The sequence below is a fragment of the Diadema setosum genome, chromosome 1, assembly GCF_964275005.1.
Source record: "Diadema setosum chromosome 1, eeDiaSeto1, whole genome shotgun sequence".
In the NCBI taxonomy this organism is placed as follows: Eukaryota; Metazoa; Echinodermata; class Echinoidea; order Diadematoida; family Diadematidae; genus Diadema; species Diadema setosum.
In genome coordinates, this window is record NC_092685.1 from 35,794,219 (window position 1) to 35,938,397 (window position 144,179).

Sequence of the window (144,179 nt, forward strand, 5' to 3'; positions counted from 1 at the left end):
TGTAACAATGACTCCATGTCTTAGTGAGACTGCAGACCGAGATATCAATTCATGTTAACTTTTTTTCTCTCTCTCTCGTTATGCTTCCTGTGTAATAAAGATGAAATGCTTGACCCATTTTGATATTGAAAACGGGGAAAATTGATATCATCTCTTCTTGCAAGCACGTTTTTTTTTCTTTTTAGAGAGAAAAACATTTTTGACGGCATTTACAAGTCATGCAATGATATGAAAAGTAGTCATGTGCAAATGTGTTTCGTTTGACACAGTCAGTTTCTTCACCTCAAAATTGAATTGAATGTTCGAATCTTTTATCGTCTGGAAGTGAAAAAAAAAAACAAACAACTTGTTTGAGAGGAGGTTCGATGGGCCCCTTCTAGAATTCTGCAATTCGTTGTAGTTCAAATCATGCAAGCATCACAGTTTAAGTACAGAAGGAAATACACTGCACATACTCTAGTAATATACGACAAAAAACAATCGTAATGATTATGGTATACCCACACACTAAGCTCCTCCCACCTCCCCCCCCCCGAAAAACACACATACACATACACATAAACGCACACACACACTCACACACACACACACACACACACACACACACAACCTAGGGTTCGTTAACATTCTGCTTAAAAAGACATCATCTCCATAGGCAATTTTTAATTGATATCGTAATGTTGTTAATGGCTGACATTTCTGATTATCTATCAATTAATAATATACGCGTATTGGATCTTCCAGGACGATCTATTATTTACTATAACTGTGACGACCGGGACGGTTTTTGCCTATCTACAGAAATCTACTAATGTATTATGTAGGCACTTGTTTACAGTTAGAGCTTTACAGCTGTGATAATGAAATAAGTAATTGCTCCTTTTTTTTTCATTTAATCTTCTTTAAATTAAATTTAATCTTCTCTAATCAACTTTAATCTAGAAGCATTAGAGTTTTCTGCACATACTTTTCATTAAAAAAATACCTGAGATATGAACTGTTTTATCATTCTCAGCTGAGCTTATGGAATCGTAGGCTCGGTCACAAATGCCTTTACGAACTGCTACGAACGAGGTACGAACGATTTTTAGACAATTTCGTAAGATTTTCTTAAGAAGGCCGTACGAAACCAACGTTTCGTAGACCGTTCGTAGACCGTTCGTAAGTTCGTAGCCTCGTCGATGGTCTTGTCCAAGATTTTTTTTTTTACTTCGTATGAAACCCCCTCTTCGTAAGGCAGCCGTACGAACGTCGTACCAACATCGTAAGAACTACGTAAGATTTTGTAGGGTCGAGAGACAATTCTAGAAGTCTTAAATTCTTACGATGATTGTAAGAATGCCTTAAGTCGTTCATAGAGGGCTCTTTAGTCTTTCGTAAGAATACCTTACGAACGGAGATTCGTACGGCGTTTCGTACGATCAACTCTTCGAGTTTGTAAGGCGTTAGTTAGGGACTCACAAGGCGTAGGTATCACAATTTGTGCAACTGTTGAGTGTTAGGGGATATAAATCTCGACGTGCGAAATTCAAAACCTCACTTTTTCTAGGTGTTCGACCAGAAAGCATCTCTGTTAAATATGGGACTAAAAGGGAAGGTAATTAAAGGGAAAAGGGGGAAGGGGAAGAAGAGAAAGGAGGACTTGCAGATGCAGCTGCAGTTGTAGTTTCCTTGGCACTACTGCCATCTTGAAGTATAAAACTTTCAACTGTTACAGAATTTTCGACAGGACACGATAGCGTCTATTTAACAACCCCACAAACTATACACACACAAAAAAAAATCGTAAAATCTTACGAATGACTTGAAAGTGCCGTGGGTTGCACGTCCGACCATCTTACGACTAACAGAAATCGTAAGATGGCAGTAAGTCTGACGAAAGAATAACTCAAGGCATTCTTACGAAAAACATACGAATTCTATGGCCATTGTATAACTGAAAATTATTTCGTTTCTCCAAAAGGTCCTGTTCTTGTGAATTAAACAGTGTTCGTACGAAATTCGTAAGAAGGCCGTACAACGCGCCCTGCATCTACGAATCTCTACGAACGCCAGCATTCGTACGAACAGTGACATTCGTACGAACGCATCGTTCGTACGAACCTTTGTGACCGTAGCTTTATTGACACAAACACAGCATGCTATACAAATAACACCGGAACCACTTATGACCCCTCGCTGTGATTGTATAATGTGTACTGTAGTTGGCTACCGTGCTTAGTAATGCAAAATGGCCTTGGGCAGTTCGCTGGCGATGTTACACCTGTTAAGGCAGTTATCAAAAGAAATTAATTCATAGTTGATGAAGCATGATATCTTATACAATATTATCTAGGCCTATAAGTCAGTCATATACTTATATTGTGTCCATATTTTATGCAACCTTATAATAGTTAGTAAGAATGTAGGTTAAATATTCCTCAAACTGTTATTTTGTATACATATCAGGTGTATAAATGCAATACATTTATGCCTTAAGGATGTTTTACATTGAAAGGATATTCTGTTACTGACGTTTGTTATAACTTTGGCCATTTTAACACTCATATCAGAAATGAAACTAAAGCAAGTCGACATAATATTGATACTGAAATCGATATCTTATCATTGCTATTCTATCATAAGCCACATCCGTTGCAGTCACACTCACCCTTCTATTCTTTCAATACAAGGAATCAAGGACATGGCTAACGCGTTTGTATCTTTATTTTCCCTTTATCTCAGAACGGTTCGTATTTTCTTTCGAGCCTGATCATTTTTTTTTTCAGCCCCCACTTCCCCCTCCCCCCAAGTTAATAGATAAGTGAATTATTATTATTATTTTTTTTTTTTGGTCATTAGAAACAGCAAGGGAGAGAAGGAGATAAAATCATAATTCATACCAAAGCAAACAACAGGCATAAAAAAATATTCAACCGTGAATAACGCTTCTTTAATCAACAATAACAACGACTGGGGTCACAGTGTTACAACGTCAACATAAAATGCATTTATATCGTAGATGGCGCAATAATAGAAATGTTCGTCAACATGGCGCAGTGTTCGACAGAACACTGTCCAAAGTCTCGTTGCCTCTGGTGATCCGTACAGTTGCATCACGTTGAGTATACGTGTACAACTCAAAGGAAACACTCATGAATATTTCCTCCTTCTCTCTGCAAATATTTCAATATTGAATTGAATTGAATTGAATTGAATTGAATTGAATTGCATTGCATTGCATTGAATCGAATTGGAATACAAATATGAAATATTCAGTGTTCTCTAAATCAACACAGCTGATTTAGTTTTTGAAACAGCAAACTTTTTAAAGACAGCCCATTGTTGAGAATACATCCATGGAGTCCAGTTGATTGATTTAAAAGTCTTGTAAAAACATGAATAACTAGAAATGTCGCTTTGGCGACTGGTATGCCTCCGCCATAATGCATGATCATTTCCCAATAGGTCTAGATAGTACATGTGGACACTGTGTGATTACATTTTCACAAAATTGGTAAAATATTGGAATGACAAGTTTGTCACAAATGTGTTGAATGTTCACCTTCCTTGACGTAGGTTTAATTGGATGAATAGGAGAGCATGTATCTAGGGATTTAAGGACTTTAACTTGACTTTGACCCATTCATACATTTAGGCATTGAGTAATTTTCAAGGTACAGGTGTGGAGAAAAAGTGCAATTTCTGAATTGAATAGTAAATTGTTACCATTTTCATCTGGCCCTTGACCCTAAAATTCATAAGATAATTACTTTCAGGTAGAACATGCATAATATGTACTAAGTTTCAAAGTAACTTGAGCCACTTCCGAGATATGGAGGACAAAGTTAGTTCAGCACTTTCACTTGATCTTTGACCTTTTGACCTTTGAGGCAAAAAGAGAGAAAAAAAAAACTTTCCAGAGAATTTCTATTAGGTTACACACGCATACACCAAGTGTAAAAAAATAACCCTGCTGGCATTGCATAAATATGAGGGTAATAGTAAAATTTTGAAGTCTTGCACTTGACCTTTGACCCCTGACCTTTGACCCCATGAACCCTACATTCTCTAGATAATCACTTCCAGTCAGTACATGTATATACTATGTTCCATGAAGATACCTTGAACAATTTTCCAAGGTACGGAGAAAAAAAAGAAGTTTTAATATTTTTACTTTACCTTTTGACCTTTGACCTTTGACCTCATGACTCAAACTTTCACCAGAGAATCTTAATTGGGTAATACATGTATACACTAAGTTTCAAGAAAATCTCTTCAGGCATTCAATAGATATGGTGGAAACAGTGAAATTTTATGTATTTGACCCTGACCTTTTGACCTTTGACCTTTGACCTCATGACCCAAACTTTCACCAGAGAATCTTAATTGGGTAATACATGTACACACTAAGTTTCAAGAAAATCTCTTCAGGCATTCAATAGATATGGTGGAAATAGTGAAATTTTATGTATTTGACCCTGACCTTTTGACCTTTGACCTTTGACCTCATGACCCAAACTTTCACCAGAGAATCTTAATTGGGTAATACATGTATACACTAAGTTTCAAGAAAATATCTTCAGGCATTCACTAGATATGGTGGAAATAGTGAAATTTTATATATTTGACCTTGACCTTTTGACCTTTGACCTTGAGCATGTGCACCCAAAAGTTGATAGGCACAACTTCACCCCCTAATACACATACATGCCAAGTTTCATTAGGATACCTCAACAGGTTTCGATAGTTACCTTGTCCACAAAATTCATTACGGACGGACGGAAGGACGGACGGACGGACGGACGGACGGACGGACGGACGGACGGACGGACGGACGGACGGACGGAAGGACGGACGGACGGACAACCCGAAAACATAATGCCTCCGGCACCACTTCGTGGCGGAGGCATAAAAATTACTATCTGTACATCATGACATAATAATGTTTCTCTTTCGAGATCCAGTTTGTTTAGGATATTCTCATCAGGTTCCTTATATTTTTGTTTTTGTTTGATTCATTTCCATCTGAGAAGATGGTTGGAAAACCCATATTCAGCAGCAATAGCTGGTCTTCCATGGGGTCTAGGTGGATGTAAGGCGGGACAACTTCACCCTTCTCTTTGCAATGAATGAATGACGTGGGATCTTTCACGTGCATGAGGTGTGGCTCTTTCACACACGGGTCCTCCATTTTAAATCCTATCCGAGGGACAGAGTGATTTGCCTCTTACTAGAGGGGACGGTATGATTACACACAGTGGGACCCGGGAATCGAACCGGGGGCCTTAGGATCGTGAGGCAGACTCGCTACCGATTGAGCTAACTCACCGCCTTGTTATTATGTAATATAGGTATGCAAGGCAAGTAAGCAGTTAATGAAACACAGTCAGGGACGCGAGATCAGCCTCCCGATGGTTTAAGCTTAATCAACAACACCTAGTTATGCAATTATTCTACGCACATCCAAAAATCACTTTTTTAAAGCATTATCTTTTGCCAATATCCAAATTTGCTACGTTTCAATTGTTAGTTCACGGTACAGTACGATAAAAGTAGGGCGTGGATGTTTCAAGCCCCACGTAATACCACCATTTGCCAAAATACTTTGCACTCATACAAGCATGGTACGCATTGTGTGAATGCAAAAAACAAGCGAGGAGGTTTATATTACGGTCACGAATGGCTTTACGGTGTTACGATGTAACGTAAAAAAGTGTGTTCATTCATGATATGTTTTTGCAAATTATCCAGTCCCCTGTCGTTATGTCAGATGATAATAGTATTGTTAATTGTAAAATCTTTATAGAATTGATAGCAACAACAGACACACGATTACTGTACCACTGCTTATTCTATAATCATCATGATAGCAGAATGTCATAAAAATAAAGAAAAACAAATGACACACAACTTAAACTAGACTGAGATCATATTAGGCAAGTATTAAAGCAATGAATCCCTTGAAACGAAATCAATATACATGTACATCCATCACTGTGGGGCTAAGTGGCTGTGACGTAATTGCACAAGGGAGAAGGACCGTTACAAGTACTGAAAAAATAGAGTTGGATGGTAATTTGTTAAGGCTCGTAATTGGTGCGTCATGATCTGCTAGTCAGATTGCAAGCAACACTAATGACAATTGTGTTCACACTTTCATAGTCATGCTTCTTACTTCTCATCTATAAACTGCTCACATGCTTTTATAATGTCATTTGATATACAGTAAGATAATTATTATCATCACGTCAGAGTTATTCCGTTACAACCATCTTCATTATTTTGATGAGCATAAACGAATTTGTTATTGTAGAAAACTAAACCAATATTGAAGAGCGATTGCTTTCCTGTTTTTTATTGTCGAACTTAATATTGTCGTAGATTAAAAAAGAAAAAGCCACTAGTATATCATCAGGGTCTAACAAAAATGGAAATACAACAGAGAAATTAGATAAAAGGTACATTGATATGGGTATTTGAAACTGATATAGATAACATTGATGTGAGCATTATGCAAAAGGAATCAACTACTGCTGATGATGAAAATGGTAATTACAACAATGATAAGGATAATAACTATAAGCACTGTCATTGCCGTAATTATTAACAAAAAATACTGTTCCAAAAACTATAGGCAAACATGAATTGCGTTATAAGACTATCATCTTCACCGTAATTATTTCCTGCTGGAGTATAGTATAACAATAAAGACATTACCAGCGGATATTTCTTTGGCAGTGGTAATGGCACGAGGGTCATTATGTCCGTATGTGTGTTTGTGTGTGTGTGTGCGTGTGTGCGTGTGTGTGTGTCTGACCATACGTCAGACATACGGTCAGTTTCGGCTTCTGCCGTAAGTTTAGGAATCGGGTAATGATGATTATCATTGTTATCACTCACAATCTTTCTTTTTTTTTTCCCCACGTCGGACGTTCGGTTAGTTTTGGGTTTCTGGTATAAATCTGGGAAAAAGGTAACCATGATGATTTTTATGTTATAATTATGCAGTGTCATTTAGTGTGAGTGTTTGTATATGTGTATGTGTTTTGATTTGCGTGTGTGTGTGTGTGTGTGTGTGTGTGTGTGTGTGTATGTGTATGTGTGTGTTGCGTTGTTTTTTGTTGTTGTTTTTTTTTTGGATGGGGGCAATTGCTTTGGTGAGTAGTTGTAGGTAAACAGGGGTAGGTTTGATGTGTGTAGAGAAGTGCGTGATGGGATGGGGTTGGTTAGTTGTAGTCAGGTGGTAGTAGGGTACCCCTAATGGTTTGTTATTTAAGATGGTTAAATAGGATTACGGTTTGTTTTTAGGAATACGAACATGAGATTATTCTGTTTGTATAGCAAAATCAGATATGGGGGTAAGGGTGATAGGTTAAAAGATAATGAATTTCGTTCAAGTAATCAAATTATGAGATTTTAGTTTATGGCAGGTTTCAGTGAAATGCTGTATTCTCAAGTGAACGGCATATGTAATAAATCAGATATTGATTAATTTGATCGGATTGATCAATGTAGCTTTTTCTGAGATTTATGCAGAACTTTATATCACTTTTGTATATACATGGTATATTTTGCAAAAATAAAAACAAGTTGTATTACATGTTAATAATGTGATTCAGCAGCACAAGTGTTAGTGTTATGAAGCAGTTATCGGATTAGTTTCATCAGGTTGATCAAGATAGTTTCCTTTTCTGAGATTTAAGCAGAGTTTTATATCACTTTGAATCCGTGGTTTGATTTGCAAAAAAAAAAAACACCAACAAATATTGTATTGGTTGTTTAAAAAATGTGATTCAGCAGCACCAGTGAGAAGAGCAGCTGCTTATTCTTGTTTAAACTAATTTCATTGTGAAACAGAGCCTAATATTGAATGACATTCAAATAAAGAATATCATAAAAAGTGTGGGTGTGTATGTGTGCGTGTGCGTGTGTGTGTGTGTGTGTGTGTGTGTGTGTGTGTGTGTGTGTGTGTGTGTAGGGATCTACGCCAATGAATTAAAATTGTCATTATCTAATGGCAGTTGAAATTGTAATGTCTTCCCCAAGTTTATGAAAGCCATATAGTCGTACAAAATGATTTTGTGTGTGTGTGTGTGTGTGTGTGTGTGTGTGTGTGTGTGTGTGTGTGTTTGTGCAGTGGGAGCTGTATAATTTTCATTAATCCACTGCATCGTGCATCGTGTGTTATTGCCTCAGCCACAACCAGCTACAGTCGGTGCATCTATCTACAAATATAATGCGAAAGAATAGGTCCGATTAAACTTGCTTTGTGTCGCGCTCATATCGGCTCGAAGCAGACACCGTGACGCGGGTAACTAAGCAACTCCTCCTCGTTTGAAACACGCTTTTTCGCTGTTTTCGCGAGAGTCCTATATGCAAAGCGCGATTCAATAATACCTGGACTTACCAAACGGTGTGCGTTGAAAGAAGAAAGGTGGGAGAGAGAGGGAGAGAGGAAGAGAAATGAGGGGAGAGGAAGAGAGAGAGCGAGAGAGAGAGAGAGAGAGAGATAAATAGGAGAGGGAAGGAGGGACGGGGACATGCCGTCCATCGTTACCGCTCAACAAGCCTCACAAAGACTGCGTTCGATCCCTAGGCGAGCTCGGGCAGAGTGTGAGATGAAATAATGACATAGAAATTTGGGCGACACTAATAGATTTGGAATTAGATGCTTTCATATAGGTCATTTTGTGCAATGAATAAACCGAGTGTCGACCGCCAAACCCTGGTCCAACACTACGAGAATTGAGTGAATCATTCGGCACCGTATGCTTTTGCCCAATTAAATTTTTATTACTGTCAGAAGGCTATCATTCCCTCAGACTAATTTGGAGGAAAATAACACAATTTCAACGTCCTTTCTCTATCTCACAATAAAGGCAAACGTTTCTCTCTCATTGTCTAACTGTTGCTGGCTCTCTCTATGCATGCACTCGAGGTGACTTGCAGGAAATTAGCTCGGAATAAGAGCGCCGAACATTGGCGTGTTAAACAGAACTGTGTCCATGTACGTTTTGCGATACCATGCCAGTTCAGGATCATTGCGTTCCGCTTTATTCTAATGAAATGACACAAATGACGAACCAACTCAGTTTTACGGTCAGCTTAAAATATTCTATATTCTGCATTGATTTTGCATTAATTTGTGCGCAGACAATTCCAGCTGCTGCACTCAGTGACCTTAGAAACGCAAAACGATACATATTATGATATAGGGTGAAGGAAAAAAGAATAAATAGCGATTATCACACGCGCATACGACCTCTCAAATGAGATGACACTATGATACAACAAAATCTTACATGAGTAAAAAAAGTGGCTTTATCGAAAATAATTATTGCGCGGAGTAAACAAAAATTTCATCTCAACTCTAACCGCACAAGAAGGTTTCGTCGATTTCTCTAATACTCGTAGTTAAAAATAATTATCATGAAAGTGTTCTTCTTCTTTTTTTTTTCTGCCAGATTCCTGAAGCTAGGTTTCTACTTGAGTGAACAAAGAAGATGAAAATTTTAAACAAAAGCTTGCCTGAAAAATCCTTGACTTGCCTGATTCAGTCCAACTTTCACCGTTGCATTTAACACTTTACTATAATCTTATTAAATTCAAAAGTTAGAGGTAGTTCTAGAACATGCATTGGAAACGTTGCCGCCGCCCATGCTGAGAAGTACATTCCTGATAGATGGCGCTATTCAACTAGTCAAGTACAGGGTCAAAGTTGTTTGTGTACAGTGTGTTGCTGACAAGACACTTGTAAGCATCACTTCCCCATTATTAGTATCAGCAGGGAATGATGTTTGCTGGTTTTCATGCGTAGTGTTGATAAATGATAAAGTCCATGCGTATGTGCCACGATAGGATACTAATAATGACCAAAACTCCACAAGGTGGAAGTCTCTTCACCTGTCTTCTCTCTTTCATCGAGGATTTTTGACGCAAAGCTCGTCCATGAAAACAAAACGACACCCACATCTCTTGTTTCCAAGTAGGAATGAAATCAAATTAATCCATCAGGTCCACAGACGTGTAATTCTTTCCAGAAGCAATGTCATCCTAAGGGGTGTTTAACGTCAAGAACATTTTCAACAATCACGAAGTATGAAGTCAAATGATTTTGCGACATTCAAAACTTGGAAGTGTTCGTGAAAGAACTGGTTCCGAGTTCCCCGTAGTGGGTACAATCGTTGATGAGAGACTAGGTCTGTTGAATGTCCTTTTCCTTATCAAATACGGACTGCGTTAGGCTTTATAATATTATTTTATCCACTATGCAGTTTCCCTTTTCATTCGAAATTTTCATTCGAAAAAGAAGGGTGAGCTAAAATGAAAGGTCAGAAATTTAGACAATATGAATAAAGGTATATATGATTGCTATACATTTTTTCGCTGACTTTAAATGTATAGCTCATTTACAACAGTGTGTTCTTCATCTTCATACAAAGATATTCAGGAGATATGCGGGATCTCATCGCAAAATGCATGCGTTCGATTCATGAGCTTGATTAATGTGTTGCCTTTATGTGAAACTAAATTAGACAGCAGTGTAACAAACAGACATTTCTGTGGAAGTTAAGATGGGATAATTATGTAAGTTCATGAATCATTTTTTCAAACGCAAATATTTACAAACTGATGTATCTTAATTGATATGAATTCGAGTTGAATTGATCCATCAATCAAGTGATTCAGTCACTGGCAGATGTTTTATATAGTGTAAAAGCCACTAGATTAGATATTAGATTACAGTCATACTAATTATTATTTTTGCGATCTCAACTGTGATCTGCTGCAGGAAAAAAACTGAAAAATAAAAAAGAATGAAAAAGGGTAAAGGAAATGAAATGAATTAAAAAGGGTAAAAGGAAATGAAATGAATTTCTGTTGATCGCATTGTGGTACTGATTTTCTGACATCTGTTTATGAAAATAAATGAACTTGAACTTGAACTTTATTTACTTAACAATTACATTGATAACAAACATGAAGTAGTCGAAATTTTGAAGAATATTGCAATTTAATGGTAAAAGCATTCGTGTCACACAAGACGCCTGTTTTAAGTGACAGAATACTTTAATATGCCTGAGTATGTTGGTAAACCCATGGGCAGCGCCACGTTTTCAAAAGGGGGTGGGGCACTTCCAGGTTTCATGAGCCTCCAAGCAAAAAACAAACAAACAAAGAAACAAACAAACAAACAAACAAAAGAAAGAAACAAACAAAAGAAACAAACAGACAAACAAACAAACAAACAAAACAAAACAAAAAGAAAAGCCTTCAGCGCAACATCGGGTAACACTACCGAGATTCTTCAGCGCATCTTTCCCATTACACTTCCGGGTTTATTCAGCTGACAAGCAAAGAAAAAAAGTCTTCAGCGTAAAAACAAAAGCCTTACCCCACTCAAAAAGGTTTGATTCTATTCCTTTTTTTTTCTAGTTGCCACTTCCGGGTTCCGAGGTTAAAAAAAAAAAGTGGGGGGGGGGGGAGAGACAAAGTGGTGACACCCTATGTATTCCTATGTACGGGTGCAAAAAGTGGGGGGGGGGACGCGAGTTCCCCCCCCCCCTTGTTCTGCCAGCCCTGAAACCAAGACACGTATAGACGTGTACTTGTATACTCGATTGTACATTTTCGGTTGATATTCGATAGTCCGAAGGTTCGTTAATCCGAAATTGAAAATATACCAAAACGGTGTAGGTATAAACACGGAAACAGGCAAATTATGCTCAGTCTGTAGGGAGAGGTGCATTCCAAAGTCTTCTGTTTCTGTCATAAACGAATCGTTCTTTACCACGGTACATGCTCGCCGATCATGACGCGGGAAAGGGGCGAGGAACTATACGGGGTGTTGCTGAGATCTGTAAAAACCATGGAGCAAAAAGTTAGTGCAATGAACAGGGGTTAATAGGGGGACCAATGTATGCTGTATTCACAAGTGTGTGTTTTTTTTATTATTTTTATTTTTGTACCTCGTGTTTGCTTTCACACTCCGAGAGGAGAGTCAAGAGAGTCAATACAAATTACACTAATTACACTTATTAGAGCGAGAACTGGCTGTTTCCGAACTCGGCTTGCTTGAAGAGTTCCGTTGGGTTGATATCCTTGTCGAACATTGTGTACTGTAGCGGTACTTTTCCAAATAAACAGGGGAATTCTAGCATCTGAAAATACGACCCTGCTTAGGCCTTTTTTGTGTACGTGTGTAGTGAAGTGTGTTTGTTTTTGTGTGCACAACTGAATTTTCTAAGGACCTCCCTGCTTGTGTGTGAATATATGATATTATCACACAGTTTCCTGTGATTTGAAACTTACAAGGTTAAAACTCACGAGGTCTACCTGGCGGCATGGGTAGAAGGACGCACCGACTGACTGCCGTAAGCACGCGCACCCGCTGGGTCTATGCTTACAAGGAAGTACTGTAAGTAGTAACCTTATAACAGTAAAGCGTCATACTGAGAGGATTCAGGTCCGCTATTACATGCTGAAATGACTTCTATCAGAAGAGTGATTTACACACAGTACCACTGGTGGCTAAGGTGAATTTTGTCCAAGGCTTGTGGCAGAAAACAGGTGGGCATTGAATAATGGCGAAAAGAATTAAATCTTTATAACTGTAGGTCATATAGTGCACGTTGTATGTTTCTCACGTTAACGATTGGATAAGTTCAAGCTACTCTCTGGGCATTGACCGCGTTCTCTTTTCATACTAAGGCATATAAAGGCCTACTATAATCATACTCTATTCATACTTATACCTATAATCGTGCTCTATTCATACTCACATCTAATCAACTATTTAATATCATACATGTAATCACTTTACATGATATATTTATCGTGTGTGTGTGTGTGTGTGTGTGTGTCTTATGTGCGTGATTTCTCTTTCACGGCCCCCTTTAGTGTGATGACGTAGCCCTTGAGTAATACACTTTTAACATGCGGTGTGAATAATACGAGGTTGCTTCATGCATGCTCAGTATACCCGCATTTTGTGTATACTTTGCATAGAGGTATATAGACAGGATATTGAATTGCTAACGCTGTATTCCCATATGAGCCTTGTAAACCTTAAAGGCGGTCAATTTAGTTGAAGTACAATAGCTCTAATGCATGCAGGCCTACCCAACAAAGACTTGATACTCAAACTCGGTGTTAAATATTGGCAACATTACATTGGTGAAAGCTACAGACAATCTCTCATTGCATGAATATCTAAATCTGTCCTAGCTTTGAATGACGCTAAATTAATTGCCTAAAAAGTGAGGGCACATTCAACCTACTAGGCACCCCTCATTAGATGCGTATGTTTTTTAAGTTTGTAATTAAGTGAATTACATTCCTACAAATTGCTGATAATCCACCATTAGTATGAATACTTTAATATATATATATATATATATATATATATATATATATATATATATACATATATATGTATATATATATATATATATATATATATATATATATATATGTAGATATATATATATATATATATATATATATATATATATACATATATATGTATATATATATATATATATATATATATATATATATATGATGAAAGAGCACTTGACTAACCGCTTTCAGAAAGCAGGGGGAATTATTACTAAATTTATATAGCACGTCAGTATCAAGTTGATGGAATGTGTAATTTTCACCAAAAATGATTTGTGTGTGTGTGTGTGTGTGTGTGTGTGGAATTCTCTTTATATTTTTTATATTGTCCACAAATGACATCATACTCTCTTGTAGTCTCCGTATCCAGTCATTACAGCACCAAAACTTTAAAGAATTAATAACTTTTGCATCGATTGTCCGATTTTCCTCAATTTTTTCACTATGTGTTTTACTAATGTTGCTGCTTTCGCTCAATCCACATTGCTCTTTGGGTTTGGTTTCCTTTAATCTCAATGTCGATTTCAGTATAGGAATAATGTTATATAATATATGTAAATTTCACATGAATTTAAAGGCAGACAAGAGGAGTGGAATATTAAGATAAAAATATATAGTATGTTTATATATTTCATTTAGTAATGTGAATATAAACACGAACATGTTTTATTTGTATGCAAGACATTTTGTACTGGTTTTTTTTTTCCAAGTGCATAGGGAAAGAAGACAGGTATTGCACAGTAACCTTTGAGTGAGTAACAGAATTCCATGACAACGCGCTCTCTTCTTGTATAGGGCAGCGCGGATGCTGGCATCCATTCAGCTCCAGCTCTTACACCGTGTCGGATCATGAAACGATCATTCTTCTGAGGAAGAGAAGTTTCCATGAGGTAAGACAAATGAGATGAACTTGAATCTTAAGAATTTGCTGAGACACGTTTACCATAGTAACGGAAGACGGAAATGTGGTATAGAATCAGCCTGTTTATGCAGGGGTATTGATGACTAGAATGGAAGCCAAACTCACTTCTCTGATCCTATAATTAGGAAAAAGTCATATTTGTCGGTATTTCTGGTAACGAAGTGTCAATGTCGTTTAACAAATATTGTCCGTCATGTACATAGTTATAGGCCTCGTAAGAAATTGGTAAGGCGTTACAGTCTCGTGCTTATTTTAACCATGCGCATTTTGACATTTGAAGGTAACTGGCTTTATCAGACAAAGCTATACAATGAAGTATCATGCTTATTCGATGACTCTGCAAAATCTGCACGACATCTTTGCCACACGTAATCAGTGTTAGATAGGGAGACCGAAAGAAAAGATCGACATTCTAAAAGTCACATACATTCTAGATGAGCCACACACCAGCACCCAAAGTTATCTGCAGAGCGAGTCGAAGAATAATCAATTCATTTTTATGCAGTTACCCTCTCAGAAACGTTAGTTTAATGTCAAGAGGGGCGATCGAGTCGTGAGCTAATTTCTCTCTCCTCAAACAAGGCATAGGCACAGCGTGAGAGCATTGTTGCCCCTCAGCATGTATACAGCACTTGGTCTTGTGCATTTGCGCGTGAGTTGATTTTGCGTGCTCCGATTAATGCAATACATCTTTCGCAGAGGCACGTCCCCAATTTGTACAATAAATACAGTAGCTTGATAAATATTTCCAGTGCAAGGTCATTATCGGAAACACTTGTTTGATGGGCCATTCTCTTTTAGTGTACCAAGGCTTATGCGTCACCTTAGAGTTGTATCAATCATGTCAATGGTTGACATTTTGAAAGAACCCGTGTACAATTCATATTGTAGTTTAAATGATTACAATGTTTGCAATAATTAGTATGTATCTATTTTATGCGTTCTCTCGATCTCTTCTTCTCTTTCACACACTCTCTCTCTTAAAAGAACTCATGGTGGCTGAAGACCGTTTGGAATCGGTAACGACTATTGTTTGGCTGCCATAAAATCTGACGACACGATTCTGTCGTTGCCATGGCGACTAGCTGCTGCACAGGCAGCACACATAAAGACAGGGGAGAGATTTATACAGTGGATAGCCAGCAAGGACAGTCTACGATTGTTGCGTGAGTAACAGTGACTACGATTGTGATTATGATTTTCATAATGATTAAATCAATGATGAGAATGCCAACTAAATTTGAAGTACAAGGATGATATTCAAATTAGAAATACAAGTTAAAAAAAACCCAGTTTCATTCGGTCCACACAGATTATAGTAAATCAGACTAAATTCTCTGCAAATAAACTTCAAGAGATGTTATGCTGGTTGGCATTGAGAATGAAAGGAAATTTTAACGAAACGTGATATGAATGTAATCAGTGACATGAGGTCGTTAAATCAAGTTAAACTTTATTATCATTTATAATTTTAGAGTACTTAAGAAATGTATACAAAATTCCTCAATATTTTTAAATGAAATTGTGTGATAACATTTCCTTGCCTTCTGGCTGACATGACTTCATTTTGATCACTCCAGTAATCATTTCAATACATCATTACGACAAGGTTTCACCATTGTTGTCTCCTCTGTTCATTTTCACATTGACTTCTTTACCTTATTCTCTGTTACAGAAGAAAGTGAAATGTATGTTTTTGTCGAAAAAATAAAATAAGTTTGAAGTGAATTGAAAAGAAAATTTTTCAGAGTTCAAGTGCTCTTTCAATGTCACGCAGAAAAAGCTGAGTTTTTCACTCTTAACAAAACAGTGTTCTTTCCTGTCACAATATGCCAATTCACAGTTAAAATCTGAGCATGCGCAGATAACTGTCATTGCAGACATTCTCCTGAAATTGCCTTGTTAAACCGAGGTAAGTTGGATAGGTATTTATGAAAATCATGTTATAAATGTTCCCATATGAACATTAACAACATGAACGTGTAATCACAAACTGGATAGGTCTCTATGAAAACCATGTTATAAATGTTCGCGTATGAACAACCATGCACTTATCAGAATGCACAACTGAATGTGTATTCTACCAGTCAAATTAACAGAACATATTCAAACAGCACTACTATTTTCTGCTTGGCTATTTTTAACTGCTCTTCTTACAGAGTATAGCATTCCACGTTTGGTAAAGTCTGTGGTTCCAGAGGTCATTGCAGACTAGTGTTAAATGTGAAGTGGCGTATTGATGACATTGATTTAATTTCACAAGAGTGGACTATACTACTATAACAGTGAAGTATATTTGAAGGGTTTGTTTGCAAAAACCCATAAGTCCATTTTTGAAGATTTTGAAGTACGATCTCTGTCATAAAGTACAAAATGATACCTTTTAAATGATATATTGGTCACTACATATTATAAAGGTATATTTTTGAAGTTATGGTCAAAAGAAGCAAAAATTTTATTATTCTCTTTATTTTTCTTGACCTTTAGTCGCAAATATCTCCATTTGGCAAACATGGACTTATCGGTTTTTGCAAACAAACTCTTCATTTTCTCTGCATTTCTTATTACAAATATATACAAATGAAAATTTTCGAGAGCACTTATAGATAACATTTGAATATCGCGCGGTATCGTTTTTCACGATAACCCAATCCAAAACAGATAAACCTGTAAGCAATAATGATTATGTTAAAAGTACCATTCCATGTTTAGCCATGCAGGCCTGCGGGGTGTTGTGTCATGTTGCCCAGTTTTAATGACTGCGAGATTCAATATTCTTCTATGAATTTCTGATTAAGCGATCTTCTATGGTTAAAATGACTCAACGAACAAAACTTCAAACGGAATTACTTCCCCCAAACACTTCATCCAAATCGAAGCCGTCTGAAGTGTACAAATTGTTCTACTTGGAAAAAAAAAAACTCTCATCACTCGATAACATTATGATTTGAATGTGGCAGTAGTATTACTTCTACATACTTGTTGTTGATGTTGTTTTTACTTTAGGAACAGCTGTTTCTGCATATTGCCTTGCGTTTCCAATAATACTATTATGTACTTATACTGGTTATCTGCCAAGTACGCAGAGGTTGTGTGACAAACTGATCCTGTGTCGTGTATATCAAAGAGGGGGTTGGGTGAATCACAATACCTATCTCATAGGTCACAACAAGTGAAACTCATTGAAGGCTGAACATACTTAAGATTCCAACTTGCCAATCATCATTGTGTCTGAGTCTGCAAGACTACCGCTTTAGGAACAAACTCTTCACTTCCGTGTCACGTGCGCTTCGACGCTGTGAACTTCAAGATTAGTCACAGTTTTCGCGCTCTTATACAACTTAGCGTCTGATTAGTGGCTTCCACACGTTCGCTAGTGTGGTTACCATATAGCTGGCATGTGTACAGTGGTTGCTATCTTGAGATTCAGGCTCTGCTACCATCCCTTTGCACTGTATGATGAAATGGATCCCGATGGCGAGCTACATCATTATGTTTTACCAAGGAGGTTGAAGAGATGGAGTCACAACAGAGTTATTCACTTTGATCTATGTTCGAAGCCGCCGCTCAAAAATATTTGAAGCATGTGCCAAACAGGATCTGCCGCGCCGATACGAAGACAATTGACTCGTGTCTCATTGCATAATCACCAGCCACTTTCAAAGGAAGATATGTCTTTGTGATGGTAATTACTTTTCGCTATCCCTTCTTATAAAAGCTAGGTGGTAGAGACACGAGGATGCGCGAACAGAAATTGAGGAAAAAATGCTGAAATGAAGATGAAAATTACTCGACTGGGCATATGTGGGCACTAATCTGATATAATATCTATCAATAAAGAATTATACTTGAAGATTATTACATGTTAGTTTCATTTGGGGAAATTAAGTCGAAAAGTTATAAAAACAGCTTTCCAAGATTTTAAACATTTTCACATAATATAGCTTTGATTTACACTTTTGCGCAAATTTCTGAACGGAATTGACTTTTGTTTTACATGCTTTATTATTAATTGAAATTTCATTTCATTTAATAAATAAATAAGCAAAATATGGCCAACATTATGACAACATCCAAAGTGAATCTTCAGATTACTCAGCAAGACGGCGGCTTGGAACATCGATCATCAAAGGCACAAGTGCACCTGTGGAATTCTTTTGTACATCAATGGAAATCTGACAACTGTTTGAATAATTACAGCCAGTTGGAACTCCATGTATAAAACCTCCTTGGTTTTACAGTCGACAGTACTTGGAACACTTTAGGAAGAGTGTACAAAGAGTGAATATCCATGATGAACCACCACTTTTAACTCCACACGTTTTAAGCAGCTATGAACTAAGCTAATTAGATGTAAGATGATTAGCCTATAATTATGTATTATGTCCAGCATTTCTTAAAACTCTGCCTGGTCGAGTGTTCTTCGTAGTTGCAACTTAGATGTGCAGTTGGTGTTCTTTAATTCTCTCTTCACTCTCATCTCCCCGCCCCCCCCCCCCTCCGTGTTTCTATTACTTCATACATGTGGTGTGTTTTTTTTTTCTTCAATGATTTCTTTCTTTTCTTTCAGCGCAAGTGCTTGCCAAAACGTTGTCATTTCGTGTACGCACCTGTTCTTTTATCGTATTTACTTTGTGCTGTCATGAAGGCAATTTAAGAAATTGAATGAATAAAGGATTATTTGCATTTTCATTGTAATGTCCAGACTGGATTTTCTGTAAATATTTCTTCACTGTACTATCAGCTTAGGGCAAGAAGTAACTTCGAAAAGTGGGACCATTCAATATCGTGGTGCTTGGCTTGTGTGTTTAGCATTGGTCCGAGAACACATAATAGGGCCTATAGCACAACTCGGCTATAGAAAATAATGATTACCATTCCAGAGCTGCTTATCATTCACGCTCCAATCCATTTGTTTACGATTTCCAGTGGGCTTCCCTCTGCATTTTTTATGTTTTGTCCAAGCATGTTCCTCAACACTCGCATTTTTTTTTTAGTTTTAATACAGAACCTCTCCTAGTATAGAATTAATCTTTCTCTTGGTGAGAAGTGCTTGAACATTGTTGTTTAAAAGTGTGGAATAAATCAAATAGTGTTCAAGAGAGCCCCCACCCTAGCTGGTCAGAAGAGGATCCTCAATACATATATGCTATGTCCGTTTCGATTGATAGTGTACACCTGCACTTACAAACATATGCTGAAAGGTATACTTTACAGTCTATACTGTAGGCCGTAGTATGTCTACTGCACTTTATAGTCCAAAATAGCCGAGTCAAGTGCTCTAAATAATCGTGGTTATCATTATAACGCTAATCTATTTAACAGTAGCAGTAATGATAATAATAATAATAACAACAACAATAATAATAAATGATAATGATAGCAATAAGAATAAGAATAATGCATCTATAGTAATACTTCAACTACTAATAATGTGTTAATGTTTTTATTATTGATATCATTACAATTATGATTATGATTAACATTTCTATTACTACCATACTACTACTATTACACTGTACTATTATTGATATCATTATCATTATCGTCATTGTCACCGTAAGTATTATCATCATTATTGTTATTTGCATTACATTACTGTGTCCCTAGGGAGGGTTCGACTAGTGCACCAGTTGAGGATGTGGCGATGGAAACAGTGCTCCAGAGTTACACCCCTACTCCCGAGCCTCCTGCTTCGTTTCTCACCAGTAAGATCCTCTACCGCAAAGAACTCGACTCCGGGCTACGAACGGGCAAGCGATGGTTGAAGACGAGGGTAGGCTACAAGTCGTTGGGTTCATTTCCGTAGGAAATTGTTTATGGAAAGTAATTCCTAGGTCCGTACTATGTAAAGGAGAGCTATCCTATGGTTTAGACGTATAGGTGTGCTTCTGATCCTACCAGTAGACTTCCCCTCCACTTAGATAAAACACACTCAGACTCAAATAAGCAATTCAACAAACACACATTGTCTAATAATGACATCATTATTACGTATGGGGATACGAAATAGGTAAAGATTATAGTCACTCTCAGAAAGAGTACGTAGCCAGCACTCGCACTCGAAAACCTCAATCATGAAGTGATTTTGCCACTGTAAAAGGAAGTCAGAAAGGAAGTCAGAAAGAAAGCAGACCCTCGTTATTAAGGAAATATATTTTTGAGAGGTTCTGAACAGATTTCAGGCTCAAAGACCCCGTTTACAGTGCGAGGCCGGGCTCGGCCGCGGCTCGGCCGTGGCCGAGACCGGCCTCAATTGCGCGGCCGAGCCTCGCAATTTTGTCCGTTTACACTGCTGGGCTCGGCCGCGCTTTTGATTCAAACCTTTCAATATTTTGTCGTAGTGGCGCTCTGCTTGTAAACAAATGCAATTTGGTATTGTCTGGTTTTCAGACCCTTTGCCAAATGAATTCCGTGGCGACGAAGTCGCCGTTCGGGCAAAGGCCTTTGCCGAAGGAAAGAATCCTTTGCAGGACAAAACCACCTTAAACTATACTAGTTTTCGACGTTGAGGGGGTTAATATCCTGAACAGCGAAAGATACAGGCAGAGGGTTTGGAAGCCAGACTAAAACTGGCCGCGCAATTGGCCGCGCATTTGGCCCAGTTTGCGTTTACACCAAGAAAAGGCCGGGCTCGGCCGCGGCTCGGCCGCGGCCGAGACCACCTCCAGAGCGAGGCCAAATGCGAGGCCAATTTTGGCCTCGCATTTGGCCTTTTGCGCGTTTACACTGAAGCGGGGCTGGACTCGGCCGCGGCCGAGCCGCGGCCGAGCCTCGCACTGTAAACGGGGTCAAAGAAAGTATGGTGAATCAATTTTCTGCAGGTGGTTTCCGTTGAGCTGGTAATCTCGTGCGAATTAACAAACAGCACTAAACCCTAATGTCATCCAGCAATGTTCGATATAACTAGTCAAAAGTCCAATTGCAATTGAAGACATGTTTTGTGAAGAGTCCCCCTGAAATCAAATGTTCACATTCGACACATCACTCTATGTACACCTCCAGACTAAGTCTGTTGTCGGTCGTAGAAATAACAATCATCTTCACTCTGCACATTTTATTTGAATATTTTCAGCTCGGATGTTTGGCACTACCGAATAAGTCATAAAATCCCACCGCAAGTAAAAGTTGGCAGGCTTTTGTTTCTGGCGTAGTGTATATAACAATCATGGATTTTTTTTTTTTTTAATCGAATGAATCAAGTGACTGGTTTGATTGAATAACTGAATATGACAAGTCAGTCTTTGAAGCAGAGTGTTACAGTCTCCACATGCAACGGTGGTTATTATGCGTTTAAAATTGATTTAGTCTCACAGTTTTCATGAGTTTGTAAATTATTTCCTCTCTGTTCCAAAGGTGCATTTTTACCTCAGCTGTCCTTTGACACATATTATAGCTCTCTTGTTCACTTCATGCTAATTCACAACACACACACACACACACACACACAAACAAACAAACAAACAAACAAACAAAACAAAAACAACAACCTTGGATGAATTGTCACATGCTTCCGTGATTAGCCTGAACTTTCAGTCTGTGGCCTTCGAGAATGACGTCATCCTCACAATAACACGAGAGATTCATTGCGTTTGACCACGCATTTGATCGCGCCAATTATTTGTTTACGAAATTTAGTCACTACCACGAACAATATCTAATTCTAACAAAGCTGCTATGAATGCCGTTACCATAGGAGAGGGGAATTAATAGCAACAACCCTTATTGGCTTCCAACAGTAACGTTTGTACCACATTGTCCTCTCTGGACGAATATGTTTCAATCATTTGTGTAACCTCGATTAGGTTTGTAATGAATGACACGTGTAATAAGCCGCATCCTTCTGCTCTGAATAATCCCAGACTCGGTCCTTTAGCAACGAGGAGCGACCTTTTCCTTTGAGAATAATCATAATCATTTTACACTGCTTTGTGTTGATATTAGACCAGTTTTAAACGACAGGTTATATTCACATTAAAATTTTTACAGGAATATACACTTTGCAGTAAGGAGATACATCAGAGTATAAAAGAAGTGTGGAGTGAGTCGAGATAAGAGCTGGGGAAAGTCGGTGTTAAGCGGTCACTCTAACGTTGGCTACAAGATTCGTTATAATTTCTATGGAGGTTAGCACTAATCATCAATACTCATTATCCCTCTCATCCCCACTTTCCCCTCTACCCGCACATTATCACACACACACAGAACACACACACACACTCACTTATTCTATTATGCCCCGCGGCATCATGATCTGAACCAATCACTTGGCACTTACTATTCTTTCTTCAATTTGCCTGTACGTAAGTGTTGGGTACCTACCTCTATGTAAATGCAATATGTTACGTAATGCCCGCAGACACTTATAGAATTAGTGGACATTAATTGAAACTGGACTTCAGTGTTTAAGCAAAGAATGATCGTGAAATGTGCACATTACCACGTGACAAATGAGTCTGACTAAATTGGATGAATATCACATCAGAGTTGACCGAAAGATTATCAGGCGACTCACATTAATTTTGCAAGGCCAGGTTGGAGTCTCCAACGATTGAACCATCGTCTTATTGCATCGTTTCAAGACATGTTGCCCCTACCCATAATACGTATATGTATGATATGATAGACCCGGTTTCCGAATGCAAGGAGCCCAAGTATTTATGGCATGATCGATTCATCGAACCTTGTGCAACCAAGGAGGATAGAAAGAGAAATGCGTGCTGACTTCACAAAAAGAAAGAAATATTTTGAAATATTTTGGAGTCAAACCCGTACTAAAGGCCAGAATTTTTGTAAGGTTCCGCCGTACATTTTCTCCACAGCCCCGGAATTTTTATCAGTACCCCGTCTCTGCTGCTCACTCGGTCGATAGCCACAAATCTCATTTGCTGTGTTTAAAGATAGAATGTTTCTTACCTCACTGGTTTAACCGTTTCCAGAGGCACATTTTTCACATCTAAAAACGAATTGTACGAGCGAAAGATCACTGCGTTTATCTTATCATCTTGTTTAGTTTGTATGTTTGCTTGATGTTACAGGTTTCCACCAAATACCAAACACACACACACACACACATACACGCACACACACACACACACACACACACACACACAATGAAACAGGACAAATGTATCGGAAGTATTTGATTGCTATGAATGGCGTATTACTTGGCGCGTTAACAATTTCTGATGCAAAGTTTATACCTATATACCTCTCATTTCCTGCAAGTCCATTTTCGAATAAGGGATTTCCCCTTTCAAATCGCCCCTCTCCTGATCGTCGCTGGACATTTGACACAAAGTACTGTCATTACAATGACGAACCTTTCCCTCTATCTCCATCCGCTAGTTCGCCCTGGTACCAACCAACGCGAATCCCAAGGACGTGGTGAACTTCTTGCTGGAGAAATGGCGACTCCCGAAGCCAAACCTGGTTATTTCTGTGGTCGGCGGCACCGCAAAATTCCACATGAACATCAAACGAAGGGAAGTGTTTCGTCTGGGCATAGCTAAAGCTGCTGCCACAACTGGTAAGTTTGTGACTACACCGGAATGAAGTAATCGGACGTTTTGGTGACTTATATAATCACAGTATTTTTTTTTTAAAGATGAGAATACATGATTAGAAACTTATATAGGATTCCTCGATCAATTAAAAACTTTCTCCAATCAATTTAACGTTTCGAGCAATCAATGTCGTCCGACTTTCTTCCGATAAAAAAGCGGAGTTTAAAATCGTCTTTGGGCGCTCAAAATCAGCAACTCTGCGATCGAATTGCAAATTGCTTCAATCACTTTGACACTATAAGCAATATTACGGCCTTCGTCATTCAAATTCAAATTTTGTCATTCAAATTCGTCCATGCCTAACATCCGCGCCCCTTCGGTCATTCAAATTCGTTAATGAGAAAGCATATTTGAAATAACTGTGCACTCAACTTGAGAATGTGAGGTTCACACCAGGTGGAAAATCAAGATAGGAAGGGGATTCGGGAATTCTAGTTCAGATCAATACTTTGCCTTGGTGATATTATGCTCATTTGACAAAATTAATACATGAAATATTTTCCTTTTGCTTGTAAAATCTGGGAAAATGTGAGAAATCTGAGCTTTTTTATGCAAGTGGTGTTTTGATTTCCTAAGGGGCCCTATGCCCCTATTCTCCCCTTATTAATCATGAATGTACTTAAAATCTTATTTGTGTAATAGATCTGTATAATGTTGTTTGTCGGGAGTAGGTTGATGGAAAAATTGTTTCTAGGTCCATTTACGCATCCATGAACTGGACTAGACTAGTAAAGTCTATTAAATAAACCCTTACGCCTTCATCCGTTCTGTGTTTTGAGTTCTGTAAAATTCCATTTCATTACACAAACTTGGGGCTGACAGGCAAGATAGTGTACTGAACTGACAACACAGACAGAAAAAAAAATGACTGACCATCACCCAGCTCGCTTCCAATTACGCACAATGAGGACCGACGCAGTATCATTGCGGCTTTTGAATACAACAAAACCAGATGAAAACCGACAAACTTGAAATGGAGGATAGACTTGGTGTCAAGAGCCAGACATCAATATCTATTGTTGCAACATTCCTTCGAACAGGGCGAAGAGATTAACTCCCTCAAGGTGGTAACAGGAATCCCAAGACTGACGACGAGATGAAAGAGTGTTTTCGTTAAGCTTTGAATGTCAACCCCTTAGCGACCCTCGAACAGCTGAAGACCGACTTAGATTTAAGTATCACTTCCAAACAAGGCCCAAGTGCATGACTAACAGTATCATCACAAGTTCTTTTAGATGGGATGCTGTACACATCCAAGCTGGTGGAAGATGTCCCGCGACAATAAAATGAACAGCGAGTGTTAGACAACAGGTCGGTTTATGGAGAAAAGAGGGGGAGGGGTTGTAAACCTTTCTTCATTGACGGACATAGATACAATGTATATGGACTCGTCGAACATTCGGACGGCTCGCTGAGCCGTGAGTGGACAACAAGGGCGGAATCTAGCTAAACTTGACCTTAGCATTAGCCCCTGATGTCGTCTGGTGCATCACACCATGGCACAAAAGACTCACCAGAGAAGGCTTCGAAGATTATCTGCCTGATACAGCCCGATGCTGCCAGGAGATCTTTCAAGAGGACGATCACTTGTTTCTCATTTTCGACAACGCCCGACCACACATCAACCCCAGACTACTGAAGGGAATGAACAACATCATCCTGAAGCTGTTTCCGCCATAGCATGGGCGTAAATCCCGGGGGGGGGGGGGGATGGGGGGGATATATCCCCCCCTGAAATGGAAGAGGGGGGGGGGGATGGCCTGTACAATCATCCCCCCTGAAATTTGAGAAAAAAATGGAGGAAGCAGAAATGTGATTGTATCAATTTTGGCATATTGCATGACGTTCGTACGCCCGCCTTCAGACAGGTAACAGAGCTGAACAGTATTTTATCTTGTAGGATCATGGAGCTTTGGTAGCTCCATGGTAGGATAATGTATACATAATTTTCTCAAGCGCTCTCTCGCTTCGCTCGCTCGCGAAGAAAGTAATATCGACATAAGGTATGGTCCAGACGTTGACAAAGTCAAATAGCATAGGCTTACATGTAAACATGCTATGAAGCGAGCAACTCGGGACCATCTGCAAATTATGTACGAAAACAAACAAACAATAACAAAAACTATACCGCCATAATTGACCCCCCCCCCTCCATTTCCTGAATCATTCCTGAAACGATGATGACTCTGACACATCTATGGGCATACCCAGGGATGATGTGGGGCGTCGAATCTATCTCGGGGGGGGGGGGGGGAGGGAGGGGCATTTGCCCCGCCCCTACGGAAATGTTGGGGGCAGACAAATCTTTTGTCCCCCAAGCAATTCCCGAGATGAGGACAAATCTCGAACTTTCTTTATGGAAAATTGGACAACTACCGCCAGAATTATGCACCGGATCGCTGAATTGCAATCATAAATATGCAAAAGCTCCGCTACTGGGTCCTTTCGATAGACTTTGTACACTTTTGAGATTGGCGTTTTATTTCCTTATATTTATCAAAGAGTGTGCAGCAGATCTTTCACTTACAAAATCTCCCTCATATGCAGAGGCGTCGATGGAGGGGGAGGGGGATGGTTCCCCCGTAGAAGTATTGGGGACAAACAGATCATTTTGCTCCTCCTCGTAACTCCCGAGATGTGGAAATGTTCTTACTTTTTTGATAGAAAACTGTGTAAATATTTCACCCAAAAATGGCTGAATTTCAATTTTGAAAATACAAAATCTCCCTCGCGTAAAAGGGGGATAGGCCTAACCCCTCCCATACCCTCCTCGTTCAGTCATTTCTACTTAATACACTTTAGATTGACAGATTTCAAAATGTTTCATCTAAAGTGTGCACCAGGTCTGTTACTTCAGTTTAAAGAAATGCAAATGTTCCTTGGATGGGAGGAGATATACTTTCAATTAACGGAGGGTCCCCCCTCCCTAAAAAAAAAATAGTATACACTTCTGTGATTGAAATTTCCCCAGATTACATCATAAATGTGTTTACGAGATATTTGTTGCTGCCAGTAATTGCCAGCAGTTGCGCCCGGTACGCCCCCATCCCTTAATTTCCGAAGCGAAAAAAGTACAGCTACAAACGGCAGTTTTTGAATTGTAAAATGTCAAAATTTTCAAGCTCGCTCGCATTTAATTGTCATGCCATTCTCCTGATGTCGCTGCCGGGTAATTGCCAGCAGTTGCACCCGGTGCGCCCCCCCCCCCCCCTTATTATTCAAAGCGAAAAAAATATAGCTACAAACGGCCGTTTTTGGACTGTAAAATGCCAAAATTTTCAAGCTCGCTCGCTCCGCTCGCTCGCATTTAATCGTTATGTCATTCTCCTGATGTTGCTGCCAGTAATTGCCAGCAGTAACGCGCCCGGTGCGCCCCTACCCCCTTAATTTCCTAAGCAAAAAAATATAGCTACAAACGGCCGTTTGTGGACTGTACAATGTCAAAATTTTCAAGCTCGCTTGCTTCGCTCGCTCGCATTTAATCGTCATGCCATTGCATTCTCCTGATGTTGCTGCCGCGTAATTGCCAGCAGTTTGCGCCCGGTGCCCCGCCCCCATAATTTACAAAGCGAATAAAATATAGCTACAAACGGCAGTTTTTGGACTGTAAAATGTCAAAATTTTCAAACTCGCTCGCTTCGCTCGCTCGCATTTAATCATTATGTCATTCTCCTGATGTTGCTGCCAGTAATTGCCAGCAGTTGCGCCCGGTGAGCCCCCCACCCCTTAATTTCCAATGCAAAAAAAAAAAATTGGCTACAAAAAGCCGTTTTTGGACTGTACAATGTCAAAATTTTCAAGCTCGCTCGCATTAAATCGTCATGTCATTCTCCTGATGTTGCTGCCGGGTAATTGCCAGCAGCTGCGCCCGGTGCGCCCCCCCCCCCCCTTTATTTTACAAAGCGGAAAAAATATACCTACAAACGGCACTTTTTGGACTGTAAAATGTCAAATTTTCAAGCTCGCTCGCTCCGCTCGCTCGCATTTAATCGTTATGTCACTCTCCTGATGTTGCTGCCAGTAATTGCCAGCAGTTGCGCCCGGTGCGCCCCCACCCCCTTAATTTCCTAAGCGAAAAAATACAGCTACAAACGGCCGTTTGTGGACTGTACAATGTCAAAATTGTCAAGCTCGCTCGCTTCACTCGCTCGCATTTAATCGTCATGCCATTCTCCTGATGTTGCTGCCCGGTAATTGCCAGCAGTTTGCGCCCGGTGCCCCGCCCCTATAATTTTCAAAGCGAAAAAATATAGCTACAAACGGCAGTTTTTTTGACTGTCTAATGTCAAAATTTTCAAGCTCGCTCGCTTCACTCGCTCGCATTTAATCGTCATGCCATTCTCCTGATGTTGCTGCCGGGTAATTGCCAGCAGTTGCGCCCGTGCCCCCCCCCTTAATTTTCAAAGCGAAAAAATATAGCTACAAACGGCAGTTTTTTTGACTGTCTAATGTCAAAATTTTCAAGCTCGCTCGCTTCGCTCGCTCGCATTTAATCGTTATGTCATTCTCCTGATGTTGCTGCCAGTAATTGCCAGCAGGTGCGCTCCCCCCACACCCCTTAATTTCCAAAGCAAAAAAATTTAGCTACAAACAGCCGATGTAGTCATTCAATTATCTATGAATATTTCTTTTTCTTACTTGTTTTTTGATAGGAAAAAAACCCCAAATTTCACCAAAAGTGTGCACCAGATCGCAAAATTTCAGGTCTGAAAATGCCAAATTTTCCTCGTTTGGGAGGGGGATACCCCCCTCCCACACCCTCCCCCCGCTAGGCCGCTCCGCTCCCTCGCACAGATATTCAAACTAAATAGCTACAGGAAAATATCGGTATACGTTATTACATACAAAGAAATGGATATCCTTATTAGCATTTTATTGAATTTATTTGGGCATTATTCAGGGCTGCGCTACGTTTTTGAAAGGGGGGGGGGGGTGTCAAAATCGCCTGTCAGTCAACAAGAAAGAACATCAAAAGATAAGAGAAACAACAACAAAAAAGTCTTCATACTTTTAAGGTCTGATTTTCCGCCGAAAGTCGGCTGACAAGCAAAAAACAAACAAACAAACAAACGAACAAAAAACAAGAACAAAAAGTCTTCATATTTTTGATACCACTTCCCTCCCACTTTGCATGGAAAAGAGTGGGACATTTTGATCCCTGTAAAGTATGTGTATGTGGGGGGGGGGGGGGCAAGCTTCTCCACCCCCCCCCCCCCCCCCCAAGGGCTGCGCCGGTCCGGTTATGGGCTTGTAATCGTGGTGATGGTGACTATCACCAATCATCCCCCCCCCCCCCCCCACTCCACAGTACGGATTTACGCCGTTGCGCCATAGATCCCCTTTCCAGAATCAGGTGCAGAACATGCACTCCACACATGTAGGCCCACTTTCAAAGCTCAGGTCGAGAAAAGGCATTGCTCGCTCGTCCAGAGCGGCAGAGAAGGGTGGATGATACAGAGGCGGCACGAGAGGAAGACATCAATCTTCAACCGTTGAGGCTGAACCTACTACTCCAGGTCGGCCGACTCTCGATCGCCCCCATCACTGCACAAAAATGCGGTCAGTGGTACCGACACAGTCAGACATTCTTACCACTATGTATAACAAGACAAAACATCGACGGATAGACCTGCAGATTGTACTCACAGAAGACCCTGTACTGATATTAAAACGGGGACATCTAGATCATGCACGTTTATGGGAGAATATGAAACTACGATGATAGAGATGCTTATATGAATGATAAAATGCCAAAAAGATACGCACGATAAACATCTACAGATGGCTTGTATGAAAGGATAAAGTGAAAATAAAGAAAACGAACATGGAAAACAAAAGAACAAGAAAGAAAGCAACTCTTCATGAATAAAGACAAAAAAAAAAGAGAAGGAAATGACACAAAAGAAAATGAAAAGAAAATGAAGAAAAAATGAAAAAGAGAATACGAGATTAGATTGTAAATCATTTGCACTTCTTGTGTATAAATGCATGTAGAATCAAAATGTTTAATGTGTCCACATACTCAATAACACATTTTGAATGAATTAAGCAGAAAATCGACTTCCTAAAAACGAATTAGACTGCTCGAAACAAGTTCACCTGCTGTGATTTCTTAATTTGACTTCAGAAATTTCAATTTCACCGCATAGTAACGAAACTGAAATCCTATCAACACTTTCGATCGCTCAAAAAGAAATTGCGTGCTATAAAACGAAATTGATTTCCTATATAACACTTTTGATCCCGTAAAAACGAAATAGCTTGCTGTTTGTGTTGAATTGAATTACCGACAGACACGAACCCTATATAATTGTTGAATTTGAATGACCACTTTTACGAATTTGATTGGCAAGAGTTTGAAATTATAAACAGGAAAATCCTATATTATCCGTCTGGCAATTAATGATAGAATCTTTGACCGTCTTTCGTATTGTTTGTATTCTTATGTTTACTTGGGCGGGACTTGTACGAAATTTTCCTTTGTCATGGATGCATGTTGCTTATAAAGTGAAATGTCACCCTAAAGGAGGTACACACAAATACCTCCTTGGTCAACGTCTTTGGAAAATGTTGTCTTGACTGCATAAGGTTATTTTTGCAATTGTTGACCATGAATGTATTGCATACGAATATAACCATCTCCATCATATTTACGTCGATGTAGGGCAATTTGTCAATCAGTTGCAATGAAAACACCTCGACGGAAGAATTTTCATGAATTTGAATAACAAAAGCAGTACCCGCTGCATGCTATAAGGATTAGAACCAACACTTGCTGTCGGGCGAAAGCTCGGTGGTCTAGTGGAGATGACGCCTGTCCGGTGATCAGGAGGTCGTAGGTTCGAATCCTGCTCGAGTATGTACGCCCATGATTTTTTATCATGGCTACTACTAAAACACTGATCAATTCAGTGCTTATTTACGTCGATGTAGGGCAATTTGTCAATCAGTTGCAATGAAAACACCTCGACGGAAGAATTTTCATGAATTTGAATAACAAAAGCAGTACCCGCTGCATGCTATAAGGATTAGAACCAACACTTGCTGTCGGGCGAAAGCTCGGTGGTCTAGTGGAGATGACGCCTGTCCGGTGATCAGGAGGTCGTAGGTTCGAATCCTGCTCGAGTATGTACGCCCATGATTTTTTATCATGGCTACTACTAAAACACTGATCAATTCAGTGCTTATTTACGTCGATGTAGGGCAATTTGTCAATCAGTTGCAATGAAAACACCTCGACGGAAGAATTTTCATGAATTTGAATAACAAAAGCAGTACCCGCTGCATGCTATAAGGATTAGAACCAACACTTGCTGTCGGGCGAAAGCTCGGTGGTCTAGTGGAGATGACGCCTGTCCGGTGATCAGGAGGTCGTAGGTTCGAATCCTGCTCGAGTATGTACGCCCATGATTTTTTATCATGGCTACTACTAAAACACTGATCAATTCAGTGCTTATTTACGTCGATGTAGGGCAATTTGTCAATCAGTTGCAATGAAAACACCTCGACGGAAGAATTTTCATGAATTTGAATAACAAAAGCAGTACCCGCTGCATGCTATAAGGATTAGAACCAACACTTGCTGTCGGGCGAAAGCTCGGTGGTCTAGTGGAGATGACGCCTGTCCGGTGATCAGGAGGTCGTAGGTTCGAATCCTGCTCGAGTATGTACGCCCATGATTTTTTATCATGGCTACTACTAAAACACTGATCAATTCAGTGCTTATTTACGTCGATGTAGGGCAATTTGTCAATCAGTTGCAATAACCATCTCCTGTCTGTCATGATGTCTGTCTCTTTGTTTCTATCTCTCTTTGTCTTTATGTCATATGTTGTTTGCATGAACAGGTGCATGGGTTATCTCCAGTGGACTGAACCGAGGGATAGTGAAGACTCTAGGCGAGGCACTGAGGGACCACGCTGTGGCTGCAGGGGCTAGGAGAACGAGAGCCAAAGTGGCCGCTATTGCCATGACGTCACTGCGAGACATTGAGGGTTTTCAGGCATTGATCGACGGTGCACAGGTTGGTTTGGTGGATTACACTCCTTAATTCTTTGGTTGGTTTCCGCAATTAAATTTTATCGCTGTTGCATTTGCTGACCGATTAAGTTGAGGGTGCTATGACATGATATTAATTTCTTTATTGATAGGTGTGGTGTAAAATAAACATATAAGCCTTTATAACGTATATATATATATATATATATATATATATATATATATATATATATAGTATATCATATATATCATATACATAAATATAAACCTATCTCTAATTCATGACAAAATCAGTCATTACAAGTATTTACGTTGATTATTGATGATTAACAGTTATCTAATATGTCATAGAGTATACTCGTTGGTTGAAATGATCGCTAGCAGAAGCTTAAGGGCATGTCAGGAAATCTGCAGCTATAAGTTATAAGTTGTAAGTTATAAGTTGAAACGATCATATTTTGGGTATTCGTAAATAAGAGATCTTTTTTTTTTAAATGAAATATTCAGCATTCAGTTTGCCAATCTTTTAAGATTATCACAAAGCTGAACCGTCTACAAAAAAAAAAAGAATCAATCCACATTTCCCTCTGCATATAGATTACGATTTATATCAAAATTCGGATAATTTTCATACAATAATCTTCAGATTATACGACGATACGTGTATGTCTGAAGACTTTCTAGGAGGGGTGAAAGCTTTCGAAATGCGAACGGTTCCAGATTTCAGCTTCAGCATTAAATTAGCGTTTTCCATATAATCACTTTATGATTTGTTCTATCTCATTAATTGAATTTGAATTCGGCCTCCTTGGCGGGGTACATTTTTCTCTCCTACCCCTAGAACGACCGCCCGGTGGTGTACGGAATAGGCTCCGAGGCGATGGCCGAGCAACGAATGCTAGATCCAAACTATCCCTACGCTCTTCTCACTACGGATGGTGGTCAAGGGTCAACCCATCCCGACAGTGGCGATGGTCCAGGCCGCCTAGACCAGCCGGGTTCGGAGATTGAACTGCGAAGTCTCGTTGAGCAGGAGATAGCTATGCGCAACATCACTCATAGTAACAAGGGTGAGGGCACCAAACTTGCTAAAGCTGTCTCCCACACTCCGTTTTGTTGTTGTTATTATTATTTTTTTAGTACCTGTAACATTACTTTTGTGTTCAAGGGTAGGGGAATTTGTTGATTTATTGATTACCTAGCTGATTTTCCATATTATTCCTCATATTTCTGTTCATCCTTGTCGTAATCTGTGTCTTATTTTTCTTTTAATTACGTACATATTCGTTCTCTTCTCCGATATCCTCATTTCCTCTTTCTTCCCTTTTCTTCTGAATTTTTTTCATCACATCATTCCTGTTTTGTTCATTTTTTCCGCCTTCTGAGCACTGATCATTAGCCTTTGTGTGCCGCTGACTCTGACTCTAACTTGATCACTGCAGCACGAGTACCCATTGTCTATTTTCTGGTGAATGGCGGGCCGCATCATATTCGAGCTGTACACAGTGCCGTCACGAATCGCATCCCCGTGCTCGTTCTGGCCGGCTCGTATGGCTGCGCAGACGTCGTCGCAAAGGCCTACAAGCTCGGGTGAGTCACCGGCTTACCTTTCTTTACACTGGAGAGGAAATTAGAAGTAACCCATTCTTCAAGATGTGATAAAGTCTGATGATTATGAGGACAATGACTTGGGAATACAACTATATTTGTATTCATGCTTATATCATTTTTATGTCTATGTTCTCACGCTTCATGTACTGCTCAATCTGAATAATAATTGTTGTACCGACTCCGTCTCACAGCATGAATGCCTTCTCATTGCTGAAAATGTTTTAAGCGTTTAGTTTTTAATACTAGTAACGTTCAGACGGTGATCGTTAACTTTGAGGATAAACTCATAAGCAACTATGGGGCGCCAAGTGTTACATGGTCTCTTTCGTCACGAAAGCGGTCATTTAATTTCTTTAAAAAATGCCATTTCTGGACAAAAATTGTCACTTGTCGACGAAATGACCGATTTCGTTACAAAAGAGACCATGCGACACTTTGGCGCCCCATACTTACCTCCGAACTTATCTTCGAAGGTAATGATCACCGTCTGAACGTGATTAATGCCAGACTGTGCTGATATAATGAAAGAATACAAAGACACAGAAAGAATGGAATCCTATCGGAGTAAACTCATACGTACGAATCTGCCGCCACAGGCAGTATACAGCTGGGTGTGTGTTCATTGATAGGTTGTCAACCCTAGCCAAGAAGCACATAATGGGACAACTTGACTGTGCGACTGCGATGTAATTTGATAGGCATCTCATTTGCGTCAAATCACAGGGCTTCCACGAAATGCCGAGTGTTATAAAATGATTATGACAAAATAACATCTAAAGCCTTTTGAAAGAAATCGACTTTTAATACATTGTAATGCGAAGAAAAAAATATCAATTTCTCACTGGTCTTACAAAACATACAACCGTTTTTAAGGATGCAAAATCATCCTATCAGTCCTTTCTCCATGTGTTTTGTTTTATATCATATTTTTTAACATAACTCTCTGTGCACTTTCTACGTGTCATAACAGTGTCGAGGACAAAGCAATGCTGCACGACATTATGACCAGCGAGTTCAAGACTGTCATCCCCGCTGACGAGTCAGCTGAACTCCTTGCACGGCTTAGCGATATTATCAGGCAGCGGCATCTCCTCAACATCTACGAGCTCGACAGCGTGGATGGCTCACCCAACATCGACATCGACGAGGCCTTCCTCCGAGCGCTCCTGAAAGGTTGGTTTCATAATCGTTGACGTGGAAGGACTCGGGATTGTAGTTTCGAAGGGGACATAGATTCATTGCCGGCGGAAGAAAAAAAAAGAGGAAAAGAATATCACTGGAACAATCTTATCGCATCTTTAAGTTGTTAATCAATTAAATGCAAATTCCTGTTCCTTCTTTTAGACCATCAATAGCCAATAACAATATGATGACAAAATGAAAAGAAAGAAAACAAGTGAAAAGCATTGTCGTTACTTTGGCTGGCGAAACCAGGCAATTTTTCAATACACAATTTTGTCCACTGCTCTGTGCAACCTGGACACTTTCGTCGCAGAGGCCGCGGAGATTTTTTTTTTTTTTTTTTTTTTTTTTTTTTTTTAGTATGAGTGTTTGTGTGTGTGTGTGTGTGGGAGGGGGGTTAATGCTCGCACGATATTTCTAATGCTCATTAGTTTATAATCATATACAATCATGTAAGCCTACATACATTTAGAGAATGTGGATGATGACAATGATAATGAATATGTCCGTAGTTTTAAGATGGTGGAGTACGATAAAGCGAACAAAGTATTATGTACCTAAAATTTAACTACTCCATCATTTTTTACAAAGATAAGTTTATTCACCTTCCAGTAAAGAGTAGGCGAAACATCTACAAAGTCCATGCAAAAAAAAAAGAAGAAAAAATATTTTCTGCTTGTAAGCATCGCTATATCCGCTGTTACATATATCTGACATTATTTCGAAAATTTCTGTTGGTTAAAAAAAAATCCAGGATCACAAGGTTCTCGGCTGAAAAACCAACTACACATGGCATATGCAGTGATCTGGAAACGAGTTGAACTGGCTCAAAAACAACTCCTGGCTCAATACAAGTGGAAGGTGTGGTTTGGATCCAGAACGGATTTTTGCATGATTGATGATAGCAATTGAAAATTCGCTCTCACAAGAAATTTCAAGAAGAAAATGGATTTGTTAGTAATATTATTCGCTTGTTTGATCTTATTTACATAATGTAACGCAAAGTCACTTGCTCAAAGTTTTTGAGTAATTTTATGACTGCAAAAGTGGGAATACTTGGAGTCAAGTAATGACTTAAAGGTACAACATTGTTTCATGGTAATACAAAATGAAGACAGTCTTCTTGTTATCCAGTTTAAGAAATGTACCGATATAGTGTACAATTCACATAATTAATTATTTCATTAAAATAAAGATTTTTTTTTTGTTTTCATGAAATCATATTGAATGACGTTTGCAGTTATCTTATCAACACTATCGGGGAAGAATATGAACGGTAGATAGGGAAGAATCTCTAGGATCTCTAGAACTCAAATTGGTGCACTATACGCTGTAGGAAAATGTCCAAATCTGTCCCAAATTTTGTTTGCTGCAGTCGTCTGACCTGTCCGAGGCGCTTCGAATGGCGCTGGTCAACGACCAGACAGACTTCATCCGACTCTTCTTGAACATCAACATCAAACTGGACAAGTACCTCCACGCCGGCGAGCTCCGGAGACTGTACAATGAGGTGAGACGACGAACGTGTGGGATTGGTCACACCAAACACAGACACTAGTCTAACTTGACGAAGGGGCTCTGGTTTTTATGCAGAAAGGATAACATGATATACATACACGGGAATTATAAGGCAGGCAAACCATGTTTGATTACAGAGTGGTTTTTCTTCAGCCTTGATATGTTTGCTTTATCCCCTTCGTCTATCTCTTCCTCTCTCCCCCTCTCTTAGTCTCATGCTACATTCCTTTTTTCACTCTCGTAATTTCTTCTTCTTCTCTTCTTTTTTTCTTTCTGCTATTTGTCAGCAGCTTAAGATGTATAAGATTTCTTTATAGGCTATTATTTAATATGAATTTGTGAACTGACGGAAGCATACATTGATTTGACAACTATAAAAGCTTAAAAGAAGTTTGTTTGACATAATCATAGATTGTATTGTAGTGAATTACCCATTTTGTGCTAAAGATCAGCTTCTGTTTCTCTATTATCTCCTTATTGTTTTTCCGAATCATGTTTAATGTCTATTTTCTTTTGATTTGTGTTACCATTGTTTCCCCCAACTGCTAGGTGAACGAAGACTCACTGTTGTACCGACTGCTAAGAAAGAAAAGCGGAAGTGTGAGTACTTGATCAAAGCAGTTATGAATACTTTGACTTCCCTAGTGATATTACTCTAGAAATTGATTCTACCTCTATGGATTAGTTCTGCTGTGGCCATTTATGATAATGCGAATAGCCGCTGTTAAATACATTTTTTGGGTACATGACACAAAAGCATTATATCACGAATCATTTTTTCACAGCATTTTCCTCTGTACTCCATCTTGTTGAAGATTTAGAAGTAAGAGTATTAAAGAATGATCTTTCATCTGTCATCCTAACTCCCTCTCTCACAGAATTACGGTCCGATCGAGCTCTCCGCAGTAGGGGCAGTCATCAAAGATCTAACCACCCACGCTTATGAGCCGCACTATCTTCGTCCAGGTCAGAACTTCCATTTTTCTGGTTGTCTGTTGTGCATGGATACCAAAGCATTATTAGGTTATATTTTGGTTCAAATGTCAATTCAAGTGATTACAGGCCTGTCGACATGCACACTTCGTCAATTTCACTTGCTTACACTATGAATAACTTTCCGTTTACACTCTATAGATGTATTGGGTGACATGCACTCTAAAAACACAAATGCTGAATTAGCATTTAAAAGGGCCGAGGAGTGACAACATTTTCAAAGTGTTGGTTTTCCTGCTAGATTCAACATTTAAAATGTTATCTTAAAAGTTGGATGCAACACTTCAAAAATGCTGTCAATCCTCGGCCCTTTTAAATGTTGATTCAACATTTGCGTTTTTAGAGTGTGGTCTCTTCAAGGGTACCTTCAAGATCACATCTGTATTGTGACCATGATTTAATTCGTGTATTAGTTTTAGTCGAATTTCACCAGATACCTTACTTGGCCATAAAAGTTAAAGTTTTTATGTCCGCTATCCAGGTTCGATAAAGTGGTGGAATTTTTAATATTCTTTTCCCATTACCACATCCATCATAGCTGTACCACATATTGACTAAATCACATATTTTTGATAATGCGTGTTGATAGACAGTACTGATATCTATATCACTGCAAACATCATGCAATAGTACTTAATAAAAAAAATACCGATTACATCTGATGACTAAGCATCCGAGGGAGCTGATTAGAATGAAACTAAAAGAACCTGTTACCTTTGTCTTTAATATATCATTCAACGTTGCGGTGATTTAAAGGCATAATAAATATGTACATGGGGGCCATATTCCAAGGTTTTAAAATCAATAACTGAACTTTTGATAACAAAGACTATATGGGTAAGATTAGATTTTTCCATTTTTGCCTCTTTCGTCAATAATGTCAGATTCACCACCGGTGCTGAGTCCCTGTCGCGAGCTGTTCCTCTGGGCAGTCCTGCAAGACCGCGTTGAGACCGCCCAGCTGTTCTGGGAAGAGGGTAAAGCGTGGATGGGTGGAGCACTCGTTGCTACCCGCATCATGCGATCCATGCACCATCTCGAGACGGAACCGCAGAAGTTGGCGGATCTTCAGGACCACTTGAGGTAAGATCAAGAGTCAAGAGTGACCGTAAAGCATATCCTCATGGTTACACTCATTGTTATCTATTCGTGGAGGTATTTAATGAGCTGAATCTATTGTTTTTAGCGTCCCTACAAATTGTTGTGCACTATGGACACAACAAAACCCTGTACCTTTGATAAAAAGTGTTTTATATAGAATATTAAGTTACCTATACAATGTTCTACTGGGCCCCATTTCATAAAAAGTTGATATGATAGCAACTCTTGCTGGAGTGGTAATTGTCATGGTAACGACAAGAATCCAGCTTCCTGATTGGCTGTTGCTATTGGAAGTTGCCATTCCAGCAAGAGTTGCTATCTTAACATCTTTTACGAAATGGGGCCCTGATCTCTCAGTCTCATTCCATTCATGAGTTTGTGTATCAAGGGAAATAGTGCAATACTGTAGCAATATCTTTGTCATTATTCTATGCAAATTAGATGAGTATGATCAGGATAAAAAGATAAACTTTTTGTGAACATAATCATATAAACATTTTCAAAATCTTCAAGCTCACAAGGAAAATGGTAGAGGCGCATGTTGAAATTTCAAAGTGACCTGTTTTTTTTATGTTTTTCATTAATTTTAGAATTTATGCATACGTTACTTTCATACAAGAGTCGACCATAGTACTAGTACTTCAAGTGGATCTGAACGCAGAAACGCACAAATAAAAACAAACTACCTCACCGATCACATTTTTGTTCCTGATAATTTGATTATAATGATCATGATGATGATGATAATGATAATAAAAAATAATTATAATTATAATAATGATAATAACAATCATCATGATAATAATGATAATGATACCGGTAATTACATTCATTATAATCACCATTGTTATTATTATTATTGTTATTTTTTTCATTGTCATTATTATCATCATCATCATCATCATCATTACTTTTATTATTATTATTATTGTAACCATTACTTATCGTCAGTACTATTGTTCTCGTCACTACGATGGCTGCAGAACCTACGAGAAACTGGCACTAGGAGTCCTCGACGACTGCTACCGGGAGGACCGTCGGAGGACTTCCCTGCTCCTCATCCGTGAGATGCCGGAGTGGGGCAACGTGTCCTGTCTGTGTCTGGCCGCTGCAGCCCATGACAAACATTTCATCGCCCACCCAGCAGTGCAGAACGTGCTCAATGACCTGTGGATGGGAAGAATATCTCGACAAAATGGTCTCCTCAAGGTCTGTTCTCATCCAATCCTACAATGTGATTGGCTTACTGCTTGCCCATTGTTTTGAGCAATGGATTTATTATGTTCAACTGCGTCTTTCATATGATCACTATCATTGAATGACTGAGTGCTGTTTCTTTTTCAACTGAATGTTACACGACTTTCGCTCATTGCTGCTTTCAAACTGCAGTCTTCACCTCTTGTAAATCATCTGTTTCGTGATGTAAAGCAATTACCAAAATTACTTGTGACAAACTTTTTGAATGGAAAGTATTCAAATCACTATGATTCAAAAGAGACTTGTGCATAACATGTTTCTAATCATTATTGTTTTTAATGTCGCTTTTGTTGACTTAATCTTGAATGATAAGCCTGAGAAAAATGCCATTATGACTCTTTATTTACCGACAGACGTGGCTGGCTACATTCTTTCCTCCATTCGCCCTCACTGGAATCCGGTTTGTTGACGAGGAAAAAGACAGGCAGTACAGCGTGACGCTACAGGTACATTCTTCGAGTACAGTAATGAATTCACAATGTACTGATTTTTCCTAAAACAGAAACTTCTGCGAATACTGGATCTTTATCGCCTACTGCAGGTCACTTCAATGTTTTGAAGCTGTTTTTTTTTCAAGTGACCAATTTAACCTTGTTGCGCCGTATCTTGAATAATTAAACAAACGCAACCTATTCATAGTTACCACTCAGAGTTCTGATTATTACGCAGTTACATGTATGAGTAATTCCATATTTCAGCATATTATCCACTTAATGGTTGTATTAACATATACGAACCGTACCGATGTATCTTCCAAGTGCATTGCGCTTACGATAGTTGTAAACTTTGTTTTGTAGACGAAAGCATCGAAGTCGAGAGCCTGTGGTCGATTTAATTTCGATGAGGATGACGACGAGGATGCTAGCCAGATGAATCGAGCGAGACGGGACTCAATAATCAGCGACTCGGGAAGCGTCGTCTTCAATTCGGTGACATTCACGCCCAACAGTCCGGCGCCCAATTTTACGTGAGCTTTAAACTTAGTGTATTCCCTATCTTTTTTTTTTTCTTCTCAACACCATCTGAGTAACAAGTATCAATGTGGTGATGGCAGCAGGTGTGGTTAAAGCACAAAGCAGTAGTAACATTAGTGGCAGTAGTAGTAGTAATGTAGTAGTAGTGATTGTGGCGGTAGTCATGGTGTTGGTGATGTGGTGGTAGTAGTAGCGGCGGTAGTGTAGTCGTAACAGAGGTAATAGCGGTACACATAGCGATACTAGGCCGCCTAGCGTAGTAGAAGTAGTAGTAGTAGTCGTAGTAGTAGTAGTAGTAGTAGTAGTAGTAGTAGTAGTAATAGTAGTAGTAGCAGTAGTATAGTAGTAGCAGCAGGTAGTAGTAGTTTATAGTAGTATAGTAATATAGTAGTAGTAGTAGTAGTAGTAGTAGTAGTAGTAGTAGTAGTAGTAGTAGTATTGTGGTAGCAGCAGGTAGTAGTAGTAGTAGTAGTAGTATAGTAGTAGTAGTATAGTAGTAGTAGCAGTAGTAGTAGCAGTGGTAGCAGTAATAGCCGTAATATATAGTTGTAATAGTATTATTAATGAGTGTAGAAAATATTAATACACTGCCTTGTACTTCTTGAAATGTTGCCCACTGTTATCTTTATCTTCATTGCTACTTTTGTTATGTTCATCATCACCATCATCAGTAACAGTAAGTATTAGTGTTTGCTGTCGTGAAATTGGGCTGCAAAAACAAACAAACAAACAAACAAACAAACAAACAAACAAACAGATATCTTCTTAATCTCCGATCTTCAGCTTTTGTTGTGTAAATCTATCATAAACAATACGATATTTTGTCTGTCTTCCATTCATGATCCTGTAACATGTAAACTAATATGGCATGTCGTTTTACAAGTGTGAATGACTATATTCTCAATCCACATAATCTATTATATTTTGCTGGATTAGTTGCCTGGATTGTATGGAGTTCACCCTTGCCATGAATATGTCACAAAGCGATGTTCAATAATCGTCCCACGAATGTCATGCTATGGAAATATGTGATTTAACCCTCACTAGGCCGGGCTGTTTAGGTACATTTGTGTCATGGGAAAAATTTTAAAGTATTTGATTGTTATATGAATTTCGTATGTATTTCGATGTTTTTTGGACTTTATATTTTTCATTGTTTTTTCGATGAAATTTGTCCCGGACATTGTTCCGAACAGGAAAATATTATGTTATCAATTGATTTTAATCAATAAAACTCCAAAATAATCATGCTTTTATGAACATTGCCTGTAAGTACAGTTTGCATTCAAATTGTACACGAATTCACGTTTTTGAGCAATTTTTGGTCTGACATACATGTACATAATTATGCGCAACTTCGGAACCGCGCACCCGGGCATCGCAAATTCGGTGTCAAAAGATGCGGGAGACTCGAAAGAAAAAAAGTCATGAACATCGAAGCGATAGCTTTTCGCGATAGCGATACATCGCGGAACGTCGGGGGGGGGGGGGGGGGGGGCGGCTAGGGTTAGCCCCCCCCCCCCCCCGGTCTAGTTAGGGTTAAGACATGGGATTTATTTCTATATATTTTTATATCTTGATATCTGTCTTTGCGAAGCCTGCTACCTCTAGATGACATCTTCAAACACAAGACGGTCAACATGGACGCCTTCGTCCGACAGGAGGAGAATAACAGGGTTCCCCTCACTAAACGCATCCCGCTCTTCCTTAGCGCTCCCGCCATCAACTTCAGATACTACGTGGTATGTTGTCTCTTTTCACGGTGAAGTCTCATTTAATTCGTGATGATTGCGAAAAAAAAAATATGGAAACATGAATGTGAAAGTCATGCTTTGATCAACTTGAAGTTGGACTACATTTCCCGCGCTGCAACAACAACAAAATATGCCGTGGCGGGATTGCGATTTTTTTTTTGTGTGTGTGTGTGTTTTTTTTTTTTTGAGTGTGTTTTTGTTTTTGTTTTGTAATAATAATAATAATACATAATACATACAATTTCTATAGCGCCGTTCTCCACTTTGATTAAATGCTCAAGGCGCTTTACAATTATTGTACATCAAAGCAAACAGACTGAAGATACAAGTACATCACCGTAATAGAAGATGAAGAAGCAGAAGACATGAAAGTCTGTCTTCAAAAGACACTGGTCTTCAAAATGCACTGCTAAACAAATAGGATTTTAAATTACTCCTGAAAGATGTTATAGAGCCTGAGTCTTTCAGCTCACGAGGAAGTGAATTCCACAGTGTTGGTCCAGCGTGAGCGAAAGCTCGTTCCCCCCAAGATTTCCTAGAAAACGGAATATGTAAGAGACCTGAAGTTGAGGATCGAAGAGTTCGTGAAGGTTGGTATTGACGAAACAAACAAACATTGTAATCAGGAGCTGTTCCCTCAATAACGTGATAAACCAAAAGAAGTATCTTAAACCGAATACGCTCCTGTACAGGCAACCAATGAAGACTCTTCAGGATAGGTGTGATATGACTGCGTTTACTTGACAAAGAAACAATACGTGCAGCGGCATTTTGTAGCTTTTGTAATTGGGCAATTTGCGAGTTTGGTAGATTGAAAAACAAACCATTACCGAAATCAAGGCGTGAAGAAATAAGTGCATGAACAAGTTTTTCCGTGGCAGAGCGAGTCAAATACTTGCGAATAAAACCAATATTGCGCAATTGATAACGGACTGATTTAGAAATGTTGGTGATTTGATCAGACAAAGCCATGTGAGAGTCAAACACAACACCCAGATTGTGACATGACTTTGACAGAGGAATATCATTACCTACAATCGAAATACAATTAATATCCAACTTATTCAAGTGAGATTTAGAACCAAAAAGGATAAATTCACACTTGCTGTGGTTTAGAGATGAGTTAGACCTCATCCAAGCATCAATATCAGTGATGCAATTTTCTAGACAGCGCAGTGCATAAGATGCTTGGATTTGATGTGGTGGAAAAGATACAAAAACTTGTATATCGTCTGCATATAGATGATACCGAACAGAATGCCTTTGTAAACAAAGAAGCGCTTTTGAAACGGAGTAACATTGACAATAGAGTATGAAATAGTCGTTTACGAGACTACTGCATAAAGTAGTTATTGCTGATTTATTACAAAAAAAAAAACTTTCAAAACAAGTTGCTACACCTAGAACAAACCGAAGATAATATATGTTTAAAACTCTCACAAGCAGTGAATGGCATACGATGTAAGATCAGAGACACTACCAATTAAATACGATAATGCCGATATTGCTAATAGAAGAAGTCTATGGTATGTTTTAGGTTGTTTTCTTTTTCATGCACGTGTCGCAGATGTCCCATCTGGTGTTCCTGGTCTTGTTTAGCTACGTAATCCTGTGTGACTTCCACCCAGAGCCTTCACTGTCCGAGTACGTACTCATCGGCTGGGTCTGTACGCTCATTATAGAGACCCTCAGACAGGTGAGAACACTGTTCAGACGAAAGGCACAAAACGGGTCTATGTGTGTGCGTGTGTCTGTGCTCAGACACAAGACTTGAGATCTTATTGCTATTGAGTATCACTTTTGTATGGAAAGAGTGATGTTGCTGCAATTTAAATATGACCATTGTATTCGTCTTCATTCTTCACCTACTCTCTTTCCTTTTGCCATAAGGCAAACATATTCATTATGAAACTTCATGAACTCGCGCATTGTTTTTCCCCCATTTTTGCGGTGCTTTGTGACACTCGTATACAGTCGCCCATAATAAGGTACTCCTCCATTATGAGGGCGTATTCAGATTGAGGCCTCGTTGCTGGTTCATTGATTGTGAATTATCTTATGCACGTTTCAATTTTGTTACTTCTTTTTTGTTTTTGTTTTGTTTATCCGGCGGAAATAGATGATTTCGATCGGGGGATTCTTCAACTGCCGCAAGTTCTTTCACTCGTGGCTGCGCAATTACTACTACTTGGTGGACACGCTCACGATGGTCCTATTTTCAGCCGGCACCGTTCTCCGTCACTTTCCAGGATACCTGGAGGCGGCGCGCATCTTGCACTCGTTGACTCTCATTCTGTTCTACATCCGCCTCCTCCACATCTTCTCCGTCAACAAGCACCTCGGGCCAAAACTCATCATGATCATGAAAATGGTAATGATAAAGTGGCAGCCGTCACTATTTTAATGTAATTGAGTCGGTCAACATGGATTTCCCAAAGCCCCAAAGGAAAATTCTGGTAACGAAAAGGTATTTTGGAAAAAAAAAGGAAGAAAACAAAACAAAATAAAACAAAAACGCCTGTCCGGTGATCAGGGGGTCGTTGGTTCGAATCCAGCCTGAGTATGTATGCCCATGATTTTTATCATGGCTACTAATAAAACACCGTAGGGCAATTTGTCAATCAGTTGCATAAAACAAAAAACAAAACATTTACCATGGGAAGTTTATTCTTAAGGACTCAAATCTAATTTCATCATAACTGACGCCCTAATAGTATAGGATTTTAAAGCCTGCATTCCACTCCCCCGTTCCCCGACAAAACAAAGAGAACAAGAAAGATAGGAGTGATACTTTATTTCGGTGCCATTTCGGACATGGGATGCTGTTGTTATATAGTCTAGTGATTATTCTTCGTGGTGGTGGTCGTATACTTGGCATAGTGGTAGTAGTGGTGTTTAGCTTTGTTTCTACAAATGGCAGCTTCTATTCCTGCGTGTTGAATATCGTTTACAGATCAACGACTTGCTGGTGTTTATCTGTATTCTGATGGTATTCCTCGTGGCTTACGGTATCGCCGTCCAGGCCGTCCTCTTCCCCCACGTCACCGACCCGGCAGAGCTGCTTCGGGGCATCTTCTACTACTCCTACTTTCAGATCTACGGAGAGCTTTTCCTCGAGGAGATCGCAGGTAAGGGACGCGGGTAGACAGGTGAATTTAAGAAAGTAAGTGAATAGATAAATGGAAAGATGGATATGGAAAGGCAGATAGACAGACCTATAGAAAAGATTTATTGATACAAGACAGGCAAACAGATCAAAAGCGGGGCATTGCATTTTGTGAAGTACAAGGACTGGCAAGTGTTGTAATGTGCGTTACAGCTGCAGTTTCTAGCTTCAGCACTATTTTAGATAATTATGTTCTCTATAGATTATTTATTGTAAGATACCAACATCTCATAGTAAAAAAACAAAACAAAACAGTAATCTTTGACGTGATTTCAGTCACAACCATCACTAGTCTTCAATGTGTCATCCAAAGTCTGCGATTTGGACTGTGCTTTATGCTTTGTCTATCAAAACGCACCCATATAAGGAAGATTTGCTGTTGTTCATGTACATGAAAGGTGATAACTGCTCGAATGATGACCCCAGGATGCCGCCCTGCCCAGCCAACAGCACGTTTGGTGTCATCATCCTAGCGGTCTATCTGTTCATCAGCAACGTTATGCTGCTCAACCTTCTCATTGCCATGCTCAAGTAAGTATTCGAAGCGTTGCCGCTTCAATTACCATCGATAGGTCGTAATAAGGTTAGAAACACAGATATACACTTTTAGCTTATCTGCATGTATTATCTTTTGGCCAATAATATCATGACCTTTCCAAGCGGGAAAATAGGACAAAGGGAGGAAAGCTATCTTGATCGTTTACAGGATCACTCGTTCCCAAAAAGGAAACCACCATCACCGCTATCAACACTTGTTCCCGTTCATTTGCAGCTACACATTTGCCCAGGTTCAGGAGAACACGGACGTGGTGTGGAAATACCAGCGGTACTCACTAATCAAGGACTACTACAACCGACCCGTCTTGGCCCCGCCTTTCATCATCATCAGTCACTTCCTCATCTTCTGCAGCTTCATCCTCCGATGCTGGTGCGGATGCTGTGACCGCTTCGCTGTCTCAAGGAGTCTCAGTGAGTCTCTTGACAGTCACACCAAGGCACTGGGCCTTGTGAATAAATACCCATTCACTAAAAGATGCTATGGATGTCCCTATAAAAGTCTATATTGACGATATAATGATACAGGCAAGCCACTGTCTGCCTGTCTGTCTCCGCATGAAAGAAAGACTGTCACGGGGTAGGACTAGACCACCGTCCTTAAGGTTCAGGGTTAACTATATCATGTCTGCAGAGGTCAAGTTGTATTCACCTTTAAGTACAGACGCGACGAACAGATTGCGATATGCTCCAAGGTTGTAACAATATTCGTGGAAGCAAACATAAATAAGCATAATGCATTCAGTTATTTTATGAAGAGATACAATGTATGTCTTTAGAAGACTTTTCTCATGAAACCAAACAGTGCCGGGAAGACAGTGCTAAAATTTCTAGAATGATGATTCATCACAAAGTGGAATCGCTGTTAATGATAAAAGGCGATTGTCATATATTCCAGATTTTCTAGGGATTCCGGTCCTAGATTCATGCTCAAAGAGCAGTAAAACTTCCTCCCACACACGCACGCATATATATATATATATATATATATATATATATATATATATATATATATATATATATATATTTACTTCTGTAGTACATGTACCACTGTAGCAGTAGGTCCTACAGACCGTTCTTTATGTCCTCACAGGGAGAAAGCTGCCCGGTGATCTGATAGCCGAGATTACGACATGGGAGAAAATACGAGGGGAGCATTACGTCACAAAGACCAGTAAAAAAAAGGACGTGGGCCTAGCTGACAGGATGTCATCCATTGAACAAAAGTAAAGCCTACTGATGCTCTCTTCATCTTGATCACTTAATTGACCAAACAGTGAAATGAGCTAGTTTACTGCACATGCTTGTCTAAAAATTGTGTAGTTACTTGATAGTAACTACAGTGTACTTAGTTTTAAACGTTCGCCTTGTTTAGAAAAAGTTATCATCAATCTAGGAAGTATGCGATATCGCAGAGTGCATGATGATATTCAAACAAACCAGTCGTTTAACATGTGCAATATCATTAAGGAATTTACATAAAATGATTTACATTCTATTCCATCATCCTGATATTAAAACACACATCAAAAGATAAAAAGTCATCAAATGATATTCAACAGTGTAACATTCACATCACTTGAAAATACTGCGTTTATGGTATACAAACGTTCTTTCATATTGTCCATAAATGTTTGCAGGTGAAAAAAAAAAACTTCATGCAGTGTACGTATCATCATTTTTTTTTTCAATCTTCTTGCAGACTTTCAGAATTGACCCAAAAATCGACATCAACCAGTAACCCAGATTTGACGTCAAAGCTAAAGGAGCGATTAGATAACATTGAAGGGCAGGTAAGGGACATTTTTTTTTCTGCAACCGAACAGTGTAGCTACGATCACTCAAGATCAGTTTTCAGGACCATGTTGTAAAGTATTGGTCACTGATGATGATATTAAAACTCAAACTTCAATTTCCGTGCATCTGTTAATAATTATAGATATAATAGATAAGTAAATATTAATATCTATGATGTGCATTCAAGTTCATTATCAATTGAAGTCTTAAATCCTCACTAAGTTATGTTGCTTACTGCTACAAAATGTCTTGAAACACATCGAAATTGCTTTAATGATGATAAATTGAAAATCAATGATATTCCTATATCTTAAAACCATCAGATGCTAGAAATGAAAGACCTCCTACTCAAAACTCTCTCGGCTGTGACCAAGGCAGACGTTGCGACATTAGGCCATACTGTACCGAGTCTGAAGCCAGTGGATACCATAAATGCTGACGAATCCGAACAGGCTATGAAAGAGTCCTTGGAGATTCCCAAAACCCATACGAGTACCTCATCATCACCCAGCAAAAGTAGCGCTGACGAGCCGGGTACTGAACTGGACGAGGGAGAGTCTCTACTCGATGTGGATGCAGCTACTCTCAGTTAACGCCAAAATAGATGATACGACTCCATAAGACATGGAGTCTTTTGTAGGGTAGAGTTGCCTTATTTGTTTGTTTGTTTGCTTGTTTTTTTGATGTGTGGAAAAGTGTCTGAAACCCAAGTGCCATGTACCAAGTGGACTTTCCTTTCCACACACAGCAAAAATGAAAGCAGACATGCCATAATCGGATGCAGGAATTGCAGACCTGTAGTAGCTCAGTTGATTTAACCACTAACTAGCAATCACAAGGTATTTGATTCAAGTCCCCAACTGCAATGGTCGTGCCCCTTGGAAAGGCACTCTAAATATCCTCAATGTCTAGTCCCTCGGGACTTAAAACCGGTGGTCGTTATGAAGAGAGCGATTGCTTCATTCCTTGGCCGCCATGTAAAACAACCTAGTAACTAACTCAATTATAAATGTGAGCACTGAAATAAGGTGACATTAGAACTATGTCAATACAAAGAGTCCAACTGAATGAGTGGGTGAAATGTCGCATAATAATTTCATTGGAATCTGCATCATTCTGCATGCTATGCGGTTTGCAACAGGAAGCATACAACGTATTTCTATGCTTTTGCATTGTGCTAGTCTTCCCATCCTAATACACATACTTATACATAAAACTTGATCATAGTACAGATCAGGTAACCTCTTCCTGTTCTTGTTGCAAATCTTATCTAATTTGATGTTGACTGTGGATAAAGGCTACCCTTGCATGCAATATTGAGTGGCACATATATCAGACATTCTAAATAAAGAGAATCTCACGTGAAAACTAATCTGTTGCTGCTGAGATACTGTGTTTATACATTCCCGTAGGAAATTCAGCTGGCATGAGCAACGCCTGATTACTTGATAAAACCAGTGGGAGAAAATAGAAGAATATGCATGATATAGCCATATCGAATACGGAATCGCTCTGGATGAAAGTAGAACATGGTAACATGCATATTATTGTTGGTATTGCATGTATACAGAAAACCAGGTGGAAAAGTTGATGATTCATCAAATGAGTTCAGATAGAAACAAGTGCATCATTCTTGGCGATTTCAACATCAATTTACTTTCGGAAGATGACAAAACTAGTGAGTATATATCAATGATGGAATGCTATGGTATGGAACAACTTATTAAAACACCTATACGAATAGCTAGATATAGTAGCTCTTTGATTGACCATATTTCTTCAAATATCAGTTTGTGTCAAATTTCAGCTGAAACCATATTAGCTGAAATGTCAGATAACTTACCTGTTTTTGCTCTGTTTGAGTGTTATTTCCAAAAAAAAAGAAGAAACAAACAAGATTGACACCTCATGCCTCCTAAAAAAAAGGTTCTGCAGTTATGCAAGCTATTCTCCAGTAGCATTAGGGAATGATTTAGATCGTATTTCATGGGAAAATGTTTATGACTGTACTGATGTAAATGATGCGTACGATTCATTTCTTTTGATCTTATTGAGTCTTTGTGACAAACACATTCCCTTCAAAACACAAAAAATAAGAAAACATCGTGTGAAGAAGCCATGGATTACACCTGCAATAGCAAAATCAATTTCTAAAGAGTATATAAATTGCATAAGCAGGTACTTGCGTCTCAACACATTATCAATTTAATTGTGAAATACAAATGCTACAGAAATACCTTAACAAAGGTTTTATGGAAAGCAAAGTCGATGCATTATTATGAGCTTTTTGATGGAAATAAGGATATACCGAAAACGTATAGTCCTAAGGGGGAACACTTACAAAGTTTTTGCTCTCCTGGTTAACTAATACTACACCATGTACATGCATTTGTAACAATGTAGCGTCCTTCCAGAACTACATGTATTCAAATGATGTCGGCTGAAAAGAAATATGCTGACTTTCAAGTGAACCAACAATAAAAGAATTTAAAACTTTACTTTCTTTGTAATCCAATGTGTACCACTACATACATGTAGATATGAAGTTTGTTCATTTTGTAGCACAAGTAGTTAATTGCCTCATATATTTTTTATGTTCTTGCACCGTGTAATACGGCAGAGTTGGTATGTGAAAGGTCAGGATGCCACTCATATTGATTCTTTACTCTGACACAGTTATAGTGTATATTCTATATACATTTATACATGCATTATGTATGAAATATATAGATATGTGTATGTATACATGTACAATTTATTTAATGACTGCCTGTGTAGAGCCCAAGGAGGTATATCTGTTTTATCTGTACTGTGAGCCATTATCATGACCAGGAGGGTTTCACTCTGGGAAACGTTTGTGACTGAACAGTAATTCAGGAAACTGAAAATATGTAGAAATCCATTCACTGCCCTTCTTCAAGCCCAAGTTTACTAGTGTCTGTGTGGTAGAGTAGGACAGACCATAGCTTTTGCCATTACTTTACTTCACCTCATTTTATTTACCAAGTATTCACTGAGTCACTGAGGATTAACCATTCAATGTAAATTGTATATTGCAGAGCTTTATTTTATATATTTAGCATCCTATTAAAGAAATATATAGTGAATTTGAAATACATCTCTTCTAGAGAAAACATTGGTGTCATGTGATATTGGTTTGAAAAGAAAATTATTTTTGTCCAATATGCAAGAGAATAAAATGAATGAATTACAGACATTTCCATAGTTTGGAAGGGTTTGGTTTTCTTAGGTTGGAGTAAGCAGCTGCTGGGTAGACTGACTTTAACAAGAGACTTTACGGTTAAATGACGAAACAAAGTGAAAAATACAAAACAAGATTCTATTCATGATGATCATTTTAATGTGTTCATGAATCATTTTCCTTTTCATGATTTGTTCTACAGGCAACAGCTACAGAAGACAAATACCAGTACAAAACACTGATTGTTCTTTTCTCTTACAGTATTGCCAGAGTGAATGAATTATGCCACACAATTAATACTGTAACAGACTGGAAAAATGTGGGATGCATAAATAAAAGTCTACTCATTGAAAACATAGAGAAACCAGAAATGGCTGTCCACCCAGGGTCCATCATGTATGAAGGTAACCCTGGGGTGCTCCCCTACTGACACTGTAAGAGCTCCTCGAATGAATAGTGGACCATTTGTGTAGTTGAGAAAAAAACAAACAAACATGAAACATAAATTCAGGCACCTCTGCAGTGCCATATTTTACAAGCACATGTGCATAAACCAAATCACTTATTTTTGCCAATCAAAGTGTAAAGATTTCATGGCAGCTTACGCTGAAATAAACTGACCGAATCAAGAAAAATTATCAATTTCGACAGTAAAGGATTTTGAGGAACAAAATTTTATTCATCAAGTTATCAATATCTGACCTATATTTTCATCTTGTATTCAAATTAAAATAATTCAAGTTTCAAAGCTTTATTTCATGTCAAAATACCACCACAAATGAGATTCTAAATGTAAACCTTCGCAGCCTGAGCGTTCTGGCTGGTCGCAGATAGTACATGGATTTGGGATGCGCTCTGAAAATAAGCCAACATTTCCAATATCAAGAAGATAACAATTAGGCTGTCTGAGTACAGATATTTGTACCCTTCACAGCTTGGTGTTATGCATTCACATATAAGATCAGAAACATTACCTTTTAGTTCTGAAACTGCTCCAATTATTATGGACAGCCCATATATGGCACTGCCATTTACAAATGACTGGCAAAGACAAAGCTTGACAGGTTCAAAAAGATTTAATGGCTTTATAACCATTATCCAGAGCATTTGACAAATTTCACTAGTGGAAACTTGCAGAATATTGTCAGCTGCAGAAACTTTAATACGCCCCCTTGAACCTTACATCCAAGTATGCCTTGTTTAATCTTGTTATGTATACATACTGTCAAGTCATGGGCATGCCAATTGGAAGCATGCCAGGGATGGCATAAGCTCTTCCTAACTGGGCCACAGGTGGTTAGATTGAATCTGTAATGCTATGTTAACACCATGTTTCTGGTGGCCAGGCCCTGATTGCCTGAAATGAAGTTCTCACTGGGTAGGTGGAATGCTCTCCTTTTTGTCTACCTCCATATTCTAGTCTTGTTTGTTTCCAGTCCTCACTTCAGTGAACATGTAGCTATCCGGTTAGGCTAGGCTACACACTTCTTTCCTTTGCATTCTACTATGGACTGTTTCCAAGTTTTGTTTCAGCTTATTCAATGTTGGCACGTTTTGTTACGTTCATACCGTTTTACTACAGTATACTATGTTTCTCATCAGCACTGTGACTGCCTTGGCAATTTTTTTGATGGTTTAAAAATCAGACACAGCATCCACAGCAATCATGACCTGTTACGTTTGCCTATCCTGTCTCCCAACCTTGTCTAAGTCTATCCCATTCTGTCCATAGTGGTCTGAGACGCGACTGCTGTGGCCACGGGGAACATAATGTAAACGTACGTAGGATTGCATAAAAATGGTGATCACCACAGCATTTGACCCTCTTTCTTGCTTCATCCTGTGACTGTTAGCTGTACTGACAATGAAGAAGTGCCTCGCATTACTTCCATGACTCTCATACATTATTCAAGATGCAGAAAAATAGGACAAAGAATAGAACCATACAGCACCATCAGAATGTGACCTTACAGGCCAAGTAAAGATTAAGAGAACTATGTATATACATGTACCATCATGCTCCACATTTCAGTAACACAAGTAAGAAACAACAACAGGAAGAAAAAAAGAATATTGCCTATTCAGGGAAAATACTAATAATTTCTAAATTAGATATACAGTGTACTAGCACACACATGATGAGAGTTCTAGTCTGTAGTCCCAGCTATTTCCCCAGAATCCGGCACATTCATAACCCCCAGGTCCTTTGGCTCTGAATTCTGGTCCAGTGATGACATAGTCTGGAACCATATTAGAAAACTGAAATAGAACCATACAAGAATGAAATGTCTTAATTTCCGTACAGGATACCATAAATTACTGAATATGTCAAATGAACGATGAAGTAATTGGTAGAACTGGGCCCCATTTCATAAAAAGTTGATATGATAACAACTCTTGCTGGAATGGCAAGTGTCATGGTAATGACAAGAATGCAGCTTCCTGATTGGCTGTTGCTATGGGAAGTTGTCATTCCAGCAAGAGTTGACATCCTAACATCTTTTATGAAACGGGGCCCAGAAAGGCTTTGATAATGTGTGTCTGGGAGCAAGAGAATAATATGTATATTGATCATTCATGAATTTGTTGTTCTCCTGAGAGACCAGGATTCCGTATGACAGCCAAGCGCCTACACATAATTCAAACTGAAATGTTTATTACAGCAAATTGTTCTTTGACGGCGACAATGCAATTCAAGTTCCCCAGTCAATATACAACACCCAGCATACAACCTGATACAGTGGATGATTAGTGCCAAGTGAATGTTCAAAGGTTTTTTATATCAAATGCAGATTGTTCCTTTAGACTTTCCTCTCTTTCTTCCCCCATCACACTTTTTGACCACACTCATCCTAGGGTGTTAGAAAACGATTAGTAATTATCTCATCAAAGCATTGTCATTCCATGCTCACAAACTAACTCAAGCTGCATGAAATAGCAAATATCAATGTCACAATCATACATGATTACTTAGTCTAGTGTTAAAATGCCTGCATAATAATGAGTACTGTATAAGCTGTTATTTTCGCAAGGGTTTAATTTTTGTGAATTTCATGAATCCCAGTTGAATGGCTAATTTAACAATACACCAAAATGTCACCATGTGCTTTGGTAATAGTGTGCTTATGAAGGCCTCCGTGTAAATTTGCGAAAGCAACATCTCGCGAAAATTTCTGTGGCCTCCTCTTTCGTGAAAATATCTGTATGCAAAAGTAACAGCATATACAGTATCACAGAAGAAAAGGATTACTCACAGGGGATCTTGTCATTGGAGGTATAGTGGGGCTAGCTAGTCTCATGATGTCCACTAGCCCCTGAAGAGAGTTGCCCATGAGAGCAAGGACCAGTCTCCCACTTTGGTGAGGGGCGAGAAAGAGGGCCCCAGTCAGTGGATCTGAGAAACGACACCTTCCAAGCAGCAGACCTGTGCATGAAACAAAACAAGATTAGCCATTGCTCTACTATTCTTAGTCTATGTTCAGGTAAAGGTAAAAACTTCCCATACACAACTTGTCACTAGTGAAGAAAAAAAGAAAAAGAAAAATGTATCCATGGACCTCCCTAAAGTGAAATCAGAAATCAAGTTGAAATTCATTACAACAAATATAATTATGAACATTTGAACTAATGATTTATGAAACTTGTAACATATTTGCATTCCCTAGCTGAATTTGTAATTACTTGTATTAAATTTTGTGTGTGTGTGTGTGTTTCAGCTACATTCTCTGATGTGCTCTCTTAACCCATTGAGGACAGACTGATTTTGGAAAATTTAATTGGAGACTTAGAGATCAGCTGTTTGATTGATGTAAACTCAAGAATGAAGACTGATTTTTTTTTTTTTTTTTCTGGCATGGGGATTGCTACTAAAAGGACCCATCATCGTGCCATTTTAATCATCCATCGAGACAACAATCCTATTAATCAAAATAATGTTAAGCCAGTAGGTCCATTCTTGGACCAACACTTCTTCAAGAAGGTATTGAAAAGACACTGAACTCTAACTTACAAAGTCAGATATTGCTTTTTTAAGAGCTTCAAAAATAAAATATTGGAAATTGAGAAAGTACACGTATTGAGTTTCATTTGGGTCCTTCTCCATGTACAGATATATATAAAAAAAGGTTATGCTAACTTGCAGCTATTACCATAACATCTGTTACAAAATATTAAGTTATCTCTAGTGTTATCGGGTTGCTGTCACTGTAACTGCTGTTATTAGTTCTAATTGGTGAAAATTGTTTTAGCAAGGGCTTGGATCTTACCATCTTCATTAGTGCTAATGGGAACTTTGTCAAGGAACTGCTCTGCCCATAAATTCTCTGCTGGCCCGCCTACTATAATGAGGTTATGCAATGCAGCAACATCATCTTGTAGGGCAGAATCTTCCATCACCATAGCAACGGCATCAGATGTCAGGAAGAAGAGGTTGGCTAGATATACAGCGAGGTGGAGAATGGTAGCTTTGGTCTCTTTGTTCTTGGTTCCTGGATGGGAAAGAAGGAGATCCAGCAAAGATATCCATGAGAATCTTTTAAAAGGTATTGTCATGAAAGTACAAGCTAAAATTTTCATGTACAGATATTTCCGCGAATTGCTACTCGACAGACATTATATATGTTGTTGATTTTGCAGTAGTTGAAGGGTTTAGTAATCGTTACTTCAACTTTCACAAAATAAATAAGAATGAGTGACAAGCAACAATGCCAGGACTAAATACTTTTATTTGCTGATTCCGTGTACAAACAGGTACAGTTTGTTGTGTGTTCTGCACTTGAAGTACCACACTGTACTAACATGCTATTATGCCACTGAGGAATCGCTACATCATTGGCTCACACAACATGCTACGTAGATCTCAGAGTAGTAACTTGTAGACCATAATCTAGTGCTGGTATATGGCCTTATTGTTTCCTTTATGATATTTTTGCACATTGTTGTTTTTGCTGGTTTTTATATTCCCTTGTTGTAATTTTCACAGTTCACAGGTGGCTCCCAAAATTAGTGAAAATTTCAGCTCAAACAGTTAGTACATACTTACAATGAGGGGCTTTAATTGGACAAAAAAATCCTAAGAGGTGTAATGAGTTTCCTAACTGCTGTTTGTTTGACATATGTGATGCGCTCCGTCGGAATGAGTCAAAAGTCGCAAAAAATGAAATCGTAGTTATGCCTATATGTGAATTATACAGACTCTAAGCTTTACACTGATATATAATACAACTCATTTCCACATCCCTGTGGATCATAAAAACGAATATTAACAACGCTTATGATGTCAGTCCATTTTCTAAATAACGGAGAAAATCGCTCTCAAAGTTCAGGCTATGTTCAAGCTCACGACCTGTTTCTTTCACGGGACGAAACAATACAACAGTCCTGCTTAGCGACGGCGTTTACGCTCCATCGCACGCACTACCATATAAGGCGATAGCTTGAGTGTGTAAGATAATTAACCAATCGCAGGAGAGGTCTATCATTAACGATTCTGACCAATACGGCAGCCCGAATGTAAACTTCGGTGCGTTTGTGTCCGTGCCGCTGCCGCCGCATGAATGAGTCGGTACGCGTTGTGTGTCGGCTGCGGTGTAGTTTCCCGCAAGTTTTGAACTCACAAATAGGAAACAGTAGAAAGAAAAAAAGGCACGCAATGCGTATTACGAGAAGCGTCTTTTAGTGAGGGCGTTGATCGCTTCCATTCTCCTCCCATGTTGTTGTCAATGGAAACGTTTAGCAAGTACCAATAGCTAAATAGAACCTGTGAACCCATTGTAGGTGGGAGTTCAAAAGACAGCATCGGTAGAGAAAATCAATGAAGTTAATTAATGATAGTCGTCTTTTGAGATCGTGTTCTTTGCATGTACTAAAAACCCTCATTATATGCACATGGTCGTAATGTTGCAGAGCATCAAAGACTGCTTTCGCGTCTGTTCTGCTGCAGCTGTATACAGTCATAACATTCTGAATTCCCGCCATATTAGGCATTCCTTTACAGACGTTGCGTCCACAGTAATTATCGCTTATCACACTTGCCAATGCTGCACATACTATACGTATCAGAAGCAAAGGTTGATGTAGGCCTGACAGCTTCACGTTGGGTTTATATGATTGTATCATAAATATACTTCTTATTCTCGGTCACTTTTGTAATACCATAGCATATAAAGAACCATTAACTTAATGTTTTTTACATCACATTTACAGTTACAATCTTTCTGCATTTGAGATAGATAATTATACTGACAAATATTCGGAATTAATACTTAGGCCTTCCTCATTTCGTTTTGTATTCACAAACCTTACTAAAATAAAAATTATTGCTTGATTACTTTCGGGTAAAGGAACCACCGGAAAAGGAACCGCATTTGATTTTCTTGTTAACGAACATAAGCTAATAGCGAACCATATTTCACTGTGTGATTAACGAACCTTCAGAACAATCAATTGTATTACCCCCCCCCAAAAAAAAAAAGCATTTCAATGTCATGCGTTGTCAATAGTGATAAAAGGCCCGTTTTTATTTCGTAGTGTGTCTCAGTTCTCCTGTGTTTATTTTTAAGGATGAGCCTGTCTTTATGATTGCGATTGATGTTCAACTATTTCTTTCCCGCAAGCTTGAAAAGGAAGAAGCTAAAATTGAGGCAAGGAGACGAGTTTTCTTCCATGAGATACAATCATTAAGACATACATTTATTCCCGAAAGTTGTGTGATTGCTTATGCGCTAAAGAATTATGTCCATTACAGTCATGTATCAGGCACTATACAAAACGGTTGAAATGTGCTGAAAGTCGAACTTCGGGTTTTTTTTTTTCTATTTCCATTTAAAGCGGGGATAGACTAGAAATTAGTCTGTCTATACTGGCAGGAGACATTAGTTTTCCAGTACATACTCCGCATTTAAACAGTCGCCATATTTTCGTGGTCAGAATCAGATAATGGACACGTGATATATTATAAAAATGAAAATACAAAACAACGAACATGTCATATGTACAAACATTATGAATTTATACTTACCTGTAATATTCTGCATTAGAAACAAGCACGCCAATTAAATAATTTAATAGAATTTATAGAACACACTGTACACAGCGATATCATGCATGGCAGATCAAATCAAGATCAATTGGTGAGAAAGCTAAATGAAGTTAAAAAGTTGACTTCTTTACGTTTCTCTTTCAATTTATGAAAACAGAATTACATTGTATATCTATTGAAGCGGATTGTCTCTGTTGCGAACGATCGTCATACATGTATATAGCATTGTTAGTCTTCTGAGCAAATCCGAAATCCTAAATACTTTAATTTTTGCTTGATAATGTAATAACCCTTATAACTTTATGAAGGACTCGCAAGTTCAAAGTTTCAAACCGTATACTAAAACATTACATTGTACACAATGTATTTTAATGCGTTGTGGCATAGTGGATAAGACTCCCGACTCCCGATCGGAGGACCCGAGTTCGAATCCCGCCCAGTGCTTACGTCCTTGGACAAGATGATTTTACCCACTGTGTCCCTCTCGACCCAGGTGTATAAATGGGTACCTAGCAACGCTAGGGTAATAATGATAGCAGGGCCCTCTGGTAGAGCAGTGGCAACACTGAAGAGGTTACCCTGGGTAACTAAGACATTATTATTATTATTATCATTATTATATTGTGCGTTAGCATGTTAATAGCATCAATCTGCCTTTTATTTTCCGTACGTAAAGCGCACAGAAACGTAACCAAACGTTACCAAATACAGTGGAATGCATTGTACGGTGTGGTATTATCATTAGAAGTATATCCCATTAATTTTTACTTTTATTTGCTTGAAGCAGTAGTCAAACCATGTGTCATTTTCGTAGCGACATCACTTAGGAATTAGAATGTATGAAGATAATCGTTATTTAATCATTTTGCGCTATCATTATAGCATTTACATTTTCCAACTGTTTTTGACAGGATTATGTTACTGTGGATGATGGTTACGATTACGAATGTTGGTTATGAATTCAAAAGACTGGTTCATTAATCGAACTATAAAGGTAATAGCCGTTTTTAAAGTAGTTCGGTACAAGTTCAAAACGCAATCAAAGTCATCGTCATAGGGGGAACTGATAGCTCTAGAAAACTTGTTTAGGCCAGTAAAGATTGCCGTATGCAATCTTTGTAGAAAGTTTTGACTTAGGCCATCTTTTGAGTATTTTGAGAAATTATATAAAGAGCTATTTGTTTTGATTATGTTTAGAATTAGTTTGAACTATGAGAAGAAAAAGGCGCGGTTACCTCAACAATGTCGTAGTGCGATTAGACATGATGGGTAAAGTGGATTCATGACTTGTTCACTTATCCTTACTGAATTGATGATCACTTCTGTAAACCATCAGTTAAGTCTTGTAGATGATACCTCTGTAATCGTAGTCAAAATTCTTTTGAGCGATGAGACGAAAACCAACAAACAAAATGCCATGTATCATCGCTCGAGTTTCCAACATTTGGCGTCACCCGACCATTAATAAGTGCCGAATCAAATGGAATATTATATTGTGTGATAGCAGACTGTGTTACGGTTTTTAAATATTGCGAGCAATTGTTAAAAAAAAAGAAAGAGAAAATGAGGCAAAGTTCAAGAAATTCGAAAAAGCATGTAAATGCAGGCGATCACGTTTAATAGTCAAAGTAAGAGATTACAATCGGCCATGCGGTTGTATATGATTGCCTTATTTACATGTCTGATTTTTGTAAACTATGTTATATTCAAATTTAAGTTCCCTTCCCTCCTTGATAAAGTTGTGTTGGGTTTTCGCTAAAGGCATTTATTAGGAAACGCTATAAAAAAAAACGACAACAAATGCCTACTATACATCGAGAGATGACCTATACATACATGAAACACAAAAATTCTGTACGTTCTGATATAATGCAACTGTTTGTTTGTTTGTTTGTTTTGAATTACCATGGTCTTTGTCGGGGTAAAGATGAAGAAAAATAGTAGAGTGTATCACTCTCAAATCCGGATTATTGCGATAAGTGTGTATTCCCGCCCTTTCTATACAGGTAAACGATTTAAGCTTGGTATGCTTTTATAAAAGATTGGTGTCACGCAGAAGAACTGATTCCGCGATCGCTTTTAACCTTTCATAAAATTCACGTTTTAAGATAGTAACGATAACTTGTAAGAGATAAAGTAAGTAAGCGTCCCTGACTGTGGTTCTGAACACAAAAGGGGACTGAAAAATTCTTTTACAAATTAGCAGACATAATGCCGATCCTCCAACACTGTTGCTCCATTACAGTATGTCACTGATTCTGCTATCAATGGCGAAGAAAGAATACTGGTTGCGTGATTATCCACCCCTTGATAGCAGGAAGTTTACCTTTTATTGTTCAAGGCTTCGTTGATGCGGGGTTTACTCGGATAAAAGGCGTGAACAGTGTCGCCCGAGTTCTTTCATTCGAATCCTCACAATACACAATTCAATAGGCAATTAGCGCTGCTACTTCGCAAAGCTGTTAGCTAAATTCTTTGTAGACTTGACCTCTCACATGTCAGCTACACGTCATACACGACAAACAGCTATCATTACAAACATTCTGATAAAAAAAAAATGAAGAAGCACACTATTGAGTAGCGACACAGCTTTCTGTCACTTTCTCAAATAGGTCTTACTTCTAAAAAATACACAGATGACAAGAGTCAGAATATCCTCCAAAAGGAACACGAGCTATTTGGGCATAATAATAATGTTTGTCTTCCGATTTCTCTCCATGCCGTCATGGCCCAAACAATCATAAGTAAATAGGGCAATACTTTTTATTAACCAGGGAAATAATATTACGCATTACATACATTTGGCTAATTATCACACGAATTGTCGACTTTATAAAAACGAGAATAATTGACAACTTAGGCCCTACTATATCTCCAAAGATGAACTTTAAACAGCAAGTCACATACCAGGGAACGAAAGTTATAATCATTTGAATGAATTCATTAATGAGGCCAATAACCGTTGTAAAAGTACACACACGCATCACTAGAGAGGTTTCAAGTTCGATATGTGATCATTTTAGCTCATTGATAAAGTATCAGATATTTTGCGTGATCGTCGTAGGAATAAAATTTTTCAGCGCCATTTGTGCGTCACATCAATCACCACTTCATGAAATGTGGTGCATGTATCAAACGCAACTCGCTGGTCATGCAATAAATAGCCTTGGTCAGCTCACTGTTATTGCGTAATTCTAAAGCCCTCGCCGCCGCCACCGCACGCACCATGCTTTGTTTTGTCTTCAATGGGGTCAAGAGCAATGCTTCATTAGCATACGCCCTAGCAACGGAGGCGGAGTCTCGATCGGGCGAGAACAATAGGTGCGAAACGCAACGCAAAGGCGAGCATTCGAAAAAAATGTAACCGAAAAAAATGGTCTCAGAAAAACTGTGATTTGGGACACTTGTACTCATTTTTACACGCTGAAATTTTCTGTACAAATAGATAAAACATCAAGGAATCAAAATCCGTCATAAAAAAATTTCGACCCGAGCAGTGCTTCCCCTTCATTTTCGGCTCATTACGGGAAAACTCCCTGTGCGACTTATGACTCATTTTGTGGGAGCGTCACACATATATTACACTCCTACATTATGTTGACACACACACACACACTAGATGCAGAGCTTCACAAATATCAGATGACAAGTTGTCCTGTCTTTCATACAATCTATACTCATCTGCAATTTAAAAATAAATGTGCAGGAACATTACACTCAGTGCAATAAGTTCTAATGGATCGTAACTTTAATTGTTGTTACAAACTATTGTAGAAAAGGTGCAATCAATATTTATCACAACACAGCAGTGAAATGTCAGCACAGTTGCTTGGTGTACCTGTGACAATGATGAATTTGCTTTCTGCAATCCTTCTTGCTGGCCCATAATTCACTGGACTCCGCTGTCTGTCATCCATCATGATGTTGTCATGGCAAACTTTCCAAACTCCTTTGAAATACATACAACAGTGACAGGAAAAAACATTAAAAAAATAATTCTATCAGGCAGGAATACAGGAATTATTGCTCAATAACTCGCACACAATAAAGAACTCGAGGTAAATTCAGTAGTCCCGATTTTCCACTACTGACAGTAGTATTTAGCTGGTCTCTGTAAAGTACATTAACAATGAGGTACCAGTTATTTTGAAGTACATTGTGTAAATTCAGCAGACTGAATGACATCATTATAACATGGTCTTCCTGTAGTAATCACAAGTGCAAAATATGTGATGCTGATATCTTAGCCTCACAAAGCAGCTTCCATTGACCTACACACATATTTGCTATCATAAAGCCCCTTTTATGACACAAAGTAAAAAGGAAAATAATGCTCCTTCACAATAATGTTACTTGCTAATTTATAAAAGAACAAAGATTTCTAATGACACTCATATACGCAAACCAATGGGGAGTGTTGAGTTATCAGCTAATATGCATTTGTGGATGCCACCAATATCACTTGGATGGAAACATATAATACTTCATGATTCAACAACTTTCTGTTTGTAGATGTAAAGTTTTATTCTGTTTGTGTGAATGTATTCAATTTGCCAAACTTGCCTTGAACATGGTGTGAAATCAATTCACACTTCATACCTTGCTCTGTGAGACAGAATTGAACAGCATTCTCCTCTTCTGTGAAGAATATACCAATATCATCTTCAGAAAATTCAATTCCATCTACCTGGAGAACGATACATGGACGCATTATGGTTTGATTCTCTAAAGGCTTTCATAAGAGACTATTTTCAGAATAAGTAAGGAAGTTGCAACAGTTTAAATGTGGGTAAACCCTCTACCATGGCATCCAAAGGGACCTCAAATGTAGCCATTTTGTGATGGTCATATCACTGTGGCATAATGTTAGATTTTGATATTTTAAATTGATATCCCTTAGTCTCAAATTTATCTACAAAGTCAACTTTTATATAGATTTGGTGGATTTGAAGAAACTGAACAATTTTCTTTTTCTTTTTTTTTTGGTGCAGAATCACAAAGAACAAAATATGTTTTTCAAGACAGCATGACATCAATTACATTTCCCTTATCAACAAATGAGGATTTTTCTAAGTGCAAAGAATATGACCATGCTGATTACTTAGCAGTATCCATTCAGAGCTCTGGTGGCTGAATTCACGACATTCACTTGACAAGTACTGTGTTTTTTGAAACCAGTATTTGCTATTAACCAGTTTATGACTTTTAGTGTCACTTCTTTCATAACATCTAGTAAAGTTCTCTATGGGTATCTTTTCTTCAAAACAACTGTGTATGGTTGGGTTGACTTGATTGGTTAAAACAAATCTAGCATTCCACAATGACATATGGTATGAAATATTCACCTGCCCCAAAAAAGCCATTGATCAATGAACAATTGATATTTGATGCATGTTGTGTCTTTGTCCAAAACCTTGATGAATAGTAATTCAACTACATTATTGTAATCATTATATGTATAAAGGGTATTCAAACAATGCCACAGCTCCTCACAACTAAGACCAGGTCATCAAGTCCTTTCAAATTAACAGAAGTACTTTCTTCCTCCCAACTCCCTTCACAATAAACCAAGAGCACAATAGTATGAAACATGACACTGAAGTAGCATTACAAAAGACAGGATCAGATCTGCCTGTTAAAGTATGGAAGACAATATGGAACCAGTGGGCAAAGGCTGTTGCTATAGTATCTGCAATTGGCTACAGAGTCATATGTATCTAAACATGTTTCATCTCACAATGAATTATTTGTAATAAAGTCGTACCCTTGGCTTTATGCCAATACATCTGGACTATAAACTGACTTGAAAATGGAAACATATTTAAAGGGGATGGCTAGTAACCGATCAGTGGAAATCAGTGGGAATGCTGAGGGATGATTGTTCCAATCCTTGTGGGATTCATTTAAGAGTACATTATATATCTACTATTGTGTGAAAATTATTTGCTTCAGAACGATCTCATATTCAAGTAATGTGCAGATTAATGCCCCGTCACTGACTAGGCACGCTAACCTGGAAACATTAAACTGCACATTACTTGCATATGAGACCATTCTGAAGCCAATAATTTTCACACAACAATAGATATATAATGTACTCTTAAATGAATCCCACAAGGATTGGAACAATCATCCTCCAGCATTTCCACTGTGATTCCCACTGATCAGTTACTAGCCATCCCCTTCAAAGTGGTATAGGACCAAACCTACCAGAATTTTGTTGACTTGTTTCCATTGATAAGGAACATATTGGAGATCTCTGAGAAGAAAACGGGCAACATTTTTTGTTCTAAGCTCTGCACTCTCTTCAGTCAAGTCCATCTGCAGTTCAGACAAAGCAAAACATACTACATCATTTGTTTTATGCAATAACATATTCTACTCGTAGATGCATTCAAATCACAAGCTTTATGAAAAAAAAAAAAAAAAAAAACTTTCACAAGCACTTCCACAGTTTCCTACACAATGTTCGTTGTGCAATAAGATTCCGTTGAATCACATTCAGTAACTTGTCCCTGACATTCTATGATGATGTAAGTATGAATAATCACCACACTCACCAAAATAATGGGCAGGTTTTATACAAGAAGAGCAAGAGAAATGTTCTTCTGATGCCTTTCAACACAAAATCTTCTTGCTTACAACTCAAAAAATTCACTGAGAACAATTTAACTATGAAATAGGCTGGCTATAAAACATGCCGACACGCACACACCTGTATAGTGCTGGTCCTGAATGGTACAACTTGCTGGATAACAGACACTCCCCTCAGACCTTCCCCGAGGGCAGGGTTTACTACGGTGAGGGTGAAGCTTCTATACCCTCGGGGTCTGTTGCCGGGAGATGCATATTTGCTTGGTGACGAGGTGGAGGTAGAGCACTCTCCGGTCTCTGCATGGCAAGACTGGGGGGAAGGGGATGCCAGCTGGATGTTGGCATGAGAGTTGGCAAAATCTCTCAGCTTTGGATCGTTGACAGCACCTCCATCATTGGTTTCCCTGCACAAACAATATAGCAAGGGATCTTAGGAGATTCCTGTACTTCTTATTTTATAGTGTGAGTTTCACTGTTTTTGATTATCATATGAGAAAAATTTGGATCACACATTCAAAAGACAATTCACATATGTGACTGTGAATCACAAAACAAACAAAAAGTCGCAACCCTTGATTTTATGTGAGGACTCAAGAACGGTGAAACGGGTCAACCGAGTCAGTTTTGAGTTTTTCATATTTTCTTAAAGAGCTATTCTTCTTCTACATTATCCCTAAGTTTGGAACCATAAATTGAATGGGAAAGTGGGTTTTCAGCAGTTTTTCTACAACCCCTTTCTTGATAGTGTGATCAGGTTTTTCTTAGAGGCCCCTTTTAATTTCTTGAAAATCCTTTGCACACTCTTCACTTTGAACTCTAATAACTTTTGAAAGGATGATACTACTGCTTTGAAAGTTCACATTTATTATGAACAGAATGTGTTAATTAAGCATGCTGAATTTCAGTTTATTTTGATAATCCCTTCATTGTTGTTGCTACTGTGGTTTTACATCGAGATTTTTTTTTTGTCCCATTCATGGCGCGGGTAGCATGGCTTAATCAAGCTCTCAGAATATCAATTCGGTAATTAAGTGCTAATCAAACACTTAATAAGCCCTCAGAATACGGCCCCTGGTTTCAGGCTTTTCCTTTTTACCCGTTTTCACTGAATGAATCTCAATGCCTGAAATTCACTTTGCATGTGTCCGTTAGGGATATGTTGGGTAAGTGTGAGGTATGCTTTCTTTTTGCCAGGAATTAGAATACACATATTGGTAAAACTCTCTATTGCTTGCTGACTAGACTGGAAATACAAACTGTATACTGTATACTGTATACACAATATATCTAGTGGGTCTAATCTTTTGCAAATTGGGACTTCCTGCCAATTTCAACAGTGGCTGAATTTACAACTGTGGCGTAGAGTAATGAATTGAGAAATGTATGTGTGTATGGCGCATTTATGTTGGGATCAGAATTAATAACTTTGTGTGCTGTTAAATTGAAGAATAGCATGTGACTCGCAGAGTACCAGTTATCACCAGAAAGCATTATTTTGCATTCTGATTCTCCGTATTGACAACAAAGTCCCTTCCCCATTAAGAGCTGAACGTCTATCACTGAAGACTTACCATGTATCCCACCACCAGTGCTCTTTTCCTGCCAGCTCTGAGTATGTCACATTGATGCCTCGCTCTTTCAACAAACGATTCATTCGTCTGTTTTCCAGGAGGGGAAAAAAAAAATGATTAGGCAATTATATCCCACTGTTGGTAATGTGATAACACATGGGTATCCAAAATATGAACTTCAAAAGTGAATGTTACTAAAGAAAAACAATGTGACAAGCACATTTCACAAAGAGGACAAACAACTTTCTGATTACAATAGTAGACATATTCACATTATATCTCATACATCTTCCAATTTTACACACTTAAAATAACCCAAACTATGTCAGGGTTATGGGCTTCTTAAAGGTTATTAACACTTGTTTAAGAAATGTTTGTACTTATTTAGTGTTTTCATCCATATTTTGCCTTTTTTATGTATGATGCTTTGGATAAGTAGTGAAATATATGTTGTACCAAGGAGGTTTTATACATGGAGTTCCAACTGGCTGTAATTATTCAAACAGTTGTCAGATTTCTATTGATGTACAAAAGAATTCCACAGGTGCATTTGTGCCTTTGAAGATCGATGTTCCAAGCCGCCGTCTTGCTGAGCAATCTGAAGATTCATTTTGAACATTATCATAATGTTGGCCATATTTTGCTTATTTATTTATTAAATGAAATGAAATTTCACTTGATAATAAAGCATGTAAAACAAAAGTCAATTCCGTTCAGAAAATTGTGCAAAAGTGTAAATCAGAGTTGTATTATGTGAAAATGTTTAAAACTGTACCATCCTGGAAAGCTGGTTTTATAACTTTTCGACTTAATTTGCCCAAATGAAACTAATATGTAATAATCTTCAAGTATAATTCTTTATTGATAGATATATCAGATTAGTGCCCGCGTATGCCCAGTCGAGTAATTTTCATCTTTATTTCAGCATTTTTCCCTCAATTTCTGTTCGCGCATCCTCGTGTCTGTACTACCTACCTTTTATAAGAAGGGATAGCGAAAAGTAATTACCATCACAAAGACATATCTGCCCTTGAAAGTGGCTGGTGATTATGCAATGAGACATGAGTCAATTGTCTTCGTATCGGCGCGGCAGATCCTGTTTGGCACATGCTTCAGATATTTTTGAGCGGCGGCTTCGAACATAGATCAAAGGGAATAACTCTGTTGTTGCTCCATCTCTTCAACCTCCTTGGTTGTACTAATAAATGGGCTGAACATGTCAATGTGACAAGAATGTATGCAGGATTATCTCACTGCCAACTTACCTCACAAAGAAGGGATGTACTGTTCTGTCATTTGCACCAATTCTTGTTAATACTGGTAAGCTCTGTGAAGTGATGCAGAATGTATCTCTAATAAAGTAGGAATTCAGTAATCACAGTCTCTGGTACAACGACTTATGTTAACAGGTTGAGCACCTCGCCTATCTCTCACATTACTTTGCTACAACACAAATTTCCCATAGACCCCTGCCCGAGTATACTCGGGACTCATCCTCAACGGGTTAACAATCACAATTGTATTGGCTTATGTCAATATCAGAACATTATAGGGACTAAGCAAAATTGTAGTCAAACATGAACATAGTAATAAATACTTTGGAAACTGCAAGATGAATTTGCTGTGAGTAAACTCTGTTAAATTACTGTTCTGGAACAAGTAGAGTCATTTACACTTCAGTGCAAGTAAGACATTGTAACAGAACATTTTGTGTATACTACAGCTATTCTGATGAAGCATTGCTTGCATGATCAGTAAATGTTTCATTACATTCATGTCAACAATAATTGCAGCCATGAGTTGAAAAACTTTGTATGATCAAATTGTACAGGCAGACATGTCAAAGATCTTTCTTTCTTTTTCTTAAACTAAGGTGTTTGATAACATTTCCTCAAAGAAGGTTGTTTGTCTGCAGATACTGCTGATAGACTTCAAAAATGCATCTCCTTCCTAAAGCTAAATTTCAAACAATTAGGCATGGACATTTTCTCCCAATCCGGACTATAATGTCAACATTCTTACGGGGGAAAAAAATCATCTCGATCATCATGCAGTTTTTCAGTGAAAGTATGGAAAGTTTTCATGATATATGCATGAGAAATGATAACAGAATATATCTTTTTTTTGCAGTCATTCTCTGTCAATAAAAAGAAAACAAACAGAAAAAAAAAACCCACACACAAACACAAAAAATACCTGAAGGTTAGATGCATGCCGGTCAGCTTCATTCTCTGCTATACAAGCCTGCAACAGACAAATCAGATAATTTGAAGTGAAGCAATAATTACTGACTGACAACAATTTATTATTGCTCAATAAATTATGAACTTCAAGTGGACCACGCAATCAGATGAATATTGAATGATAGTTGTGCATATCAAATACAAAAAGCGCTAAAAAAGAAGTCCCCATTGGAAATCACTGCAGGCCTCTTTGATGAATAGGCACTCAGTGACTACAGGTACAAAATAAATCTAGTTTAACACACTTCCTATGTCATCAAATCAGGTGTACAATCTATATTTACACTGTACATTTCGCACAAAACTACATCATATCACCAGCAAGATATGTTATTACTCATAAAGAAATGACATACAATGTAATTACTCTAGCAATATTCAAACATGGCATACCTTTAAACCAACGTTATTCTTTCTATATAGCAACAAGAAAAACACCTCTTTATACATTCAAAAGAGGAAAAAAAATCTTATATATGTGACCGTGCATCACAAAACGAACAAAAAGAAGCACCCCTTGATTTTGTGTGAGGACTCAAAAAAGGCGAAATGGGTCAACCAAGTCAATCCTGAGTTTTTCATACTTTCTGAAAGAGCTATCCTTCTTCTACATTATGCTTAAGTTTGGGATCATAACATGAATGGGAAAGTGCGTTTTCAGCAGTTTTTCTACAACCTTGTTTTTGGGGAGTTATATAGAATGATCAGGTATGTCTAGAGGCCCCTTTTCATTTCTTGAAATCCTTTACACACTCTTCACTTTGAAGTCTAATAACTTGTGAAAGGATAAAGCTACTGCTTTGAAAGTTGGCACTAATCATGAACATAATGTGTCGACAGAACATATTCAGTTTCAGCTAAATCTGATAATCCCTTCATTGTTGTTGCTCCGGTGGTTTACATCAGGTGTTTTGTCCCTTTTACCGCACAGCTAGCATGGCTTGGTAGGGATTAAGCACTTGAATAGATCCTGTACTTCAGAGCCTCTTTTCTCAGTTCCCACTTTTCCAGAGTGTGTGTTTTCTTTCCAGTATTTGGATAGGTTAGGGGAGTCCATTTGAATTGAGTTATACATCATTTTAAAGCTTAGAGTCTGCTCTATAAGAATCTGCCCTCAACTAAAAATCCATATCTGGCGACTTTTTGTTCGTTTTGTGATGCAGGGTCACGTATGATGGTTGACAGCACGTAAATGATAAGTTGACAGAAATATGTTGATTTTAACCCGTTCCATACGGAATTCTAAAATGCTCATGGACTTAATATGCTGGCCACCAGGTTCCTGTACGGATCGGGTTAATTGTTTTTTTCATGAGCATTATGTAAGTACTAATCATATCCATCTTGTTTGTGTGGATATTCCTTTGAATAACATTGGTGAAAATCATTGGTATGACTTTATAAAAGAGAACAGTTTTCCATAGTAGCCAGAGTTAAAAAAAAACACACACACACACCAAAATTATCATTGATAGAAATGAATCCTGATACAAAGACTGTCTACCTACCTCTAAAATTTGTTTTAATGCTGGGTCTGTATGACTTGTGCTGACATCATGTCTGTTGAAGATAAATCACAGAAATATGATGAAATGCTTGACAAACACTTTTGATTTTGTGTACAATTGTACTATGCTCCAAATATGTGTTTATGGTAATAATATACAGCATATGCTTAATCAACATCACCACTTATTATCTTTATGTAATGCATACACTAATTATGATGGAACAATAAAAATCAATTTCTTGATACTGAAACTCTTCACTGCTTTGAAGTACATTGCATCATGTGTTTGTTTTGTCAGTCTTCAGTAAACTATGTCTTTATATTAGAAATCCAGCTAGAAATGCATTGACCCTTTATGTGCCAAGGCACCTAGCTTAAATCTCACCAAACTTTTTCACAAGCATCCAATAATCCATTCAACTTGGCACAGCTGTAGATAACAACAAGCCCATTACAGTGTAGCAATGTGCCTTGCAGTGCAACAGGAAGTCAATAATGACATGCAATCTACATTAAATGATAATCAGTTTCCAGACATCTGTGTCAATCAGCGAAGAAAGCACTCTGGCATGCAAGCCAGTTGGCAAACAAAGCACAGTATTATAAGGTTGAAGAGAAAGAAAGAAACCTATGCCTTATTTCTCTTTTGGAGTGTGGATATATAGAACATCACGTATGGTACATTACAATGGTAACACGATGCTTGAGATTTAAGGTATCTTCAACTTTAATTGTACAATTAGAGCTTCACCTTATATGTACAATCAGAACACAAGCACAGTGTACACATGTATTACCTGCAAATTTGCAGCCTCTTTTGAATACTATCAATCAGTAGCTGTACTGTCATTTCTGTATACTGTAAAGAATGTAAGATACATTTGTGTTATGAAATTTTCGCGATTTGGATCCGAAAGCCTTTTATGCGGCATGAAAGTTTCACGATTGCCACTGGCATTCAGTGCATATAGTGTATACATGAACTTTTGTGTGCAGTTTAGTTTTAGCAATCTTGGCTCTCATGAAATTTCGCAAAAGTAAAATGCACACAAACATTCCTAATTTTACAGTATAAAATGAGGTCACCCTCCAATTCCTAGAGAATGTGTAAGCATGCAATGTCATTCAGTACATAGACACTAGACAACACTATGAGATTTGTGTGTCATAGCCTTGTGGATAGAATAAAAAAAGGAGTGATGAGTGTACCTAAAGAAGACATTACTGTCACCATATTCTTCCTTCTTGATCCAGCCAGCAAGGGACACCACGGCCAGGGCACGGTCAGGGTAGTGAGTTGCCAGATGCCAGGCTCCATGACCACCCATTGAATGTCCAGCAAAGATGACTTGGTTGGCCACTGGCTTGTTGACCATCCAAGGTACCTGTGCCATGAGCTGGTAGAATATAGATTGTAAAAAAGCATTATAACTCTTAATGGATGTTTGTAATACATATGTGTACATGTACTTGAGAAATACTACAAGCAACTTGAAAAGCATTTTACACTGCTCCAAATATGTCTTTAACAATAATGACAACAAAATTTACTTCTGTGAAGAATGTACATTGAGTTCTCATCCAACTCCTCAATATCTACAGTATATGAGGTCAGGTTCAAAGGCATTGCTCCAGTGAGCCCTAACTGATGACAATTTTGCATTACAGTACCCCAGAAAAAGAGCTCAAATACAAGATATTATGACATATATGAAATATTATGGAATCATTATGCTTACACACATTGACAGCATAATCTATGGATAGGAACAGTCTTTGTCTATATATCATTCTAATGGTACATTCCAGTAACATAAGTGCCAAACATTCTACAGCTTGTTAGGTGGTACCTATATCATATGTTAAAATGTTATTATGTTTGAATGCCACATTTCTTTCCACTGCCAACCAAGCTCTTGGATATAATGTATTGCACTCCAATATGGCCATAATAAGTACCAGCAAAAACATTGAATTCACAATGAAGTAACCTTAGGATGCAGTTAAGATTACGCTGTTGCGTTTATACCCTGGCATACACAATAACTAGAATTCACATCAATGCTCATGGAAGAATAAAGATAGAAAATATACTCTAATCTGTTCAATGCTGACATGAATTTTATTATCACTAATTAAGGCCAATCAGAACTTTGGGGTACAGTTGACAAGTCATGGGTGCCTTAATATACCTGGGGTGGTATTCTGAAATCCTTCCTAGGAAGAAATTTCTTCCTAAGTCAGGATTTTTTCAAAGGTGTTATTCTGAAAATCTTCCTAAGTTTCTTCCTAAGTCTGTTCCTAATTTTTTTCCAAAACTTAGGAGGAAACTTAGGAAGGGGGCGGGAGTATGCAAATTTCTGACTTAGGAAGAAGTTGGTATTCTAGAATGCACTTAGGGAAGAAATTTAGGAAGATATTTAGGAAAGCTCCACCCCTGTCCTAAGTACGTTGTTAAGAATAGCAAGCTGCTGACATCGTGATAGGTGCGTTTGTCATTCACTGTGCGCACATGTACTTTGATGCGCGAAATGAGCGTGAGAAAAGGGACATGCCGCGCACACGTGTATTTGACCCTACGTCATAGTAATATGCGATTGTCATTGGTTGGTTCCTTATGATACGGCATTCTGTATTGGCTTAAGAAAGGAAGTGGGCGGGGATAAGGATGGCCTAATTTGCATTAAGAAGTGCTTATGAAGAAATTTCAGAATACCAATTCTGTCTTTCCTAAGCACTTCCTAAGTTTCTGACTTAGGAAGAAACTTAGGAAGAAACTTAGGAAGATTTTCAGAATACCACCCCTGTTCCCTACCAGCAACGGGTGGCCTATGTACACTGTAATCAATCAATGGGGATTTCAGAATCCAGGACTGAATGGGTTAAGTACAACTCGCTACAAAATTGATGCAACCATAAAGTAACAAACCTGCTCTAATCTGTCCAGTGCTGTCATGGATGTCAATGTCCCAGGGCCCTCCCAGTTGTGTGCACCGTGTCTGCAGATTATGTGCACAAATAGCTTAAAGGGATCGTACAGTTTTGGTTGAGACCTAATTTCAGGTTTCTAACATTTTTGGTGAGATAATGAGAAACCTCTTATGAAATATGAAAGAGCATGTAATTCTATGAGGAATTCAACGTTTATTTGATGAAAATTGGTTTTGAAATGGCTGAGATATCCAAAAAAGAGCGATTCTCATAGTACGATCGCTTTGTTTTACTTTGTTTTTGGATGTTTCAATCATTCCAAACCCGATTTTCATCAAATAAACTTTGAATTCCTCTTAAAATGGTATGCTCTGTACTATATCATAAGTGTTTTCTTGGTATCTCGAAAAAAGTTAAAAGCCCAATTCTCATTTCCACCAATACTGTACCATCCCTTTAACCCGTTGAGGACGAGTCCTGAGTATACTCCGGCAAGTGTCTATGGGAAATGCGTGTTCTAGCAAAATCAGCCTGTCTTCAACCGGCTAAAACATCATGGCAGCCATATTCTGACTCGTACAGTTCAAGCGGAGCAAAGTGGTGTTCACAGCACTGTTGAGTATAGATGTCTTTAGAAACCACATAAATCTGTGATAAACTCTCTTGCTCATCAGTACAATGCTATCAGCAATTATTTTTACTATGGTGTCATATTTTAGAGAATACAACCTGTCTGGGATGGATACATTTTTTAGTACCCCCCCCCCCCCCCATGTGTGTGTGCCTCCTGTTTCCATATAGATCAACTGCAGATGACATGCACTAACAATCACAAAGAACATAATAACAGAAAAATGCAGGGAACTGAGAATTAGGTCCATTGTGCAGGGTCACTGCAGTTATACATAAGCATGCAATGCAAGGTACTTGTTGAAGTCATGTGCAACTTGTGAATTTCTATGTGCACATAGAATAACCTCAGATTGACATGGCACATGAGAATTCCTTCCAGGATGCACAAATGGTCAAAGAATGGTCAACTGTCTTCTTACACATTTGTACTTACCTTGTGGGAGCCAGGACCCATGCCTTCTCCAGGCCAAACTTCCATTGGCCATCCTTGTCCATTCTCTTGTAGCCATCAGCCTGATTCTGGGCAGGCACTCCAGTGCCATGAAGGGTCAGTACCACCTGTGGTGGGTCGTAGACAGGTAAAAACATATATGCATAGGTATGAATGGTTGACATTTTCACACTGAGAAGGCTCTACAAATTGAAGGGCTGACAAAAATACCCTACAAACTGACAGGAAAAAAAAAAAAAAAACTAGGGAGAATAAAAGACTCAACAGGCTCAACGGCAACAACAAAAATCCTTATAAGAATCGTACAGCCAAAAAAAAAAGCCATGAAAACTGAACAATAAGCGAAAAACATCACTCTATGAGAATTTAAAAAATTGACAAAAGGAGGCTTCAATGATGGAAGTGTTTAGCAGAAATGCTCCAAGAATAAGAGAGGTAGCAAGAAAGAAAAAAAAATGGCCATGTGAATAAAGCTGTTAAGGTGTGATTTCACGGAGCACGCGAACGATTTGCGGAGGACGCGAATGGCAAAATCCAGCATTCGTATTTTAGTCTGCAAAAGATCGCCAAACGAACGTGAGGGTTCTGAAGCATCGTCAATTGTTCGCGAATGTCGTTTTTACTTCGGCGAGAATTTAAAAAAAGTTTGAAATTTTTTGCGAACCTTTTCCGCACACTTGGTCTTGATTTGCTCGTGAATTGTTCTCGAAAGTGTCTTCAAAGCCTTGTCATATGCGCAAGACCTTCGCAAGACACGTGCGATGTTCGCAAAATGTTCGTGAAACCCCAAACAGACTCCGAAACTTTGAAGAATGTCTCGCGTATGTTACACGAAATCTGCGAAGTTTTTCCGATCATTTTACGACGTAATCGCAAACTGTCCGCGTACCTTTTGAGACATTTTCGCGAACGTTTAGCACATGTTGGGGGGATGTATGACCTATACGTTTTCTACAAATAAAAATCGTAGCATACATCTAAACATCAAACAATTAGTAATAACTCTAGTAACAAAAGAAATTAAAGACTAGCAAAAAGAAAGAAATGTTTGATATACAAAGAAATCGCAAATACACTTGAAATTAATCTAAAATATGTAGAATTTCATTTGAACTACAGAGATTATGTGTTGGAGGAGCTACAAAAAAAAAATGCTTTACTAGTGGAGATAGGTCCTAGGGTGAAAAAAATAGGCAAGCACACGATAGAAAAATGAGAGAAAAAAAAAAACAACTCAAGACAGCTTCCACCTCTCCTTGGGTACATTTTCTCCCATGATTATTGAAAATTTTTCGTTGTTCACATTTCTGTCGCGTGTTCTTCATGTATGTAACATGCTGTACTTTCGCAATGATACACACGACATTCGCACATACGTCGTGGGAACTTCGCACAAATTGCGCAAGAATAGTTTTCGGCTTCACTGTCTGAACACATTCGGAGAAAAACTTTCCCGAATATTGGATTTTGTCATTCGCGTCCTTCGCAAATCGTTCGCGTGCTCCGTGAAATCACACCTTTAGCAAAATTGGCTTTTAGAATAAGAGAGCTTTCAAAAAGCTATGAGAATCTGAAAAGCAGCTAGGAGAAAAGGCATTTTGTAAATCTCACCAAGACACATCATTTAAAAAAAGAAACTGGATGATATTTAATGTTCAAAAATTGATACACCTTTCCCCACTTTTGCACTTTCCCCACCTTTGCACTTTCACATAACAAAAACAAAAACAAGTCATTGTGGTTTCTTCCAACCATGTCACATGCTGCTTCCATCCCTTTCTTGATCATCACACGGACATACATGTGTACAGCTGCAAGATACCTCAATAGGAGAAAATTATTCTCCCTACCATAGACCATCAAAGATGCTTTCAAGCGCTTAGAAATTTTTCATCTCCCATGAATTAATGTTTGATCGTTTTAAATTCTTGTTTGAGAATCATCTTGGATTACATGTGCAATTATTGGCTACCAGCTCCCACTACATGTATGATAGTTTATATAGTCAAATATGAAAGTACACATATATGGTACATACTGTTAAGAATTCTCCTTTATTGTAATGGTCCCCACCCCCCCCCCCCAAAAAAAGGAGAGAATACAACACAAACATTCAAAGAGAGAATATGAGATTCCGTTACCACTCACAGGACATTGACTTGCACTGCAGTCCTCCAGTGGTTCTATGGCTGCAGCTTGCTGCACCTGTGTGCAAAGAAACACCCCAGAGAATTAATAAAAGGAAAAAAAAAAACTGCAGAAATGAGCAATAAAAGAAAAGGAAAGTGTACATGATAATGAATCAAAATAAGCAATATGACTTTCACAGCATAAAATAAAGACGTAGAAGGGACTAAGTATGACGTTCATAGCGTACTTGTAAAATAAAGATGTAGAAGGGACTAATTTATGAAAATGTGACAAATTGTTTACATTATAGTTTCATAATTTATGTGGGATATCTTTCTTTGAGCTTCAATGTGAATGAGGAAAATAAATGACAAATCTCAAAGGTACATGTATCGGGTGTAACACTATAAGAGAAATACTTTTCTAGAAAACAGAACTATAACTAATTTGTATATGATTGTTTCTCATTCAGCTTACCGAACCATCGTGGTCTACGAAGGAAAACAGGAAAGACTCGTGCCTGTTCCTGCATCGCAAAGTGACTGGGACAGACCGACTTTTACTGACAGACGATGCTGATACTTCCAGCTGAAATCTGTTTCAAAAAAATCAATACTAACATTGGATACCTGGAGGGGTGCAGAGTCAAACTATCAAACCTTTGTTCATGTGGTTTTAGTTCTAGCAAGTACACATCAATTGCACATCAGTTCAAGTAGCATACATCACTTATTTTAAAGGCATATTGTGATAGTTGCCTGAATACACTGAGTTTTATTACTCAGATTGTGTAAAGAGGTGTAATTTAAGTCTTTGTCAACAGATTTTTCCAAAGTATGTAATGAAGTTTTGATTTCATGTCACTGATAAAACCAATGATGTTACAATGTTTTAGAATATTTTACACTAAGCTAAGTGGGTGGAAAACAGTCTAAAAGTCTTTGTATACAAAATAGTCAAAAAGTATTCACAATAAGGGGAATTCACCTTCATTGTTTGTGTTGCAAGTATATGCACAAGCTAGCATTTTGCCAAAATACTGTATACGCTATAATTTTCGCGTACATAAATTTTCGCGAATTGCCGCTGTCACACATTTTCGCGAGTGGTTAAATTCGCGATTGGGGGACCAGAGAAAATATGAAATGGCAAAGAAAGTGTGAATTTTCAACTTACTAGCAAATAAGAATGATACTAGTTATACACTGCATGAAAAAAACTTACCAAACTCTGTGAACTAGTAAGTTAGAATTCAACATTTTTGAAGTGGTTAAGTCCATCGCGCTAAATTTCTGACGAGTGGTACGAGGGTTACAAGTAAATTCAGCGGCAACCAGCTGGAGCATACGAAGCCCCGGCCCCTAAAGTTGACATACAGTACTTGTGAAGACGTAGCGGCATCCGCATGCAAATGCAAGAGCTAGTAGTATTACATGTAATCAAGGGTAACACGCTGCGCGTTTGTAACGTTGTGGTGCAATGAAAAAAAAAAAAAGTGGAATTTCTCATAGAAATAGTATTGCGCTGTCTACTGCGCTGTGCGAATGCTACTTACAGCGACTGGGCTGTGTATGTACTAGTAGTTAGACGTGGACATGCTACATGTACGTAAACAAGCTTATAGCCAGTATGGTCTGTTCGGTAAGCCGTGACATGGTATACTACAATAGTACTGAAATGTTCGTATCATTAAGGCAAGGGATTCATTTTGGAAGGTAATATTTTCGCGTGTTGTTAATTTCGCGAATAGCTCCCGACTCGCGAAATTCACGAAAATAAAACCCATGCAAAATATATAGCGTATACAGTAGGTAAAGTCTATTAGGCGACATGAAAGGTGACATGTAAATCTCCACTTGGGCAGCCACTCAAAGGAAAGATCCCATTTTACTTACTGCCATAGAAGGTAAAATACATACAAAGAACACGAAAACATGTTTTGTAATGCTCAGGTTGTCTCACTACACACCTATTGCAGAGTTAGGGTACAATACAAGGTGGATATGGTTCATGGGTCAGACCCCCATTCTATAAAAAAAAAAAAAAAAGGTCTAATGAGAACCTACTGAGCACTGTGAGTCAATTCTGTTTTCTTTTAGCCCCTGAAATAAAGTCTGCAGGCAAGATGTATTTATTTGAAGATTAGAAATATTCAGTTTGCCTTTGAAATCCTTTATAGGGTACAACATGTCACAGACCTCAATTACAAAAGTCATCTTCTGCACAAGCATTCTGAATGTCATCTCTAGCTGGGACAAATATGACAAGAAAGTAAATCATTAAAAGGGTCAAAATTTTTGAAAGAAATCCTTTCATTATAAGTATTCTACCTAATATCTTCACAACCCTCATTATTCACATGGTTGTCATCATCTTCTCTATTGAGTTGGAGGTTGACCGCTAGGATTGCAGTCTGGCCTGGTGCAATGCTGGCTGGTGTAGAATCCTTGGATTGCCACACGGTGACAGCTGGGGCAGACTTATCCTCCAGGTTTATTCTGACATGGCAAACAGGAAGTGGGAAGCGGCAAAGTGCCAAAGGAAAAGTGTTGAATAAAGGATTTGTTGATTTGTATCACTGTGACAGAGCAAGTGGATCAATCCTGTGTCATACATGCATCACAAATTGATGATATTGAATACCAGTCGTTTGAAAGGAAAGGATGACATTTCATTTTACAGCATATAGTTAGTGCATCAATACTGCAGCCGCCATATTGGCTCTATGGTATAAAAGGTAATCATTCAGCAGAAAACTGTCTTCTCCTTTGCAAACCATAATATTAAGGGATACAAAGAAGTTGTTGAGTTCGCAAACCATAATATAAAGAAATACAAAGAAGATGTTGAGTCTTTGGAAATTTGTGGAAAGTTTCGGCTGTTTCCCCAATACAAACTGTTACAATCAAATATATAAGAAATGTCGAGTCTGGGGAAACTTATGGAAAGTTTTGGGAAGGGTGCTAGTCCCGGAGAGGAGGGAGAAGCACCACACATATATACATGGGATTTTCCATCATGACCAGCCAGGTGGTAGTGGACAGTCGCTAAGACAAAGTAGAGTGTAGTCTAGTGGTCAGCCTGATGGTCACTTTTGAACGCCATGTAACCGACAACTGATTGGAGGATGGTTTGCATAAATTATTAAGGGGTGGAGCATGTAAATGCTATTATATTCATTATGTTGTTGCTAGGTGTTGCTAGGTGGTGCTAGACAAAATTTTCTATAGCACCATGTGCTGCACCCTCAGAATCATTATAAATACATGTAGAATGATTTTGTTCTTTGAAGTTAGTTGATTCGAGCATTCATGTATTCATTGGTCACTCATTGAGTGGGAGATACCCACTCTCTTATACCGCACCGGGAGACTTGTGAACTTCATCTACAAGACAATAAACGACCATCTTTGTACATATTGTACATCACTGTCTGCTTTGGAGTTCTTCAAAGTGTCATCGTGTGGTTGTTGAGCGTGAAAGGTACGCCAGTGTGCTGAGAATGCGGCATTGCTGAAAACCATCCAGTTACAATCACCCCTATGTTTGAATTGATTTTGTTTCATTCTGTATCTTTGATTTGTTCTGTTTATGTCAACTGTTTTGTTTCACATCCTCTCTGAATAAACAGCCTCTTGGCTGATTGAGGGCTTTTAACCCCATGATTAAACAAACAAACAAACAAACAAACAAACAAGATGATCATTAAAGGAGAAGCAAGATATGGTGAAGCTAACAAGTTGCATGTGTGAGTGCATTAGATGACACTTTCAGGTTAGTGTACTGCTGGGAATGAAAAATGATGTACACACCTCAACAGATTACACCAGTAGGAAATTACTGTACTTGCAAATTGCCTGTACCACGAGTACAAATTCACTAGCACAATAAGAGACACACACTAAATATACAGCACCCTGTAACATTAGACAGCGTACAACAACCCCTTCTCAAAATTTGGTCACTCCAGCCCTTAAAATAGTTCACCTGATATTTTTCAGCCATTTTCCGCCCTGGAGGTTGGTGATGGGAAGAGCAAACACACCACCCATAAGAGAACCCTGGACAATGTCAGGCACCATAGTGGGAGGATGCACTCTGAAAGACGTGGTCTCTGTGCCAAGAATTGAAAAAGTGACAAATTATTAAGTACATAAACCTCTATTTTTGTTTAATTTTCACTATTTTCAACTTTTGTATGTAATTTTTGTTTTCACCACTATCATTACTTCAGAGTGTGTGGGCAGAAAATATGTTTCTTGAATAAATACTTCTGAACAAAAAAACATGCTAAACCAAAAACTGTTTAAACTAGCATGAGACAACTATACAAGAATAATTTTTGGATGCTTCCCTACAACGGTTTTTTTTTTTTCTGGTTTACAGCTGTTGCTTTGGTCACCAACATAGAGCTGAGGCACAAGAAATTGATACGATCCACTGCAATACACTATTGGCATTTAAAAGGGTAATCACATCCTGGAAACTAAAACTACCTAGTAGACTCACTTTATGCTTGTATGACCATGAAGGAAATAAAAGTTTTTGATCGAGTGATATTATGGGGGAAAAAGATGGGGATTTTCTGCTGTTGTGGGTATGGGTATGACACTGACTGATGAAGAAACGCTATCTTTCTGATAACCATGAAGATAAGAGCAAAAAATCCTACTAACCAAATGACTTGATGTTGCACTGGAAGACCTGAAACAAACAAAATAATAAACAATAACTTGCGATTGTTATTCTATCTTTAATTACATGAGCGCAAGATTCCCTTCCACTCTAAGGCAATGCTTTTAATAAGAGTAGAGCAGGTGCAACAGTTGAGAACTGAATGTGTCATAAGATACAAGGTAACGACATGAATGTCTTAACCTGTTGAGGACGAGTTCCGAGTATACTCGGGCAAGTGTCTATGGGAAATGCGTGTTGTAGCAAAATCAACCCGCCCTCAACAGGTTAATGAAAGGTTCTGATCTGTTCTTGAAATACCAAGAATTTGCCACATTTTGTACAGTAAATTGATATTGTTCAGGACAAAATATTACTTGGTTTATGGGGAATGATGCTATTACACTAAATACCTCCTATCAATGGATAAGTCTTATTAGTAGTCATTAGATCTGTATTTAGCTTTAGTAATATGTAGTTCTCAAGGTAATCCAAACAAAATGCTGCTGGATGTTCTAGATAACTTGAAATTAATCAATCAAAGGAAAAGAATAACAACATTTGACAAAGGTAATTTATGAAAAATCAAAGTTTGACAAGTTTCCAAGAAACAGTGACAAAGGTTACAATCACTTTTATGCAGACCACATTTACATGTACTTACTTGCACACCTTTGGCTCTTAATCTGATGTATATTGTATGAATTCCAACCCCCATCGACAGTGTAAACCTGAATAAAACAAAAAGGCAAGTTAATGGCTTTTCACATTCCATTATCTGATGCATCACGCGTTACCCCGGGGTACCGTAGTACTCCAGGTTACTGCGTTGTGTAGCGCCACCTCATGTCCACTCGAGGACAGCCAGAGAAAAATACATGCACTGTGTGTGCGTGTACAGTCATTCCCATGCCACTGCATGTTATACTATGCATGCACAGCACGCTGTGATACCACTAGCGTGTGCTTTAGTGCAGTGCAGTGCAGTGGCTAGCGCGCGCTAGCTCCAGCACCAAAATAATTTCCTCTTTTTGGCACCCAGGGTACAACCTTTTAAAAAAAAAAAATAATTCAACAAAATGGCTGATTTTTATTTGGTACCCCGGGATACCATTTATGTCATCATCTCATGCAAATGAATGCAGATATCTCACACAAACAGAAGCCAGGACAGTAGAGAGGAAACATCCGGGATGCTTCTGTGCAAACTAGACAGTTATTTGTCGAGGACAAAATTAGAGGAAATTATGCTAATCTCATAAGGCAGAGTTTTTGTGTACAACAACAACATATATTATGAATGGCAGAATTCTCCAGAAATGTGTGTGCTTTCAAGTATTAGCAAGCATAGAGTGATCAATTTTTATTCTTATTCTTGACAATTCCTGCGAAGGGGAATCATCGTTTTGTGATGAACATGCAACATAATCTTTGAATACACCATGGTAAAATGAAAGAAAAAAACAAACATTGTGGCCAATTTCTGATTTCTGTTTTGTTTGCTGTTTTTATTTTTCGCTGCCTTGGTGAGACTGCCACCTTATCCAACTCTTTAATCTTCTTCATATTTTTAAGGACATGCCCTATGTGGGGCAGTGTCAATTTTACAATCCGCCAGGTCGCAACAGGCCACTGTATTATGGAAACGAGAGAAATTACCCAAATTACCCATGTCCTAAAGAACTGATATACACTTGTAATTGCATTGGTCTTTGAATTAATGAAGTCATTGTATGACATTTCAGCATGCTTGTGGATAGATCATATTTTGTTGGTAGGAAATGCAAGGGCATTGTGGAAAACACAAACTAACAAACAAATAAAAACATCCTGATATTACCAAAATTCATTTCTTCGATAAACATCTGCAGCTACCATGATCCCATCAACAAAGAGAGTGTGTACACCTGAAATGCAAACAAAAATAAATTTGATTGATACCTTATGGTATAATGTAATCATGCTATGGTTTAGAAAAAAAAAAAATGCTGTGTATACATTTAAGAATCCATACTGCAGTAGTTACACCTACATGTTTGACATGCCCTTGCTTCTCAACAGTTAATGCATATGAGCTTGTGACAGTTATAATTGTAATTTTGCATCAGTAGGGCTTGATCATTCACAAGAATATGTATCAAGAATTGTTAAAGTGTGATGTGTCACATACATGTCAATGCTTCAAAGCTACTAACATAGTCACGTGAGATAGTCGTAGGTTTTCATCATTACACTTTTTTAAGTCTTCCTTATTTTTTTTTTCTTTTTTGCTTCACAAGCAAATTCATGTATTCTATGATATCTCCTACTCTTTTACTTCCAACTATACTACAGTGTTGCGTAAAACGACTACATCTGTCTAGGTAGTTAACCCATTGAGAACGAGTCCCGAGTATACTCGGGCAAGCATCTATGGTAAATGCATGTTGTAGCAAAATCAAACCGTCCTCAACGGGTTAAAAATGAGCTATTTCAAGACATATCATGATTGCCTTGTTTGCAAAACTCATATTCACTGGCACAGCTTGCAGATTTGGCAATGTAAACAACATTGTGCCACTCAATGTTAATTTGGAGGAAAGCTCTTCTTCATTTTTCCCTTGAAAGAAAATTCCAAACATTTTCAAGCACGGTACAATGTCATACAGTTCAGAACTGTTTTGGCAGCATGTGACTCACCTAGACATTGAAATGACACATCTCCTTCTGAGTTGACTGCAAACTCACCCACCACCCATCCCTGCCGAGACAAGAGTGATGATTTCACAGTTCCACCTCAAATGGTTTTATTTTAATATGCAGTTTTTCTGATAATGGCAATACTTGCTACAATATTGAAGTAAATATGTGTAGCTATTAAAATGTGAGTGAAGTTTGTGTATTTTGGTAGATAAAATATGAAATTTTATAATCCCTTTAGACATTGCACAACACAATTCTGGTTGCCACAGGCAATAACCTATTCTGGCACTACCTAACAGGCAATGGAGAAAAGACGAGAAAAGACACAAAAAAACAAAACAAAACAAAACAAAACAAAAACGATGGATTTTTATATCTATTACTCCGTATTGCACACCCTGCATGAAGTTTATTGTGCACAGGGAATAGCCTAGCACATTTCAGCCCCCTAACACCATAAATATATCACTAATCTATTGTACATCATTGTGCTTTTGAATTCTCATTTCAAATTTGGATATTGTTGAACAAGTTTGGCACAAAATGAGCTTGTATTACGATGAACAAGGTCCCTAATAGTAATAAGATACAAGCACACAATAATCCAGAACATTTCACATATGTGACCCGCTACAACGAAAGGATCCTAAAGTCGCTGATGGGCGAGCCAAGCATGGCCCAGAAAAATGCTATTTTCAGGCCTTTCCTTTGATCGTTTAGCTTCAAAATTTCGGCAGATGATAGAAGATACATTAGACTACAAAATTATGTAAAAACAGAAATCCGAACGTTTTGACAGATTTTGGTGATCTGACTTCAAACTCGATTTTCTCGGCTCACCCGTAAGCGACTTTAGGATCCTTTTATTGTAGCAGGTCACATATTATTTTCTGCCTTACAAAAAAATATGCAGTTGAAAACAAAATGATCACTCTCAATTAACTAACCCAAGGTTGCATTCATACTTTTCAGCAATCTTTTGCTATTTGTTTTACATCTGCTACTCCAGTAATCATTATGGGAAAATATTTAGTTTGAAACAATATCTTGCTATCTCTTAGCTTTTGTTCCTTTTTTTTCTCTTATAAAAAGGCACCAAAAATGTATTTCAGTACACTTTCACCATGTAATCACATAATCATGACCTTTTGCTTGGCACAGCAGACAGGGTCACAACTCACCTGCCACTCAGAGATGGCCATAGACCCCAGTGAGGAGATAAGATCATTCCATGGCACATCAGGAGCAATCCTTAGACTCTCTCCTGCTTGCTGCCTCACACAAAACAAAAGTAACCCAATACATAGAAAATAGGTAAATACAGTCAAAAGAGAAGATCACATGTGCATATGAACGCAGATGAGCACTCACAAGAATAAGAGATACAAATCATGCACATATAACATTGTAGAAGACTGAATAGATAACATAACAACTTATTGCAATGAATGGGCAGTTGTTTCACCTTGAGTAATTAAAAAAAAAACATGACCAATTACAAACTAATTCACATGAAACAATGTTATGGAAGATCATTCTGAATAATGCAAAATAATTTACACATTGTGGGTGACAATAATTTTTCTGTCACAAACTGAAATATATCTCTGATATGACTCACCAATATTTTAACTCACACCCATGTTCAACCACACCAGTAATTATTGATATCAATGGGTCAAACAACTACTACACACATGCACTGATCACATTTAATTGCACACTAGTAAAGAAGTTCTTCTTTGAGGAAAAAGTGATATGGGCAAATCATGAGATCAAGCTACAGTTTGGTCGATATGGACCTTAACTACAAGAGCATCGGTTATGTCTTCCATGTTTGGAATAACAAACATCTTATCATGAAACATGACAAGCTTTGTACGGGAAAAATCATGACAAAAACATGGTGTAAACTACATCCAGCACATGCTTTCATAAACATACAAAGGGAAATCATCATATCAGGAAATATATGATATATCACTGTTATTACTATTATTACATACTGCAATGAATCATTTGATGGTTTTTGACAAGATCCGATAAGTTATCATATGGTTGTATTATGTACTGTTCATGCTGGCTATGTAACAGTACAAAGAGCATCATTTTTGATGGACTTCAGCACTTTATAAAGGTCATTATTATTATTATTATTATTATTATTACTATTATTACTATTATTATTATTATTATTATTATTATTATTATTATTATTACTATTATTATTATTATTATTATTATTATTATTATTATTATTATTATTATTATTATTATTATTATTATTATTATTATTATTATTATTATTATCATTGTTGTTATAACAAAAGGAAGAGACGCATACTTAACATACAGTCTGTGGGTAGGCTTTCCAATGCACCTTTCCCCCAGCAGCCAGCTCTGAGTAAAATGTGACCTTCTTGTCAAAGCGATCTCTGGAAATATTTGCAATCCCTCCCCAGAACTCCACTGGATCCCCGTCCACTTCAGACTTGCCGATCACAAATGGCCCTGTCAGCCAAGAAGATGAGTACACAAGTGTCTCAATGTGCAATGCCCTTCACAAAACAGGTAATAACATCTTGAATTTTCTCTATGATCATTTACATGTGTATATCCTTAATCATTACATACAAGTACATGATGTTGGAGTTCTATGAAGTACAATTCTACATAATGTTCAACCTTGGTGCAATAAATAGTGCACAATCAAATGAAAAGAATGGTACCGGTACATGAGTTTTATGAAATCAAATACTCTTATAAATGGCACAGTTTCATGTCAAAAATAAAAATGGCAAGTTTGGTTGAGAGCTCAATTACATGTATGTGCTTTTCTCTATTTCATCAACTTGCCCCATTTGTTTGTTTTATTGCTTTTTCCCCAATTCCTTCACACATACATACCGGTACATTACAGAATATTCATGTAGTCCTACTAACCACAAAGTCTGTTGCTTGGAAACATCTCTTTGATTCATTAGCTCCTTGGCTCTTGCCATGTACCTACCAACAAAGTGCCACTGCCTGACATAGTCACTGACTCTGCCAGATATCTTGGCTGCCTGCTTGAAGCATGTCATGCCCTTTGACCTCTCACCCTTCTTCATGTAAAGGTCACCAAGATAAGACCTAGGGGAGAATGATATAGCACTGAATCACATCTTGGGCAATGCAAGATATTGCATACATGTGCATTTTCATAGAATTCAAGTAAAAGTGCACAACAAGGTATCATACATTCATACAAACACTCAAATAAACAAACAAACAAACACTTGTACAATACATGAGCAAAATGTAACCTTTAATAGGGATTTGTGACATCACACATCCCTTATCTGGAAAGATCAGTAAGTTACTTTTTGTATCATTACCAAGACTTATCATCCTGACATCAGTTACTGAGAGTAATCAAACTGCACCTCAGCAAATTATTTGATATCCTGCCTTGCTTTACAGGCAAGACACGCTATTATTAACGTAATTATGTATCTCCCTCTGCCATATGGAGGTTAATTTATGGAAATGAATCTACAACTTCTTGAGTCAGTTACCAAAATTGATCACACATGAAGCAGAACAGACTGTTTTACAGAAAGCTATATAGCCACAGGTCATGCTTATTTTGGGTGCCTGCATGCTCCACTTACTCAAGCCTCCCCTGCCCCCCCCCCCCCCCACCCACCCCATTAATTTCTGAAATGAGTACATCCACTCTATATTTTTTCCGGAATCAATTATTCAAATTATTCATAACCGAGTCAAATTAACAAAAAGCCATCTCTGGCTAATAGCAAGGTGGGTTCACAGTGCAATTCCATGGTAAGTCCATTTAATGATTATTTCCATGCAAAAAGAATGACTCATAACTGCTATTCCCCTTGGTATCCCAAAATGCTTACACTTACCACATGACAACTCTCCAAACTGCATGACAGGCTGATATACAGTTGTACAAATGTGTATAAAAGTCCTCCTTCCCAAATCATCTTTTTCTTTACAGGAATCGGTGATTAACAACTTAAATACACTGCTTGATAGTGAATCAATTAATTAATCAATTTATTTATTCATTTATTTATTCCTTCCACCTGCCTCACTGCCTTGCTTCTTATCAAAGTCTAGATCACATCAAGCAGTTCACTTGTTGAGTTCTAAATGATAGTAATTGTACTTTAATACAATTAGTATCATCAGCAAACAAGGATGTTATGTCTACATGGCTAAATGTCCTAAATACTGCACTGAACTTTGCAGTAGTCTTTGAAATCATATCCTTACACAAGAGCCCCTAGAGAGGCTTGACACTCACTGGAGTAGCAAGGCAAATTCAACCAAGAGGTTTACATGCATTGTAAAGGGAGAAGATTTATATTAAGCTAAGTTTAATCATTAGGGTCCCACCCACTGTCAAGGCAAATTCAACCAAGAGGCAACTTCCTAAGTTGTTTAAATGTCATTTTAACTACTAGTGCTGGGACTGTTGGATTCCACCATGGGATTGACAAAATAAAGGAGGGGGGGGGGGGGGGAGCTCCTCATACAGTTGCAAAATGTGTCATATCCCTATAGAATGACTTTAAGTTTGGTGATAATCTAATCATGCCTTGTAAGGGAGAAGATTCATATAAGCTAAGTTTAATCATTAGGGCCCCACCAACTGTCATGAACACATTTTTTTCCTTCACCTTCAAAAGTACACATGTATGCAATGTGACTTGGTTGTACTACTTCCGGATCTTGCAGGTAAAAATCTCTGAAGTTTACTAAACTTTCAAACCTTTGGGCCTTGTTTCTGGGCCACACTGAGGGACACAAGCATCATTTGAATAACTTTGAACCTCCACCCACTAAGAATGATTCCCAACAAATTCAGTAAGACTCAGCCATCAGTGTCAAAGAAGAAGAGAGAAAAGTAAAAAGCCTTTACAGTCAACTGACTGGAGTCCTTGACTCAGAGGTATGCTAAAAATCATGTCATATGTGAAACATTACAAGCTTTTTTTTCCAAGTTCCTCTGCCATAGCTTTAACTATTATGTATCACTCACCAGTTCACGTCATTTGAATGGACAGCAGTGAGTGACTTAAACAGGCAACCAATTGCTTCATCTATCTGCAAAAATGAAACGCATCCAGGGTAGAAACACAGAAAGGTATTTCACATTTACTAATGACCATGCCAATATTTTCCTCTCCTGACATGTAGATGCATATAATATGATCCACACACAAACCTTTGATGAATGATACGTTCTTTTGATGTGATACAAAGCAAAGTCTTGGAAAGATATGCACCCACAAATCACTATATTGACATCACAGGGTTTTGTACGACTAAAACAGACAAATGTTTCAAATATTTAAAAAAAAATGATTTATCGACAAAAGGGATGAATATGCCCTTTGAAAGCTTGCATGGGTGAGAACAAGAAGGGGAGAGGTTTGCGATACATGAAGTGGAAAGTCCAGTATGAAAAGGACTGCAGAAAGAAGGGATGAAAAGAAAGATGTAAAGGAGGGGGAGTAGAATCTTCTCATATTGTGAAACAGTCTGATGCATGGGTAGACTCTCCACATGGTGTACTGCAAACCTCTCCCCATGTTAAAAGTGATGAAGAAGCTACCTGAATGAGTATAAAACATTCTCTGTTTAGCAATTGATGTTGATTTATGAATATTAGACCTATGTGCCTTTTTGCTTCTGCACAAATACTCATCAGTGATGTCTATTTCAACCGCTAGCACGATAACCCTTCCATGTATGCATGCATACAGTGTACATGTATGATCTGAATTGAATGCTATGCAGGCCCAATTTGTAATCACTCTGATTTTGTCAAAACTGTATGGGAATATTTAAAAAAGTATAATTATCCAAGTCATAGATCAAGGCCCAGTTTGAAAATCCCTCTGATTGTAAGGCATAACACACTGTTCCCTAATCTTTCTCCATCCACTTCACAATTGATACCAAAGGGCAAAGTGGTCCTTACCCTACTACCCTGAGTAAACTCATTTCATTTCATTTCATATTGATTATTCATTTTCATTTTCAACAAAATATGTGTAAAAAAAAACATATCATGCTACAAAAAGCAATATGCTAAATATATCAAAATAGTATACCACAATAGTTGTGAAGCCAAGATGCATGACATGAATAATGTTGAAAGTGATAATTTGAATTAACTCAAATAAACCATACTCAGCTCGATCTTTGTGTTGCACACATTTACAAGGCATAACCTAACAATATTTGTGACACACTTCACGGTGGTTCTGACATATTGCTAAGGGATGCCCTTTGTTAAAACAAAAACCACGAACAGACTTTGTAGTTGTTGTGTTTGCATTTTTTTCTTTTGAGAATTGAGGCAAAGCATAGTCTTTCAATACCTGGGAACTGTGAAGAGTCCTGTGCACATCTGGCAACAGAGTCCCTAAGAGTAAAAAATGACACTGGCTATAATGGGATCACAAAGTGATGCTGATAAACCCATTGAGGATGAGTCCCGAGTACACTCGGGTAGAATAGATGTCTATGGGAAATGCGTGTTTTCGTAGCAAACTGTCCTCAACAGGTTAATTACAATTTGAACTCACCTTGTTGGACAGTCTAAGTCTCTGGACACTAGCAAGAGTTGTTACCTTGCAGGAATTGAGGTTGTACTTTATAGCTTCTTTTTCCAATAGCTGTGCTGCTGCTTTCTAGGGGGAGGGGAAATAGAGGGAAGGGATCGAGGAAGACAATTACATGAATATTTATTTTCTACAAGTTCCATTCTAAACAAAACATGACTTCAAACAAATTGCAGACAGAAAAATTGGGGAATGCACCTTTATCTTCAAATATGCTTATTTTGTAATCTATTGTATTGTGCAAGACATTGTAAATATTAATCATTCATGTAGGCCCTACACACAATTTGATACTTCTGTATTAAACCCCGGCGTGGGGTGCTGTAACCAGTAACAGTACGGGTTGGGGTCACTGGTGCGGTTAACTTTTGTAGAGCTTGCGGGGGGTGGGGTGTCTAGTGCGAGTCGAGTGACAGTGTTATCATGAAAAAGCACAAGCACACAGTTTCAGGCAAATTGTGATCAGTGAGCCAAGCTGTGTGCATGAAGGTAAAAAAAGAGCATTTATAGCTTGCTTCGTTATTCATGGCAAAAGACAATAAAATGTGTATGCATAACTTCTGTTTCCACGTTTGGATTTAAATTAAAATTTAGGATTTTAATGTAATTAGACTGGTAGACCTCTATAACTCTAACACGTGTGCATGCATGACACTAGCCCGACCAGACGCTGTTAATACGCTACGCGAATGCGCTACGTATGTACAGCGGCGACTGGGCTGTGTATAGTTAGCATGACACGAACCTTGAAGGATTTCGTTTTTACAAACTTCGCGTTTAGGCTGGACGCAGTCTCAGGTACAGTTCATGAGACGAGATATAATAAGGGGGATCTACACCTATTTATAGCGAGGTGCCCGCACCTCGTCAGGGGCCCGAATACCGTCACCCCGCTTAAAATTGTTTTGAGCTCACTAAACAAAAATGTATGACCGGGACTGTGTTCTGTACGCTTGAAACTTGGCAGGGCTACCACAATCAAGCAAATTGTGGTGAAAACCGAACAGTTTTTCGCGAAAATCTGAAAATTTCATAGGGCTATATAGGAATACGTGTTATAAGTCACCCGCACGCATCTTTATGTGTATGTCTATGGGAACATCACTGTCACCCGCACACGTCTTTTACGTGCTAAGTCTATGGGAGAGCGGGTGATGAGTTGCGGGCCCCTTCCTTAGCGCGCAACTTTTTCGCATCGTTCGCGTTTGACGACGATAGCTGCAAATTTTCAATATCGATCAGTGAACTTGTGATTCCATTGAAATTTTCAGCATTTTTCCTGTATGTGAGTTGGATTTCAAAGAATTTCAGTGGCGAAATGTGATTCAAATATGGGCAAACATTAACTATGACGAGGTGCGGGTCACCCAAGTATACAGGCAGTGATCAGTGTAGAATGATTATGTACGTAACGTTAGACCCTATCTATCTAGATACTCCTCTACGTAGACCACTCGAGAGATCTAGCTAACGCTAGACAGCGTCCAGCTATGGCTATACTATGGCTAAACAGAAAGATCCGTCTGTCCGGAGGACTCTTATATTTTGCCATTGACGCTGTCCTCATACGGAGGGGATCCGTGAAGCCAGACGTAGTCTCTGCGGAACATTCCCCGACGGACAGATACAGACCGATCTTTCGGTCAATACTATAGCTAGATCTAACACATTGGTTAGCTATTTATTAATTTAGACAAAGTTTACGATAATTTTCGTAAGATACTGACAGAGAGCGTTTTTTTTTTTTTTACCTGTAAATCATTCTTCTTTGCCTCGCATGTGTTGAGAATAAGCAAAGAAACAGCGAAAATCAACGTTGTTCGAGTCATTTTCAACAAGCGTAGCCGTCGGCTGCTGCAGCTTCGATATTCAGCTTCACCACGTATAAACGCACTAGAATCTTCATAGACCGTATGTTACTACAGCACGAGTCAAATACATGTACAGCAGAGTGGGGAAGATGTTATACAAATATTGACTGCTCATGAGGATGATGGTGGAAATTATCATTCCCGAGGTGCTTTTCATACCGACCCTTCTATCACCCCGAGGCGTTAGCCGAGGGGTGATGGAAGGGTCGGTATGAAAAGCACCGAGGGAGTGATAATTTCCACCACCATCCGAATACAGAGCAGTTAATATTTGTTTTATATACCTCATCGTTTAAGACTAAACCAAGATCTAGGGCTAGGCAAATACGAAGTAAATTCTAACTGTTAGGCCAGTACAAACGTTAGCCCTAAAATCAGGCCACAGCCTGCGCTTGCTTGCATGGTTTTCGTGCATTTCGTACACTACCCAGTACGCACGGTTGTACTCACTCACACGGCCTTTGGCGAGCTCCTGCATAAAATCTTGGCAGAAGATTACAGTATACATCCAGTTTCCCGTCGCTCGTGTTTTAATTCAATATTTCCGACATGCTGAGATTTGTCTCTGCTTCGGGATCCTAAGAAATTCTTATTGCAAAGTGTACGATCTTTGATCCAGCTCACTTAAAATCACGGAGGAGCGCTCGATCACCATGCCACGTTGAAACATGCCTGCTGTGCACTAGTGCGATGATTTTGCATGTGTTTATGCGATGCGCGTAGTGAACGTCCTTGGGTGGAGGGGTTGCGGATACCGCGCGCGAAGTCCAGTGTACTTATGAGTACAAAAGTCGCGGAGGGTTTACAAATTCTATCACGAGGGTTTTGACTTACTATCACGAGGGTTTTGCCTTTCTATCACGAGGGTTTTGCCTTTCTATCACTTACATGAAAACCCTAAGGCAAGATAGACGGGACTACACCTTGTCACGTGATACACTTTTGACCAATCAGTGATACGAATCTCACTTATGAGGTATATAATATGCAATAGATGTCCAGTCTCCTCGTTGACTGGTTACTTACGAACGCTGAGGACAGCAAACAAACTCACTTTGACCGAACACGGGTGTATCGGAGTTGGTAGGCACCAGATGTATTCGGCACGTAGGCCTACTCGTCAGAGATAACAGGTATATCTGTACCCTATACTAAGCTGTATGGTGACACCGGCACAATTAGTTAATAATTAGAAATTCCTTCCGGAAGCAAAACATACCGATGAATCGGATTAGATTTATTAACTCCCGCCCGATTCAATCACGAATTAAAGACAGAGGTCTGTCTAACACATTAGATTCATGTAAATAGTATCGTTGACACTACAAATTACAGTATAACAATCATGAGACATTACAACATGCAATATGAGACAGTTGACAGGTATGACGGGCATTATAATCAATATGATCAGGAAAATCAGTTGGCAGCCATAAAATCTTCAAGTGTGAGCATATTATGTGATTGAAACCTCTTTTGCATAATTCTAAACAAAAGAAGAACAAATTTCATATCACAAAATTAGAAGAATGGTGATACATTTTTAAATGCAAGTCAATTACATTTTCTCAAACAGTGTTTTATGACAATCGATGCATATTATCACTACATTTATATTAAAGAAATACCAAAGCTTGATGAAAGGCAACCATTTGTTTTCAGATTGAAAATTGTCTCGGAACTTTGAGTAATCAATGGATGCATAGCTGCTGCGTTATTACATTTAATGGTACTACACGACAGCCTGCCGTAATGAACCAATGAAGTACTCGGTGCAGATGGATAGGCTTTTTAATTCTTATTGGTATTGTAATGAAGAATGAAAAAAAAAACCAACACATTCACAGCTGTTCCAGAGGCCTATAAAAGCGGAACCTTTGGCCATAATCTGACTGACTGTGTTGGTTTCGGTAGAGAGTCCTATCGGCATAATCATCTATTAAAGCCAGTTTTAAAACTTTACCGCGTAATTATTACAGTACTATTTGAAAGTGTCTTTTGTCATGAAGCTGCTTTATCTGACATCAATATTATACAGGGGATTGTAGGAAATTAGATGATACAAATCAAATATATATGTAAAGCTTATTTGAAGATTCACTGAATGTTCTTTAGCACTACTATTCATTAAATTCTGTTCTACAAAAGCAAGTCACAGATGGCACGCTACGTGTGCATATAAAAAAAAAATCATCATGAATTCATAATCTGCATATAAATGACTTCAGTGGAGATGGTAGAGATTTTCATCACACAAAGACATTACACACCAACAGCGCACATACCTACACATCCTCGCACTCAAGGCTAAATGCAGAACTATCATTACTTTACAAAATGATAAAGTCTACTCATCATTAGATTAGTTCTTTTCAACAGGACAGTTTTAATCATCAAGCAAGAAGTACATTTACGTCAACACAATAAATTAACAAAAAATGTCATCCTCGCGGACAGACAAATTCATGTGTTTCACACGTTCAATTACTATGAAATATCATGATAATATGAACATATTTTCTTTGTTTTCCTATTATTTCACTAATATTACTCATAAAGGGTGAATATGCAAAGCGGTAGAACATTTTTCAGTACAGGGATATGAAGGGAATATCATCTTGATCCAAACAATAATTGTCTATGTGTGATCGTTCACAAGTTATATAACATGCATTGGATGTATTTTCTTTCAATGCTCTAAAGGAAAGGGAAACGCGTTATTTCATGGTGTTGTTTATAATGAGGATGATGTAAATGACGATAATAATGTTGATAATAATAATAACAACAATAACACTAATAATGATAATAATAATAATAATAATAATAATAATAATAATAATAATAATAACAATAATAATAATATAGCAATGGTCCTATTTACCTAGAGTACATAGCTTCTTCAGTGCTGGCACTGTTCTTCCAGAGTACCCTGTCATTATCAATACACCAGCATGCATTGCCATCAGGTACTCGTCGTTACGCCTTGGTCGGGACAACATGGGAACATCATCTTGTGTAAGGACGCATCTAAGCACTTAGCAGGACTCGAATTCGGGACCTCCGTTTCAAAATGAAGAGTTATACCAAAGTGATCCCATTTGTGATCTTTATCATGATTGATTGATTTGATTTCCCGTATTTTATTTAGTGAATTTTGTTGACTCTTTCGACCCCCTCTCGGGGTATGAGAGTACAACAAAGAATATGAATAACAATATAACAAACCAGTGAATACGGTTATACCTGTATAGATTACACATAACGACACAAAAGATATACAAGATGATATAGCATAAATTAGAATTATACGATTATAAACATGAGTAAAGTAAAAAGATACACAGACAATCTACATGTAAATAGCAGAATACTACAAATTTAACAAAGAAGGTTGCTTAACTAACCTACCGCTACGTGTCCGTGTAGGACCAACTCTTTTTGTACTATCTATGATGCTTGGGCGATTATCTTTTTCAGTGTTTTTAGAAAAATGGGACATGATAAGACGAGTAAATCTTGCTAAGTTTTTTAACTGAGAGATACTTTTGGTATCAAAAAGCTCTGTCATGTGCAAAGCACATGGAAACCTAATTTTGGTTAACTTTTGGGGCAAATACAAACGTCTCTCCCTTTGGAAATAAGGGCAAACAAAAATACAATGAAACTCATCTCCTATGTGAGACGACAAGCAGAGTGTGCACTGCATATCACGATGTGATATGTTTGCACTAAATCGACCGTTGTTTAGAGGTAATTTATGCGATCTACGAAACTTACATAAACTAAAAGTATCAGATTTATTTAGGGTGATGAGATAATTTTAAAAAACATGGTTGCTTTTAAATATTCTATAATTTGTGCAAACACGGTTTGACCATACTGCGACTCCCCATTCCTGACAAAAAATATCATTCAGTCTTAGTTTTAGCAAGTTAACGTTTAAACACAATCTAAAATTTTCATTTTGGCCTAACCAAACATTTGATAGACCAGCTTGATTAATTGTGTCTTCAATGAATCTTTATCATGAGCAGTTAAAGTCCAATTTTTCATCTTTATATGAATGACGGATATGAATTTCAATGGAACATATGAATATTTATTCACTTTACTTCTCAATATTCTTAGCCAGAAATTAATAACTCAACACTTCACATGGTTTAAAATCAATCCTCGACCAGTTTCTCCATAAACCACAGTCTGGGGTACATGAACTTACTGATAATAAAGTTCTAAGGAATTTCCAATGAAAAACTTCAATTTGCTTTACATCTTCATATCCCCAGACTTCACTACCATACAATAAGATATCAAATGGTCAAATAAGTGACATTGAATATCAACTGACAGCTGCATTTGCTTCGCTTTAGTCATCATACTGTAAAGAGCTATTCTGGCCTGCACTACTTGCCTTGAGATTCCCTTCTTGAAAGAACCATTATAATTAAACTGTATACGCCACGATAAACAAAGTCAAAAACCACTTCTACTCTTCCTTGACCATAGAATGTAAAATCTGGGATGTTCCTGACTTTACCTCGCGAAAAAAAAATCATTATCTTAGTTTTACTTGCATTGACTGTTAGGTGCCATGTATTACAATATTCTTTTACTGCATTCAGAGCAACTTGCAATTCGTCAGGGTTTTCTGCCAGAATTATAGTGTCATCGGCATACAACAAGCAAACCAAGCTGGAAAAACACTCCATCTCCTCACCCTGTAAAATACTACATAATTCTCCAGTTAACAATTTCAAGCCGGAATAAAACTTTGCAATATGTTCTTCAGAATCATTAAGGTAAATGGCAAACAGCAGAGGTGAGAGATTTTCACCTTGTCTAACACGTATACATTACAAGTGAAAAAGTCAGATATCGCACCATTGGCTGCAATGCAAGACTTCGCACTTTTATACAAATTTTTAACAACATTTATGATTTTCCCGGCCACACCTACTTGTAACAATTTAAACCACAAAACTTCCTATCAATCAAATCAAATGCTTTTTTTGTAATCAATAAAAGCACAATATAAACGTTTTCTTTTCTGTAAATAAAAGTCAATAACACACTTCAAAACAAATACATGATCAATAGTCGAATAAGTTGAACGAAACCCAACTTGTTCTTCACCTAACATGTTTTTCTCATCTAGAAAGTTAAAAAGTCTATTTTTCAAAACTGATGTGAACAGTTTACCTATACAACTCAACAAAATAATTCCTCTGTAATTATCCGGATTCGTATTTTCACCTTTATTTTTAAGGATAGGAATAATCACTTCTATACACCACTCAGAGGGCACAATTCCACTGTTTAGGACAATATTGAAAAAATCAAAAAATATCTTGCGCATTTCCAAAGGGCGATTTTTCAAAAATTCATTTCGTATTAAATCATTACAAGCTTTGGAATTTTTCATTTTATTAATCATTAATTCAACCTTCTCCAGTATAATGGGTGCATTTAAATAATCATCTTGTAATGTCACATTGACATCACCCAAGGACATCCTTTCCACTGGATGATCCTCAGATTCATTCACATTTCCTAGAGAAGTAAAATGTTGTACGAGCTCACCCAGAGAAACATTGATTGCACCTTTAGTCTGGTGAACCTTACTATTTAAAAGATCCCAATACGCTTTAGGATTGTCTGTCTTTAAGGACCGTAAAGAAGCATTGAAATCCTTACCGTTTTTCTCCTTTTATACCATATTAATTTTTTGTTGTAATTTTTGCTTGCCAAAAGCAATTCATTTTTTCTTAAACATCCAATTCTGAATCGTTAACATCTAAATTTCTGCATGGCTTAATTTTCCTGCGTAGCCTATTCTTAAAATAAGATACGCTTCACGGGCAGCGGGGCACTCAGCATCAAACCATAGTTGTAACGAAGATTTTACATTACGCTGTTCTTTACAGAACTTAACCTTCTTTGAATGTTTCCACTTACATACACCAATATCTTGTGCAGCCTGTAACAAAAACTTACAAATTTCAGAGTAGCAATGATCTACTACTTCCTGACTTGCATCTTCAGTAACACCTTCCATAATTCCTGACAAGCGCAAGGTGCATGTTCACTATTCCACTTGAAAGACAAGTACCTGGACTGAGACAAACATGACTGATCATGACAGGGGTATCACACGTTCTTACTTTAACATCAGGTTCATATATTTGTTGATTTTGTGTAGACTTTGATTGCAGAGTCACTATGATAGGGCAGTGTACATCCGATAAACACCTATCAAATATGTCAACATGAAAATTTTGGATGTTATGAAACAATTCACAGGAAGCAATTGCATAATCAATTGCGCTACTACCCCCATTCTTGTTGAAACATGTGAAATCGCCAATACCATTATCATCACCCAACCGTCTACTGACAATAACAAGGCCTAAACTTTTACACAAATCAATTAAATGACTACCATGTTATTTACCTTAACATCCATATTTTCGCGTCCTAAAAGCGTGTCATAAGACATACCGAAAGGTGACCGACTATATGAAGCATCACAATAATTCAAACCAAAGAGGTCAGATACAAAATCATCAACGTTATCTAAATAATCAACAAGTGACCCCGTGAAGTCCCCAATTTAACAAAAAGGAACATTAAATTTACTTTTCAAGTTTATCAAATCCTGTACTAAACAATCGAAAACCTCATAGTTGTGATAAATAAGACAACGGCTTGATAGTCCATATTCAGCGATGCCTTTGCGTGACATCGCAGGTCTTCCATGGGGTTCAGAATATCAAAATTACAAATACCACAATATGAAAATATGAAGATTGAGAAAAAAATCGCATATTACAAAAAGGTTAATACTAGGAGGGGAACATAAAACATCATAGCTTATGATAACCTGTAATTCATTATAATTTAGTCATACAATGATTATTTCTAATGTACAAATTAAAAATTGAAACGACGGGGTAACACCCTTACAGCATTATACTTATTTTAGATTTGAACACATCAACACTGGGGGAAATCAAACAGAGGTTATTACAATGTATACTCCTTGACGTATCTAAATAAAAATGGTCTCTTTAAATATTCAGTTCTTGGCTTATATTATATAGGTAATCTTAATCTTTGTCCGAAAAGGGAAGGATAAGGATTACAGCTTCAATTTCATTTCTCAAATGAAAAGGGGTTGAATCATTCATTATTATAAGCACTAAAAGTAAGAGAGTAATCATGTGTTCTCTGATCAAGAAGTTGCCAATTTAAAGCGTTGTGCATATCGAGGTCAGAAACATGAGAGTCAGGTTGTAATGTTAATATGACTTGACAAGCCCTATTCTGTATTTTTTTTTTTTTTTGGGGGGGGGGGAGTTTATCGATGTGTTTCTAAATGATATGACCCATATAATATATAATGTCACCATAATCAAAATGAAGAAGAATCAATAATTTGTAACTCGAGCTGAAAATTGATTCGCTTGCAGAGTGCCTTGTCTCCCAAGAAAACCGACCATCTTTCAAATCCTTTTCAACATGTATCAATATGAAATTGCCAATTTAGATTCAATGGTAAGAAATAAAATGCTCTCAGAGTTTTCCCATGCAGTGCTAATCATTAATGGTATATTATTGCCAAAATAAGCAATAGAAATAATTAATTTTTCTTGATAAGGGATATCATTTACGGAATCATGCCCTATCCAGGCTTTACAGTTCCATGAAATTAAAAAAAAAACGCAAATAAAAAGGGCTCGTAATGGAAACGAATCTCGGATGGGGCTCTACGGGTTGCACGTCAGGAGCTCGACACCCACGAGTCATACAACCACGAGCTAGACACTAAGTGAACAAGGCTCACGAGCGCGACTTCAATGTGCTCAATGTCGAGCTCATAGGTTGACCCTGACTCTAATGGTTGGTATTTTGCATATTAATGACACGAGAATGCAATTTCACGCACCCTTTCCTATAAAATCCAAGGCCTCGAGTATTTTACTCTTCACTGTCTCCTTCTATACGTTCTTTCTTTTCCTTTTATTTAGCGGTATATTTTTAAGTCTCGGTTTTTCAGGTCAGTTCAATTTATTTTCATATTTCCACTTTCCTCAAAGAAATTACAAGATCATTGACAGTAATATAATGAATAAGAATACAAAATGTATACAACAATGTCTTTTGATTGCAGGAAAAAAAAACATACTGAACACAAAATGATCATGGTCATTATCATGATATAATGTATAGGTGTCGCAAGGAAATCACAGAAATATAATGAGGGCCCACATAAAAGGTATAGCTTGTAGTGTATAGGTCCCCCAAATTTTCTAAACCGGTTATCTTTCAATCCCATTCCTTGAACTGGGATTGTCACCGTTCTTCACTGCCTGGACAAAGACGTCGACATTTGCAATATACATTTCAAAGCTCATTATACTCATGAAATGAAGGTGAGTTGTTAGAAGGCAAGGAAGGATGGTGAATCATATACATGTACATAATTACGCGCCTATATATTCACTTACGCATGTTTACCTCATATTAATTTTGTGGCGACAGATTTTCTTGTCAGACAATATAGAACAGTTTCTACCAGGAAATACTATACTCATCTAAACTTGCTCAATATGCATAATAAAACGAAAAGTTTTGAAAGAGACTTCGCTTACGTGGGTCCCTCTTTAACTCTCTGTACAGAAACCAAAGATGACCGCCATGAAAAAGCCGATGTTTTGTTCCAGCTTAGCCGCATCTGAACCATCCGAAAAACCAGCAAAAGCACGAGTAGCCATTCACCTCATCTTGACACAGATGATTCAGCCAGCAGGGATTACTGGCACACTCGTTGATATCTGGATTGTGGTGTATGATATTGTTAAAGAAAAATATCCACGCTGTATAGTATCATTGTGTGTACATGTGTTCGTGAGCCTTTCAATACATTTCAACTGATGTTGAATATTATTATGCGTATCACTTTTTTTCTTCAAAATAAGGTGTCATCCTCTCGCAATAAAAATGATAAAAGTATGAGAAAAAAAAAACCCACACGTATGATATCATCATAGATATATTTGAGTAGGCTACTTACTAATAAATACGGCGATGGTAAGGATTTCTGAATCTTTGATGAGCTATACGTAGATATTTCTTTCAAGAAATCTTATTCAATGAAACGATAAACTGTATAAATTGCGGTAACTAGATACGCAAATGCAAGACACTTGACGAAGGCACTTCTGTTTAAGTTTCTATTTTCATCACCCATGACGAAATTGCCAAGCCCCTGGACAGAGTTCTTTACTGCTTTAAACTCCCTCAATATGGTCTACCATAAATAATGCACCCTATATACCCCTAGCCCAAAACAATTTCCCGTGATGATAAGGTTAAATATTCAAAATCAGCATTAAATATTCCCTACTTAGCTGTATACACAGATTTATGAAAATTATCATGACATGCAACATATCATATTCAAACCACACGCTTGACCAACGAAAATGCACACAAACACGGTCAGACAAACAATGTTTACTTGTATTGCACCGCGTTCCCGTCCACCCACCGTGACAGCTGCATTGGTACCTGTTAACCCGATCGACACAGGCGCCGTTCACACACGGAGAGCTTCCACACTCGTTGATGTCTGAATCACAATTGTGGTAACAACAGTAGGCATTAGATACTTGGCTATACGTAAATGTTCTCTCGGAGGTAAAAAATCAACATTCTATGAAAATTATCCATACATGAAACATACTAGTACTAAGTTTACGGCGCAAGCCTGACCAACAAAAATGTACGCACGACCATGCACATACTACCATGGGCGTAAATCCCGGGGGGGGGGATGGGGGGATATATCCCCTCCCCCTGAAATGGAGGAGGGGGGAATGGCCTGTACAATCATCCCCCCTGAATTTTTAGGGAAAAAAATGGAGGAAGCAGAAATGTGATATATATCAATTTTGGCATATTGCATGACGTTTGTACGCCGGCCTTCAGACAGGTAACAGAGCTGAACAATATATGCTATCTTGTAGGAAAATGTATACACAATTTTCTCAGGCGCTCGCTCGCTTCGCTCGCTCGCGAAGAAAGTAACATCGACATACACTGCGAGGTATGGCTCAGACGTTGACAACGTCAAATAGTATAGGCCTACATGTAAACATCCTATGACGCGAGTAACTGGGGACCATCTGCAAAATATGTACGAAAACAAACAAACAAACAATAACAAAAAATATATCGCCATAATTGAACCCCCTCCATTTCCTGAATCATTATTGAGAAACGACAGTAACTGATGACTCAGTCAGGATGGGCATACCCAGGGAAGATCAGGGGCGTCGAATCTATTGGGGGGGGGGGGGGGCAGAGACTCCAACCCAAAGCACCTTCTGATCTGGAGATTCTCCCGCCTGAAACCCCTAGCAAACTGGAGACTCCAAGTTGATGTGTGCGAAGCGCCAAGTTCAGGTTCTAGATGCTCTCTGGTGCTATCTAAGGCTTAATCTTTTCAACATACAATAGCAATAAGTAAGAAATCCTTTCCAACGGGAGACACAGAGCCAGGGCGGGAGAAATTAAATCTCAAACGGGAGAACGGGAGCTTTTGCAAAAATGGGCTTTCGGAGGGGAGATCTCCCGTCGAAAACGGGAGAGTTGGAGTCTCGGGGGGGGGGGGGGGGCAAAGGGGCATTTGCCCCGCCCCTATACGGATGTGTTTAGGCAGACAAATCATTTATCCCACAAGCAATTCCCGAGATGAGGACAAATCTCGAACTTTCTTAATGGAAAATATTGTCCAAACATCGCCAGAATTATGCACCAGATCAATGTATTGCAATCATAAACATGCAATGCTCTGCTATACAGGATCCCTTTCGATAAACTTTGTACACTTTTGATATTGACGTGTATTTCCCTAATTTATCAAAGAGTGTGGAGCAGATTATTTATATGAAGAGGCGTCGATGGGGGGGGGGGTGGTTCCCCCATAAAAGTGGGACAAACAAAAGCGAAAAATATAGCTACAAACGACAGCTTTTGGAGTGTAAAATGTCAAAATCTTAAAGCTCGCTCGCTCCGCTCGCTCGCATGTAACCGCTATGCCATTCTCCTGATGTTGCTGCCAGTGACTGACAGCAGTTTTTTTTATGAAGAGGCGTCGATGGGGGGGGGGGGGGTGGTTCCCCCATAAAAGTGGGACAAACAAAAGCGAAAAATATAGCTACAAACGGCAGTTTTTGGAGTGTAAAATGTCAAAATTTTAAAGCTCGCTCGCATTTAACCGCTATGCCATTCTCCTGATGTTGCTGCCAGTGACTGACAGCAGTTGCGTCCGGTGCGCCCCCTTAATTGCCAAAGCAAAAAATATAGCTACAAACGGCAGTTTTGGGACTGTATAAAATGTCAAAATTTTGAAGCTCTCTCGCTTCGCTCGCTCGCATTACTAATCATTAATCCATTCTCCTTGTGTTGCTGCCAGTTATTGCCAGCAGTTTTCGCCCGGTGTGCCCCCCCCCCCTTAATTTCCAAAGCGAAAAGTATAACTACAAGCGGCTGTCTTGGGACTGCAAAGTCAAAATTTTGAAGCTCGATCGCTTCGCTCGCTCGCATTTAAACATTATGCCATCCTCCTGATGCTGCTGCCAGTAATTGTCAGTAGTTTTCGCCCAGTGCGCCCCCTTAATTTCCAAAGCGAAAAAATACAGCCACAAACGACAGTTTTTTAGACTGTAAAATGTCAACATTTTCAAGCTTACTCGCTTCGCTCCCTCGCATTTAATCATTATGCCATTCTCATGATGTTGCTGCCAGTAATTGCCAGCAGTTTACGCCCGGTGCGCCCCCCTTAATTTCCAAAGCAAAAAAATACAGCCACAAAGGACAGTTTTTTAGACTGTAAAGTATCAAAATTTTCAAGCTCACTCGCTTCGCTCGCTCGCATTTAATCGTTATGCCATTTTCCTGATGTTGCTGCCAGTAATTGCCAGGAGTTGCACTCGGTGTGCCCCCCCCCCTTAATTTCCAAAGCGAAAAAATACAGCCACAAACGGCAGTCTTTGGACTGTAAAATGTCAAAAATTTTCAAACTCGCTCGCTCCGCTCGCTCGCATTTAACCACTATGTCATTCTCCTGATGTTGCTGCCAGTGATTGACAGCAGTTGCGCCCGGTGCGGCCCCCCTTAATTTCCACAGCGAAAAATATAGCTACAAACGGCAGTTTTTAGACTGTAAAATGTCAAAAATTTCAAGCTCGCTCACTCCGCTCGTTCGCATTTAATTGCTATGCCATTCTCCTGATGTTGCTGCCAGTGATTGACAGCAGTTGCGCCCGGTGCGGCCCTCCTTAGTTTCCAAAGCGAAAAATGTAGCTACAAACGGCAGTTTTGGGACTGTAAAATGTCTAAATTATTAATGTAAAAAGATTTCATCGTGGGAGGGGGAAACCTCCCTACCATACCCTCCCCCCCCCCCCCCCCCTCGCTTGCTTCGCTCCCTCCGTGGCACATAACCGCTCCTCCTAAGATCAAATCCTGTCTACGCCGGTGATAGGCCCCATTATTTAGTAGGCCTTCACAGTGATGTCGCACAGGCGGAGTAAGAGCTGAAATACCACGATTTAGTCATTCAATAATATATTGTGAATATTTCATTTTCTTATTGTTTTTTAAAGAAAAGACTAGAAATGTCGCTATGGCGACTGATGCCTCCGCCATAATGCATGATTCTCCCAATAGGTGTATGGTACAATGTCTTCACAATGTGTTATGACAGCTTCACAAAACTGACAAAATATTGAAATGACAGGTTTGTCAGAAATATCTTGAATTTTCACTTTCCTTGAATTAGGTTTACTATAATTGTCTAAGAGTGCAGGTACCTGTATTTGGGGAATTGAGAACTTTTACTTGACTTCTGACCTACCCTTTTATAAGTTTATGCATTGAGTAATTTTCAAGGTATGAAGAAAGAGTGTAATTACGGTATAAAATATATATACATTTGCATTTAAACCTGACCTTTGACCCTTAACCTTTGACCTTCTGGCTGGAAATTTCTCAGAGAATCTCCATTAGGCAATACATGTATATATCAAGTTTTAGTTTTAAAAATAATAATGTAAGCATTGCATATACTAGTATATGAGGGAAATAGTAAAATTTTGAGGAGTTGACCCCCTGACTAGTGACCCATGACCCCTACATTCCCTAGAAAATCCCTGCCAGTCAGTACATGTGTATGTACCAAGTTCCATGAAGATACATTGAACCATTTGCAAGAAAAGTGAAATTGTAACATATTCACCTAACCTTTGACCTTTTGACCTTTGACCTTATGACATGAAACTCTCTCTGGAGAATCTTTATGCAGTAGTAGATGTCTACAATAAGTTTCAAGATAATACCTTCGGGCATTGCATGGATATGGGGGAAATAGCAACGTTTTTGGCATTTGACCTTGACCTTATGACCTTTGACCTCTTGCCAATGTCACTAAAATCTACTCAACTAATTACCCCATCATACATCATCCTTGGACCAAGTTTGGTGAAAGCTGCTTGATCCAGTTTAGAGTTATCACGTAAACAGATAAATTTTAGGATTTGACCTTGATCTTTGACCTTTGACCTCTGTCCAATTTCACTCAAAACCTAATCAAGTAATTGTCCCATCATACATCATCCTCAGACAAATTTTGGTGAAATTTGCTGAATTCAGTCTTGAGTTATCGCGTAAACAGATACAATTTAATGATTTGACCTTGACCTTTGACCTTTGACCTTTGGCCGATTTCACCCAAAATCTAATCAATTAATTGCCCCATCATACTTTATACTTGGACCAAGTTTGGTAAAATTCCAGTCAATATTACTCAAGTTATCGCGTAAACGAATGCGGACGGACGGACGGACGGACAACCCGAAAACATAATGCCTCCGGCACCACTTTGTGGCGGAGGCATAAAAACAAAATTTCACCAAAAGTGTGCACCAGATCGCTGAATTTCAGGTCTGAAAATGCAAAATCTTCCTCGTGTGGGAGAGGGATACACACCCTCCACCCGTTCGGTCGTTCCGCTCCCTCTCACAGATATTTCAAAAACAAAAAGAAAAATGTTTTCATACTTTTAAGGTCTCATTTTCCGCCGAAAGTCATCTGACAAGCAAAAAAAAAAAAGCAACAAGAACAAAACGTCTTCATATTTTTGCTGCCACTTTCCTCCCACTATAACTTATTCCATGCAAAAGAGTGGGACATCCGATCCCTGTAAAGTGTGTGTGTGTGTGTGTGGGGGGGGGGTGTTCACCAAGCTGAGACTTATATCTTACACTCAGTTCATATCATCAGATCATCGCGTTCCTCAAAGACAGAAATAGCTTAACTGGACTAAAAGGGTTGGAGGGTCGAATGAATTGTCCAATATTAATTCATCAATAACGATTAAGAAGTTTATGTATACTAGATATCACAACGTAAATCAAAATGTTTTTGAAATGGTTTGGACGAAGAATTATAGGCCTGGGATACAACATTCTTGACATCTGGGTGTTTTTTTTTTACATCAAAAACATTGCGTTAACTTACTTCAAAACAATTGCGTTTATACAAAATTAAGGCAGTTTAATTAAGTTGAAATTTATAGTTATGTTGCTTTGATGCAATGGCACCCCCGTTGGTGCAATACTTTGTTTATCAATATGTAATCAGCTGCTGAATTAGTGACCTTATGACCGGCATCAAATATATGAACATGACGAGGTCTCATTAAATGTGATTTGACTACAGGTAACAAAAACCTATTCCCTTTTCATGTTTAAATTTAAGTGACATTGTAGTTTGTTTGGCGTTGTTTTGCTTTGTTTTGGGTTTTTTTTTCCATATGTTTCTGCGTATGGATCCAAGTCTCTTTCGTCTGACGTTGTATTGCAATTTTTCACGATGAGGCACAATAAAGGAGGTTTTCATTCACAAAGAATATCAATGCTGTCAAGTTTTTGCATTTTTTCTCTTCTTGGCAATTAAATTATAAAAGTATAAAAAGTAAAGAAACACACATATCATCATTATATTTGGGCAATTACTAACAAATACGTCAATGAGAAGGATTTTTAAATCTTGGCTAAACTATACATACAAAATTTTTTTCGAGAAATCTTATTCAAGGAAACGATACCCTATATTTATTTCTTAAATCATGATTACTACAAAATGCAAGTCAGCTGACAAAGGCACTCCTGTTTTAAGTTTCTATCTTTGTTACCTAGGACAAAATTCTCAAGCACCTGATTAGAGTAACTGTTTTTGACAGCTTTAAAATTCATCAATAATAATGGTGCTATATTTTATACTATAAATAAAGCAGCCTACCAATTCTACTACGGAATTTCCCGCAATGTACGTGTATAAGGTTGAATATTTAAAGTAGGCATTAGATACTTAGCTATACGTAAATGTTCACTTGGAGGTAAAAAAATTTTAACATTCTATGAAAATCATCCAAACATGGAACATACTAGTAATAAGTTTACGGCGCAAGCCTGACCAACAAAAATGTACGCACGACCATGCACATAATACACACACAGACACACAATGTTTACCTATATTACACCGCGTTCCCGTCCACCCACCGTAACAGTTGCATTGATATCTGTTAACCTGATCGACACAGACGCCGTTCACACACGGAGAGCTTCCACACTCGTTGATATCTAAATCACAATTGTGGCAACCAAAAATAAACAGCAAGGAACAGTTAAGATTTTTCAACGAAATATATTCAGCGGAATTCAACAGAATTCAGTCACGGGTGTTTCCTATCAAAAAAAATATCAGATTTGGCAGTTGGGACATTATTGCTGATATCTTGCACAGTTGATATTATGAGATCATCACATTCCTCAAACACACACACACACACACACACACACAAAATATCATGACTAAGAGGGCTGGAGGGTCGAGTGAATTGTCCAATATTCTTTAACATAATTAATCTATATAAGAAGTGTGTATAAAGTAGATATCGCAAAGTAAATTCAAATGTTTTTGAAGCGATTAGGACGAAGAATTATAATGGCATTCTTGACATCATCCTGTGGCCGGGCGTTTTGGCGTGCGCCTGTAATCCAGCTACTTTGAAGGCAGGGGCGGTGATATGGCTCAGATGGTAGCACGTCTGCCTTCAGATTCAAGGGTACCGGGTTCGATTCCCGAGTCATACTGAGCAATGTTGTGTGTAGGCATTCCGTCCCCTCTAGTTAAAGGGACTGTACAGTACTGGTTGAGGTGAGGATTCATGTTTTGAACATTCCTAAGTGAGATAATGACAATCCTCTTGTGAAATATGAAAGAGCATGTAATTTTAAGAAGGATTCAATTTTTATTTGATGAAAATTGGTTTTCCTTTAATGGCTGAGATATCCAAAAAAGCGATAATAATAAAAGGCGACATGCCACGCCTTTTTTAGGATCTCTTTGTTTAACCTTGTTTTTGGATATCTCAGCCATTTAAAAACCGATTTTCATCAAACTTTTGATACCCTTTAGAATTTCATGCTCTTTGACATGTCATAGAGTGGGTTTTGAATATCTTGCAAAACGTTAAAAGCTAAATCCTCACCTCAAACAGAACTGTACACACCCTTTAAGGGGCAAAACACTCTGTTACTAGGATAGCACATTAAATAGAGGTAATCTGTCTTCATTCAAATTAATTTTGGAGCATTCAAATTACCTTTATACTCATTCTAATTAACACTTTTTCAATTGAAATTCGTAAAACAAGCACCATTTGGTTATTCGCTTATTCAGTTTAGAATGATATAGTCACGTGATCACGGACATGCTGCTCTCGTTCATTCCAATTCATTTTTTGGCAATCAATTTAACATCTTTTGCAGTCAATTTAGCACGCATGCTTATGGTTTGCTTCTTTCTTTATTTTCTTAACATAGTTATTGTTTTCCAAGCGTCATTAGATTTCATATTTTCGTACTCGTTTCAGAGATTTTGGCAACATTTTTTTTTTTAGTGTGCTTAGTGTCTCTTCAAGTCCGAAGATAGTGCAACATGTGCGTGGCCACAACTTATCTCGCCGTTGAGCGCTTTATTCCGTGTGTCGGCCAGTTGTAGGAAGTCAAGGTTATGAACATCAAATATTCCTATAATTCTTTTTCTGTCCCCTTGAGAAATACGTCTGTATCTAACTTGTGCCGTCATGACTATAAGAAGATGAAGTTAAACTAGAGTATTGGTACATGTAGGCCTAAAATGTCATGTATGAAAGAAAAGGGGCGTTAACAGAACAGCAAACTCGAGTTATATGAGATGGTCAAAAATACGATACTTTTACTGCTTAACAGTGCGTGGATGAAACAATAAGTCACATAGAAATACGCGTTTAAATGTTATCACCTTTTCAAAAAAGAAATAACATGACGTTAATTTCAATGAACATGTTATATATACTAGTATAGGAATTTGACTGCCCATACGCGAAATTGAATGACTGAAATACCCCTTTGGCGAATTTGAATGACTGAAGAGCACGTGCCAATTTGAATGCCCGTTTTACGAATTCGAAAGGCACACGTTATGTGCAAATCTCATTGATCGGAATGCTAAATTGAACGAACAACTTGCAATTTTGAATGACAGAATGTGCAGTGATGAGGATTTTCGCTAAATTGAATGAACCTTTTATCAAATGGACTGACAAAAGTGCGAAATTGGCCGGTAAACCTATACTAAACATAATCTTTCGTTCATTCATGCTTTTTCAATGCAATTAATAGTCAGTTTTATAGCACGCTTTTGGGCCACGCCGTATTCAAGCATAAATACTGAGTTGTCTCATATAACCAAACGAATACTGTAACCAATTCTTCTTTCACTCGATCACTGTACGAACCTGCCGACCCGTTCGATGCAAGATCTTACACAGATCGAGTCATGTCGAGCTGGTCTAAGAAGTCTAGTAGAAATCGAGTATTGACCGTGTAGCGATCGTGTATTGATTGTGTGTAGATCGGGATGTTCGAGTAGAGATCTGTGTGGTTGTCGAGGAGAGATTCTGGAGATGTCGAGAATGGTCGGATGTGGATCGTAAAAGATCGAATAGCGGTCGGCAAGGGATCGTGTTGAAGGACGATCGAGCATTTGGTCGGGATTGGTCTGGTAAATATAGGTGATCGGGATTGATCTCGCTTGATCGAGTTGATCTGATCGGCAGTGGGAACGGGGTAACGTCCCTGAATGGCGAGACAAGCATGTCGTCTACTGTCCATGTTTACTCTGAAACAATGTGCGACAAATGGGGAAAAAAAATAGACTACAAAGCACAGTCAACCTGCCAAATTATTTGCTTTTTCTTGTAAAGTACTTGTATTTCGCAAATGAAATTGCTTTAGCGATGATTTCGCAATATACACAACTGCACATGCATTTTTTTGATTTAAGAGAGTTATTATCTTCCGCGCATGTAGTTTTTAGATATCTCAAAGCGCCGTCTTGTTTTGATCCAAGCTGGCTGTCCGTGGACAAGACTGGATCAAAGCAGGAAAACATGTTCAAAGTGTTTTTGTGACGCTTTTGACAGAAACAGGTGCACGAATTAATTAACGAGCGATGAATGTCCATGACTGTGTGTGGTAGGTCCATGGTACAAGCGTTGCATTATGCAATTGGTATGAAGAAGATACCAGCTAAGCGTGATTTCAGTCACACATTTTTCTCCCCCCCCCCCCCCCCACCCCCCTCAGTTTCTGTTGCTGTTTCTGTTTCGGTTCCTGTACCCCGCCAACATTGTGATTAGAATGGCCGTGTAGGTAATGTACAGGGCAGGAGAAGTGTTTCACATTAAATCATGAAGTTTCTCTTAAAGACTGCACTAGAGGTAGACCTCCTCATCAAGTTCGTAGGGAAAGTTATACTTTAAAATTGCGCAATCGAGGAAAATTTAGACCTATACACATGTGTTTTATAAAACCTGTAATGCTTTTATAGATATAAGAGATGGCCATCAGAAATTTGATTTTACTGAAAAACGTAGAACCTCGAAACTTATCGGAGATCTCAGAGAATTTCAGTACAAATTATTTTCATAACTTCATAGGATGGTTTCTATAAGGAACAATTACGAAAGTTTTGTTTTGATGTTGTTAGAATTAGTGTTCAGTAACCCCAAAATAAATATATAAAAAAAAGCTTCCGAAAAATTTAAGAAATGATTACACTCGCCACATATACACGTAGGCAACTACAGCCGAAATAAACCACATAGAGTTCAGTGTACATGGTTAAAACGCCAACCAATGTAGAAATACATCCACTACAAATGTAGAAATTTTCTACATTTGTGGTTGATGTATGGAACTTTGTTACTACATTAGTGGGCGTTTACTAGTATACATTAGTTGGCGTTGTTCGTTTCTACATTTATGGTTGAATTTTCTACATTGTGGGCGATGTTTTCTACATTTGTGGGCGATGTTTTCTACATTCATGGGCGATTTCTACATCGTAGTTGATGTATTTCTACATATTAAGTGGGCGTTACTACATTAAATTGTGAGCGTTTCTACTATTGTGGTTCAACAAGGTCCCGTGTGTGAGTTAGCCACGACTCATGCGGGTAAAAGATTCCACGTACTTCATTCATTCATCGAGCAGTGTGCCAATCCGGTAAAGTGGTCCTCTACCCACGCACACACACACACACACACACACACACACACACACACACACACACACAAAGCAAAAACGGGCGAATGATATGCCAACTCCTCGTGGTTCGTCCCTGGTGACTAGCAACAGTTAGCAAACGGTATCAACCAGGCACATTGTGCCATACTCTTAAATGAATGCATGAATGAATGAATGAATGAATGTATGAATGAATGAAAGAATGAATGAATGAATGAATGAATGAATGAATGACATCATTCTGTTTATTTCACCATGCTCACACCGATAATATTGTGCTCATACAAATAAGACAGCTTAAGTTGAAATTCATAGTTATGTTGATTTTGATTTAATGGCATCCTCCTTGGTGCAATAATTTGTTCATGAATACATAATCAGCTTTTGAAACAACGACCTCATGACCGGCCTCAAATATATGATTATGACGATGTCCCATAAAACGTCATTTGATTCCGGTAACAAAAACTGATTCACTACTTATCCTATTTTCCCAAGTAATATTTACGTTTCCTACCTACGTCTGACGGTTGAAGTGTTAAACGTTAGTGACAGTTTATTTTGCTTGGTGTTTTTTTCTGTTACTTAATTCGTGGACCCAATTTTCGTCCATCACAGTCATATTCTCAATTTTCCACAAAATTATGAGGTGTCGATGCACAAGGAATATCAATACTCTTAAGAGTTTCGAATAGTCTTTTTGCAATAAAAGATAATAAAAATATACGAAATGAAAAAAAAAAACCACCACTATATAACATTATGGATATATTTGAGCAATTACAAACAAATGGGGTAACTCTAAGGGATTTTAATCTTTGACAGACTATACGTAAAGACTTTTTTCGAGAAATCTTATTCAATGAAACGATACCCTATACTTATTTAATAAATTAATGTTATTGCGCAAAGTTTCTATTTCTATTACCTGAGACGAAGTTTCCTACCCCCTGGATGCAGTAACTGTTCACGACTCGCTGAAAAGATTCATCTGATTGGAATCAACTGGGTAGACGTTCATTCTGCCACACAATCAGTTGCTAATTACCTGGGGCAATACTCACTTTCCTCAATATACGATCCCATTCTCTCAGATCGGCGTGTGCAAGCTACGCCGGCTACATAGGAAGACAAGTCTCTCACAGCGTTCGATCTGAAGAAGCCTACAGATCCAGTAGGCGAAAGTCTCATCAAGAACAGGTAATTTGCAACTGATTGTGACAAAATGAACGTTTTCCAACTCTTCGTGACTGCTATAAAATTCCTTAGTTACGTTCAGACGGTGATCCTTAACTTCGAGGATACTAGTGGGCACATAGTATTGAGTGACAATTGTCACATAGTCTCGTTCGTCACCAAATCGGTCATTTCGCCACTGTCAATTTCGTCATGTTGCTTTTATTCAATGGCATCCTCTTTGGTGCAATACTTTGTTCATGAACACATAATCAGCTTCTGAAACAACGACCTAATCACCGGCCTCAAATATATGAATATGACGAGGTCCCATCAAACGTTATTCGATTCTGGTTACAAAAACTGATTGCCTATTCATATATCATAATATTATTTTCCCAAGTAATAAACTAACGTCAAGGATAAGCGCGTAGTTAAGTTTGGATTGTCAAGTGTCTCATGGTCTCTTTCGTCACCAAATCGGTCATTTCGCCACATAATGACAATTTCGTATACGAAACAAAAATTTCGTTGACGAAAGACAATTTCGTCGACATAATGACAATTTCGTTGACAAAATTGTAATTTCGTGGCGAAAGACACAATGCGACACTTGGCGCCCTATACGTACCTATGAGCTTATTCTCGAAGTGAGCTATTAAAGTCTCCTGGAAGTTAATTATTCTTCACTGTTACTGAATGTAACAAACTATGGTCCCACCACAAATAACACCTACCCCTCCAGCAACACAATACCTGCAATAGCATGGTTAAATATTCAAGGTCGGCATTAAATAGGGCCTCCTTAGTTATATGTTGATGTTGATATAGATGTTGAGGTCCAAAATCATCATTCTATGAAGATTATCATTACATGCAACATATTATTTTCACAGCGCTCATCTAAGCAACGAAAATGTATGCACGACCATGCATACAAACACACTCACGCATACACAGAAATATATTATGCATACCTGTATTGCACCTCGTTCCGATCCAGCCAGCGTGGCAGTTGCATTGGTACCTGTTAACCCGATTGACACAGACACCGTTCACACACGGAGAGCTTCCACACTCGTTGATGTCTAAATCACAATTGTAATAATAAGAAGTAAACAACAAGGAACAGTTATATAACGTATATATCTTCAGCGAGTCTTTCGGACGTTTTTAATGGAATTCAGTATTGGGTGTTTCCTACAAATATATGAATGTACGATTAAGTTAACGATGGATTCAAAACCTGTAGTTCTGTCTGACATGTATTCGTCAACTTTCTTCGCTTGCTTTAAAGCTGACAAAACCGGCAAATATCTATTTTTTTTTTTCTGGCAGGAAAATATAAAAAAAAAATTAGCACAATATACTACTTCTTTTGAAAAATCTTATTCAGTGAATTGATATTTTATATCTATTTGATAAATGACAATAAATACGCAAATGCAAAAAGTCGGTTCAAAAGGCATTCCTATATCTTAAGTTTATATTCTATCACCTAGGACAAAATTCTCAAGCCCCTGATTAGAGGAACAGTTTTTGACAGCTTTAAAATTCCTCAATAATAATGGTGCTTTCACAGCAGACTACCCCCATCTACAAGCAATTCCCCGCAATGTATAAGGTTGAAAAAAAAAATAAAGAAGGCATTAGATACTTAGCTATACGTAAATGTTCTCTCGGAGGTAAAAAAAAAAAACCTCCAACATTCTATGAAATTCATCCATACATGAAACGTACTAGTACTTAGTTTACTGCCCAAGTCTGACCACCAAAAATGTACATACGACCATGCACATAATACACACAGAGACACATAATGTTTACCTATATTGCACCGCGTTCCCGTCCACCCACCGTTACAGATGCATTGGTACCTGTTAACCTGATCGACACAGGCGCCGTTCACACACGGAGAGCTTACACACTCGTTGATGTCTGAATCACGATTAAGATAAATATATATAACAGCAAGGAATAGTTAAGATTTTGCAATAAAAACCGTCTTGTTGCAATACATCAATCATGAATATAATCCACTGCTGAAGCAACGATCTAAAGACCGGCCTCAAATATTTGATTAGGACGAGTTTTCATAACACGTTATTTTGATTCCGGTAACTAAAACTGGTTCCTTATATCTATATATCCTATTTTACCAAATAATATTAACGGTTTCTATCTACATCTGACGTTTTGGGTTTTAAACGTGATCGACAATATTTTTTTTTTTTACATAAGTTTCTTTCGTCTGACGTTGTATTCTCGATTTTCCACACAATGAGGCACTTTGGAATAGGTGTCAATGCACAAAGAATATCAATGCTGTTAAGTTTTTGGAATAGTTTTGTGTTTGCAATAAAAAAGAAAGATAAAGTGATATGTGTCATCATTGATTTATTTTAGCACTTACCAACACATACGGCAATGGTAAGGATTTTTTAATTTTTGATAGCCTTTACACGTATAGATTTCTTTCGAGAAATGTTATTCAATGAAAAGATACTCTAAATTTGATCTAACGATATTGGATAAGTTCATAAATGAACATCAGTCCCTGCATATAGTAATTGTTCTCGACTGCTTCAAACTTCCTCATGGTCCTATCATAAATAATGTAACCTGCCACTCCCCCAACACAATTTCTCGCGATGATAAGATTACAGGGATTAGCTTTGGTGCGAATGGGGATTCAGATTTTAACAATTTGCAAACTCTAGAAATCTCTTATATCAAAAAGAACGCACGATACTCAGAAACTATAAGTTTGTTTCGTGAAAACCAGTTTAAAATGGCTGAAATTTATTATAAAAAACAAAGCAAAGAAAGTGGTCCTGATAAAAGCCGGCTCCCACCTTTTATTAGGACCAATTTGATATTTCAGTCATTTCAACATCGATTTTATCACATAAACTTTTAAAACCTCTTACAATCACCTAATTGAACTTCCTAATTTTAGGTCTATGTATTCAAGACGTTGATTCGGATGTCCAAATTCATAATTCTCCGAAAATGTTCATTACAACATTCCGTTTTCACAGCACACTCTTAAGCAACGAAAATGTACGTACGATCATGCACACAAACACATACAGACACAATATCTTACTTATATTGCACCGCGTTCCCGTCCACCCATTGTTACAGTTGCATTGGTACTTGTTGAACTGATCGACACAGACGCCGTTCGCACACGGAGAGCTTTCGCACTCGTTCATGTCTGAATCACAATGGTGGTAAAAAAAAAAATAACAGCAAGGAACAGTTAAGATTTTACAAAGAAATGTATTCAGCAAGACATTCGGACATTTTAATGAAATTTAGTCGTGGGTGTTTCCTATAGCAAGTTTGGCAGTTAAGACTGATATAGTACACATTTCATGTCATCAGATCATCGCATTCCTCAAAGACAGAATATCTCATCCTGACTTAAAGGGTTGAAGGGTCGAATGAATTGTCCAATATTCTTCAATATCCATCAAGATAAGAAGTATTGATAAAGTGATATCACAACATGACTCAAAATGTTTGTGAAGTGGTTAGGATGGAGAATTAGACGGCATTCTTGACATCGTTCTGTTTCTCTCACGTCGATAATACAAAATACAAATTAGGAACAGTAAGTTGATATTCATAGTTTTGCTGTTTTGAGTCAATGGTACCTTTCCTGGTGCATTACTTTGTTCATGAATACATAACCAGCTTCTGAAACAACGACCTCATGACCGGTCTCAAATATATGAATATGACGAGGTCCCATTAAACATGATTTGCTTCCGGCAACAAATGCTGATTTCCTATTTATATATTTTCCTAAGTAATATTTAGGTTTCCTATCTACATTTATCTAACTTTTGAAGTGTCAAACGTAAGTGACAGTTTAGTTTGCTTGGTGTTTTTGTTTCTTCCTAGACCCAAGTTTAGTCCGTCACATAATCTCAATTTTTTACCAAAATGGTGCGAACTAAAGTAGGTGTTGATTCACATAGAATATCAATACTGTTGAGTTTTGTATAGTCTTTATGAAATAAAAGATAATACAAGTATATGTGAAATGTCAAAACACATCATTGATATTTGAGCAATTCCTTACAAATACGCCAACAGTATTCTTAATCTTTTAGAAACTATACGTAAAGATTTCTTTCGAAAATTCTTATTCAAGGAAACGATTGTCTATACTTATTTGATAAAAATTGTGATTATTGCGCAAATGCAAATCAGTGACAAAATACTTTGTTTATCAATTTTAATCACCTGAAACGAAGTTTCCAAGCCTCTGCATGCAGTAACTGTTCTTGACTGCTTAACAAAATCATCATTTTTGTTACGTTCAGACGGAGATCCTTAATTTCACGAATAAGCTGACTTCGAGGATAAGCTCGTAGTTAAATAATGGGTTTCAAGGGTCGAATGGCCTCTTTCGTCACCAAATCGGTCATTTCGCCACTTAATGTCAATTTCGGTCAGAAATCAAACTTTTGTTGACGAAAGACAATTTCTTAGACGAAATTGTCATTTTATGACAAAGGAGACAATGCGATACATGGTGCCCCATTTGTACCTACGAGCTTATCCTCGAAGTTATAGCTTATCCTGAAAGTTGATTATGGATCATCGTCTAAATGTAGCTAATACGGTCTACCAGTCTACCAGTCCATCAACACATTTACCTGCAATATGTTTGAATATTAAAAAATCGGCATCAAATACTAGTAAGCCTACTTAAGTTAGATGTCCAAAGTCATTATTCTGTGAAGGTTATCATTAGCCTACATGCAACGAAACTGTACGGACGACCATGCGAACAAACGCACACTCATACGCACACGTACACATACACCAACACACAATTTATCATGTATAGGCCTACCTGCATTGCACCGCGTTCCCGTCCACCCACCGTGACAGTTGCATTGATACCTGTTAACCTGATCGACACAGACGCCGTTCACACACGGAGAGCTTACACACTCGTTGATGTCTGAATCACAATTGTGGTAACAAAAAATAAACAGCAAGGAATAGTTTTATTTTACAGAAGAAATATATATATTGCACAGTTCATATCATGAGATCATCACATTCCTCACGGACATAAGAGCTCATCTGGACTAACAGTGTTGGAGGGTCGAAACAATATACTGTCCAATATTCTTTAATACAATTCATCAATGTAAGATGATTTGCCAAATCGCTATACCGACGCGAACAAGAACGTTGGTCAAGTAATTAGGACCAGGAATTATAGGCCTTCACTATTCTTGACATCTATTTCACGCCCATATTATTGCGTTCATTCAAAGTAGGGCAATTCAAATTGAAATTCTTAGTTATGTTGCCTTAATTTGATATGATTTTGAAAATTGGTGATATACGTTTTAAATTTTATGAATCTGGTAATTTTTTAGCTGTTGTATTTCAGTAAGTTGAGTTGGAATGATCATATTGATTTTGTTTGTACCAAAATTTCTCGTTTTATTGGAATTTTGAATCGACTGAAATATGATTTGCCAAGTTACATTTTGTTCGCTCTTTATAATGCTCATATTTTATCTGTTTTATCTTACTGCAATTCTATCTTGGGAAACAAGTATTCTTGCCAAACTCGAAGACTTTCTATGCTACAAAAGAAAGCAATTCGAATTTGTACAAAGTCAGATTATAGAGCATCAACATCTAAACTTTTTAAATCATTACACACTCTTAAATTGCAAGATTTGAATAAAATGCAAATATGTTCTTTTATGCAACGTTTTCATGCTAAAACTCTCTCACCTTATTTACAAAATATGTTTTCTATGAAGTCTAATGTACATAATTATTATACAAGATCGTCAAATCATTTTCGTCGATGGCGTTTTTTAACCGACAAAATATTCGTTGCGTCATACTGGTCCCGTTTTACGGAATACTTTAGAACTGAGCAAATTTAATACACAGTTTAATAATATTTTCAAAAGAGAGTATAAGAAAATATTGATGAGTAAGTATTTATTTATATATATATATATATATATATATAATTTAATGGGTATATTGGTCTTCTATTTGTATTATGGTGTTTAAAGTTGTTTTTTTCTGGTTATGATTATTTTGATATTTTTCAAGTAATTTTAAAATGATTATAACGCGGGGTATGTGCAACTTAACAAGCCTATTCTGGCTTTCTATGCGCATACCATTTTCCGATCAACCAAACACACAATGTTAATGAGTCTCTGTATTTTATGTACCTGTGATATCTGTTTTCCCCATGTGTTTTTTATTCTTTTGTCTTAATCATAATCTCGCCTTGTTTTGTTTACGTTTCCATTGTTTTTAAACTCACTTTTTGTACAACTTGCCCATATTCACATGTATTTTTATATATTCATATATTGAATCGGAAATAAAGATTGTATTGAATTGAATTTCATGGCATCCTCCTTGGTGCAATACTTTGTTACTGATTATTAAAGCTTCTGAAACAACGACCACACGACAGGCCTCAAAAATATATTATGTGTATGAAGAGGTCCCATTAAACGTGATTTGACTACTGCCTGTTGTTTTCCAATTTACATTTTACCCAATGATATTTACGTTTCCTATCTATATCTGATGTTTTGGGGTGTTAAACGAATGTGACAGCAGGGCCTATAGTTTGTTTTGGGTTTCTTCCGTTATTTCCTTCTTTCGGGGGGGGGGGGACCCAAGTTCTTTTTGTCTGCCGATGTATTCTCAAATGTCCACACAATGCACAACGAATGTAAAAAGATACGAAAATGTACTCACGACCATTCACAAAATAGACGCACAGACACACAATATGATATACCTGTATCGCACCACGTTCCCGTCCACCCATCGTTGCAGTTGCATTGGTATCCGTTAACCTGATCGACACAGACGGCGTTCACACACGGAGAGCTTCCACACTCGTTGATGTCTGAATCACAATAGTTATTGTGATAAAAAAATAAACAGCAAGGAAAATTTAAGATTTTACAATGAATATATTCAGTAAGACATTCGGACTTTTCAATGTTAGACAAATAAATCAGGTTTGGCCGTTGAGATTGATATCTTACACGGTTCCTAACATGAAATCATCACATTCCTTAAAGACAAAATATCCATCTTGACTACAATAAAAGAGTTGGAGGGTCGAATAAATTGTCCCAGATTCTTTTTGATATAGTTCATCAATATAAGAAGCTTAATCAAGGATTGCCTATGATATCACAACGTAAATCAAAACTTTTGTGAAATCATTTTCTAGGACGAAGAACTATAGGTTTACAGCATTCTTGACATACAGTCAAACCTGTCTTAGCGGCCACCTCTATATAGCGGCCACTGAAAAATTTCCCGGACGAAATTCCTGTATCATGGACCCTTTATAGAGCGGCAACAAAAATTTAGCTGAACCGTTAAATCAGCCACGAATACGATGTCTTTTACGTTCATTGATTATTCTTTCGAGTCCTAGCTCAGTCACATTCATACAGACACGATTGACAAAAATTAATGAGCCGTACGTCTTACCACTAACTTGACTAGATTTGATCTAGGCTTCAGTAATACTGCCCTCAATAGATGCTACAAAGGCAAAGACAACTCTTAATAACATCTTAGAATTTTACTAAAATGCTGAGTAATTAGCATTTAAGTTCCTTTGAATAAGGACAATATAGTACTTGTCCTTAAACAGAAGCAGGCAAAGAAAAAAAAAAGATGAAATGAATTGACTTTTACAACAAAAATCCCCACATAATTTAGCTGCACATGCAAACTTATCTGCTGGTTGTTGTTTATCAAGAATATCATGCGATATTTTCTGTTATCATATAATGCAGGTGTTGAAATTCAAAATGACCACAAACCTGTCTATAGCGGCCACTTTTGTTGTTTCCTCGGATGGCCGCTTTAGACAGGTTTGACTGTGTCTATATCATGCGTATGATATTGCTTGCGTTCATATAAGATAGGGAAATTAAAATTGAATTTATAATTTCGTTGCCTGGATTCAATGGCATCCTCCTTGTTGCAATACTTTGATCATGAATCAGCCGATGGAGGAACGATCTCATGGCCGGCCTCAAAGTATATGACGAGATCCCTTAAAATGTGATTTGACTACAGGTAACAACAATTGATTCCCTATCAACATATTGAATTTCTATCTACATCTGACGTTTGGGGCGTTAAACGTAAGTGGCAGTATAGTTCTTTTTTCACAAAGAAATTCTATTCACTTTAACATTCAGGAACAATGTCACATATTATGATATAAAGGCAAATAATACAATTTGACTGACAGCTACACACAGTCCAAATTATACGAATAAGATTCTAATTACTATTGGATACAAAACCTTTAGTTTTTTTTCCACACATATATTCACCGACCTGCTACTTCGCTTCTTCTAATGATCTCTGAAAAATGTCTCAAAATTTCATGTATTTCGCATACAAATAAACCACATCGTCACACTTTACGTTTTCCGTAAAACCAAGTTTAAAAATACTTCTAGTAATTTGAGATTGATTCTGTAACATAATTTCCTGTATCTGAGAAATAGATCTTTGAGTGACATGGCATCCCCCCCCCCCCCAAATAAAAAAAAAATGCAATTGTTTCTGTGGTGCTCAAACGCAAAAAGCAATCTTATGGACACCGATATTTCTGTGCAGAATTCTATACTGAGAACAACGAAGTCTTTGATTCAGGGTAGATTTATGATGAACATTGCATATCAATATTCATCCCGTCTAAATATGGGTTTAATATTTCTTCCCATTTCTTTTCAGATTTAGGCGATTGAAATATTTTATGCATAATTTTGGTTTATGTATGGACATAATATATCGGATCTTTTTAACAAATTAATCATTGTGTCTTCTTGTCGCGTCTTTATTTCGTTTATCAATTACAAATTTCTTTTCAATGTGTTTTTCCACTTTAAGGGCATTGCATGAATGATCGAAAAAAACTGTAGAAATTACAACAAATAACATAATTAGCCCGAAACTGTTCAAAACTTAAAGTGATGACCCATCATCACTCAGTATTTGGTTTAACTTTAAGATACCACATACCACATGCCACACACCACACACCACATACCACACACCACATAACTTTAAGATACCACATACCACATACCACATACCACATACCACATGAAACAAAGCACAATGTATGTGGATGCAAACATGTGTGTATACGTGTATGTGTATGTGTATGTGTATACATGTGAAAGCGTATACTTCATGTAACCATCCGATTCGATTGAATGAAAACTGTATACTTTCAATGATTAGCTTGTACGGTACATGTATCGCTGTATTGTGTTATAAAGTCATGTATTGTAGTAATGTAACGTAAGTGAGGGGACTGCAATCTACAAGTTCGCTTTTTAGCAGCCCCTAAATTTTCATTTCCATGAAGTTCTTTTAAGAACCAATGTGTATTATTATGTTCCAATATATGTAATCATGTCAAAGTGTATTACCTGTGTTTGATTGGAAATGAAAAAAAAAAAAAAAAACATGCATGTGAACATGCATGTGTGAAATTTCTTTAAAACAATCTCATTATTTATACGAATTAATGAATTAAACCAAATACTGTTTTTCACCTCTTCTAGGAAAAATTACGAGGAAAAGTATATTCACACCAAGCCTGAAGAATTTCAGGTATAAAACAACTTTGAATCAAATTATTCTTCTTTTATTTGCCAGCAATATTACAATACCAAATTGTAATTCCCCCCTTAATTATTTGAATATTGGTCAAAAACATTTCCATTTTCCTTTGTTTTAATCATTTTAATAATAATCTTTTCACCCAGGTGAATTTAAGTCCTTAAATTACGGATGAAAAAGGAAACATCTTTAAGCCTTCCTGACAATAATCTCAAATAATTGTTTGTCGGTCAACTTTGTCTGGTTTATCATTACGGGTAAAAGAAATTCTGTAACTATTCTATAACTCAAACATATCGTTTAGAGTTTCGGAGAACGTGATTCCGGATGATGGACCACAAGAAAAACTAAGAACGGAGTGACAGCAGTTTGTTTGGTGTTTATTCCCTTATCTTTTTTTTACCCAAGTGTCTTTCGTCAGCCGATGTATTCTCTATTTTCCACAAAATGAGGCACAATGAAGTAGGTGTCAATGCACAAAGAATATCAATGCTGTTAAATTTTTGGAATAGTTTTTGTTATTTACAATAATGACAAAGTATAAGAAGTAAAGAAACACATAGATGTATCATAGATATATTAGAGCTATTACCCACGAATACGGCAATGGTAAAGATTTTTTTATATCTCTGATAGCCAGTATACGCATAGATTTCTTTCGAGAAATCTTATTCAATAAAACGATACTCTATGCTTATGTATCAAATCACGATAAGTACATAAATGCAAGTCAGTTGACAAAGGCACTTCTCTTAGAGTTTCTATTTTCATCAGATACGACGGCATTTCCAAGCCCTTGGAAATAGTAATTCTTCTTGACTGCTTCAAACCTCCTCAACATGGTCCTTCTATAGATAACACAGCCTACCAGTTCCCAAACACGATCCATTCTCCGCAATGATACGATTTCAGAGGTTGTATAGTTTTGGTGGGGATGGTGATTCAGTTTTTTACTTTTTGCAAGATATTAAGAAATTTTAATATAAAAAACACACACGATGCTAAAGAAACTGTAAGTTTGTTTCATGATAATCGTTCTTAAAATGGCTAAGACTTCCACAAACAAAGCAAAATAAAGTGGTCCTGATAATAAGTGGGCCCAACCTTTTATTATAGGACCACTTTGGTTTTTGATATCCCAGCCATTTCAAAATCGATTTTAATCGAATACCTTTTGATACTTCTTATAATCGTCTGCTCCTTAAGATCTCATATTGTATCAGAGCTTTCTAATTTTAGGTATATGTAAACGTTGATTTGGAGGTCCAGAATCATAATTCTATGAAAATTACAATTACAACATAATGGCTTCATATAATTTTCTCATCGCACGGTTGACCAACAAAAATGTACGCACGATCATACACACAAACATGCACACACACACGCACACACACACACACACACACACACAAGCGTCTACGGTGGAAACCGAGGACCTGTTTTACCCATAAGAATTTTACCACATAACCGAGGACCTGTGTGTCAGTAGGACTCTTGTCAATCGCGGACTCATGCGTATATTACCATCCAACCGAGGACTTATCATAATAATGCTAATCGACGACCTAATGCACCCCTACAAGCAAAAGCATGCAAAAGCAGACCGTTTGGAATAGTCTACGTACCGAGGACGTCCTCGGTTCTCTGTGTGTCCTCGGTTTGAATGTAAAGTTTGTATGTGTGTCCTCGTTTTACACCACAGGTATGTGCACACACACATTTATACAAACACACATACAATCTTACTTGTATTGCACCGCGTTCCCGTCCATCCAACACTACAGTTGCATTGGTACCTGTTGACCTGATCGACACAGATGCCGTTCACACACGGAGAGCTTACACACTCGTCGATGTCTGGATCACAATTTTAACAAAACAAAACAAATACAAAAACCAGCAAGGAACAGTTAAGACTTTACAAAGAGATATATTCAGCGAGACATTTAGACTTTATAGTGAAATTCAGAAAAAAAAATCACGTTTAGCGTTAGCAGTCGAGACTTCTGATATCTTACACCATTCATATCAGCAGATCATATCATTCCTCAAAGTCAGAAATATCTCATCTGAACCAAAAGTGTTGGAGGGTCTTATTCAATATTCTTTAATATTATTTTTCAACATAAAAGTCTATGTATATAAACTGGATATAACGACCCCAAGCAAGATTTTTGTGAAATTATTAGGACCAAAAATTATAGGCCTACAGCGTTATTGACACCTGTATATTTCCCGCCTATAATACTACGTTCATACAAATGATGCAATTTAAGTTGAAATTCATAGTTATGATGCTTTGATTCAATGGCATCTGCCTTGGTGGAATACGTTGTTCATGAACACATACTCAGCTGCTGAAACAACGACCTCATGACTGGCATCAAACATATAAAGAGGTCCCATATTGACTACCGCTAACAGAAACTGATTCCCATTATATCCTATTTTCCAAGTAATACATACGCTTTCTATCTACATCTGGCATTTGGGGTGTTACTGAAAGTGACGGTATACTTTGTTTCGTGTTTCTTCTGTTATTTTCTTTAAAGAGTATGAAACCCAGTCAAGTTTATTTAGTCTGACGTTGTATTTTCAATCCTTCCCAAGATGAGGTACAATTAACTGGTGTCAATGCACAAAGAGTATCAGTGCTGTTATTTGTTTTTTCAAGTAGCGATGTTTCCTTCAAAATCCGAAAAAAAAAACTTTTACAATATTAGAAATAAGATATTAGGGGATATTTTTATGTTTGTTTTGAGATGCGAGACCATTCCTTCGGCCCCGAAAGACTAAGCCAATACAATCATTTCTTTCACATTAGGTATTATCATTTACTTATTTGACACCGTCCGCCGTCGTAGCCAAGGTTGCAGACACAAGAATATCGTGCAGTGCCGTCAATACAACTTCCATTCAGGCACGGGTTGCTAGAGCATTCATCGATATCTGAAAAGGTATAGGATAGAAGGAAAACAGAAAACATTTTGAGTGAGAGCAGACACTAGTGATTGCATTGACCAGGCATAAACCAAAACAAAGCGTGTTTCTGACGATCTTTCGTGGCTGCCTATCATATGTGAACTAGACAGGAAGCTACTGAGAGTCACATTCTTGTCCTTGTGCTATTAATGCCATGACACTTTGTCGTAAAGTATAATTACTTTCCCCTAACTACATCTACGTAGACTATAATTATGATACATAAAATCTATTTGCAATAAGGTGTTGAATATGCCTGCATTACATAATATGTTATAATATGCATTTTTGGCTTGCTTCCATTTTTCAAGTGATAGTTCACTATCAATGTGGCTCGAATGCTTTGGCATGTTACAATAAAAAAAAAAATCAGGTTTACAGGGTGTGACAATAAAAATGTCTTTGGCACCAGTGTATTGAATGGAAGCTCTGAAATTCTACGTTTGTGACCGTGCATCACAAAACCAACAAAAATTCGCACCCCTTGATTTTAAGTGAGGACTCAAAAAAAGATGAAACGGGCCAACCAAGTCAATATCAAGTTTTTCATATTTTCTGAAAGAGTTACCCTTCTTCTACATAATTCTTAAGTTTGGGATCATAAAATGAACGGGGAAGTGTATTTTCAGCATTTTTTTTTACAACCCTTTTTTGTAAAGTAGTGAGATCAGGTATGTCTTAGAGGCCCCTTTTCATTTCTTGATAATCCTTTGCACACTCTTCACTTTCAAGTCTGATAACTTTTCAGTCTGATAAGGGAAAATGCTACTGCTTTGGAAATTGGAATTAATCATGGACAGAATGTGTTTATAGAGCATGCTCAATTTTAACTTTATCTGATAATCCCTTCATTGTTGTTACTCCAGTGGTTTACGTCCTGTTTTTTGTCCCATTCATCGCACAGCTAGCACGGTTTGGTAAAGATTAAGCGCGTGAATAGACAGAGAGACCCTGTACTTCAGAGCCTCTTTTCTCGGTTCACACTTTTCCAGAGTGTGTACTTTCTTTCCAGTATTTAGGGGAGTCCATTTCAATTGAGGTATACATCATTGTAAAGCTAAGAGTCTGCTCTTTCAGAATCTGCCCTCAACCAAAAATCTATATATGGCGACTTTTTGTTGGTTTTGTGATGTAGGGTCACATTTAGAGGTACTTTTTTTTAAACAATGGAATAAAACGACATAAGAATACTCCAATATTTGGGGTAACAACATTGTTATTGAGAGAAAACACAAGGTGTAGGGAATAGTCAAACATGTCAATACCGGCCATGCAAGGAAGAGCGGGTCGTTATAAAAAGGTGGCAGCGTTAACATTTTTTTTTCCCTCGGGGTAATTGTTTTTAGTGACCGTACATGGAAGGTGGCCGTATATGGAAGGTGACCGCTGTAGACAGGTGACATCCAAGGCAGGCTTGACTGAATTATGATACTTTTCACATTTTTATATTATGGCGCACGAAATGCCGGAGTATGTGGGGAGAAAGACAATCCGCTAACCCTAACCCTAACCCTAACCCTTCCCTCCCTAATTTGCATGAAGATAAATATAGGACCTACATTGTATATCATCCTCCACAAAAGAAGAAAATGGCTGCCATATGAAAACAAAATAAGAATACGACGAAACAAAACAAACTACCAATATCAAAAGGGACAAACTTTCTACATGAAAGCATGATTATACGACATACAGTAGCATTCAAAAATGCTTACTCGTATCACAGTGTGTACCGGTCCAACCTTCATCACAGCTGCATGTGTAGGAGTTGGCTCCGATTGTGCAATTACCATGTTCACATGGGTTTCCGGCACAGAGGTTGAAATCTTTTTAAGTACAAAAATTAAAAATGCATACATATTTTATAACTATCACTATCTGTTAAAAAGAAAGTTGTTATCATTATTATTTTCTATCACCACTAATATTACAATAGTTATCATTAGCAGCAATAATAGCAACATTGTAACCAGTATTGGCATGATTATCATTTTCAATTTTACCCTCGTATTTGTCACCGCAGTCATTATCATTGCAGTTACCATTTTATCGTCCTTGACACATGAATTCAGTTCTCTCTCTTCTCCTTTTCTATTCATTCCTACCCGTATTCTATCATCAGATTGTGTTAGTCGTTGGGATATAACGTTTGTACTTTGTATGGTCTACTTATACACGTATTTCTTTGCCGATCACATGGGCGTCGTTAATCTGAAATGCATTCCTTGATTTTGTTATTTGTCCGGGTTTGTTTTGTTCGATAAATGGACATTCGAGTTAAGGGAATTTACACTTTAAGTCCAACGAGTAGAGAGGATCTAACAACATGTAATGAGCTCATTTGTTTTATTCTGCCTGCAAGGTGGCACGAACAACTCACAAAGTGCACAACATTCGTGTCTTTTTCCAGACACATATCTAATACTTTTATAATGCAGAGCTTATTCTAAAGGCGTTCTTGAACGAAGTTATTAGTTGAATTATCTAACGGACCAATCTCACTGGAGGAGACTTCATCGCGACTCAGAGCGACATCGGCGACGTCTTCAAACAACGTGAAAACTTATTCGCTCAGAAGTTACAGTGACCTTTTCTCGACTTCTCCATTAATGGGTCTAGGGTCGCCGAGACATCTCGGAGACCTCACGCTCACGGACAAAACAAATCCTCGTGAATTGGCCGCGAAACCAGCCGGAGACTGGAAAATGTCTCCGAAAAAAAAAAAAATATATATCGAACACGTTTGATTCTGTCGCAATTTCCTGGGGACAGGCTAGTCTCCAGGAGACTTCGCGGAGACGCTTCCTCAACCACCAAGTCGCCATACCTGCAATCTCCAAAGCCAATAAGATACCCATTATAAGCCGCAAAATCCTACTGGATTGTTACCATAATTGCCAACGACACTGCGAAGAAGGAAAGTTGGAAGAGATTGCCCAACACCATGCTCGGTCAGCAAAATTCAACGGTTGTTTTCAAACTTGAGCCGCAAAAAAGGCTAAACTATGATCCGATTAATATCCGTGAATATTTCAATGATATCATACACGTGATACAGAGTTTTCCACTCCAGCCCTCATCGCAGTCGCAGGTGAAACCGTCCTCGGTGTCAATACACTGTCCGTGTTGACATGGCTGAACAGCACACTCGTTGACGTCAGCTAAAAATCAGTGAAACAGCGGAAAGCAACAAACAAGAGAGAATGACCAGACTTATTGAGTGTAGTATTTAGGCTGTAGCTGTTTGTCAGTGTATTATTACCGACATTATTATAATATTATTGCATCAAACAAACAGGTGACATTGATAACTATATATATATGTATATATATATATATATATATATATATATATATATATGTATATAAAGCTGCAACAAAGTTATTTCTTCACACAAATTTTCGAGCGTCTCGCCGCCCTTTCTCAAGTGTTGATACTGAGAGAACAATTATTCTCTCAGCATCAACACTTGAGAAAGGGCGGCGAGACGCTCGAAAATTTGTGTGAAGAAATAAACCATTGGTGAATACAGCATGAACTTTGTTGCAGCTTTGTTACTTATCTTTTTATCTTGCCAACACGTGGACTACCTTATCAACATATATATGTATATGTACATACATTATGTATTATATGGGGCACTTTAATCATTCCTTTCAGTTAGAGAGAAAATTCGATCATGCAAGAGATGCATTGTATTCAGCATACATATTTTTTTTAATCATTTTTATTTCATGCAGACTGTTCATACACAGCTTGTTGCGCACATTAAAATGACAATCAATGGAAGAGCATGCATAATATGTTTGATATCACTACTGAATTGTGTACAGTTCAACGTGACTAAGTACATTGCACCATCTTATTTGGAACCTCTCATAGAAATAAACACAGCAAAACTACAGAATGTGATATTCAACAAAGTGACCACTCCAATTACCTCATCAAAGGACGGAATACGGTGTCTTAAGGAAAAATATTTACATACGTTGCTACGATGCACTCCCTCGTAGTGCTCAGAGCTGCAAATCCCTAAATACTCTCATTAACATTGCAAAGCTGTAGAATTTGACTGACTTGATTTGAACAGAAAGAAATGCATGTATGTGCCTGAGTTATTGCAGGTGGGTTTCTTATCTTATTTTTCATCTTTCTACCTTTGTTAAGTGTATGCAAACATCTGGGTATATCTTCCCGCTTCAACTATGATATTTATTGATATTCTGACTTTGCATATGCACGACAAAGTATAATTGTTTCATTCACTCTCTAGTTGTATATAATTTGATTTGTGTACATGTACTTATTTTCCTTTGTATTTTCATAATGTATAATTCCATGTAAATCTACAGGGCGCCTTTGGAAAGCAGCTTTTAATAGACCGAACTTGCAGGATTATCTAAATAAAATAAGGACATAATAGATAAGTAAGTAACTTAGTAAGTGAATGAAAAATAAATAAATGAATAAGAATCGTTATCTAGTTATGCAGTGACAGTCTTTCAGAGGCTGATTTCATTTATTTTTATTACAAATCATTATTGTGTTGTAAACGACTTACTGTTGTTGCAGGGGGTAAGTGTTGTAGAATTCGAGACGGTCTGGTTACACAAGCATGTGAACCTATCAAGGCCATCCACACACTGCCCCTCGTAGCACGGATTCAATGAACACTCGTCAAATTCTTATGAGGAAAATAAAAATGACATAGAAAACAAAATTATTATTATTATTATTATTATTATTATTATTATTATTATTATTATTGTATCAAAACAAAAGCCCAAACGAGAAGAAAGTTGAAGTCGTGCTAATGGCAATTATAAAATGTTTGAGATATACGGGCATCATTGTTATTTCCTTTCCATTGGTGCTAATGCATAATCTCTTGGGTAAATTTAACTGGTTACTCTCTTTATCTGATGCAAGGGCAGACTCTCTTTCAACAGGGAATTACCCACCAAAAGAGAACCTGAGGAAAAACAAAACACTCCTCGTTGACTATGGGGCATTTTAGGGAAAAGTTTGTCAGGAAAGGGATCCTTTTTAAAGTCCTCGTAAAAGGCTAGTCACATTAAGAGAAGACAGCGGTAGACGAGGATTCTACGAACTCTGAAGTCACTGGTGGTTGTCACAGATCGTGAAAAGGCTTTTTAAGTCGGCAAATAGTTGTCAGCATTTGGCGACCGGCTGAAGACCGGTTTCGGTCGGCAAAAATTTGTTCTGGTCGTTGGTTGCCTACTGGTTGCCAAACGTTTAGGACTGGTCTTTAAGAGATTTCTGGCATTTAGCCGACAGATATTTGTTTGGCAACCAGTTGCCGATCAAAACTGCGGAACATTTGCATAGTGGTCGTCGACCAGATTCTAAGAACGTTCTCTAAAGTGTCTACATCCACATTCCATTCACTTACAGTAAGTGTTTAATGCAGTCCACATTTTTATGCATCGTTTCTTGACCACCCAAATCAAACACTACAATACCAAAGACATGTCTATACTATAGGGAGTGTCAGCGAAGTGTAAGGGCAAGGTATGCCATAAAGGACGGAGAAAACCACAGTTAGCTGAATGACAGTAACGGCAGCCTTATTCACATGACCAAGCAACCTCACTCTTTTGAGACTGAGGGAAGAGGGAGCAATCTTCAAGTTGTTCCTGCATGGGGGCTAAACAAACATCAGTAAATAATAGGCGGCCAATTTCTAATGGTCGGCAACCAGTCGCCGACCAGTTGCCATTTTGCCAACCTTTCTGCGAGCAATTGCCTATTCATAATAATGGTTTTGTTGCTGTTGTGGTTGTCCTTGTCAGTTGTGGTTGTTAGCAAAACGTTCGCAATGTGCCACCCATCCATTCGTCAAATGGTTTGCAAACCGTTGACAACCGGTCGGTAAGCGATCTGCAACCAAGTGCCAACCAAACTTTGGGTGTTTGGTCGCCGATTGGTTGTCGATTTTCGCCAGTCTTCGTGTATGTGTTACCAAGCCCTTACGTTATTGAAGAATGAAGCACATGGTATATTTTTGGCATGATGATATCTATGAAAAAAAAGGAGGTTGTTATTCTGGGCTTTCATATCTTGACACAGATCCTCACCTTGGTCACATAACTCTCCCACCCAGCCGTCCTGGCACCGGCAAGTAAAACGGTTGACACCATCCACACACGCTCCTGTGACACAAGGGCCGCTGGCACACTCGTTCAAATCTGAAGAATCAAGACCGGCATAATGTGCGAAATGTCATTGTATAATAGTATAGCCGGAGAAATCGCGCATTCTAAAATATTGCTCGTCATTGAAAAACATTTTGACATAAATGGAGTGCATAAAGCATATACTTATCATCACTGCTATTCCTGTACGACAATTTATTAGAATTCATCCTAGTAACTTTTAGACCATAACTATGTGATTTTAGTATACTCGACCAAAAACTTTCTTTTTTAATGTAGGAAACCGGAATGTTTGTGCACGTCCAGTGGAAGAGCAGTAAGGCGATAACATCATCCCCCTTTCTATACGCTCGTGCATGAAAATGAAAACATGTCAAACTTGGAAATTCCGCGACTGTAAAGGTTTTTGTGCGATTCTGATTTCTTGTCTCTAGGTTGGTCTGATTTTACTCTTTTTATAAAAGTCACCTCAAACATGGTGTAGCATTGCACTTTAAGAAATGATTGTGTTGCAATGCGAATGGACTGTGTCATTTTGTCATCTTTTATTTGCAATTTCAATTTCAATTTATTTCATACTTCTCCTATATCAATATGACATCAAAAATAACAGCAATGTTCTTTTACCTTGTCAACAATTAGAAAAAAAAATGCATACATGATAACTGGTCAAAAGTCGAAATGGGGTTGTACAAAGAGAAGTATGATTGGACCTACATGAGAGCAGGCTTGTTAAACTGTAAGCCCCAGATAATGAGTGTTTGTGAAAGAGAAAACGGGAGAACGGATAGAAGTTCAGACCAGGTGATTTAATGGTACCAAATAAGGGCAGCCGGAAATGCCTATATGATTAAGAAATAAAAGAAAAGGAAAACTATACTAAAATGCAAACCATTATTTTGACCAAGCTACCATTTGTTTCCGAAATAGGACATACAAATAGGGCCTACTTAAATGTACACTTAATACTGCATTAAAGCTATCACAAAGCTGTGTTCAGCAGAACACGAAAAGTGACATACAGCTATAAAGTCATTTGTTGCCTGCCGTCAAGCTGTGGGTAGAAATTGAAAGAGAGGCAGAGAGAAAGAGGGAGAGAAATTCTTTCCATGATAATATTGTTTGACACGATATCTGAAAGTATAGAGATAATCTCACTCGTTTCGCAGAGCGTCCCGTTCCAGCCTGCCTCGCAGATACACGTGAAGGCATCCTCTTCATCCTGACACTGTCCATGGTTGCACGGGTCGCTGTCACACTCGTTCCTGTCTTTGAGGTTGAAAACGCCAGAAGACGCCAACGTGTGAAAATTAAAATGCAGCAAACGGTGATGAACTTAGAACATGAACACAGCGTCATCAAAACGAGAGACAACATGGTATACTATACAAAGGAGACAAATTCTTTGAGAAATGATACAAGTATAACAAAAAAATGGACATGATGAAGGTGACAAATTATAACTACAATGTATCAGGGGGACAAATTTTCTGCTCACGTTCTAAAAAAAAAAATGAAATGGTAAATCAACATTTTCAATACTATTACTCTTAGACCATTATCTATGTGTTAAATTTAACATTTAAAATGCTACATTTTACACTCAAAATGTTGAACTATCATTTCAGAAATAGTAATTCCAACGTTTTGAGTGTTAAATTTTACATTTACAAAAAGATTGGAGTGACAAAATTCAAAACTTTGATTTACCATTTCATTATCTAGAGTGTATATAGACACAAGTCCAGCCACACGCATTGTTTTTACGTTAGCAGTGTATCTGAAATGCTCCGATGGCAAAGAATTTCTTCAGGGGGTCATAAACATTTTCTCTTATATCTTTCCGCCTCCTTGCATCTATATTAATATTGTTATCATGGTAAGAACTGACAGAGGTAGCACTGATAAGAGCTGTATAGTGTAATCATAATTATCATTAACATTGCTGTAAATATCGTAACCATAATTAATATCAGAATCGTTTTCATCGTCGTTCTCATGGATAATCATCATTAGGTTCTTCCATTGCGACAGAAGAATTTGACAAAACTATCCATGTGGCTGGACTCATGAGTGCGCACTAATCAACATTACCTAAACTACATGTGACTCCAAACCAACCAGCTTCGCAGTTACAAGTGAATCGATTTAAACCATTCTCGCACCCGCCATGTACACACGGATTGCTGGAACACTCGTCAATGTCTGGGATTAGAAAGAAATAGAAATAATGAATTGAAATGATTCGTTTCAGCATTTCTGAGCTTTGTGAAACGAACGTCTCGAACGTTAAGTATAGAATGAAATATCAAATTCCAGCTTGGCTATCTAGGCTTGTAAAAAATCAACCTAAAAGCTATGGCATACATACCTTTCTCCCGGAACACTACCTCATGTTAGCACACTCGATCACCAAAAAAAAAAAAAAAAAAAAAAACGGACAGACAAACAAACAAACCCACCAAAAAAAAAAGAACACAAAAATAGAAATGAGTCGATTTGTATATTAAGAAATAATTATTCAGAGGAAAAAATAAATGCAAATGATGTGATGATTTGAAAGATAAGCGTATTTTCCGCAATTAATATCACATTACCCGTATACAGATAAAATAAACATGTATGTTTTCTACTTCTACCTATTATTACTATTTGAATTCTTTTTCCCTTTCCTATCTTTTTTTAAATTAACATATGCTGATTACCGATTCCTGCTTTTACCTTGTGTCGATAACCTGTTCTTTGCTTTTAGTTTTCATGCTGTATACATTGGATCTATTTCCCCCACTCTTTATACTTCCTGCTGCCATGCCCGCTTTTTCTCCATCTTGCCTTGTACCATCCTAAATCTATTTGTTGTTGTTGTTGTGCATTGCCCATATATTCCTACAATCGAAGCTTAGGTCTGCTGTACATTTATTATAATATACATTACGCTGCATTTTATTGCTATGCATTATTTATATTCAGTATTATTGTACTTTACTTTTAGCTGTGAATTCTATGAGTCCGATGTAAAGCAACCGTATCAGCTTTCGAGCTGCTGGATTATTATATCATATTAAATTTGAACAACAAACCATAATAACATTATCATATCAAAGAAACGAGATCCATATCACAAGTATTTGGAGTTATACATGGGTGCCAGTGTAAAATATTATTCCTCATTAAATATTCGTCAATCTTTCATTTTCTATAGACTATCATACAAGCAAAGACGATCAATTCGCATTCTATCCCAAAGCACTCGTTATATAAACATCAACGGATCTTAAAAGCGAAGTATTTGGTTATTGATATCATGACAAAGTAAGGTGAGAATGATTGTAAAAGCGTTTCCCATAGAAGACAGAAACCACAAAAGGGGTTATGAAATGTATGAAATAAAAAAAAAAAGATGACAGGGTGATAAAAGTGTATCACAGAGACAGGTAATAAACAGAGTGACAGAGTAATAAACAAACAGGGTGGGGAGATCGAGTCACAAAATTAATAATTATGACAGAGTGACAGATTGTTCGTAGGGTGACAGAGTCATAATTAAGATTGACAGGATTTCACAATAAGAATGGAGAAATTGTGAATTTGTCAAAATTGAGTGAAGCTTTTATCGGCGGAGCAATTGCCGATGGAGCAAGTGTCAGCAGAACAATATTATCGGAGGAGCAAATATTGCGGAGCATTTTGCCGCAATTTTCGGACGAATTTTCACCGTGTCACCCAAAGAGACGTGTCGCAATGAGAGGTGAGAGAAAGGTCTGCTATTGGACGAATCTGCGTCCATGTACTATGTGTATGTGACAAACTCTCCACATCCCTTACAATCCCGAATGAGAGGGTTTTGTATTGTCTCTTTTGTTTCTTTTTTTAACTCAAATGCGAGAATATTTTGTCGGGCTATATAATTAGAAGAATTTTCATTAATGAGTAACAACCAATTCTTTCTTTTTTTTTTTTTGGTAAAATCATAACACTGCGCACAGAAGACAGAAGCAACTCCCCTACCCGCGAATATAATTTTTGACCCCAAACTGCGGTGATACGAGTGTAGACATTCTGACGGATATCTTGACTCATTGAATGACATTACTTTTCAACAGAGGAAACAGACCAAAACTAGAGAAGCACCCTGAGAGCGCAGACCTCCGCAAAGCTGCTCATTTCCACCACTGATCTTGTTCTTCCACAGAAATCAGTGATTTCCACACCCATAAGCATGCGTGTTGAAAATCACCCGATTTCCCAATTATCATAAAGGCCTTTTGTTACATCATCAATGCCAGCTACGCGGCGCGCCTCGCCCTACCAGTACAAACTAGAGCACGCACTCTAGTAACTCTACCTGCCAAAATATCGAAAATCCTTCATAAAATCCCAAAAATTCTCGGATCACTACCAAAATTTAATTATCTGTTCCTTGTGTCATTACCAGCCTTTCCTGTAAGTTTCATGTAAATCCGTTAAAACTTTTTGAGTTATTTTGCACACGGACAAACAAACAAACATTACTGGAAAAAAAATAGCCCTGGTAATACAGGTAATACAGTAAAACAAAACTCACACAAAAAAGGCAAAGACACAAAACTAAAAGGCACTCTTACAGCGCAGACCTCCGCTATGCAGCACTTGCCACCAATGGTCTTGGTCTTCCATCGTCATCAGTGATTTCCACCCATACGTATATAAACATGCTGAAAAAATCGCCCGATTTCCCAACAAAGAAGCCTTTGTTACGTCATAAGCCCTCTACTGCGTGGTGCACCTATCTAGTCCTAGCAGAAACCAAAGACGCTTAAAACTAATAAGACAGGAAAGTGCGCGCTAACCCGGTACAAAACAAATGGACAGCGCGCGGTCCTCAAGCGTATTACGCACATCACCTGAGACGCGCTGTCTTTGAAGTTGTTGTTATACAATTAATGATGCACAGGATAGAGTGTGTTAGTGAAGGTGCGGCGCGCTCGAGAGTATTGACATTGGTGCGACATGCACGAGGCGCAGCCGAGTGCATGTTTGCAACCGTTGTCAATACTCGAGAGTGCGCCGCACCAGAACGCCACGAAATAATCCTGTGCATCATTTGTTTTATATAATGGGTCGAAAACTAACAGCATTATTCACGTACCTTTGTGGGTCAATACCAGTCAGCTACATGTAGCACTCGCTCAAAAGTCAAGATGTCCGAAGATGTTCGTCCCAAACATTTACGCACGTCGCACTCGGAAATCCCGCACATAAGTACTGTACGTACGTATAAGGGGGTCTAGGGCAATTACCCCCTGGGCAATTACCCCGCACCCTTCCCCTGGCCCTAATCCTAATCCTAATCCTGAACCTAACCCTAACCCTAACCCAAACTCCTAACCCTAAACCTAACCCTAACCCTAATCTTTACTCTTACCTTACCACTAATCAGTATTTGGCCGGGGGGTAATTGCCCTCCGGGGGTAATTGCCCGGATACGACGTATAAGGGTATACGTACGCCACGTGTTATGCACAAGAAAGGCCGCCGGCTGTTGTGGCAGCCCGCGGCCCGAACTAGAAGTTGTTTACAGGATTGACAGCGCGTATAGTAGCGCGTGACGCACTTGTAACAAATGATTGAGTGCGCACTGCTAGTGTAAACATTGTGACGTACATCAGGCGAGGGAGGTGGAAGAGAGACTCTTCTTAGTGCATTTACTAAGAAATTAATGCACGCACACGTGACTCATTTCAGCGCTTCCAATTGGCTACATTCTTGAACCCATTTTATAATGCTGTTTATCAAGTGTCGTTAGCCGGGTTCACACGTACAAAATAGCGGGATGACGATTGCGCTCCATTTATCTCGAGTTTTTTTGCAACCGTTCACACGTACCAAATTAGTGGGATAGCGATCGCGCTCGGAATCTCGAGTTTTCTGCTACCGTTCACACGTACCGAATTATCCCGCTAATTGCCGATCGAGATAACAGCAAAGCCTGCAAACTGGGTCACAAAGCGCCCTACTCTATAGCCGGGTTCACACGTACAAATTAGCGGGATGACGATCGCGATCCACATCTCGAGTTTTTTTGCGAGCGTCCACACGTACCAAATTAGCGGGATAGCGATCGCGATCGGTATCCCGCTAATTTGGCGAGCGTCCATACGTACCGAATTATCCCGCTAATTGCCGATAGAGATAACAGCAAAGTCTGCAAACTGGGTCACACACAAAGAGATTTTCCTCCCCACCACTGGGGAAAATCTCTTTGGTCACACAGCGCCCTTCTCTATCACTGCCTGCGCGCACTTCCCTTTGTCCATTGTTTTTTGCGCGTCAGTGGTGTGGTTCGCGCGCTGTTGTTGTGGTGCGCCAATGAGGTGAAAGAGGTGAAGCATGATGGGATATGAAAACTCGAGATTCTAATCCCGACCGTTCACACGTACCGGCGCGGGGCGAATTATCTCGCTAATTGAGGAACTAGCGCAAGATTTCTTGGGATTAGCATCGCGATGCTTATCCCGCTAATTTTCGGGGGTTTTTTTTCTGTCCACACGTGCAAAAAACTCGAGATACCGATCGTGATGCAAATCTCGAGATTTGTATAATAATAATAATAATAGTGGCTACTTGTATGGCGCACAGGTCCACTTTTCAGTGCTCATGGCGCTTCAAAAATGAAAAAATATCATATATTTACATGCATATACATATTCAAACATTTCAACAAAGAAAAAAATGGTAAACAAAAGCAAATATATACCAAATAAAGAATACAACATATATCAATTAAAAATACAATATTAATCCAATATTAATGACATACAGCAATTACAGTCCTCAGTATGAAAGGAACAGATAAGTTTTAAGTTTGGATTTGAATGACTCTGTAGATGACAGTTCACTTAACTGAAGAGGTAACTGATTCCACAATTTTGGTCCCATAACGGAAAAAGCACGATCACCATATCCATGTTTTACTCTGGGTGTTTGGAGTAAGAATGCATCTGATGATGAACGTAGCCTTCGTGTCGGATTGTATTTTTGAACAGAATTACTTATGTATATTGGGGAAAAAGAATGAACTGAATGATGTACTAATAACAGAATCTTGAAAATAATCCTTTTTTCTACAGGTAACCAATGTAAGGAACGGAGAACTGGTGACATGGAATCAAACTTATTAGTAAAAGTTAACAATCGGGCAGCTGAATTTTGCAACCGTTGAAGTTTTGTGACATCTTATCCCGCTAATTGGTGTACGTGTGAACCCCCTGTTGATTGTTTTTAGATCATGTGTTGCCAAATTTTTACCTCCACGAAATAATCCTTATTAGTGGGGCAGATATGTGAAAAAGATGCTCACATCCGGCGGAAAGTATGAAATTCTGCATTTTGAGGCGCTGATTTGTAACTGATTGAGCGCGCGTTTGTAACTAATTGAGTGCGCGCTGCTGTATTTACATTGTGACGTCAGTGAAAGGTGCATTTTATGCTTCCTTTTTGCTGCACTTTTTGACATGCCCGTGAATGTTAGTCGTGATGTTTGTCTTCGTAGCCACATTGGAATTCAAAATATAAGGTATTGCGTTTGTCAGACACATCACATTAGTTAATATTTTAAGTCAGTATGTTAAAATGCTTGTGTACGCCTAATTTCAGCGTCACTCACCACTTAGAAATCGAGATAGGGATATTGAATATTTCGTCTAGGCGGCCATATTGGAATTCAAAATGACGGCCAGTCTATGTTTGTCAGACACTTCAAATCAATCTGTCATCAAATTCAATATGTCAAAACGCTCACGTGTACCAAATTTTGGTGCCACAGGTCATTCAGAATTGAAGATAGAGATCTTTAAATTTGTTTTGTGAAGGCGGCCATATTGGAATTCAAAATGGCAGCCGACCCCGTGGTCAGATCTCTTAAATCCGGCAATATTTGAAATCAGCGCCCCAAAATACCTTTACAATTTCATACTTTCCGCCGGATGTGAGCATCTCGACCAATTTTTTTGCTACATATCTGCCCTACTATAATTACTTTAAAATCTCGTTCTTCAAAATAATCCCCTTAATAGATAAAAAGCTACGAATATATATTTTTAAATCTTTTTAAGATAATAAAAATACCACTACCTTTGCAAATGATTGATGTTTCCAGGTGTACTGAGTTTGTACTAGCCCTCTTTTATATCGTCATGTAGGGTAGCCGTTTTGTGTCCATTTTTATCGCGCGCATTCGTATCTTATTAGCCATGTCTACACCTATCCCAAAACTTCAAGTTATACTAACTGCGATCGTAAAAATTCCTTCCCTTAACCACGACAAAACTTCGATGCCGTTCACACCTACATGCAGTTAGCAAAACTTCAAGTTCATGCTAACTACGATAGAAAATAAAGGGTGCCTAGTTCGCACACAGGGTCGCGCGGTGAGCGTCGTGGTTAACAAAACTCCGTTCACATATTTTGTCGTAGTTTTAGCGCTCTGTGGGGGGCATTCCCAAAACCACGACGAAACTACGACAAAACCCTAAGAAATCTTATGGTGTTGTCGTGGTATCTGCGCCTTAAGGTTTTGTCGTAGTTTTCAAAACTATGTGCGTCTACATCTACACTAACTTGAATTAGGGACTATCGTCGGTTACAAAACTTCAAGTTTTGACAACCTTGAGGTAAAGGGATCTAGATGTGAACCTCACTTTCATCTCTACTACCTTTGGCAGAAACTAGACCACGCACTTCAGTGCGCGTATGAAAACCTCAAAAATGCGCAGCTTGAAATCCCAAGTTCATTGACTCTAACTGTCAAAATATCGAAAATCCTTCATAAAATCCAAAAAGTTTCCGGATCACTACCAAAATTTATTCATTTGTTTATTGTGTCATTCTCAACCTTTCCTGCAAGTTTCATCTAAATCCGTTCCCAACTTTTTGAGTTATTTTGCACACGGTCAAAGAAACGGTACCTAACGAAAACACTCAACCTCCTCCCTTGGCGGAGATAATTAGAAAAGCACTCGGACAAACAAACGGTAACGAAAACGTAGCTCCTCCCTTGGCGGAGGTAACTAGAAAAGCACTCGGACACCTTAGACTGCCACCAAGCAACTCATTTCCACCCATACACTCAATTTGCTGGAAATCACACAATTTCCCTAAAGCCGCATTCACACGTAAAAAACAAAAGAAAAAAAGAGAGAGGACAACAATCGCGACCTTTAGAAACCTCGAGATTTGTATAGGTGTGAATCCTACAAAGAAGCCTCACATGTTTATAACTCATCTCAGCCTTTTGCATGCCGCGCGGTGCCACGAGAAGAGTTTGTTTGTTTGTTCATTTTCCATCTGAGAAGATGGCTGGATATAGCCCATATTCAGCTATGCTAAGCTGGTCTTCCATGGGGTCCAGTTAGATGTGAGGCGGGACCACTTCACCGGGTTAAACATCCTGCTCTTTTCGATGATTGAATGAAGCGGGATCTTTTACGTGCATGAGTTGTGACTCTCTCACACACGGGACTTCATTTCATGTCCTATCCGAGGGACAGAGTGTTTTGCCTCTTGCTAGAGGGGACGGTATTACACACAACATTGCTCAGTCCCGACTCGGGTTCGAACCCGGATCGCTTGGGTCGGAGGCAGACGCGCTACTGACTGAGCCAACACACGGCCCTAAAGCTAAAGCGCACGCGCTTTACATTGCTGTTATGCAAACCTGAAATTAACGCAGCTTGAACTCCTTTAGGTTTATTGACTCTATTTGCCAGAAGATAGGCAAGTCCTCCAAGAATTCATAAAAATTCCGGACCACCACCCAAATTTGATCACCTGTTCCTTTTTCTCAAGTTTTCTCAACTTTTTATGCAAGTTTCATAAAATCTGTTCAGAAATTTTGGACTTATTTTGCACACAGACTTTAAACAAACAAACAAACAAACAAACAAACGAAAACATAACCTCCTTGGCGGAGGTAACAAAGTTAAGACAAGTCAACCGCTTGTTGTGTTACACACTTCAGCTAAATTCATAGTTCACGTTTAGGCTATTGTTTAACGGCACCTAAATGACTTTCATGCATTCAGTGATTCAAAGAACACATGAGAACTAAAATGTACAAGCTGTCGCTTTTCTACTCTACTTTATTTCTTACTTCTACTTTTCTCTAATATTATTTGATTTTGTCTCTATTCTTGTCTTGCAAGCACCAATGGAGTAGGTCCTATGGACTTGCCCTCCATGGCAACCTCCCCCTAAGATTTGATCTAATATATAGATTGGGAGGAGTTGCTGTAGACGGTTAAATACAAACCAACGTCACAGTTCGTCCCCTCCCAGCCGTCGTCACAAACACAAGAGTAGCCATTCGTGAGATCGAAGCACTGAGAGAAGTTACCACAAGGGTTACTAGAACATTCCAAGATATCTACGTGGAAAGAACAAACAAACAAAAGCACATAATTTCCAAGCAAGCTTTAAAATGATAGTGACAGTCATTCAGCCAGAACCGGCGTCGATTCAGGCTCAATTATTATTTGCTCGAAAGGGTGTCGATCAAAATAATCTGGAAAAATATACGTAAGACCACTTCCCCCCCCCCCCCCAAAAAAAAAAAAAAAAAAGATCCCTCAGTCCTATTTATATTCAGGCTACTCCTGCACTAAAATATTTGATAACATGTACAACAAAAAAAAAAAAACAAAAAAACAAAAACAAAAACAAGATTCAAAGGTTCAGTGAGGAATTCACTGTTATAGACATTAGACAACTAGTTATTAACAACTTGTAAGTCGAAGGTAACATAGTCTATAGGTTATCTTCGCCATAGCCCCCATGGTTCTGCTTAGTTGTATGTTGAATTCTTCGCAAACTACACAATTAAAATACACAAGGGAGACAATGCCTTCATAAAGGTACTTTAAAAATTCAAATGACGATGAAATACATTGCAAGAGAAAAAAAAGACGGGGAAGAAGGTGAAGGGGGCGTGAGAGAGGAAGAGGTAGTTATGCTTAATCACCTGATAAGCAATGCAGACCAGTCCACCCGGCATCGCAGTGGCATTCGTAAGTCTTGTACCCATCAACACATGTTCCGTTGTTACCACACGGGTTGCTCTGGCATTCCTCGTAGTCTTTATTGTGTAGAACATGAAAACGAGTGCTTATCTTCTGTGACATAGTGCATGTTAAGATGAGGCTAAATTCGATCCCACGAAACCTGGGGATCAAAAGTGGTTGTGTTATAAAGGTATAGCATCACTCCTTATTCATTGCAGCTTTATTTTGGTCAGAATATATCATTGTGCAATTACAGAAATATCAACATTATAATTTGAAATTGGCAGCACATTTTTTAAAGACAAACTAATCATTATCAACTTTTAAGTCAAAGGTACGTTATTCTATCCTTCCCATACCTACGACATGATTCTCCTCAGTTTTATTCTATCGTTGAGGCTTAAGATTCAGCTCCCTTGTAAATCTTTGAAACCCATACGTTGATTATTTCATCGCATACGAAACGCATTATACAATGTTATATGAAAAATATGAGTCCATTCAGACAGGTTCTTTCAAAATTGCAAATGACGATGATATAGAGAAAGACACGAAGGGAGGGAGGGATGGAGGGAGATGGAGGGGGCATAAGAGAGGAAGAAATAGAAACGCTTATCAAAATCACCTGTTAAGCAACGTGGACCAGTCCATCCGACATCGCAGAGGCATTCGTAGTTCTTGTACCCATCAACACATGTTCCGTTGTTACCACACGGGTTGCTCTGGCATTCGTCGTAATCTTTCCAGAATAGAGCACAAACGAAAACGAGTGCAAATTTTATAAGTCCCATCTGCCCATAGAGTACATCGTCCCCGATCGTCCCCCGATCAACGACGAACTCACATCTGCATTATGATAACTTATGAAAACATGCTCTATGTATTCAGATCATTATCATTTCAACCTTGATGAATTTTATTTAGTGCAGAGTGTTTTGGGGAAAAAATCTGAAAGTTTGTGTTGGTATTATTTTGTGTGCGTGTGATGAACACATGCTAGGAGGTTATTGACAGCTTTGATTTAGGTGAACTTATAAACTCAAGTTGGTGTACTATTCATTTGGGCATAGAAGGGACCTCTAAACGAATAAAGGTATATAAAGCAGTTGTTTTCATAAGGGAACACATTATTTATCAGATCAAAGTAAGCAATTTCTTTTTTGCATGAAGTTAAAAGAGCACAAAGGGTTATCAAGAAAAGAAGAAAAACGCAACTATAGCTTTACCAAGGATAGGTGTTCATTTTGTCGAAATAGAAAGATTCAATTTATAATTATGTAGGAATGTATCGATCTTGGGTATTTTACTCAATTCTCAAACAATAACATAGTATTATATTATGTACACGTATTGTGTGCACGTAAATATGAATATAAATATAAATATATATATATATATATTTAGGCCTATATTCAAAAATTTAGATTTTATTAACACAGAATGTCATTTGTCT

At 38.1% G+C, this 144,179-nt stretch overlaps 2 protein-coding genes across 3 annotated transcripts; one reads left to right on the plus strand and one right to left on the minus strand.

The window, feature by feature from the left end:
* The first annotated feature begins 12,326 nt into the window (after positions 1-12,326).
* Positions 12,327-48,370, plus strand: LOC140233453 (transient receptor potential cation channel subfamily M member 5-like). Its single transcript, XM_072313604.1, has 24 exons — positions 12,327-12,400; positions 19,916-20,081; positions 23,654-23,834; positions 31,719-31,894; positions 32,711-32,939; positions 33,312-33,459; positions 34,451-34,653; positions 35,417-35,523; positions 36,038-36,172; positions 36,730-36,780; positions 37,059-37,146; positions 38,058-38,256; positions 39,258-39,483; positions 39,885-39,977; positions 40,329-40,498; positions 42,103-42,247; positions 43,827-43,955; positions 44,379-44,630; positions 45,213-45,387; positions 45,824-45,956; positions 46,198-46,394; positions 47,074-47,206; positions 47,683-47,773; positions 48,101-48,370. The coding sequence occupies exons 1-24, from the start codon at positions 12,327-12,329 to the stop codon at positions 48,368-48,370; spliced, it is 3,771 nt and encodes a 1,256-aa protein (XP_072169705.1).
* A 2,751-nt stretch (positions 48,371-51,121) lies between these two features.
* Positions 51,122-91,942, minus strand: LOC140235742 (uncharacterized). 2 transcript variants are annotated; one of them, XM_072315756.1, is made up of 28 exons: positions 91,833-91,942; positions 90,046-90,150; positions 88,491-88,555; positions 86,448-86,569; positions 85,791-85,948; positions 84,619-84,708; positions 83,435-83,495; positions 82,596-82,662; positions 81,420-81,486; positions 80,758-80,785; positions 80,069-80,195; positions 78,412-78,579; positions 76,559-76,676; positions 76,100-76,156; positions 73,934-74,058; positions 72,866-72,935; positions 71,146-71,333; positions 69,935-69,986; positions 68,380-68,427; positions 67,449-67,510; positions 66,184-66,270; positions 64,734-65,016; positions 64,225-64,339; positions 62,618-62,701; positions 61,857-61,967; positions 55,245-55,466; positions 54,234-54,403; positions 51,122-53,238 (listed from the first exon to the last, which is right to left on the minus strand). In XM_072315756.1, exons 1-28 carry the CDS (start codon positions 91,908-91,910, stop codon positions 53,104-53,106), a joined length of 3,063 nt encoding a protein of 1,020 aa, XP_072171857.1. In that variant the 5' UTR covers positions 91,911-91,942; the 3' UTR covers positions 51,122-53,103. The 2 variants fall into 2 exon arrangements, with proteins under 2 accessions (XP_072171857.1, XP_072171863.1); XM_072315762.1 differs by lacking the exon at positions 51,122-53,238 and having other exon boundaries at positions 54,240-54,403; positions 55,375-55,466.
* Between the last annotated feature and the right edge of the window lie 52,237 nt (positions 91,943-144,179).

Excerpts from the sequence above, each read along its gene's own strand:
- LOC140235742 (XM_072315756.1), bottom strand. The coding sequence starts at position 91,910 with ATGACTCGAACAACGTTGATTTTCGCTGTTTCTTTGCTTATTCTCAAC. Across the intron at positions 69,987-71,145 it reads GACAGTAATGTCTTCTTTAG|ACATGATGTCAGCACAAGTC; the intron begins GTACACTCATCA and ends TATCTTCAACAG. Across the intron at positions 53,239-54,233 it reads CTCCAATGACAAGATCCCCT|TTTTCTAATATGGTTCCAGA; the intron begins GTGAGTAATCCT and ends GTTCTATTTCAG.
- LOC140233453 (XM_072313604.1), top strand. The coding sequence starts at position 12,327 with ATGGGTAGAAGGACGCACCGACTGACTGCCGTAAGCACGCGCACCCGC. Across the intron at positions 36,781-37,058 it reads TAAGAAAGAAAAGCGGAAGT|AATTACGGTCCGATCGAGCT; the intron begins GTGAGTACTTGA and ends CCTCTCTCACAG. Across the intron at positions 43,956-44,378 it reads TTATAGAGACCCTCAGACAG|ATGATTTCGATCGGGGGATT; the intron begins GTGAGAACACTG and ends CGGCGGAAATAG.